At 34.8% G+C, this 142515-nt stretch overlaps 13 protein-coding genes and 3 long non-coding RNA genes across 40 annotated transcripts in view; 7 read left to right on the forward strand and 9 right to left on the reverse strand.

The window, feature by feature from the left end:
* The first annotated feature begins 2831 nt into the window (after positions 1-2831).
* Positions 2832-7701, forward strand: LOC122292993 (sodium-dependent phosphate transport protein 1, chloroplastic). Of its 2 annotated transcripts, XM_043101587.1 has the most exons (11): positions 2832-3311; positions 3462-3569; positions 4007-4162; positions 4394-4609; positions 4766-4975; positions 5708-5845; positions 6090-6191; positions 6578-6643; positions 6780-6864; positions 7011-7096; positions 7208-7701. In XM_043101587.1, the coding sequence occupies exons 1-10, from the start codon at positions 2880-2882 to the stop codon at positions 7091-7093; spliced, it is 1596 nt and encodes a 531-aa protein (XP_042957521.1). In that variant the 5' UTR covers positions 2832-2879; the 3' UTR covers positions 7094-7096; positions 7208-7701. The 2 variants fall into 2 exon arrangements, with proteins under 2 accessions (XP_042957521.1, XP_042957520.1); XM_043101586.1 differs by lacking the exon at positions 7011-7096.
* Positions 7702-24434: 16733 nt separating this feature from the next.
* LOC122290878 (cytochrome P450 86A1) lies at positions 24435-26386 on the reverse strand. The gene has a single exon (XM_043098561.1). The coding sequence runs from the start codon at positions 26274-26276 to the stop codon at positions 24723-24725; it is 1554 nt and encodes a 517-aa protein (XP_042954495.1). The 5' UTR covers positions 26277-26386; the 3' UTR covers positions 24435-24722.
* Positions 26387-28809: 2423 nt separating this feature from the next.
* On the forward strand, positions 28810-29545 carry LOC122292341. Its single transcript, XM_043100638.1, has one exon. It carries the CDS (start codon positions 29078-29080, stop codon positions 29354-29356), a length of 279 nt encoding a protein of 92 aa, XP_042956572.1. The 5' UTR covers positions 28810-29077; the 3' UTR covers positions 29357-29545.
* A 5409-nt stretch (positions 29546-34954) lies between these two features.
* Positions 34955-36922, reverse strand: LOC122292973 (josephin-like protein). Its single transcript, XM_043101562.1, has 2 exons — positions 36595-36922; positions 34955-36102 (listed from the first exon to the last, which is right to left on the reverse strand). Exons 1-2 carry the CDS (start codon positions 36676-36678, stop codon positions 35638-35640), a joined length of 549 nt encoding a protein of 182 aa, XP_042957496.1. The 5' UTR covers positions 36679-36922; the 3' UTR covers positions 34955-35637.
* A 1813-nt stretch (positions 36923-38735) lies between these two features.
* Positions 38736-43969, reverse strand: LOC122291521 (phosphomethylpyrimidine synthase, chloroplastic). Of its 6 annotated transcripts, XR_006236663.1 has the most exons (7): positions 43502-43679; positions 42795-43126; positions 42532-42659; positions 41404-42230; positions 40140-40822; positions 39375-39462; positions 38736-39231 (listed from the first exon to the last, which is right to left on the reverse strand). XR_006236663.1 is itself a non-coding variant. In XM_043099274.1 (6 exons), the coding sequence occupies exons 2-5, from the start codon at positions 43103-43105 to the stop codon at positions 40142-40144; spliced, it is 1947 nt and encodes a 648-aa protein (XP_042955208.1). In that variant the 5' UTR covers positions 43106-43126; positions 43815-43969; the 3' UTR covers positions 39277-39462; positions 40140-40141. The 6 variants fall into 6 exon arrangements, 5 of the variants coding, with proteins under 5 accessions (XP_042955208.1, XP_042955210.1, XP_042955209.1 ...); XM_043099274.1 differs by lacking the exons at positions 38736-39231; positions 43502-43679 and adding an exon at positions 43815-43969 and having other exon boundaries at positions 39277-39462; XM_043099276.1 differs by lacking the exons at positions 38736-39231; positions 43502-43679 and adding an exon at positions 43840-43945 and having other exon boundaries at positions 39277-39462.
* A 4531-nt stretch (positions 43970-48500) lies between these two features.
* Positions 48501-61549, reverse strand: LOC122291520 (ATP-dependent zinc metalloprotease FTSH 9, chloroplastic). Of its 5 annotated transcripts, none has more exons than XM_043099268.1 (14): positions 61320-61549; positions 55622-56503; positions 54763-54828; positions 54553-54687; positions 54241-54306; positions 53647-53832; positions 53467-53553; positions 53266-53379; positions 53025-53146; positions 52805-52913; positions 51640-51765; positions 50629-50952; positions 50428-50551; positions 48501-49102 (listed from the first exon to the last, which is right to left on the reverse strand). In XM_043099268.1, exons 1-14 carry the CDS (start codon positions 61422-61424, stop codon positions 49062-49064), a joined length of 2487 nt encoding a protein of 828 aa, XP_042955202.1. In that variant the 5' UTR covers positions 61425-61549; the 3' UTR covers positions 48501-49061. The 5 variants fall into 5 exon arrangements, with proteins under 5 accessions (XP_042955202.1, XP_042955200.1, XP_042955203.1 ...); XM_043099266.1 differs by having other exon boundaries at positions 48501-49186; positions 61320-61547; XM_043099269.1 differs by lacking the exon at positions 61320-61549 and adding an exon at positions 56594-57008 and having other exon boundaries at positions 48501-49186.
* Positions 57548-64471, forward strand: LOC122291519. Its single transcript, XM_043099265.1, has 5 exons — positions 57548-59175; positions 59280-60292; positions 62648-62854; positions 63195-63515; positions 63881-64471. The coding sequence occupies exons 1-5, from the start codon at positions 57999-58001 to the stop codon at positions 63926-63928; spliced, it is 2766 nt and encodes a 921-aa protein (XP_042955199.1). The 5' UTR covers positions 57548-57998; the 3' UTR covers positions 63929-64471.
* On the reverse strand, positions 63060-63992 carry LOC122291523. The gene is made up of 2 exons (XR_006236664.1): positions 63850-63992; positions 63060-63468 (listed from the first exon to the last, which is right to left on the reverse strand). It is a non-coding gene; the product is annotated as an uncharacterized LOC122291523 (long non-coding RNA).
* Positions 64472-65584: 1113 nt separating the features above from the next.
* On the forward strand, positions 65585-76783 carry LOC122291522 (beta-glucosidase BoGH3B-like). 6 transcript variants are annotated; one of them, XM_043099278.1, is made up of 10 exons: positions 65585-65721; positions 65800-66029; positions 70421-70631; positions 70976-71081; positions 71651-71796; positions 72223-72466; positions 72838-72942; positions 73024-73212; positions 73904-74105; positions 76004-76783. In XM_043099278.1, the coding sequence occupies exons 2-10, from the start codon at positions 65855-65857 to the stop codon at positions 76495-76497; spliced, it is 1872 nt and encodes a 623-aa protein (XP_042955212.1). In that variant the 5' UTR covers positions 65585-65721; positions 65800-65854; the 3' UTR covers positions 76498-76783. The 6 variants fall into 6 exon arrangements, with proteins under 6 accessions (XP_042955212.1, XP_042955215.1, XP_042955216.1 ...); XM_043099281.1 differs by having other exon boundaries at positions 73030-73212; XM_043099282.1 differs by having other exon boundaries at positions 70976-71066.
* A 3808-nt stretch (positions 76784-80591) lies between these two features.
* On the forward strand, positions 80592-87515 carry LOC122292740 (beta-glucosidase BoGH3B-like). Its single transcript, XM_043101227.1, has 9 exons — positions 80592-80934; positions 81134-81338; positions 82835-82925; positions 83287-83432; positions 83845-84088; positions 84426-84530; positions 84618-84800; positions 85728-85929; positions 86579-87515. Exons 1-9 carry the CDS (start codon positions 80607-80609, stop codon positions 87070-87072), a joined length of 1998 nt encoding a protein of 665 aa, XP_042957161.1. The 5' UTR covers positions 80592-80606; the 3' UTR covers positions 87073-87515.
* Positions 87516-90646: 3131 nt separating this feature from the next.
* Positions 90647-93177, reverse strand: LOC122292260 (transcription factor DIVARICATA). 4 transcript variants are annotated; one of them, XM_043100504.1, is made up of 3 exons: positions 92449-93177; positions 91767-92272; positions 90647-91526 (listed from the first exon to the last, which is right to left on the reverse strand). In XM_043100504.1, exons 2-3 carry the CDS (start codon positions 92189-92191, stop codon positions 90938-90940), a joined length of 1014 nt encoding a protein of 337 aa, XP_042956438.1. In that variant the 5' UTR covers positions 92192-92272; positions 92449-93177; the 3' UTR covers positions 90647-90937. The 4 variants fall into 4 exon arrangements, with proteins under 4 accessions (XP_042956438.1, XP_042956439.1, XP_042956437.1 ...); XM_043100505.1 differs by having other exon boundaries at positions 90647-91490; positions 91767-93176; XM_043100503.1 differs by having other exon boundaries at positions 91767-93176.
* An 11576-nt stretch (positions 93178-104753) lies between these two features.
* On the reverse strand, positions 104754-108719 carry LOC122290746 (laccase-4). The gene is made up of 6 exons (XM_043098363.1): positions 108416-108719; positions 107367-107518; positions 106865-107109; positions 106593-106721; positions 105372-106295; positions 104754-105248 (listed from the first exon to the last, which is right to left on the reverse strand). Exons 1-6 carry the CDS (start codon positions 108512-108514, stop codon positions 105118-105120), a joined length of 1680 nt encoding a protein of 559 aa, XP_042954297.1. The 5' UTR covers positions 108515-108719; the 3' UTR covers positions 104754-105117.
* Positions 108720-122555: 13836 nt separating this feature from the next.
* On the reverse strand, positions 122556-123706 carry LOC122292530. The gene has a single exon (XM_043100931.1). The coding sequence runs from the start codon at positions 123393-123395 to the stop codon at positions 122736-122738; it is 660 nt and encodes a 219-aa protein (XP_042956865.1). The 5' UTR covers positions 123396-123706; the 3' UTR covers positions 122556-122735.
* A 953-nt stretch (positions 123707-124659) lies between these two features.
* LOC122292710 lies at positions 124660-125639 on the forward strand. Its single transcript, XR_006236994.1, has 2 exons — positions 124660-124923; positions 125200-125639. It is a non-coding gene; the product is annotated as an uncharacterized LOC122292710 (long non-coding RNA).
* A 12740-nt stretch (positions 125640-138379) lies between these two features.
* Positions 138380-139476, reverse strand: LOC122292535. Its single transcript, XM_043100938.1, has one exon. It carries the CDS (start codon positions 139201-139203, stop codon positions 138544-138546), a length of 660 nt encoding a protein of 219 aa, XP_042956872.1. The 5' UTR covers positions 139204-139476; the 3' UTR covers positions 138380-138543.
* Positions 139477-140254: 778 nt separating this feature from the next.
* LOC122291445 overlaps positions 140255-142515 on the forward strand; it is an 11877-nt gene continuing 9616 nt past the window's right edge. For 2 of the 7 annotated variants that reach the window (XR_006236630.1, XR_006236629.1), the window contains exons 1-6: positions 140262-140651; positions 140737-140821; positions 140918-140995; positions 141075-141142; positions 141284-141412; positions 141799-141859. This is a non-coding gene — a long non-coding RNA (uncharacterized LOC122291445). Of the gene's footprint in view, positions 140652-140736; positions 140822-140917; positions 140996-141074; positions 141143-141283; positions 141936-142515 lie in introns of those variants that run through there. The other 5 variants (XR_006236627.1, XR_006236625.1, XR_006236628.1 and 2 more) reach the window with 4 other exon arrangements.

Genomic DNA, 142515 nt, shown 5'->3' on the forward strand with positions numbered 1-142515 from the left:
TTGAAGTTTCAGATTCTGAACTATCACTAAGTGTGACTTTCAATGCTTTTCCTTTACTTTTCTTGAAATTTGGACATTCAATTCTTATATGACCATAACCAGAACATTCATGACATTTTACTTTATCAGATTTTTCTTTATTCCATTTTTCAAAATAATTTTTCTTTGCAGAAAATTCTCTACCTCATTTTTCCTTTCCACTATACTTTTTATTAAACATGAATTTTCTGAATTTTCTTACTATAAGATCTATATCCTTATTGTTAAGATTTTCTTCATCAGAAAAATTATCTTGATTTTCTTCTATAGTTTTTAAGGCAATAGACTTACCTTTTCTTGCTTGAGGAAGCGAAGATTCATACGTTTGTAAAGAACCTACCAATTCTTCTACCTTTATTGCATCAAGATCTTTACTTTCTTCAATAGCGGTAACTTTGGGTCGAAATCTTTCAGGTAAAGACCTTAGAATCTTCCTCACGATCCTTGAATCCTCCACCTTCTCGCCGAGATTAAACCTGGAATTCACAATATCATTCAGTTTAGCATAAAAATCATTAAAATTTTCATCTTCCAACATTTTAATCTCTTCAAATTTTGAGGTTAGCATTTGCAATTTCGAATTTTTTACTATTCTTGTGCCTTCATGTGTAACCTCCAAAATATCCCAAGCTTCTTTAGCAATCTCACACATGGAGATTCTTTTAAATTCTTCGGAGGATACCGCCATGAAAATAGCGTTAAGTCCTTTGCTATTTAAATTGCAATTGCTAATTTCATCTTTTGTCCAAGCATCTATAGATGTCTCGGGTTTAGTCCATCCTTGTTCAACCAAATGCCATACACGTTCATCCAAAGACTTGAGAAAAGCCCTCATATGAACTTTCCAATAAGCATAGTTTTCCCCATCGAAGTATGGTGGAACGTATAATGACGTCGACATGATCTACAAGGGCACAGATCACACTCGAATGAGTGAACCACGCTCTGATGCCAATTGAAATTCCCAACGTACCCCTGTAAAACTACAAAATTGTCTACCAATTTTCTTGAACAAATAGGTTAGATCTCAATTGTCAAGATTATGAAACGAATTAAATACTTTAAAATAAATAATCAAACTTGTAAAACACAACGATTGGTTACGAAGGGAAACCCTTTAAAGAACTCTTTAAAGGTAAAACCCTACGGGGCAGCCAAACCCAGGAAAGTCAATCTTATTATTTGAAGAACAATTACAAGCAATAATCAATTACAAAACCTTTGCAATTCGACTCTCTTACTTGCCTAGACAAACGACCCGTTTGTCTTCTACCGCAGTAGCAGCCAGAACCTCTGGCGATCTTCAAATGTTGACCTCCCTTCTGGAACTCCAGAGGCTGAAATCCAATCGATGTTGCTTCGCACTCAAAGCATGATCACACTTAAGAAAATATGAAAAATCCCATGAAAATTCTCAAGTGAATTTTCTCTCATGAACACTCAGAATATTCTCTGTAAAATTCGTGGCTTGAAGTCCTTGAAAAGATGCAAAACCGAATCCCCTTTAAATAGAAGATCTGAAAAGAGTTCTAGTTGCAGTAGGACTCTGCTGACGGTTAGCAACAGACGCGAAAACGCGTCCCGACGGACTGCTAACATTTCGAGATAACTTCTTCTGATATAGACTGAATTCTGTTCCGATTTCTTCTGGATAAGTGTACTGCTAACAGAACTCGATTTTGACTTCAGGAACTTATCTAAACAACACCTAAGACTTCTAGATAGACTCAATATTGTTTAGATATAAATCAATACTTATTTTACATTCATCCAAATTTAATCAAATAATGATAAGATAAACCTTATCATTCATTCAAATTTAATCAAATAATGATAAGATAAATCTTATCATTTAGTCATCTAATCCTAGCCAATTTTTGCCTTTACACCACTGTTGTTGTATCTTTTAGTATTCAAGCACCAAATTCACTTCATCTCATACAATAAATAAATGTGAATTGTAAGCCCTAAGGATAATGGAACGAGTATTACTCAAGAAAGCCGCAATTAGGGCTTAAAGTAAGAGAGATATAGACATATAAAATGAGCTTATATTATTTATTGCGCATTTAATAATCCTTTAAAAAATTCACTTGGATAGTTATAAATACGGTAAGATCCATTTTATGCATCTATATCTCTTCCATTATGGTTTAAGATCAAAGTTATATTCTCGTCATCCAATGCTTGCTTGCCAGTTAATCTAGTAGGCTATGACAAAATGGTAATTGTCAAATAGTATGAATTGCATGATATTTTCATCTTATCAAAATATACAATATTCTTAAAAGTTAGTACCTTTATAATAATTTAAGAGAATGATTTAGTCATAAAGAGATCTTATAATAGTAAATTTACAGATTGATATAACTTGATGTGATACGTTAGATTATAAAGTTATTTTTATTAAAAAATAAATTTAATATATTATATAAAATCATATCAATTTATAATTTATTTTTATGAGATTTTTTTATCACTATGACCATACTCGTAACTTAATGTCAAGACATTCTGTAATAAGCTTGAGAGAGAGAGAGAGAGAGAGAGAGTTTCCTTACTTCTTGGGTGTACTAAAGCACCGAGAGGGCTCCCAAGGTACACAGATGTACGAGAATTGGCAAGCCAGCCCAAGTGTATATTCTTAAGCCAACGTAGCCCAGTCCATCCCTTCCCAACTCCTTTTTGTGGGCTTTGTTGGGGTTTTTTTCCCCTCCGTGCAACCACCACGTGTCAAAACTAGAACCAATACCAATAAATATCCCACCACTCAACTCTAAGAAAAATCTGTTTTATTTTTAATACATTTAAAAAATGATTTTGTACTCCCTCTCTCTGGAATGAACTGTTCACCCTACAACGCCATGAGCGCTAGAGCTCTTCTCTACTCCTTATCTGTCACGCCCAAGACCCCACCCGATGTTTCAGCCCGAAAGAAAAATCCATGTTCCGATGTCAAACCCAGGTACCCTTTTCCTTTTCGGATTCGGGTACGCGCATCCTCCCAAGAATGTTGCTCTGTATTTCGGGTCTCCGCACTTCGAAGTTCCGGGGGGAGAAGAGGCGGGAAAGTGTGGGCTGATGTTAAATCGAAGCCTTACGATATTTCAAGCTCAGCTTCCGATTCTGTGAAATTTGAGGAGACTCATGACGGCGTCGTGTTGGGGGATGAAGAGAAGGACAGTTCAGTTCCCTGGTTGGAACGGTTTCCCAAAAGATGGGTCATTGTCGTTTTATGTTTCTCAGCTTTCCTACTCTGCAATATGGATAGGGCAAGTTTCTTTGCTTAATAGTCGAATTATAATATCATGAGAAAGTGTGTGTAGTTAGCCACTATCAGTCTATCACTGTAGGATTGAAGTGGCCGTTAAAGAATATTGGAGTCTTTCGGTTGGCAACTTTGAAAATATTTTATTTGGCAGGTAAATATGAGCATTGCCATACTTCCAATGTCAGCAGAGTTCAATTGGAACCCAACCACAGTTGGTCTGATACAGTCTTCTTTTTTCTGGGGCTACCTCCTTACTCAGGTATGGTAACACAGCCTTCTCTCCATTGCTTTATCGTTTAAGCGACATCACTGAGTCCATTGTATATGAAACTGCGCTAAATTTTCATCCATTAGGAATTAAATAAATAAAAAGAGAGAACTGCGTTAGATTCTCACCCGTTTGTTTAATGTAGCTCGATGTTGAAGGCCTTATTCAAAATTTTGCGTAGAACTATCGAGGTATACTTTTGACCGAAAGTTGAAGACAATTCTTTTTAAAACAATGGTTAAATGAATAAATTCACCTCCGTTTAGGCTTGACACGTATTAATCATCAGGGCAGATGTTGCAGAGCTCGAGCTTGACACTCTCTTTTTTCCGTTTATATTTTCTTTGTTCGTGGAAGGATAAAAATTTTTAATTACTTGGTTAAGATTTCTCTAGAGTTCCTTCTAACTTTATAATTTTGAGTGAAAGGTTGCTGGTGGCATATGGGCAGACACAGTTGGTGGAAAGCTGGTCCTGGGATTTGGTGTAGTTTGGTGGTCGATTGCCACAGCTCTCACTCCTATTGCTGCTAAAGCTGGGTTGCCTTTCTTACTTGTTGTTCGGGCTTTCATGGGGATCGGTGAGGTTAGTGCTTTTCCAATTATCTTGTAAAATCTGTACATTTTTTAGGAAAGGAATGTTGTAACACATGCGTTTCCCATAATTATATGTCGTAAAACTTTCCTCGTCTTGAATATGTGCATGACTAATTTAATATTTCTCACAACATGTCGATAGAGATATGATTTACATATCCTTTTTTAGCAAGTAATCTTTTTCCTCAAGTATGTTTCTGTTAATTTGGCTCTCTTACAGGGTGTTGCTATGCCTGCCATGAATAACATTTTGTCAAAATGGGTTCCTGTAGCAGAGAGAAGTAGATCATTAGCATTAGTGTACAGTGGGATGTACCTTGGGTCAGTCACTGGCTTGGCATTTTCACCGTTTTTAATCCACCAGTTTGGATGGCCATCAGTCTTCTTCTCTTTTGGTTCTCTAGGGACAGTTTGGTTTGCTGTGTGGCTAAGTAAGGTAAGGTTTGCTGCATTTATGGAAGTTTTAAGCTCTATATTAAAAAAAAAAAAAAAATCCTCTCTGAGAACCGAAATTTCAGCTAAATTGTTCGCTCACCATAGCTATATTTGCTTATATATCCCCCTTTTCTTCCTCTGGGATTTGTTCCTGCAGGCACATAGTTCTCCTCTTGAGGATCCAGAACTGCTGCCTGAAGAGAAGAGGCTGATCATCTCCAACAGTGTTTCCAACGAACCTGTTAAAACAATACCTTGGGGACTGATTTTGTCAAAACCACCTGTATGGGCCCTAATAATGTGTCATTTCTGTCACAACTGGGGGACATTTATTCTTTTGACATGGATGCCAACTTACTATAATCAAGTAAGTCTTTCTGCTCATTGTGATTTCGAATCAGAGGCTGTAGAATGCAACAAGTTCAATTCGTGAATCACTCCAATAATTTCTTGCAATTAAAAAGCCATCAATATTTCTGGATGTGTACAAACTTCAATAAACACTCTGTCACCTTCATACTTGGATGAATCAATGAGATAAACATAAATATTGTGGCTTCAGGGTCCTGGTAAGTAGATAAGAGGTGAGGTGAGGACTCATAGACAGACATGATGTACATTAACAGGGCAGGGAAGGGGAGGGGGAAGGGGGCGTGTGGTTGGTTTTGGTCTGGTTGCCTTAGCCTTTGGTGGATGATGGAGGTCTTTTGATATTGGGCAAGTCATGTGTGCTGTCTGTTACTCCTGTGAATGATGGAAGAAAAGCTGGATCAGAGTTGCAGAAACAAAAACCTCATTTACTTGGGTTATTGCTTCTCATCGTTTAATGGGCAGTCCCAAGTTGGAAACTTGGCATGTTACTGATCCTTATAAGAGATATGTTTATTACATTGATTGCCTTAAGCATGCCTTTTATCGTCTGGATTATGATCTTCTTGAGTGTTATGTGATACAGAAAACTCTGACACCATGAACCCATGCATGCTTGCGTGGACTGTTGTAATGTCCAGCTTTACTAACTTTGAAGCTATTGGGAAGATAATTGCTGTATGAGTTCTTTGTATTGACGGAGAATATGTTACCTTTCATGACTCTCTAGGTCCTGAAGTTCAATCTTACGGACTCTGGGCTTATTTGCGTTTTGCCTTGGCTCACAATGGCATTTTCTGCAAATCTTGGAGGGTGGATTGCTGATACGCTAGTTAGCAAAGGTTTATCTGTGACAAAAGTTCGGAAGGTATAAATAATTTTCTTATAATTAAATATAAAATTTCCATATTTTGAGATTTGCATTAATATTTCAGAATGCATTTTTCTACGGGGATGACATTTTTTTGAGATTGACAATGAAAAAAGAAACTTGTTCACCTATTAATAATTTAAAACATTTGGCCAGTTTAAGTCATTTTCCCCATCTTTCTTTCTCTGTTTTTTTCACAGTTCTTTGCTATAATAAAAAATTTCCATATTCTTACCTGCAGATCATGCAAACAATTGGATTTCTTGGTCCTGCTTTCTTCTTAACTCAGTTGAGCCATGTTAATTCTCCTGCAATGGCTGTTCTGTGTATGGCATGTAGTCAGGTTTGCTTCTCATTATATGTTCAAACCGAAAATGAATATAATTTCCACTTGTTATTTATGAAGGCTGTAGGATTCTGAATTTCATTCAGTGTTATTCTGTTCCTTTTCAATGATACGCCTCATCTACAACCTGTTTGCAATTTCAGTTTTGTACTTTCATAACACTATTATTTCCTCTAATTTATTTCATTTATTGCTTGCTTTTTTTTTTTTTGTTTTTTGGTATTCTCTCTAGTTTGTTTGAAATTTGATAGAGCAACTTGACTTCCATGTGGAATTATGTTCTCCTTTTCTGTTTAGAAACAACTAGTTTGAATTATAACGGGATCATTGATTCACAACTACCTGGAATTGTCCTAACCAATGTCAGTTTCTTCCATCAATAGGGTACTGATGCATTCTCACAGTCTGGTCTATATTCAAACCATCAAGATATTGCCCCTCGATATTCTGTAAGTATTAGTCTTTTAGTCCTGATTTTGTTTGCATGTGCTTTTTATTTGTGGAATTTGAATGTGTTGTGCGATAGTGAAAAAATTAGGGAAAAAAGAAGTGGATGTAACTTTTGTCTTTCCATTATTTCCTCAGGGAGTATTGCTTGGTCTATCCAATACTGCTGGAGTACTGGCAGGTGTATTTGGTACAGCGGCAACAGGCTACATCTTGCAACATGGTTAGAACTTCTCTCGTGCGTGCTTCTAGTATCTACTAAGCCAATATTCGGAGTGTAATTAGGCAAACGATCAGAATAAAAGCATATTGGTTTTGGTACAAAAAGTTTTGATTTAGAGCTCTGATACAATATTGATTTTTAACTAGATGACGTAGAACTTTATATTGTCCCTAAAATTGCACCCATCCAATTTCCCAATGAGAAAAAGCTGTTTAGTGGTGTTCTTTAATTGGTAAGTCTAAATTCAATCCCTTAACCTGTCAATTGGCCTTGTGTTTTTTATTGGACACGATAAACTGATTCTTATGCTGTCTCCTCTTCTTTTCACATTGTAAATTCTCAGGTTCTTGGGACGATGTTTTCAAGGTTTCTGTTGGGCTCTACTTGGTTGGCACAGTTGTTTGGAACCTTTTTTCGACCGGGGAGAAAATCTTGGATTAACTCGGATACGTCCCTGATCCTTCATATGCGGCAGTTCAATCCTGAGATAATGTAGAAGAGTTCAACTGCAAGGAGTATCTGAAAGATGAAAAAGCAAGAAATCAAATTAAAGGAAAGTACAAATATCGTCTTTAACGATATTCTTTTGCCGTAGTGCAACACAATTTCCCAGATGGAGCATGAAGCTTGAATTCAGAAGAAGTAATGCCTCCACCACTTGGACACCATCTCAGCAGAGAAAGGATAGATATACACAATTAATTACCCGCCTGTAAATGTTGTATTTAAGCCAACACATCAATTTTGCGATTATGTTCATATTTGATTTCAAGAATACTGTTTCATCAATCTTTTCTTCTGGATTCCATGGCTATATACTTCTTTCATTCTGGTACACTTTTCTTTCTAACAGAAGTCATTTCTCCCATGAATTCGATTGTCCAAAAACAGAGAAAATTATATAAATATGATGGGATGTTGTCTTGATTAATGATGCTACATTTTGTTGCGCCTCTGGCCTGTTCGTAAATCACACAAGACGATATTTAAGTGATTCAGCAAATTGCCTATGTTCACTAGAGTCAAAATTCACTAAATTTGTATGATTACAAACACTCAATAATTTCTCTCTCACGTCCTCTCTTTTTATGATTTTTGCCCACACTTCTTACATATCAGAACTCTCCTATTTATAGGAGAAGTTCCCCTAAACAAGTTGCTAACTATCAGCCGTAATTGATGGCTAACCTCCAGCTGCAGCAGCTATAGTCGAAAATCAACGTATAGGACGGTCCTGCAGTAGCTATAGTTTCAACATATGGTGTTGTAGAACGGTGCATGTGATAGCAGCTGTTTAGTTACTGTATTCACACTTAGGTGGTTTGTCCAACAATCACCTCCTCTACCCAAGTGTGCCATACTAGATTACTTACAAATTGATTCATTCTTCAAATAAATGTACCTCATTCTTTAATGTGAGAGACTTCCACTATCGAATGCGTTCCAATGCAACCAAGGGTGCTTAGCAGTGTACAATATTGATCAAGTCCAAACAGTGTTGGAACTTGATACCTGTGACGACTTTCGTCAACATATCTGTTAGATTATCTTCAGTACCAATTTTCTGAAGTTTGATGTCATTTTCTTCTAATATTTTCACATATAAAGTGAAATCGAACATTTATATGTTTTGTTCGAGAGTGATACACTTGATTCTCGGCCAAATGAATTGCACTTTGACTGTCACAGTAAACGACAACCTCTTGCTACTTAAAGCTTAAGTCTGTTACCAGTCCTTGTAACCAAATGACTTCTTTCACAACTTCTATTACAGCCATGTATTCAGTCTCCGTGAATGATAATGCAATTGTAGACTGCAAATTTGATTGCCAACTAATTGGTCCTCCAGCCATAGTGAACACATATCCAGTTGTCGATTGGCGTCTGTCAATATCACCTACATAGTCTGAGTCAACATATCCAGTTACTGGACTATCTTCACTCTTCTCGAACTTCAAACCAATATCTACGGCCCCTAAAATATACCATAGAATCTATTTAGTCGCATGCCAATGAGCCTTTTTAGAATTACGCATATAGCGACTAACTAAGCTAACGGCCTGGGAGATATCAGGTCGTGTACACATCATGACATACATTAAGCTTCCAACAATACTTGCATATGAAACATTCCTCATGTTATCCCGCTCTTCATCATCTTTAAGAGACTGTAATGCACTAAGTTTGAAATATAGGGCCATAGGAGTACTCATCGGCTTCATCTTCGAGTCGATGTTGAAGCGTTACATTATTCTTTTCAGATACTGTTTCTGTGTAAGGTGAACTGTACCTTTCACCATATCTCTGCTGATCTCCATCCTCAATATTCTTCGTGCTTCTCCCAGATCTTTTATTTCAAACTCATGACTCAACTGAGTTTTCAAACGATTTATCTCTCTCTTGCTTTTACATGCAATTAACATATCATCTGCATATAAAAGCAAATAAATGAAAGATTCATTTGCAAGTTTTCTGAAATATATACAGTGATCGTATTGGCAACGAGTGTATTTCAGATACATCATAAAGCGGTCAAACCACTTATACCATTGCCGATGTGACTGCTTCAAGCCATAGAGTGACTTCTTCAAACTGCAGACCCAATTTTCTTTTCCAGTTTCTTTAAAACCTTATGGTTGAGACAGATAGATCTTTTCCTCCAGATTACCATGTAAAAAAGTTGTCTTTACATCAAGCTGTGCTAACTTAAGATCATTTTGTGCAACCAAAGCTAACAATATCTGAATGGATGAATGCTTCACAACAGGAGAGAATACTTCACTGTAGTCAATTCCCTTTGTCTAAGCGTAGTCCTTGGCTACCAATCTAGCTTTGTATCGAACTCCATTTTTAGTAGCTTGATCATCCTTCTGATTAAAAACCTACTTACATCCAATTGACTTCTTTTCTTGTGGAAGCGGCACAAGTTCCTAAGTCTGGTTATGATGAAGAGACTGCATCTATTCATTCATTGCCTTTGTCCATTCAACTCATTTACTGGACTGTATGGCTTCTCTATAAGTGGTTGGGATCTCACCCCCTTCAACTAGTAGTGCATATGTCACGTAGTCTGCAAAACGTGTCGGTATACATTTCTCTCGTCTCGGCCTATTGGTTGCTATTGATTCGGGTTGATGTGGAAGTACTGTAATCTTTATGCTTATGTGACTAAAGTATCTCAGATTCATGGAATGTAACATCTCTACTGATTATTACCTTTTTAGACTTTATGCATCAAAGTATATACCCTTTTACACCAGTACTACAGCCTAAGAATTTTACTTTCTTGGCTCTAAGATCAAGCTTACTTTCTTTAGTGTTGAACCCAAGGTTTTAAGTTTCATGTGATTATAAATCTACACATAGATTTTGATGATAACAAATGAATTCAAAGAATAAAAGAGTTTCAAGCTCAAGTTGTTCACACAATGGAATCAAGCACATCAAAGAACCAAGCATGAGCAAGAAGGAAACAAGTTCACATTAAAGTCATAGAGTAATGTTGTAAATCTCTTAAAATTCGAAATTAGGATTAATGCTCAAAATTAATATTGTATCATAAAGCATTAAAATACATTTTCCACATGTGCATGAATATTTTTGAAAATTAAATTTGAAAATTTTGAAAGATGATTGATTGTCATCTTTTGCATGTGCATGCCTTGATTAAAGGGTTGAACTTTGAAAATATTAAAAATAATTGATTGTCATCTTTCACATGTGCATGTTTTATTTGAATATTTTCAAAAGTGATTGATACTTTTTTTAGACTTATACAAAAGGTAGATGATTTTGTTTGAAAAATTTGAAAAGTAAAGTGTGCTCATTTTGTCATATACAAAAAGTAAAATATTAGGTTTGAATTTTTTTGAAAAGGAAAGTGTGCTCATTTTGTCATATGCCAAAAGTAAAAGATTAGGTTTGATTTTTTTGAAAAAGTGAATGATGTTGTCTTTGACAATTGAAAAAATAAGAACCTTTTATTTGAATTTTTTGAAAAAGTGAATGATGTTGTCTTTGACATGTGAATTTTTTTAAATTTGAATATGAAGTCTCATATGCCTATAAATAGATCATTTGAAAGCTTCACATTCACAACACCAAGAGCATACAACATTCATTCAAAGCTTTCATTCTCTCTTCTCTAAACATTGAGCCTTAATCCTTGTTCATTTTGAGAGATATAGTTTGCGTTGTATTGTTCTTATTTCACTCATTGAGGAGGGTTTTCTGATAACCTACCCACTATCAGCTGTTGTATCAGAAAAAGAGTGTGTATAACCCTTGTGCGTGTAGAAAGTATTCTATACGGGGAATAGTTGAATCACCACGTGTAAGGTGATTGCAAGTGTAGAGGATGTTCTACACGGATCCTTTGTAGCGGTGTTGTTCAAAGGTGTAATAGGTTTCTATCTCCACCTGAAGGAGATTGAATAGTGAATTTGGAAATCTTCAAGGGGTAGCTTAAGGCGAGGACGTAGGCAGTGAGGCCGAACCTCGTTAACATACTGAGTTTGCTTCTCTCTTACCCTTACTCTTTATATTTATTGTTATTTCATATTTTGTTTATATTTTATATTATATATTTGATTTATAATTGTTATTTTTTTAATACAACTCAATTCACCCCCCCTCTTGTATTAGTTATCTGGGCAACAATTGGTATCAGAGCTAAGAGCTCTATTATAAAATTAACTATCTTTTAAGTTAAGATCTTATGGCTAACATTGTAGTTTCATTTAATGAAGGTCAATCTAGCAGTCGACCTCCACTCTTTTGTGGAGATAATTACTCATTCTGGAAAGTTAGAATGAGAATATTTCTTCAACCTCAAGGTAGAGAAATCTGGAAATGTATTGTAAATGGACCTTATATTCCAACAAAAGTGGTTGATGGAGTAAAGGTCAAAAAGGAAGAAGAAGAGTTTGATCGTGAAGACGATAAACTTTATACTTTAAATTTAACTGCTATAAATTTATTATATAATGCTCTTAATGGAAATGAGTTTAATAGAATAATGAATTGCGCTACAGCAAAGGAAAGAACTTCGCAAGTCAAGGAATCAAAAATTTATATTTTTACTCATGAATATGAAATGTTTAAGATGAATGATGATGAATCTATTTCTAGTATGCACACTCGTTTTACTAACATCATAAACAGTTTGACAGCTCTTGGCAAAGTTTATTCTAATGTGGAGATAGTAAGAAAAATTCTCAACTCTTTATCAAAACGTTGGGAATCAAAAGTTACAGCGATTCTTGAAGCTAGAGACCTCAAGAAGCTCGAAGTCAATGAACTCATCGGGTCACTTATCACCCATGAGTACACATTGAAAAGAGGAGAAGAAGAAGGAAAGCCAAAGAAGAGCTTAGCACTTAAAGCTGTTCCTCATGAAAGTGAAAGTGATGAAGATGAGGAAAATGACGATAAAGATTAAGAAGTTGCGATGATAACAAGAAGAATTCAGAGGTTCTTGAAGAAAAATAAAACTCCTCCGAGGAAATCCTTCAAAAAGTTTTTCAAGAAAGATTCAGGTAAAAATGACACTTTAATTTGTTATAAATGCAATAAACCTGGTCATATCAAATCAGATTATCCTCTGCTAAAGAAAGATCGAAACAAGGGCAAGAAAGCAATGAAAACTACATGGGATGATGATTCAAGTAGCTCAGATAGTGAAGCAAGCAATGAAGAATCAGCAAATCTTTGTCTTATGGCTAAAGATGACATTGAGGTAACAAATCTTGATAATATTGAAAATCCTTTATATGAAAAATTGCAAAATGTTTTAGAAGAGGTTTATGAGGAATTTGAAAAATTGGGTATCAAATATACTGCTTTGAAAAAGAAAAATTTTTCATTAACAAATGAAATTGATATTTTAAGAAAAGAAAATATCATTTTGAAAGATGAAAATTTTGAATTGAATAAGAAGAAAACCGATTTAGAAAATATTGTTGAAAACTTTACGAATGGAAAAAGAAATTTTGAAAAACTTCTTGGTAGTCAAAGATGTGTTTTTGACAAGGCAGGCTTGGGATATATGTCAAAACAAAAATACAAACCTTATAAAAATTTCTTTGATAATCCTTTTATATCAAAGACCAATAATCAAAATTCTTTTCATAAAAATAATTTTGTCAAAAAAAGATATTATTATAATCATTCAAGTTCTTCATATATGTCACATGCTATTTGCAATTTCTGTAATAAAAATGGTCATAATTATCATACTTGTCCTATTAGAAGAAATCATACAATGACTGTTAGGGCCATATGGGTACCTAAAAATCTTATTTTTTCTAATACTAATAAATAAATGACCCAAAGAACTTGGGTATCAAGAAAAATCATTTTAATTGTTTTTGTAGGTATACATGAAGTCATTCACAAGCAAAAACAAGTGATTTTTAGATAGTGGATGTTCAAGACACATGACGGGAGACAAGACTAAGTTCTTTAATCTTAGATCTAAAGAAGAAGGACACATAACATTTGGAGACAACTCGAAAGGGAAGATTGTGGGAATAGGTAAAATTGGTAATGAATCTTCTCTCATAATTGAAGATGTTCTACTTGTTGAAGGTTTAAAACATAATCTTTTGAGCATAAGTCAATTATGTGATAAAGGATTTACAGTTACTTTCAAAATGGATAAATGCATTATTTTGAATGATCATGATTGTAATATTTGTTTTATTGCTTTTAGAAACAATAATGTTTATACAATCGATTTTGAAGAAATTACCTCACAAAATGCTATTTGCTTTTCAGCTCAAAATGAAACTAGTTGGCTATGGCATAGAAGATTAGGTCATGCCAATATGGAACTTATTTCCAAACTTTCAAAAAATGATATTGTGAGAGGTTTACCAAAAACAAATTTTCTTAAAGACAAAATGTGTGATGCATGTCAATTTGGTAAACAAACAAAAACTTCTTTTAAAACTAAGAAACATATTTCCACTACTAGACCATTGCAACTGATACACATGGATCTTTTTGGACCAAATAGAGTTGCAAGTCTAGGAGGAAAATATTATGCATTTGTTATTGTTGATGATTTCTCTAGATATACTTGGGTCATCTTTCTTGCTCATAAAAATGAGGCACATAATGTCTTTACCAAGTTATGCAAGAGAATTCAAAATGAAAAGGGCTATACTATTTCAAGTATCCGAAGTGATAGGGGAAAAGAGTTTGTTAATAAAAATATTGAAACATTTTGTGATGAAAACGATTTTGTGCATAATTTTTCTGCTCCTCAAACTCCTCAACAAAATGGGGTAGTAGAGAGGAAAAATATATCTCTTCAAGAGATGGTAAGAACAATGCTCAATGAGAACAACTTGCCTAGTTATTTTTGGGCCGAAGCGGTAAGTACTGCATGTTATGTTATAAATAGAGTTATGCTAAGGTCTAAGTTAGATAAAACCCCCTATGAGCTTTGTAATGAGAAAAAGCCCAACATTGGTTACTTTTATATATTTGGATGCAAATATTTTATTTTGAATGATAGGGATAATTTAGGCAAGTTTGATACAAAATCTGATGAAGGTATCTTTCTCGGGTATTCTACTAATAGTAAAGCTTATAGAGTATTCAATAAAAAGATTTTGACTGTAAAAGAATCTATGCATGTAGTATTTGATGAATCTAATTCTCCACTCTCTAAGAAATCTATTAATGAAGAAACAAGAGGTATAAATAACACGGAAAGTCTCAATCTCAACAAAGAGAAAACAATAGAGGAAGTTCAACATGGAGCCATCAGGAAAGATCATCAAAATTTAATACAAGATGCAACCAAACAGTGAAAATTTGTGAAAGATCATCCAGTGGAACAAATTTTGGGAGAACCTTCACAAGGTGTAAGTACTCGATCATCTCTTAGAAATATTTGCAATCATACTGCTTTTCTATTTCAAATTGAATCCAAAAATATTGATGACGCACTTCTTGATGAATCTTGGATTCTAGCTATGCAAGAAGAGTTGAATCAATTTGAAAGAAATGATGTTTGGACATTTGTTTCTAAACCCAAAAATCATACTATTATTGGAACAAAATGGGTTTTTAGAAACAAGAAAGATGAGTCCGGAGTCATTACTAGAAATAAGGCTCGACTTGTAGCTCAAAGTTTTAATCAAGAAGAAGGAATCGATTATGATGAGACATATGCACCTGTCGCAAGATTAGAAGCTATTCGAATGCTACTTGCATATGCTTGTTATAGAGATTTCAAACTTTTTCAAATGGATGTTAAAAGTGCTTTTTTAAATGGTTTTATAAATGAAGAGGTATATGTTGAGCAACCTCCAAGTTTTGAAAATCATATTTCCCCAAATCATGTTTTCAAACTCACAAAAGCACTATATGGACTTAAACAAGCTCCTAGAGCTTGGTACGAGAGACTCAGTGGTTTCTTGATTGAAAAAAGTTTTTCAAGAGGAAAAATCGACACAACTCTTTTCATTAAATATGAAAATGATGATATTCTTTTGATTCAGATTTATGTTGATGATATAATATTCGGTGCTACTAATGAAAATATGTGTCAAGTTTTTGCTAAGACTATGCAGGAAGAATTTGAGATGAGCATGATGGGAGAACTTACATTCTTTCTCGGATTGCAAATTAAGCAAGCAAAAAGTGGGACATTCATCAATCAATCAAAATATATTAAGGAATTACTGAAGAAGTTTGGGATGGAAAATGCTAAGGAAATTGGAACACCAATGAGCCCATCAACTAAACTTGATAACGATGAATCCGGTAAGCCAGTTGACTCGAAGATATATCGAGGTATGATTGGTAGCTTATTATATTTAACAGCCAGTAGACCAGATATTATGTTTAGTGTGTGCTTATGTGCATGCTTTCAATCATCTCCAAAAGAATCACATTTAATTGCAGTTAAGCGCATTCTTAGATATCTTAGTGGTACAATTAACCTAGGGTTATGGTACCCTAAGCACACATCTTTCGATCTAATCAGTTACACAGATGCAGATTATGCTGGCTGTAAAATAGATCGAAAAAGCACTAGTGGAGCATGTCATTTCTTAGGTCATGCACTAGTTTCCTGGTTTAGTAAAAAATAAAATTCTGTTGCTCTATCTACTGCTGAGGCAGAATATGTTGCTGCGGGTAGTTGTTGTGCTCAAGTTCTCTACATGAAGCAACAACTTGAAGATTTTAAACTCATGTATAATCACATTCCAATCAAATGTGATAATACAAGTGTTATAAATCTTTCAAAGAACCCAATACAACATTCTAGAACTAAGCATATTGAAATAAGGTATCATTTTCTTCGAGATCATGTGCAAAAAGGCGATATAATATTAGAGTTCACAAACACACACGATCAGTTAGCAGATATTTTTACAAAACCTTTACCAGAAGATAGATTATGTATGATTAGAAGAGAAATAGGTATTATGCATGCTATGAATATCTCTTAAAAGATAGACCAGAGTCAATAAAAATAGAGATAGATTTTTTAAATACTTTTACATAAACTTGAGATTCTTAGCCTCATGTTTGAGACGCTCATTCTCTTCATACAATATCATGTCATTTTTATCCATGGGAACCGGCAAGCGGAATGAAAAATCTAATAAAGATTTCAACTGTTTATTCTTCTGCCGAATGATTCATTCACTTGTGTGAGACTCTTGACCAATTCGTTGAAGTACAACAATTTGTTCTTTGAGCTTTTCAACTTCGTGATTTTTGGCTTGTAGCCACTGAGAAAAAGTAACAATAGAGGAAGAGTAGCGAGTCCCAAGACTCACCAAGTCATAAATAGCATCAGAATCTAACTTATTAGTCAGATTATTATTTTCTTGCTGCAACATGGCACCAATGGCAGCTGTAGAAAGAACAGGAGGTTGAGATGCAGAATGCCTCATGGATGGATGTAGAGAAATGTTAGAAGAATGAGTCATTGAGAAAAAAATAAAAGGCTTAAAACGAGAATGTTGAAGGAATACAGATGAGTTATAGGGATGAGATGAAAACTTGATGCGGATTGGATGAACTTCAGGATTGATTTTATAGAGATAGCATAAAGAAAAAGACAAACTATTGTCTCTTCAAATCTTATTTAGTCAAAAAAAAATACAAGATATGCTGGACACACATTGTCAAAAGTTTTCTTACTAAGCCAGCGAGATTAACAGTAGATTGTCCCTATTTTTCTAGTAAACGATGAACTTCTGCTGTTATCTGCCGATGTTGACCTTGTATCTGAACCCTTTCTCGTTTCAGCTCCTCCATTCGTGGTTGCAGATCATGAACAGACCAATCTGCAAAATTTTTCAACTCTTGGTTTTCTTGCTTTAGCCTTTTATTCTCCCTATCCTTATTAGCAAGCTTCTGTCGTAACTCAAATATTTGCATGTTAAGATGATCAATCTCACTCACCCTCGCCCTTAACCTCCGAGACATGATCGTAATAGAGGCAGCATATTGACTACTGAGCATTCTTGATTCTGTAATAATCTCAGAATCAGCCTTACTAGAAAAACGATTCTCTGCTCCTATCATGGTATTGACGGCCTCAAGAGAGAAGATTGATGATTGATGCGTCAAGGGTTCTTGATTCAAGTCTGGAACATTAGTGGAAGAGAATTGCTCAGCCATTCTATCATTGTGGAAAAACAGAACTCAAGTCAAGAAGCGATTATTTTTTTGGCATCCGATAGATGAAAATGATCATTTTTTTATAGCAACTCAGAGCATTCAATCATATTTGTCAACAACATCAGGCGATTGTTTAAATCTCCAGCCGCACTAAATTCATAGAGTTAGGCCTCGAGACTTTGTAGCATTTGTCGGGTCACGGACGGCTCCTTTTTTCAACTATCTACAGTGACTATTAAACGGATCGTTTTCTTCAGTCCATTTACTTGCTGCCAATCCTTTTTAATGATGCCAAAAGGAGGAGAAATTTTAGACTAGAATATTAACATTGTTTAAATTACTAAACTTGTTATATATACTTGGAATTATATTTATACTTTTGCTTGAAAAACTAACGCATATTTTCAGGGGGAGCTTAAGTATTAATACAGGTTTCAAGTTCTATCAAGTATTTGTCATCATCAAAAAGGGGAAGATTGTTGAACCCAAGGTTTCAAGTTTCATGTGATTATAAATCTACACATGGATTTTGATGATAACAAATGAATTCAAAGAATAAAGGAGTTTCAAGTTCAAGTTGTTCACACAATGGAATCAAGCACATTAAAGAACCAAGCATGAGCAAGAAGGAAACAAGTTCACATTAAAGTCATAGAGTAATGTTGTAAAACTCTTAAAATTTGAAATTAGGATTAATGCTCAAAATTAATATTTTATCATAAAGCATTAAAATACATTTTCCACATGTGCATGAATATTTTTGAAAATTAAATTTGAAAATTTTGAAAGATGATTGATTGTCATCTTTTGCATGTGCATGCCTTGATTAAAGGGTTGAACTTTGAAAATATTAAAGATGATTGATTGTCATCTTTCACATGTGCATGTTTTATTTGAATATTTTCAAAAGTGATTGATATTTTTTTTAGACTTATACAAAAGGTAGATGATTTTGTTTGAAAAATTTGAAAAGTAAAGTGTGCTCATTTTGTCATATACAAAAAGTAAAATATTAGGTTTGAATTTTTTGAAAAGAAAAGTGTGCTCATGTTGTCATATGCCAAAAGTAAAAGATTTGATTTGATTTTTTTGAAAAAGTGAATGATATTGTCTTTGACAATTGAAAAAGAAGAACCTTTTATTTGAATTTTTTGAAAAAGTGAATGATGTTGTCTTTGACATGTGAATCTTTTTAAATTTGAATATGAAGTCTCATATGCCTATAAATAGATCATTTGAGAGCTTCACATTCACAACACCAAGAGCATATAACATTCATTCAAAATTTTCATTCTCTCTTCTCTAAGCATTGAGTCTTAATCCTTGTTCATTTTGAGAGATATAGTTTGCGCTGTATTGTTCTTATTTCACTCATTGAGGAGAGTTTTCTGATAACCTACCCACTATCAGCTTTTGTATCAGAAAAATGGTGTGTATAACCATTGTGCGTGTAGAAAGTATTCTACACGGGGAATAGTTGAATCACCACGTGTAAGGTGATTGCAAGTGTAGAGGGTGTTCTACACGGATCCTTTGTAGCGGTGTTGTTCAAATGTGTAATAGGTTTCTATCTCCACCTGAAGGAGGTTGAATAGTGAATTTGAAAATTTTCAAGAGGTAGCTTGAGGCGAGGACGTAGGCAGTGGGACCGAACCTCGTTAACATACTGAATTTACTTCTCTTTTACCCTTACTCTTTATATTTATTGTTATTTCATATTTTGTTTATATTTTATATTATATATTTGATTTATAATTGTTATTTTTTTAATACAACTCAATTCACCCCCCCTCTTGTGTTAGTCATCTGGGCAACATTTAGCATGATAGTAAGCAGGACATCCGAAAACGTGTAAAAAGTCATAATCAATAGCATGTGTACCTTTCCACATTTCAATGGATGTTTTCCCATCATTCGCATCTGCGGATAGTCGGTTGATGAGGTGACAGGCATATATCACAGTTGCAGTCCAAAATTGTTTACTGAATCAAGCATCTAGTAACATACATCGCAATTTTTCTAGTAAAGTACAGTTCATCCGTTTTGGCACACCGTTTTGCTGTTGTGTATCTCGAACTGTGAAATGTCTGAAAATTCTCTCTCTCCAGCATACTTCCATAAAGGGGTCTGAAGTGTACTCACCTCCATTATCAGATTTGAGCCGCTTGATTTTTCTGCTGATCTGAGTCTCAATCATTTTCTTCTAATCAAGGAAAATTTTTAGCACTTCATCTTTATTCTTTATCGTATATATTCACACACGACGAGAATAATCATCTACAAAAATTACAAACCAATGCGTATCTCCCAAAGATGCATTTTGGGTAGGTCTCCAAACATCGGAGCGTACATAGTTAAGTATCGTCTGTGTATTGTGTATAACGGTTCTGAACTTGATCCACCTCTGCTTCCCCAATACACAGTGCTCACAGAAAAACAATTTACCATTCTTGGCACTTTTGAGTAAGTCTTGCTTCACTAGTGTTTGCAAAAATTTTTTTCCATCGTGTCCCATACGCATATGCCAAAAATTGGTAGTTTCGACATTAGTATTATCTAACTTATCACAGCATATGGAAGTTCTTCCATCAACAGTACTTCCTTGCAAGAAGTACAAGTTTTCTCGCCTCAAATCCTTCATAGCAATTTGAACTCTCATTACTACTTTGAGAGTTTCATCTTCAATGGTGATTCTGAATCCCTTTGAATCTAGAGATCCAAATGAGATGAAATTCTTCTGCAAGTCCGGAACGTACCGAACTTCTGTCAGAATCTTGACACTACCATCGTGTAATTTTAATCGAATGCTACCTATTCCTTAAGTCTTATAGGTACTGTCGTTGCCTATAAGTACTGCTCCACTATTGATCTTTGTAAAGTTTTAGTAAACCAATCTCGATTGAGACACATGTGATAGGTACATCCGGAATCCATAATCCATTCATCGAAATGACAGATAGATGATGAACTTGTCAAGACAAAATCTAAATAATTATCTATGTCAACAACATTGGCTGTGGTGGGTTGATTCTATTATTGTCCCTTCAGCTTAGGATAATCATTCTTCCAATATCTTTTGTTGCAATAAAAGGAACACTCGTCTCTGACGAGTTTTTTTTCGACTGATGAACCACGTGATGTGGTTCAGGTTTTCGAGTGAAAATCTTTCTTCTTTCCAGGATACCTTGACTGTGGTCTCCCCCTTGCTGTTAATGTTTCACTTAATGTATCTAACTGTACCTGCTTATATTTTCTGCGGTACTCATTGCTAATTAAAGAACTAGATACATTGTCAAAACTGATCTTTTCCTTCTCATACAATAGTGTAGTAATTAAATACTCATATGTATCAGACAGACAAGAAATTTAATAAAAGTAAAGCCTTATCTTCATCTTAAGTTTCAACATCCAAGTTTAATAAATTAGCAAGAATTTGATTGTAACTATTTAGATGTTCAGATATAGAAATACTTTCAAGAAATTAGAATCTGAAGAATTTTTTCTTCAAGTACAAACGGCTCTCAATGCTCTTCTTCATGAATTTATCTCCAATTTCTGCCAAAATTCTTTTGTATTTGTCTCTCTCATGAAAAAATACTTCTGTTCTTTGGTAAGGCATAACCGGATTGTACTATAAGCTTGAGTATTAAACTTCCTCCAATCCCTTTTAGTTATATCATCTAGTTTTTCTTCAACGCAATATCCAACTCTTGTTAAATCAAAACGTCCATAACTTCACACTGTTGCATGCCGAAATTGCTTGTTCCATCGAACTTCTCAACTTCAAACTGACATTTAAAACAGTGGACTGACACCCGGAACTACTGGCATTTCTAGAGTTCCTATCTCTTCCAGAACCTTCCATATGAATTAAAAAAATTTAGACAATAAATTTCAAAATTTTAACTGTACAAATGAGTCTGTATTTAGACAATACTATTTGATCGTTGAAAATGAACTCCAAATAGCTTAGATCAAGCCCAAAGAAGGATCTGCAGAAGAGCGTATGAGGTGCGTGGATTACACGTGCAGAATCTTTAGGCCGCATGGGGGCGTGTTGCTCACTTGTCTTCAACCTCCAGCTACGAGTGAGGCGCGTGCACTCGCTCTCCTACTTCTCGGGGCGCGTTCGGTGTGACGCCCCCAAATTCCGTTTGGGATCGAACGGACATTTGAAGCGTCGAGACATGTAACACAAGGTTACCTGCCCCTGTTCATGACATATAAGATGCAATGTTCCTAACATGCATCTAACAATATGCAATATTCGCAACGGATAAATTTTTTTCTTTAGCAATACTATACACCAAATTGAAAATATCACAAATACTTAAAACATACTTCATACATAAAAACCCATTGAACAACTAAGATCACAACACTAGTCCAAAATGGTTATGATCCAAAAAGTGCTAGAGATGCAACTCAATCGTACAAGTAGTAATTTACATTAATTACTATATTAACATTGATGTCGCACCGTCGCTTAGTCAACTGTGTCTAGTTGATCAGCTCCTGATTCTCTTTCAGGTCCTGTAACAAGATCTACCATTCGGGGGGAATGTTAGTTGGGACTACCAAAGTGAGATTTGATTACAAATCTCAGTAAGTTAACAAAACAAAAAAACTTCCACACAAGCTAATGATGCATGGATGATAGTAAAAGCATAAATGCATAATCAAATTCATAAGTAATTAAAGCATAACTTGGCGTACAATATAGCATAATTGACATAACTTAAATTGAAACATGAACTGAACTTGATTTGACATGAACTTGATCTGAAACTTGACTTAGCATGAACTTGCTCTGAAACTTGAATTAACATGAACATGATATGAAACTTAACTTATCATGAACTTGTTCTGAAACTTGACTTAACATGAAAAATACATATTCCACAGTTGTTGTGACCCCATGTATTCTACGTGTAAATACATATTCCACAGTTGTTGTGGCCCCATGTATTCTACGTGTAAATACATACTCCACAGTTGTTGTGGCCCCATGTATTCTACGGAAACTTATTCTTTAACTGCTTAAATACATACTCTACAGTTGTTGTGGCCTTATGTATTCTACGTGTCACAATTGCTGTGTCTCACGTAGTGTATGCATCACAATTGCTGTGACCCCATACATAAGTAATCAAGATGAAACGTGACTGGAATACGAAAAGACTGAAGCCCCGACGTAACATAATGTGACTTGAACATAACTTAAAATACATGACCAACTTGAGATAGAAATATTTCGTAACATGGCATAACATATAATAGACAACATATTTAACATGATATACTTGCAACAATGAATATTACATGACTTGACATACATGTAATAGATGACATACTTAGCATGATGTACTTGTAATGTACAGCAATACATGACAGAATATATTATGTAACAGATAAAAATTGATGACAGAATAAATTCTGTATAACAAACAATTACGTGATGACTTGGCATGACATGACATATATTATAACACACATACATACACTGTAGTTCCTTTACTTAGCACACATACACAGTAGACTGCTAGTAAGTTAAAAGCTAACTTACCTCGATCTCCGCATTTCTTATAAAACTTCAAGTGCGATCACGAGAAAAAAAGCTTCGAAATGGGCGTGCAAAAGAACTCCTAAAAGCTGTCCGAGAGAAAGTATTTGATATTCTTTTAAAGGAACGTGTAAATGAAGATAAGTTTGTAGGTGATGGCTGGAGCTACTTATGGACGAGATAAGGAAGATGATAAGGCTGGAGTTGAGAGTTGAGTGTAATTTTCTCCTACCCAAAATATCTATAAAAGATTATCTCATAATATTTTATCCAATAATATCTACAAAAAATCAATTTAAGATATTTTTTATCTAATAATATCTATAAAAATCAACTCAAAATATTTTTACCCAATAATATTCACGAAAATTACCTCAAGATATTTCTTTTTATCCAATAATATCTACAGTTTTGAACAGACGTTTTGTCCCAAAATATGAAAAAAAATGTTATTGCGCCATAAGACTTTAAATAACCCTCCGAGTCTAATGGCACAAAACATAATACATTTTGACACTTCTAACTATCTCCAATAATCAAAAACACACTTTTGATACCATAGTAAATAATAACACTAACTATGTAGTTAGACAAAAACCTATACGATTAATGGATTCGTGAAAACTTATGGGGTTTTCACGAGATTCCTAAAGTTAATAGAAATTTCACAATTGAATTTCTAACGGGTTGTTACATTCGGGCTCCTCCGACTTCCGTTTAATTCCGTTTGCGGCAACAGATTCTTCTTGACGTGAGGAATACCTTAAAGTAGTCAAAAGTTGATTTCGATCAACTTGATTTTTGGACAGCGCAAACCAAAGCTCTAATACCAATTGTTGCGCCTCTAGCCTATTCATAAATCACACAAGATGATATTTAAGTAGTTCAACAAATCGTTTACGTCCACTGGAGCTAAAATTCACTGAGTTTATATGAGATTACAAGCACTCAATAATTTCTCTCTCACGTCCTCTCTTTCTTTGATTTTTGTCCACACCTCTTACGTATTATAACTCTCTTATTTATAGGAGAAGTTCTCCTAAACAAATTGCTAACTATCAGCCGTAATTGATGGCTAACTTCTAGGTGCATCAGCTATAGTTACAAATCAACGTATAGGAAGGTGTTGCAGCAGCTATAGTTTCAACATACGGTGTTGTAAGACGGTGCATGTGATAGCAGCTGTTTAGTTACTACATTCACATTTAGGTGGTTTGTCCAACACATTTGTTATGATTTACTTTGATTGTTTGCTGTTAATAGTTGACGTGGGATTGCATCACAAACATGATGTCCTTTTTCATATTGTTTACATCCTGGAATAATGCATGCAATGTTTGTATTAAAAAAGAAGAAAACATGCAACTTTGTGTTATATTTTATTGACAAAACATTGATACGAAGAAAACCAATATCTACCGACATGGTATATGAACTTCAGAGACACATTAATCTTAGACGAACAACTACTGCACGAGCTGATTCGACTCTCACCCAACCCAACAGACAAAGATTAAAGAAAGTATGTGACATATGAAAGTTGAAACAACAAATTGAATGACTTTTACACCCTTCCCTTTGACACCCACATGACAACCAACCGAATAACCATATTGCCCCGGTCCATCCCTATTCTTCGAGATCAGGTCGCGACCTGTTGACCTTGAAGCTGACGTGGGCGCAAGTATACGCGGAGCCCGTTCTTCATGAACAGTGTGAGAGACATCTTCTGCTCTACGCGGTGACCGGGAACAGGCGACAACCGGTACCTCAGAAGCACAGCAGAAGCCACAGACTTCATTTGCAGATAAGCCAAGTCCTTCCCTAAACAGGTCCTCGGTCCGGCATTAAAGGCCACAAATTTGTAGCCATCTTTTGGCGGTTCGAACCGGTCTCCCTCCGCGGAGAGCCACCTTTCCGGTTTAAACTCCATGCAGTCCTCGCCCCAGATAGTCTTCATCCTCCCGACCGAGTATATTGAGTACGTAACGGTCGAACCGGCAGGTACGAAGGTTCCGTCCGGTAAAACATCATCCGAAACGACGTACTTGAAGTCCTCCGGCACGGATGGGTACAGTCTCAGCGTTTCGGCCAATGCGGCTTTCAGGTAAACTAGCCTATCAGCCTCGTCGAACACCAGCGGTTCTTCGATCCATTTCCGGTGGTCTTCGCCACGTGTTTCCTTGAGAACCGTCGATATCTCGTTGATGATATTGTCCTCAACTTCAGGGTGATGCATCACGAGCCAGAAGAACCAGCTCAGCGCCACCGATGACGTGTCGCGCCCGGCGAGGACGAAGTTCAGAGCGATGCGTTGGAGGACGGACATCGGGAAGGGGTTCCCGTCGACGTCACGCTTGTTCATGAAGCGAGAGAGCAAGTCATCGGACGGAGATTCCTTGCGAGCCGTGATGGCATCGTTCATGTAATTTTCGACAACTTGAAGGCTTTCTTTCAATCTTCGCTCCGTACCAATGCAGAAAACTTTCTCAAACCTCCATAGGAAACCGGGGTAGAGAAGCCGTTGGAGAGTGGCTTCGGTGGCCGTGTCGAAAGCTATGGAAAACGGGTTATTTGGTAGATCCGGAGAAAGCGTTTCTGGGTCTTTCCCGAATGTGAGCCCGCATATGTTATCGAAAGTCAAGCGGAGCAAAAGGTCCTGCAAATCCACTGAAGTGTTATCTTTAGCAGCTTTGTCCAAAATATACCAGAGGCGCGTCCTGATCGTCCGGTTCACCCACCGAGCCATGGCTTGCCTCAGCGTCCGGGTGGTGAACTCCAATGCCGCTGTTTTGCGTTGAATAAGCCATGTTTCGCCGTCGCTGTTGAAAATCCCTTGGCCTAGCAGGTCGTGGAAAGCGGCTTGCCAATCCGGTCCTTTCGGATAGTTGTCGAACCTGGTTCGTAGGACGTGCTCGATGTTCTTTGGGTGACAAGTAACAGTGAAAAACCCTTGCTTGCTAGCCAAGAATGGAAAAGGCATGGTGCAAGTTTGGTACGTGGCTGAACCGCCGGTTGCGCGAAGGTTACTAGCCATCCAGTCATGGATTCTACTCCGGTTTAGAAAGAGAGCCGGGAGGCTTCCCACGACGGGCCATACCTTTGGACCGGTGAGCTTTTGGGCTAGGAGATAGAACCAGAAGAGATACGCTGACGCAGCAGCTGCTATGCCAAAGAGAATAGATGAGGCCTCCATGCGAGCTAGGGAGGATTAATGAAAGATTGTATAGCTTAGCTAGATATGGACTGCAAGAGAAAGATCGAGAGATAGCGTTATATATAGATTACACATAATGTTGAAGATGTAGGAGGAGTTGTTGGGAAATTTGGACCTTGCATATGCATGGGTCGCTGTTTGGTTGATGACTTGATCATATATAGAAAAGTTATGCACAGTGAGAATATATATACACGAAAAGCATCCATACATGAATTTGTTGTTTTAGCTTTCTATACTTTCTAGTCACCTAAAAGTAGGTGAAGCTACACTCATTATCTTACAGATGTAGCTTTCCTAAATATCTAGATCGATGTTCTTTCCAATTATTAATTTAACTTACAAACCTAGATCATGCATTCATCATGCAAACTTTTGGGGTTTCAGTTTAACTCCATGGTTCCTGCAGCTTCCCGTAAGTACGAGCTCTGTATCTGATAATACTACGAGTAAGGTTACATACAATACAAACTCGTATATATTACTTTAGACAAAAAGTGAGATTTATTTTTAAAATAAAATAAAATTGATCTTTTCATATAAATTTCATATTTCGAACTTACATGTACAGTACTCTATTATATAAATAATTTTTTTGATAAAAAATTCTATTTGAAAACCTTTTCACACCCTGATCTATTTAGTATTTAATTGTATAGTGATCTTCTAAGTACAAATTAATAGAAGAAAATAAATTAAACAAAAATGATGTCCAATCACTTTTGTATACTTCTTGCGCACTTTATTAATGTGATTAACAGTATTATTATTTTTGATATAAAATAACTATTTTGACCAATCACATTAATAAAATATACAAAAAATACATAAAAGTGACTGTACATAAAAAAAATTCTAAATTAAATATTGAACCATAATTGTTAAGAGGAAAAAAAATCACGTACTTTTTGCAACCATTCTTTCATAATTAGTTTTCGTGAATTGGTAGACTAACTAAGAATATTATGCTATATTAATGTTATTTGCCTGCCCAACATACTGATCAGAGATTTAATTCTTAATTTAGCGTATGTCTATATATGAGATCCGTATTATAGTTTTACCTAACTATAGCAAGACTACCACCTTCCTTCCTCAGCTAGCTAGCTTTACATGCAAAGCCCTGCTCCTTAATTTCTCTTTTCTTGGATTTCTTGCTGACCCGTTTTTCTTCCTGTTTGAGAGAGAGAGAGAGAGAGAGAGAGAGAGAGAGAGAGGATCAAGGATATTAGTTAGAGATGGTGTACCCACAATGAGAAAATGGGTTTGTTGCAAAACCTGAAAACAAGAAAAAAAAGAGTCATTCTGTAAAGCAATTTGAAGAAATTAAAGACGATAAAAGATCTGATCTGTTGGCGGAATTTATAAGCACATTGACTCTCTTGTGAGTGAGTTGTTCTGAGAGGAAAGGAAACGTTGCAGTGAAGAAATGAAACACACATAACTTAGGGTAACCTAACCAACCCATTGATTTCTGTATCGTATAATATCCAACCCTCTGGTTGCATTTTTGCAAAAGAGATATAGAGGAAAAAAAAAAAAAAAAAACAGAGAAAATTATTATTTACATCATATATATTATAAGCCGAGTCAAACAACGCGTAGGCATCCATTTCATGTCGGCTATGCACATCGATTTGACACTCTTTTTTTATGGGTTCAGTTTTACTGGTACGTCTGCAACCACCACAACCATATAGTGTACGGAATTCAACTAATGCGCGCCTCATGGCAATGACCATGCATGTCAGTTCATCTTTCATTGTATATCCCATAATTTAATTTACTTCCTAATTAATTTTAAGATTTAAAATGGTAGAGATCATGATGTACATAAGAAATATATAAGTTTTATATAATATTTATTGAGCATTTAATTTAATTTAAATAATTAATTATTAATTATTAAGTAATTATAAATATTATAACATTCACTTCATATGTTTATCTATTTTCTATTTTTAAGTTCTTGACTTCGGACAAAAACTTAATTTAGAAAAATCAAATCCACCAGAATAATTAGAATGTCCAAAAAAATATATATTTTAAGCTATTTTAAGTGATTTTATAAATCAACTATTTAAATGAGAAAAATCACTTATAAGATATTATATATTAACCGATGTGACCGACCAAAAACAATAGAGTTCAAGACGAAGAATAACAAATTTCATGTAAAATTTCAAATAATAAGTACGCAGTGCAATGATTTCCACCAATTATCATTCTTGACTATTCACTGAACTGTACTGCAGTGTTCACTGCTGGAGGGCTTGGGCTCGGCCTTATTCTAACGAGGCATGGTAAACGTTGAACTAGAGTTGGACCCATTTTCATAAATCTCTGCCTGTTTTGATGCATTCGGCCCCAACTAATCCAGCCTAAGCTAGCCCATGAGTGGTCTGCCCAAGATGAGCAAAGGTTGTAGTGATGTCTACGTGTTGAATTGGCGGCCATATATGGCTGCTTACAGCTGAGGACGAGCCCTCTCATCTCTCACAGAATTTTCCTCTTCGTGAAATTAGTAACCCCAAGAAAAAAGGAAAAAACAGAGACAATCATTAGGATAAGACACTTGTGGAGAGCTCGTGCTACAAACACTTCCATTCATTTCTCTTTCGCATCCAACGCCTCATGTTCACTTGACCAGAGCCACAAATGGATGTAATTTACGTATAAAACATCCTCCCCACTTTGCCTCCCTTCCCGATCTGTCCAATTCAACTATTACAAGGTCTGCAGTAACCATATATCTCAGACAGAGAAAAAAGAGTGTAAACATGGCTTCTTTAACAATGGCTTTTGCTCCGGCAGTGGCAGGAAGAGTGTTTGCGGCAACGGCAGCGAAGGATGCCGGCGGCAGCAAGGAAGAGAAAGGGCCTTTCGACTGGATTCTTGGTGGGTTACAGAAGGAGGATCAGCTGCTTGAGACTGACCCAGTTCTAAAGAAGGTGGAGGAGAAGAATGGAGGCACTGGCGCAGGTGGGCGAAAGAACTCTGTGGCCGTCCCGCAGAAGAAGAAGGGTGGTTTTGGAGGTCTCTTTGCTAAGAACGAATAAGAATCTTTTGGGATATTTTCTGGCATTTCTATCATGTACGCCATGCATTTTTCATGTCAGTTTTTGCTTTCAGTCTTTGGTGATTATGGAATGCTTAAACTGTGTCTACTTCTTTGTATTCTGGATATCTAAAGATCGTCATTAATTCATTTTGCCACAGCAGCCTAGATGGTAATTAATCTGTGACAACTGATGGTGCTGTCTTTTTTCTTTTTTTTTTTCTTTATAAACTTATAATTATCACTCTAGTTCTACTATAATTATTTTTATATTCTACTAATATGATAGGTAAAAATAATTATTTTATATTAAAAAAATAATACAACTAATTATATGAATAGAGTGTAAAAAAAATAAGTAAAAGTGATTGACCGTAAAATTTTTGCTCCCCTATAATATTCAAAGTTTTCCTTTCCTGGGCAAGGTTCGGAACGTGGAGTCACACTTGTTGGAGATGTAGATTTTATCATTGATATTTATTTTAATATTTTTTTTCACGTGTGGGCCATCAAATTCTCTCTTAATAAATAAGTCGAACACGTAAAATATATAATTTAATGGAATAAACTGTAAAGTCAGGGTTTGAATTAAAACATAATTGTGATATTATGTATGATAATCATTTAACTCAAAAAATTAAGCTAAAGAAAAGATATAGATCTAATCATTGATATTTGTCTTCGCACGGAGAATGATAAGGTCGCCAAAGCACTACAATAGACCAGTATAACTGAGAAACTCCAATATGCCTCCTATCAGAACAGAAACACGGCACTATTTCTGTGAACAGGCAAGATCAAAATTATTGGGAAAAATATGATTAGCACCATATACTTCTTTCACAATATTTGTATAATTCACTGTTTTGTGTTAGAAAAATTACCTTGAGCATCAGACTTCAGAAAATTGCTTAATCGCAGGCCAGAAGTCCAAAAACCCAACACCGAAAATATGAGATGACTACCTTTTCTTTCCCCCCCACCCCCACCCAAAGAAATAATGGAGGGCAGCTAATTGCCTTCAATAGTTGCAATAAACAAGAGCAACTTTACAACAGAAATATTACCTATACGCGAGAGTAGACAGGATGGATCTACCCATCTTTAGAATTTCATCATTGAAATCGGGTGCTAAAAAGATGGGATCAAAAAACTGCAGCTCCCGGGAATCCTTCTTTAGACAAGTTCTTCTTGGACAAGGTTCTTGAGCAGAACTTCAATATATAGGTGAGAGGTAGGTTTAAGCATCGCGATCTAGTACTAAAATGAAAGAAAGTTGACATCTTCCTACATTTGTGGTTAGTCTTGCTCCTTTAGGCAGCCGCCCCCTACTTGTTCATTAGCAATAACTACCACAAGAAAGTCACCCCGATGATCTCTATGCGAGTTTATGCACTCCACGACTTTCTTATGTCACGTCATCTATGTTATTAACATGACATGAATTGATTTATAGAAGAAATTTATAACGAATTAAATTCTACTTTGTTAACAGTCTGGATATTGTATTCTGACGGCTTGTAAGTAGAAATCTAAATAAAAAATGCCTCAATATTTTATGGGTGTTCTTCCTTTCAGAACATTAAACATCGATTCCAAACACAACAAAAATAGAATATAGTAATTGGGAAAAAAAATATTGATATGAGCTAGAAGATCCATAACAGAACTTCTTGAACAGAATATTATTGATGTTTACAGCATCAAGAGTGCTTGGCTGTTACAGAATTTGACCTTGAAAAAGAGGAAGAGGAGTTGATGAACTCGATGCAGTCCTCAATGGCTTCTGTTCTCTGAGAATCAACCGGAGCTACAAATGGCTTTGATCTTCCTAACGAGGAATCATTTGGCGAGTGTCTCCTCCTGATAGACACTGAATGTAGGGTTCTTACTACCTGAGCAGCAAGCTGTTTGAGAAACCTCATAGGTAATTTAGACCCCTTTGGCAGTTTGAATCTGCAATGTGTGGTAGACCCACTGTTTTCTGATGAAACTCTCTTACTACAATCTTGTTTACAAGAAGAGTAAGGGGTTGTTCTTGTTCTGTCCATGACAGAGAGAAGAGAGAGAGAGAGTGGCAAGCTGTAATGAGAAAACTATAGAGAGCTGCAGGAGAAGGTGGTGTAGTAGATGGAAGAGTGTGGACCAATTATATAGGAAAGAGCCAAAATGATGCGCCCAAAAGGTCGATTGGGGCGGTGAGAAAAGAGACATACGCAGTAAAAAGAATATTGCTTACTTTCTCTACTTTCTGATGCACGCCCGGAATCTCTCTCTCTTGCACTAAAAGAAATTTCTAATCATTTTAATTCTCGTCATCTTCTCATTATCTCATAATATAGCATTAGATAATTAAAAATTATTTATTATATTTTACTTATAAATATATCTTTTAATGTCACATCATAAAATGATAAAATAATAAAAAAATAAATGATAAATATATTTTTTCTTAAATAAAACATAGTAAAGAGACCAGACCGAAACAAACAACTAAAAAGAAAGAAAGAAAATGATAGATATTTGTCAACATAAACTATATAAACGCAATCATTTTATAATTTTTATTTCTTACCCAGTTTTCACCGAAAAATCATTATTTTGTAAATTTATTTAAATTATGCTTGAGTTTAAAAAATAACAACATTTTATTGAAGATGTAAAAGTTACAAAATAATCATGTCGGACATCTCTTTTGGTCAGCTAAGTTTTACATACGTATATCCATTATCAATTTAGATTTTTTAGAGTTTCTATTTAAACTAACGCCTCGTTTGAACGTTGAGATAAGATAAAAAAATCTATAAATAATAATAAAATAATAGATAAGGTTAAAAAGTTATCAAAATATAATTTTTATTTTATGATTTAAAAAAATTTAATTACTTTTTATAATTTATCTGAAAGTTTAAAAAAATTATAATGATTAATTAATTATTAGATTAAAAAGTTAAAAATTTAAAATTAAAAGTATTTATATTTAAATGGTATTTAAGTGTTAAGACTGAATAGAGACCTTCTCTTCATCCGAACAGGGCTAAACACCATGCTCACGTGAGTAGGCGGCGGCGAGTAACTAGAACAAAGCTGCTACGTACAAACGCCGCTACGTAAGCGGCATGTAAACAGTGTGGACGTGGCAAAGCTTTTATCAGAAAAATAAAATAAAAATATAAAATGTAGACTTTCGAGAGTTCATATTTCAGACTCATTTTTTCGTCTTCCCCACAACGCGCTCCATCTTCATCTTCTTCATCCAACTATGTTCGATTTCCTTCCTTCACTATCCTCAAATCCTTTTCTTCCGTCCATTCTCTCTCCTTCCTCAATTGTCCCATCTCTCCCATTTGTTTTCCTTCAAAACTCAAATATCCCATTTCACAGCTCACAAAAAAAAAAAAAAAGTATGTGCCTTCTTCTGTAAAATAAGAATATTGATCTGCTGCACAAAATTGTTGCACCGAAAACAACCCCACGAAATCACATACCCATGAACCATTTCCCAACCCCACAAAAACAGAGCCAAAAAAAAAAATGATCTGTGAAATCGCTAGCTTTTGTGACTATGGGAGGTGACGCACAGGCGAGGGCGGAGGGGTTTCGTCGGAGGAATTCGAATGGGAAGAAAATGAAAACGCTGACCTTTGTTGTTTTAAAAAACACACGTGTTGATTAAAGAAAGAAGAAGAATAAGAAGAAGATAAAAAATTCTAAGGAAGGTTGAGAAGGACAAAAGGAGATGAAATCACAGATCTGGAACACGAAGGAGAATATGAAGTGGAAAACCAGAGCTTGCTCACATGGTAGAAGAAGACGAAGCTGCGAAGTTGATGCGAAGACGAAAGACTGTTTTGGAAGGGGCTTCGTACTACTCTGTGTACTACTCTGTGGGAAGACGAAGGGAGGAAGGGTAACATTGGGAGGGAGGACTTCATATTACTCTGTCGTTTTGATGCATTATGGAAACGCAGCGTTTTCATTTTTCCACGCTGGCAACCCCGACTTCTCGGCGCTTACATTCGGCGCTTGTATTTAGCATTTTTCTAACTAGAAAACATGCTCTTGGATAATTAGATCTAAAGGCCACACATTCATTATTTATAGGTGATCGTGTCATCCTGTGGTTCTCATGCAGGAAGGGACCCATGTTTAATTCTTTCTAAACTGAAACAAAAACATGGCCAACCTTAACCTTTTTTCTCTTCAACTTTAATGTTATCTTCAACAATCATCACCACCATCACCAGCACTACTACACGAGAATTCACTAGTATTTATCATCCATATATTAATACATTTCGTATAGTTATATAGTGACAACAACATCAAGATGTTTCCATCATATTAAGGAACAAAAGAAAGGCTCTTACTACTATTATATGGTCACGCGCAATGGAATCCCAAAAATAGGTCCTAGTTTGTACAAGTAGAAGATGTGGGTCTAACCAAGTTTTTAACTAAATTAAGAAAATAAAAAAAGGAATGTTTATGTGCCCAACAGGGGAAGAAAAGAAAAGAGAAAACAACAAAAAAAAAAAAAAAATGGGGCAAAAGTTGAACCCAGAAATAGATAAAGAGGTGCAGGGGATCTCTTTTAGAGAAAAGAAGAAGCAACCAAGCAGTATCAAATCATGCTTCTTGCTTTCCAAGTGCTTTTGATTCTTGGATAGGATTAGATATAAGGAGAAAGAAGTGGACGGGGGAAGTGGGCGGTTCTAGGGCCTAAATCTATTTGCTTTCTTAAACTCTAATCATTTTGCTTAAATTCTAATCATTAATAAGCTGTTCGGAAATCTGTTGGTAATAGTATAAACATCTATAACAAAACTTTACAGCTTTTTATAGCATAGAAAGAGTCCCAAAAAAAAGAACCGACGATGTTTTTTGAGCAACCTATCACAAACTGACATAAATGTCAAAGAAAGGAAATAGGGTAATAGATTTATAAGCAATTAACAACAAAACCAGGTCGCTTTAAAAGAAAAGAAAAACTAAGAAACCAGGTCTAGTCAGAGCACTTTGTGCTTAAACACTACTTCCAAACCATAAGCGTATATCCATTCTCCAGATATCATCTTTAAGGACTAGTTTAGTTGTTAGACTCAACTGAGATCGACTCAATTTAGGTTGTGTTTGGCCACAAGGAATTTTCATCTTAAACATAAAATTCTCATCTCATCATTACAACTTTTTCAAATCCCCATACAAAATATAATAAACAATTTAACTTTTTCTTAACTTTTTCAAATCTCAATACAATAATAATATTAAAATATAATATTTTAATATTTAATCTTAAAACTCAAACTTCTCATCTGAGAATTCTTAGTGGTCAAGCAGAACCTAGTCTAATTTTAAACTAACATCCAAATACCCGACTCTCAAATTATTAAACTCATCTTAACTCAAAATCTCTTTCCATGTGGAATCTACAACATTTTCAACTCAACACCTCTTTATATGTGGGACCCACAACTTTTTTTAATTTTCCATAAATATCTCTAAACTCATCTTAACATCTAAACTCATCTTAAATGGGCCCTATGTAACTCACTTCACCAACTCAATTCATTACTATTCATAAAGAACTCAGCTCAACTTAATATCCAAATGCAGCCTAAGCTAAACAGATTAAAAATTACTTTTAGATGCAATATCACTTGTTCTTCTATACAGCACAAACCAGTACAGGACAGGTTAGCAGACCACAGATCTATCCAGCAAAGCTTGAAAGAAGCGCAATCAAATTCCTTCCATCTTCAGCTTTCAGATGTCTCCACTTATTATATGTAATCAGAAGGACTGCCAAGTGTGAGATATCATTTTCCATTCATACTCGAGGCTGTTAGGATTTTAACCCAGAAAATAATATATTATTCACACCGTCACAGAGTCTTGCTCAATATTTCCTAGTTCTCTTGTTCCACCAAATGTTTATTTACCAGCAACTTCTGAATTTCAACCGTGTTCAGAAGTCCTTCAGGAACAAAGAATTAACTGAAAAAACTACGAATATCCTTCAATCACCACCTGCTAGACCATCCTGACAGCTCCCATAACAAAACTTGCTAGCAACAAACCCCTCAAAAACTGACTTCTCCCATATTATCAAGAAGTCCAGCCTTCGAAAGATAATAAGACTTGAGTATTGATTGAAACCAATGCAAAACAAATGAAACTAAATTTGTTTGTAAATTGCCTCTAAGTCTCGTTTCGTACATGTACATGTTATACACACATTCAGAAGTTCTATAAGAGAATTTCATACCAAGCAAACAAAGCTCACTGTTTCTCATTCATGACAAGCAAAACCTCCCCACCATTATCAATGATGTAATCTAGGAATCCTCTAACTTCTTCAGTATCTTTAAAAGTCTCAGGAGCAACAAGATCACTGTCCAAATTACACCAAACACCATTAATCTTTTTCAACGCAACCCAATGCCTACCTTTCCAAATCCCACCAAACTTTCTAACCGACACATTGAGTACAATACCCATCTGAGTTTCCTCGGATGCATCGAGATTAATCATAGACGCTCCATTACGTCGATCATGCCAGATTACACTCTTCCCTTTCCCTTCCAAGGCTGCAATTAGGACATTTATGTCATAGTTTCCCGTAATGGTATTATGATGAGGCTTAAAGAGCGCGGATATTGGCGTCCAGGTCACCTTGTTCGGCTCATCAAGAACAAGTTTCTCAGCAATTTCATTCAAGCTAGCTCGAGTAAACGCGTCCTTTTGCTGTTTCAAAACGTGATGATTTTATATGATTAACGAACCCAGTAGGAGATCAAATTAAACAAATATTTTATACACTTCATCTCGAAAAAAGGATCACATGCGAAGTTATGTTCGTCTGCTGAAAAGCAGAGGGAAAAAAAATCCCATTTAAACAACCCTTTTCCTGAACCAGAATGGTCGTTCTGGGATGTCAAAAAAAAAAAAAAAAAAAAGGGTCGTTCTGGGCATAATAGAGTGGAGAAGAGCGAGTTCCATTAACATGGGTTTCAAACAAGAGAAATTAGAAAATGAAGGTTTTTTTTTATCGGTAAACGAAATTTTATTGATCATAAGAATAGGCAAAAACCCAGAAATAAGGGGAAAAAATGAAGGTTTTTTTTTTTTTTGTTCTTAATAACTAGAAAAATGAAGGCTTAAGAAATTAGATGGCAAGAAATTTTCTCACCAACCGAACAAACCTTTGTAAGAAGTAATGGGTTTAGGAAAAGGTACCTGAAAGAGATTGTTGAGCGTGTGTAAAAGGCAGAACTGTAATCTTTGCCGCTCATGATATATTTGCGTATTCCCGGAAGCCATCTTCAATTTCTCCAATTCTTACAGACTGCGAGTCTTATGTGCTACAAAAGGAAGATAAATTCTAGGGTTTTCAGCTTTACTCTCTTAGAAACCCGAAACCCAACCTCAGGCCGTAATTCCTTTCAGAAATGGATGTTTTAACGATTTTATTTTTCTGCAACGTGGCCGCGGGAGATGCTACGTCTGGTGCTTTTTTGCACTTCCAATTCTTTATTGTTACAGGTTTCCAAAAGTTTGAACTTTGCATATTATGAATAATCATCGACTCGTATGAGTGTTGTTTTCATTTTTATCATTGGATTGGATTGATGCAATATTTTTCGATAATTCTTATATTATTTTTTAAAATAATAAATATTAATAATTTATAGATAATACATCAACCCAAAAGTTGAAATGCTTCGTATATTCACAATTTTATTTATATTTTTATTTATAAATTTTTTTTATTAATTTTTTAAAAAAATTTAAAATTTAAATTTCATAATTTTCAGTCTAATAACTTAAGTTTTTTATAAATAGTTTTTAATTATATTTAACATTTTCCTCCAAACACGAAAGCATGCCAAAATAATTCCACTGTTCTTGCATAACAGATAGGAATAGGATACAAATATTTAGAGAAAAAAAAAAGGATAAAAATAGAAAAAGAATATAGATGATCCAATTTATAAAATATAATTCTACATTATTTAATATTATTTATATAGTTTCTTAATAACATAAATTTTCTGTAAATATTTAATATTATATTATCTCTTTTCATTTAAATTTTCGCAAAGGAGGAGAACGTCAATTGGATTCAATTTACAGGACCTTTGCTTCGATGCATGTGAGAGAACTTTCTCACCGGGACGTTATCTTAAGCACATGAGAAAGTGAAAGCCAAATGACAACACGAGGTTTCAAGTTTTTGCTTGAAATGTACAAAGAAAACTTCTTGGGATCAAAGGTTGTACCGATTGAGAAGTTGATGCACCACACTAACACAGATTATCTCTCGGGTAATATTATACCTACAACTATTTTATAACTAGTTTTCAATTCCTTTTAAATCAACCAAATGTAATTACAACATAGTTTTTCTACAAAGAAGCTGGTGTGCAACACACCACTTATGATAAGACCTATTATAGTTTAAAAAAAAATTAAAAGACCAATCATTTTTTCACATAATTACCATAAAAAACTTCCACATCAACAATGTGCTAGGTGTGTTAAAAAAATGAAAAAGTCTTCTTGCAGGCCAAAAGCGGACCGAATCACGCACCAATGTTGACGTGGACTAAATGAAACAGTGCATTTTGTCGGATGAAAATCGATGCAGAAGCTGAGTTTAAAACAAAGATATAATTGTGCATAAGAGACAAGACCGTCGAGCGTTCTTTCTACTCCAGTCTGCATAGATTCACTACACCTATCGAACATGATTCTTCAAGCACTTCCAATACCTTGGCCTCCCATTCTGCTGCTTGTGCAAGGGCTAATTCAGGTCTACCAACTACATCCCACTAATTATTTTTCCAAAATAATGCGTTATTGTATAACAAGAAAAAAACAAGAAGAAAGCATAATCATCTCAACCACCACCAAATATGAGAACCTTTTTTTTTTCTTTCCTAGTTTTGACTATAATCTTAAACCCCAAAAGAAGAAAGACGAAGTTAAAGAAAGAAGATAAGAGAAGGCGAGAGAACGTGGCCATAAATTTCACTTGGAAGTAAATTTCAACCAAGATTAATAATAAACAAAGATAAAAAAGAGTAAACAATCAAATAAATGGAATTGGAGGAGTTGGCCGGTAGTTTGTGGTACGCAGGATAGGGGGCTGGACTCGCCTAGAGGGCAGAAGGCAATTTAAGAAAGACAAGGTGAAAATGGACAGCAAAGTGGAGACGAAGACGAAGACTTCAAGTCTCTCTTTTTAATTTTCATCTTTTGCTTTTTCTGTTTGATTTTTTTTCAAATTAAAAAAAGTAAACATCTCCGCATAATCTTCGTACGCGATTTGGTACGCTAACTGCTTGTATCTAGCAGTTCTGTAATAAAAAAAAAAATGTTCGCTAAATGGATTTTTTCATAGAGAGTAATTGTAAGTTTATAATTTTCCCTATCAAGAACTTATCTTTTTTTCTTTTTAATGTGAAGCAATAGGTATTTTAGTCGTCTCACATCATATTAATAAATAGATACTACCCATAGGGTGTGAAAAACTCCATAACATGCGTTAAAATCCGCTTTTTATGACCGTTTCCTCATACTCTTATGATGGAGCATAGAAGAAACATGGAAGCCAGTTTCAGCTACTTCCCAGCCCCACGACTTATATCAGCCTGGCAATGAGATTGAATCTGCCTCACATGGATCAGGAATCCCGAACCATGGATAGAAGCTCCCCACCTGTGCAAGCACAGAAAAAAAAAACAGGCAAAAAGAAAATGCACGCTCCCTACGCAGGCATTATCCTGTTCAGGTTCAAAGGGACTGTCTCAGCCTGACCTGCGTGACATCCTAGCCATGTTTTAGCTAGAGCTTAAGCAGATTCAGGCACCCCTGGTGCATCTCTTATGTCAATTCACCAGTAAAAGAAAATGAAGATGAAATAAAACATGGTGCTAAAGCATTTTTATTACTGAGGAAGCACATGAAACAGACAGAATAAAGATAGAAATGTCTTAAAGTATAACAAACTAAACTTCACAACTTTCCAAGAGTGTTCTTGATACGCCAATCATGCACCATGTCTCCAAGATTTCCAAACCGATTATCCTCGTACGTTTGATCCTGCAAAATACATGCTGTGAGGTTTTTTTCCATTCTAACATAAGAGGAAAAATAACCTAGAAATGCTTTGTCAGAAAATTTAGACAAAGCATCTGATATCATTCATCCTGATTATCTCATAGTTGCATTTAGAATGCAAAAAAGAAATGTTAATCCGATATGTCAAGTGTTGGAAGGCATACAAGCATCCATCATATGTGAATCACTTCAAATAAATCACATTTAAATTATGTTTACCGAACACAAATGGCCTGACTTTGCTGGTTCAAAACTAAACTGATACAGTGGCATATATTGCCCTCCTTGTTTCTGGCATCAGGAAAAATTAACATTATGCTCTAGATGCACCCTGCCATAAGGGAAGTGACTTGTCATACTCAGCAGCGCCTATCACATGAGAGGGGGCTTGATGTCCCCTTGAAGCAGATGGCATGCCAAGCATTCACAATTTTGCTGCCAGATAATAAATTTAAAAAACTTTGTCCATATGTATTTACTAGATTTCTTCCTTGTTTTTTGAAATCAGGAGGCTGCAACTTTTGGATCAATATTTTCAAATTCAACTCTGTAGATCCTAATTGGGAAAAAACAAAGCTCCAGGAAGGCATTTCATGAGAACTAAAGCGGGGGGTGGGGGTGGGGGAGGGGAAGAAAAGAGAAAATCTAAACATACTGACCTTCAACCCTCTGAGGAACTCAAGGAACTTGCTGGCAAGTATATTTCTCCACCTATTTCACCATGTTGTTCTCCACTGACAGTTTTCTTAGCAGCCAGAAACTCAGCACTCATAGCATCCATCCCACGCTGCACAGCTTCCTCAGCACTTCCATAGCCATGCTCCTCAGCATACTTCCTCACATCCTCTGTTATTTTCATAGAGCAGAATTTAGGTCCGCACATGGAACAAAAATGGGCTACCTTAGCACCTTCTGCTGGCAGGGTTTCGTCATGGAAGGACATAGCAGTCATGGGGTCCAATGACAAAGCAAATTGGTCCATCCACCGGAACTCAAATCTCGCCTTGCTTAATGCATCATCCCAGGCTTGAGCATGTGGGTGACCTTTGGCTAAATCAGCTGCATGAGCAGCTATCTTATATGCTATAACTCCAGCCTTCACATCATCCCGGTTTGGCAACCCAAGGTGTTCTTTTGGAGTTACATAACACAGAAGAGCAGTGCCCAGAGCCCCAATATTGGCAGCACCAATTGCAGAGGTGATGTGATCATATCCAGGGGCGATGTCAGTAGTTAAAGGGCCAAGAGTGTAGAAAGGTGCTTCGTTGCACCATTCCAGCTGTTTTTGCATGTTTTCAGGAATCTTGTGCATTGGAATATGTCCAGGACCTTCATTCATGACCTGAAAATGCATAAATTGTTGAGTAATAATATTGGATTGCTCAAACTAAAACTTGAAAGGAAAACAGAGCAGCAGTTGTTCATAATCAGTGCATTATTAAATTTTTTTTTATAGGTATGATCAGTGCAATATTAAATATGTTGGTACCCTAAAGTTAGTTTTCATTTTATATTTCACCGTGTAATCTGTTATGTTGAGAGAATAAATAACTTTATTCAACTAAAAATCTATAAACTAAATAAATTAATTCCCCATGGCCAACTGAACTGAGTAGGTCCAGTCACGGTGCTACACTATCCCCACCCTTTTTTTTCTGTGATAACTATCCCCACCCCAATTAATAGCTTAATTAAATGCACTAGTAGCTTATGTTCACCAAATCTTATGACAATCAGATATCCAAAATGTTGTAAAATACACACCCTATTTCTACTTAAGAACAGTACTTCAACAGTAGTAAGATCAGAAGATATATGTAAACCACTTGAGAGTAAAAACACAGCTTAAAGTTCAGTCAATTCCTCCAATTGTCACATTGATATGGCAATAGGCCTCTTTAACAGTGTTTCAAATGTTATTACCTGTACATCCTTTTCCCATGCTCTTCGGGTCAATTCTCCCTGAGTCAAGAGCTCTGCAAACTGAGCAGTGTCATTTGCATCATAAATGGACCCAGGTCTTAGCCCATCTCCGATTGACAGGGCCACATCATATTGATTACAGATGTCAAGTATGTCATCCCAGTGCTCATATGCAAAATTCTCCTTATGGTAAGCTAAGCACCACTTTGCATGAATGGATCCTCCGCGGGAAACAATACCTGTCATTCGCTTCGCTGTTAGTGGGATGTATCGTAGCAGAACCCCAGCATGAATAGTGAAGTAATCTACACCCTGCTCAGCTTGTTCAATCAGGGTGTCTCTGAAAGCTTCCCAAGTAAGGTTTTCGGCAATTCCGTTGACTTTTTCAAGTGCTTGATAGATAGGTACAGTCCCTACTGGTACAGCAGAGTTACGAAGGATCCACTCGCGTGTCTCATGGATGTGGCGACCTGTAGAGAGATCCATGACAGTGTCTGCACCCCACATAGTTGCCCACTGGACCTTATAAACCTCTTCTTCGATAGAGCTAGCAACAGCAGAATTTCCAATGTTGGCATTCACTTTGACCAAAAAGTTTCTTCCAACTATCATTGGCTCCAGCTCCAAGTGCTTCTTATTGGAAGGTATGATTGCTCGCCCACGAGCAACCTCTGACCGCACAAATTCTGGGTCAAGCTTCTCTCGAGTGGCGCAGAACAACATTTCCTCAGTTATAATTCCCTGCTTAGCATAGTACATTTGCGTGTATCTGGGAGCACCTAATTTCTCCCGCTTGTCAACCCAGTCTTTGCGCAGTTTTGGTAGTCCTGTTTAAAGAATGACGTCAATCCAAAACTGGCCAAGTAATATACGATAATGAATGCCCAAACAATAGAAAGACACTGAAGAAAAAACCAATTGAGCTTTTTACAGGTAACCCAGGAGTTTTATTCATAATCATAGACATAATCAAGTACACAGAACATATACATGACCAATACCTAAAATAAACTATCACTAAAATAAACCATCTTCAAAGCAATCAGCATCAAAATAAAAAGGTCAGATTCCAGGTAACTTTGGCTCAAACAAGGGTAGATATGTGAAACTTGAATGTAATTTGCATACCAGTGCGGGGGCTGTAATTTTGAGGACCGGTGGTGTCGTAAGTGTCAAAGTTTGGCTCATCCCCAGCTAGGTGGACGCATCGAAAGGGAACCTTGAGCACATGACCAGATTGTTCATGAATAACTTCCCTGTATAGCAGATAATGCATCAGTTCATTGCAAATAAATACATCGGATTCAATGCATTTTACGTGGGTGTCAAACCAAGCATATCAAAATGATATAATCAATCATATAACAGTGGAAGAAGAACAAGAGATGTACTTGTATTCTTTGGTGCTCTTTGGAAAACATTGTTCAAAGGATGGAAGAGGCAGAAAATCAGGAGAAGCAGGATCAACTGTATGCTTCCTTTGTTTGGTCTTATCTGAATTGGTTGTTGGGGGATCAAAGGTTAATGTGGCACTAGGGCTCGAGCTAACAGACAAAGCGAATGTTTCCTTCTTAGATGCGCTCGAGACCCGCCCAACCACATCAAACCCTGGCAAGAAGGCAGTACTTGGGTACTTTGCCGAAGCAGCATGGCTTCCATTCTGGCACACAGCTGACGTCAAACTAGCATGCAGTGATGCCATCTCTATTGGTCGACCTGAACACTGTTCAAGTAATAAAATGTTACAATTAGTTTACAAGCAACTATACACAACAAATCCGAGTAATATTATTTACTAAGAAATGCTAGATACAAGCCCCAAGTTTGCACGCAAGTCTCTCTATAAATACTTTTTTTGTCCCAATTTTTTTCAAGGGGTTTGCCCCGGGAGATCACACAAAGATTAATTCTTACTGTATATATTAACAAAACCGCAAATCCAGTAAATCGATGAAAAAAAAAATTAACTTTTAAGACTAAAATAAAACATAAAAGGCGCTGATAATTAGTAATTACTGACGTTTATGTGAACAGTGACATCGTATAGAATATACGGCATCTATATTCTCGAAATACCTAATAATTTTTTAAAAAGCACCTGCAGCAAAAACTGGAGCCTCAGGCACTGTTTGGCTGGAGAAGGAAAATAACAAAAAGATATACTCTCTAGAGCTGAATACAAGGTATCTTTTTTTGCATTCATATTTCCTCTTTTTCATGCCAACCAAACAGAACGAAAAGAACATTAACAACCTACATAAGCATTCATTAAAAAAAAACAACAACAACAATAAATCGAAGTGATTGTGCCTCCAAAACGAAAACATGCATGGAAATTTTGAGTTCTCAATAGAAACAAAAGATTTACGGGAGAAGAAGATCGGAAATTGAGAGAAACCTAATACAGACACCTGGGCTTATCTTCTTAGCACTCACTCTGACTGAGAAGTTCTGAGATCACAACTTCACACGCCTAAGATTACGTTGGCGCTTTTATAGGAAGTACGGGACACTTCCAAAAGATACCCAAAAAAGCGATTGCTGACGAGGCTCGCGTGACTTCCCCCCCGTCGGATTTTCATTCTAGCTTTTTATAACTAGAACTCAAAAATATTATTTACCATTTTTAATTACCATTTATTAATTATATTAAATTATTATTTAATCATTCGATTAATAAAATATAAAAATAAATTTTAATCATTTAATATCATATTAAAAATAATAAAAAAATAATAATTAAAAAAATAATGAATAACTCTCTATTTAAAAAATTAACTTTTTAAGTTATGATTAGATGTTGAGATAAGTTGAGTTGTAAATAATAATATTTTATAAATCTCATTAAGACGAATTTAACTTTTTTATGAAAAAATGAAAAAGTAGTGGATTTCATCAATAATTAATTTAAGATAAATTAAGTTTTGTTCAACAACCAAACACAACCTTAAACTATAAAATTTGTTTATGTTATTACAAATCTCAATTTATGTTATAAATTAGACTTTAGAGAAGCTTTTTAATTCTTATATTTATTTTGTCTTTTACCTTAACGGCTAAATTTATATAAATTAAAAATATTAACTGTAAATTTAATTTTTGATAGTTGAAATAGAAAATGAGAGCGGGTGATATTTTAGTGAATTTTCTTGTTCAATTTTAAAAAGAAAATAGCATTAATAGGATGAGGTCAGGTGGGTTAACCGTAAAAGCTGTATTCTTTCACTGCTTGATTTAGATTTTTAACACATTTGTCTCTTAAAGGGCTTTGCTACATACAGTCAGTAAATATAATCGGCATGCAGTCGGTTATATGGAATGAATAAAAAAAAATTTAAAATTTTTTTTTTATATTCAGGGAAACCTACATGAATAAAAAAAAGTTAAAAAAATAATTTTTTTTTCATGTAGGTCCCGTATTAATTCACTTTTTTACAGCCGACTGCACGCCGACTGCATCTGCCGACTGCAAAAAGTATTTCTCTCTCTTAAATGCATTTTTCTTTTCATTTATGGTAAAATTGGTAAGCACATTAAATATGACACCTTTTTCCGTCCATTTTTATGCAATTAAATTGAATCTCTAATAGGCCAAATGAGGAAAAATCAATTTCGTTAAATTGCTATATATGTTTTTCTAACAAATTTAAAACAATCCAATTTTATATATAGTCATTTTTTTATATTCTTTGTGTATTTTATTAATATAATTGGTCGTATTATTTTTTTAATTTAAAATATTTAATTTAGTCAATCATATTAGTAGAGTATATAATAAATATATAAAAATAATTATATATAACATAACTTTTTCTTGTATTTTCTTTTTTATTTTTAAAACTTAACTACCTATCCCGTAAATTAAAAATAAATAAATAAATAAATAAAAACAGGCTTTCTTACACCGCAGCTTTTTTCTCACCTAGACACAATAATTAGAGAAATTTTTGTATAATTATCTAATAAAATATTAATCTTTTAAAGTTGTACTGTCTCTGCTCTCAAAATCACTCTTAAATGACAAAAAAGAGTACCCTCTAAGAGTTTTGCTACATACAAATAAAGTTACGCACTAATCTGCGTACCAATACTGATTCATTCATACTTAAAACTTAAATTAACATTGTTTTCAATAAAATCTACTTTTTAACCAATCACATCAAATTGGTGCACAGATTAGTACACCATTGTGCTTGCAACTATATTTTTCCACCCTCTAAAATTTTTTCATGGTGTACTGCCTTGTCTCGGGGATGAGAAGTTTTCATTACCTCTTGATGTACTTGTGTAGTTAAAAGAACAGATCATTATAATTTTAACCATCCAAGGTAAAGTTATATAATCTTGATTCTTGACGATAGATATTAATGAAATACACATTAATTTAACACATTGAGAGTGTAATGAAAATGTTATCTTTATATTTGCTTTTCGTTTGTTTTTACAGATGATATAAGATGAGATGAGTTGAAATAAAAATTAAAAATTAAATAAAAAATTATCAGAATATATTTTTCTAATATTATTTTTATTTTAACATTTGAAAAAATTAAATTATTTATTTTATTTTATATAAAAATTTTAAAAAGTTGTAATGATTAAATAAGATGAAATAAAAAATTTTGTGAAAATAAACGAAATTACTGAACTCCACGAGAAGAAAACTCAAAAGTTTAAAAGAGTAATATGTAGATATTTCTATTAATTAATATCTAGGTAAGTCTCTCTTCAAGCTTATAAAGTTAATGTCAAGTGGTATTAAGGATTTCTTGAGTTTAAAGTAATTAAATAGAATTATTTTATTATCAAGTCTGTATATAAAGCGTGACATCACTTAAATGATAATAATTTGATTTGTGAGATTCAAATTTTAAAATTTATTTTTAAAATCAAATTATGTCACATAGACACGTAATATAGAAATTTTATAACAGCACTATTCAATTATATATATGAATTAGGCATCCTACAACTGTACAATACTTATTATTTGTAGACATTTAACTTTTAAGAACAAGATGTTCTCTATTTCTTTTTTTTCTTTTTCTTTTTTTTTTTAAAAAGGGAGGCAGAGGCAACCAGTGTAGCAACTCTCCCTAGTGTGACCATAGGAGCTCATTCTTACTACAGAATATACGGTTTGAGCCATAGCTACTGCTCTAAGGGCGACCTTGTCATCACAATACCCCCAAAGTATCCAGTTAGTCCAAAGTCCATCCTATGATTCATACCACAAGTGATTTCAACTTATGTTTTAACTCAAACTCTTAACCTTGAAGTCATGAAATACCAACTCATACTAACTAAACTACCACTTTGGTGATAGATGTTCTCTACTTCATTTGAAAATGTATAGTATTTATTTATTTATTTAAAATCATTGATATTTTGGTCATTAAAGCATTACACACATTGTTTTGCATTAAATGGGTCACATCCATTTCAAATAAAATAGAAAAAAAAATCTTCTTCTTAAACTATTAATGCTAACCAAGCATATATAGTGTTGGGTCAGCTTTAAATATTAATCACGCAAATATTAATCACGCATTTAAAGGGACCTCGACAAAATCACGAAAAATAAAATTATTTAAACGAATTATTTCAAATAATGTTGGGTCAACTTTCTTGAATTTGAACGAATTTTTTGCTCAAGAGAGTAAAGATGTGAATACGTTCTTACCTGTCGTTTCTTCTTAGGAAAGGAACAAGATCCGATATTCCCTCATTGCCAATCACATTCTCGCCAATTATAATGATGCTGCCAATTTAAGGAGTGGCTACCAAGCATTTTGCATGGATTAGAACTTTTTTAACATGGAACACCACATATTATGAAATAAATCTCTCAAATACCATCACAATAAAAATGTGGTCCCAAATAATAAAAGCATATTTCCAGGTTAGGAGATCTTGTCATCTTCTCGTAACAAAAGGACGAAAGGGATCCGGTTGCTTTCAAAAGCAACACTGATATTTTGGTCTGCTACCAAAAATATCAAAAACAAATAATCTAGATTCTCTTTGTTTATGAAGATAGCAAAGAAGTTACAAATTGAACAGAAATGATGGGTTAGGAATAAGTAAATTTATTTACAAGCGTGTTTATTGACACATCAAACATCCAACTGATTGGAAGTCTATCACATCAGCTTACAAAAATAAAAAAATCTGTACTTCAGTTTTTTTTTTTTATAAATATAATAAACCCCACAATCACAAAAAATCTATACAAAAGTAAACTCATAAACTGATATAACTTGATGTGATACGTAAGATTATAAAGTTACTTCTATTATAAAGTAAATCTAACGTATTTCATAAAATCATATCAGTTTATAGATATATTGTACAATCTTTTTGTATCTGTAGCAGTTCTCAAAAAATATATGTATGTTACATGCTAAACTTGTAAATAACATGACTAGTTGGAAATATAACAAGAGTCTCTAAGGGATCAAAACTTCTTAAAAGTTTCACTATAATACTATTAGAGAAGCTTCTTAAAAGTATGCCCTTTTTATTTTTGAGTTCTTCTACTCATAATCTATACAATACATACTTGTTAGGCTGTTAAGAGAAAAAACACAAGAGTAGATATATAGTGTAAAGATAATGAGTAAAATTTTTCTTTGTTTTTACATCCGGTATGAGAACCTAGAGCTAATAAAACTTATCACTTAGAAGAGGTGTGTCTTTCTATTCTCCTTTTTCTTGTTCCCCTCGTCTGTTATTTTCTTAATTAATGTTGTTATCTGCTATTTCAGTTCTAGCTGTCATGTACCTTATGATCCTTATCTGCTACAAAAAGTACACAATTTTTAGTTCAATTGTTGAGAGTCCAACAAGCTCTCACTTGGTGTTATTTTGGTGGTCAGCCTCAAGCTGTCAGCTTAATCTAATTACCAGTCCATGAACAACCAGAGCCTGACAAGTAACTTGCCCTACTAGCCGATATATGTTAGTTTACATGGCTTAATAAGAACAAGAAAACAAGAAGAGATAGAAAACTTGTTAGAGATTGATGAGCCTATTTTGGTTTGGTACTGCACCATTTCCAGTTAGATCAATAGTTAAAAAGTAATACAATTAATCGATTTAAAAATGGATCTCCTTCATATCCAATGACTTGTGGTCCTGAAGAATGCCCCTACAGGTGAAAGAAGCCCTTTATAATGACTAAACTCACAACGTTCATCTGGACTTTCTGAACTTACATGTGTGCAGCGATATGTATGGAACCATGGCATATACAACTGAATAGCAATTACAATTGAAGATACTGACATTCTTTACAATCAATCCCAGACGATGTATAGAGTTGAATAAAATTATAAAAGCCAATGTACAATGGATTCCAGTAACCCAAATGTGTCGTGTTAACGTGCGACAACAGAGAACCCTCTGACCAAGATAAATCTTCAGCCCTTTCTCACTAAATCTGGTTTTAAGCTCGTGATGTAAAGTGTGAGATATGGAACCTGATGTAGATGCCGATAAATAAAGCCAAAATTTACCTCACTGAAATATACAAAGTGGTAAGGGTGAGCCATGACCAATCTGGAGAATGAGTTCACTGATGCAATTACAGCATCACCGGCTAAAAGCTTGGTCACTAACTTCTTTCACAAAAACAGAAGAATAAGCGGTAGTCATTCTCAATAGCCAGTCTGCAGTGGAAGAAGAGACTCTTGCTTGCCTGCAATAAAAACTTTAAGTTCTATAGGCGCAACAACCAGTTTCAACCACTCTTGTAGCTCTATGCCTTCGACTTTCTCTTTCTCTGAACAAGAAACACTATCAGAACATCATGGCCAACTGTAGGCACACTTACTATGATATAACTAACACTGATTTAAAATCACAATCTGCATATTACCCCGTTGACTAATGAGACAGTCCCAAGACTAAAAAGAAGTGGCCAATAAGTTCAGGGTAACCTGAACAACAATCTTATTTTCACCGGTCCCCAGACTCAAAAGAAGTGGCCACGCACTTAGTATATCATGAACACAGGTCTTAATCTTATTTTCACCAATCAAATTACTGCAAATACATGGTAGAGAGCTTTCAACAAGTTTCCAAGACTCCTTACTGTGATTTCTTAGACTTTGAGCTAATCTAAGGCGTTGTTTAGGTAATTAGTTTCAATTCGGGATAAATCAGGTATCATATATGGTTCCTTTTCATAAAAAAATATATGGTTCCTAAATTCCTTGATTTTGGTGATAGGTTCTTGACAAGTTTTTATTAGACTTTAGCATGATAGCGTCTATGAAAAGTTCCACAGTAACAAACAAAATTGAAGTTTAATCTATTTATTTTTATTTGTGAGTTTTAACTTAATTAATAGAGAACCCCTAGGGGTTGGGGCAAGTGGTAAAAGCCTTGGGCTTGGGGGTATGCTCCCCTAAGGTCTAAGATTCAAATCCCCTTAGGTGCAAACAATCTCTAGGGACCATCGGACTGAGAGATTTTCTTATTGGATTACCCGAGGTATACTTGCAGAAAACTCCTTGCCGAGGGCCTGTGCACCCTCGGGATTAGTCGGGACATTCTTCCTAGACACCCGGTGCCAATTAAAAAAAAAAAAAAAAACTTAATTAATAGAGATTTGAGTGTTTTTCTCTTGATCAAGGACCCTATGATTCCTTCCTCTGTACCTCTTGAACTCTCCTCATGAATCTACTTTTCCCCATCTCTCTTCAATTATCTGCTATGTTATGTTCTTTGATAAATCTATAAACTAGTTCAGTTTATTTACTTTCTAAGCCGGCTTTCATAATCAGGAAAACCTTCTCACCACGTTTTCTCTGCGAGACAGACCCAGAATTTAAAATTCTTAACGCCATGTGAATGCTAGCAACTTGTGTGGTAGTGCAGAAAATATTACCAAGGAAGCAGTAAACAGTACAGACAATTGAGATACATGCTTATATGCATACATATACACATACACACAGACCCCTATATATATAAATATCCACACATGCACACGCACGCATAGGAGTGGGTGAGTATCACCTTCCAGATAGGCACCAAGGCCCTCTAAAACGGTAGGATTAGCACGCACAACTGAAAGTGCTATGTCCAAAGCAGATTGCAACAATGCTTTCACCTCTCTTTGAACAAGATCGACAAGTTGCCCCTGTTAATGGTCATTCTATATCAGTATTTACAGTAAATACTAATTATAAAAAAGTAACAAAGTCAAAATCACAGGACCTGATCCCTTCCCCAAGAAACAGCTCCCCCAGACTCATCAATTCCACCACCAGAAAGTGTGGCTATAGAAACAGGGCCTATGGTCTCATTAAGGCCATATTCAGCTACTGCCTTGTATGCCATATCAGTTGCTCGCCGTATATCATCAAGGGCACCAGTTGACACACGACCTGAATAAACCACTTCTTCAGCTGCACGTCCTCCAAGAAGAGTAACCAAACGGCCTCGTAACTCATCAATGAACAACAAATATCTATCTTCATTTGTTGGAGGCGTATAAGTAAAGCCTAGTGCTCCTCCTGACCTTGGCAATATGCTTAACTTCTGATAAAGAAAGAACATTTAGCAATGACCATATGCTAGATTCTGCAGATTCACAATTTCTTCCCAAACATTTCTAGAAATTTTTCTTCATTTTCTACCTTATAAGTAACTTTTGTCTAGTACATAACAAAAAGGCTAAAAGACATTTATTTATAAACAAAAAGTAAAAGGTCCTTTATTAGTTTCACTAATAGAATGTGTAGTGGTCCTAATATCTCCTACTATTTCAAGTTTGCCAAACTTAACACTCCATCTCAAAACAAAAAATATATAATTTTCAAATGATTGATCTTGTGAAACAATTCCCCATTCAAATGAGATTTCCTTACACCAAACTATGTTCCAGCCCAAAGATTACAGAAGCAAACATGCACAACAAAGAGAAGCATTCTAGAAAAAGATGATCCATCAACACGTTCTATTTTTCAGACCCTATCATATATTTTTAATGCAAACGTATAAAGTATGGAATGAGGATAATTAATTATTGGGATAGTTTTAACAACAGGTATTTCTACTAGGTAGCGAGCTATCATTTGTAGGGTTCCAGCAACTCTAGCACTGCCCTTCTGTTTGCGATACCATATTTCAAGGAGCCAGTGTTCAGTATTTTCCAATTCCATAACAAGAGGAAACAGGAAGAAGTATGAACTAAAAACATTCCAGTAAACAATTCCAATGATTTACCTCAACACGTGGTTGTCCAGGAAGAAGACTTGCAACAGCAGTGCTTACCACTGCATGACCAGCTTCATGTCGTGCAACTACTGCTTTCTCCATTCCTTGCAACTTAGCTGTCTTCTTCTCTATGCCCTAAAACAAGTAATTACATTTGTTTTCTCCATTAGTTAATCTAGGTATAAGTTTACTTACATACCGAGAATTTTACAATGCACTGAACATTTTCTGTCAAGAAGGGGAAGGGGCAAAGCCTCTACTACCAGGACAATGAAATCAAGAGTGCAATACAAAATGCACTCAACTAAAATATCTAAATAAGGACATTCTCAAGGGAAGGAAGGAGAAAGCACAAGTATATGTAGGGGTGTAAGGAGTTCGGTCTGGACCAGAAAACTGACCAGACCAAACCACTCTGTTCGAACCAAACTCCAGACCAGTTGGTCTCGGTCCCATAAATTGTGGACCGAAAATATTTGGTCTGGTCCCAGGATCTATAAATTTTGGACTAGATGGGACCGAACTCCTATATATATTTTTAAAATATTTTTAATAATTTAATATATTATTTTTATATAGTAATGATATGAGTTAATGATGTAATTTCCATCTAATTTATTATCATTGACCATATAAAATATATTTTTTAATGAGTTACATAATCCACATTAATAATTTACTTAATTTTAATTTCGTAATTTAAACAATTTTTTTTATTAATTTATTTGAAAAAAAATAAAAAAATAATTGGACTGGACCGACTGGATCGATAGCTACGGTCCGGTCTGGTCCCTATGAATGTTTGGTCCGGTCCAGGCAAAATGATGGACCAAAAATTTCGATCCATCACCCCCCTGAACGGAACGGGACCGGACCAATTTACACCCTTCTTGTATATGTGATTATATAAGAGGAAAAGGAATCGTTAGAAGGTATAAACCCAAGAAAACAGATCAAGAAAAGCACTAATGTAAGGACCCAATTTGGAACTAGGAGGAGAGAGAATCACCAATTCAGGTGTGTCATCAAGTCATAAGTCAGCAAACTACAATCTACATAACTATTTTGCTTAAGAAGAAAAAAATGATTGTGATTGAAACATAAGCATACCAAAGAAAGAACTCTCTATCTATCTTTCTAGCAGACAGACAGAGACAAAGACCTAAATACTTACAGCTATTGATCTTTCCACTGCATGAATGAAATCAATTTTCTCCACAACAAGTTTCTTTTGTCTTCCAGCCAACAAAGCAGCTTCATTTACTAAGTTAGCAAGATCAGCCCTGAACAAAAGTTTAAACAAAGAATCAAAGATTCAATCCAATGGATTCCACGAAAAGGATTTTGTAAAGAAGCAGCAGCTTCTAGATGGATTGGAGAAAGGAGGCAAGTACCCAGTGAAACCAGTAGTCATAGAGGCAATGTCACCAAGGTCAACATTCGCAAGAGGAAGCTCTTTATTGGAAACATGTACTTTTAAAATGGCTTCTCTTCCACACCTGTCAGGCGGTTCGACCTATAAACAAAGATGAAGTAACCATGCGAGTATTATTGATGAATAACCGCTAAGGAGCACATGTTTTGTCAGAATTCAACATTTGGATTTTGGACAGATAAGAGAACAAGAATACAAACCATAACCACTCGGTCAAATCTCCCTGGTCGACGAAGTGCAGGGTCTAATATATCTGATCGATTAGTTGCCCCAAGAACGATCACAGCTGAGTTACTATCAAACCCATCCATCTCCTGAAATATAATTAAACACACTGATTGACATCAGTGACTAAGATAAAATGTTCAAGAAACTGGATAACCATGTCTCGGTAAGCTTACAGTGAGCAGCTGATTCAAGGTCTGTTCTCGCTCATCATTGCTAACGAGTCGATATTTTCCATCACGGCTTTTTGCTACGGCATCAATCTACACAAAATAAAATGTAACCTAAAATGTATTGACACCTTCGAAGATTGAACATAAATTATCCAACAAAATAAGAGATTCCTAGAATCTTGCCTCGTCAATAAAGATTATTGATGGTGCCTCCTTCTTTGCCCGTGCAAATAGATCTCTCACACGGGAGGCACCCATGCCAACATACAACTCTACAAACTCACTGGCAGAACAACTAATAAACGGCACTTCAGCTTCTCCAGCCACAGCCTTTGCCAGAAGAGTCTTACCTGTCCCAGGAAGACCAACCTGTAAGATAAAAAGTGCCACATTTACTAATTAGACGTCAAACTTATATCACAGGTAACAATGGTGGCTCTGCTAGATATCTTGCACCATATCAATAAATAATGTACCAACATGGAATGGCATGCATACACTCGATGGAAAGCATTCAAGAGTTCAGCAAAGGAAAAACTCAAGTCTAAAGAGATTTACACCGTCTGGTGCAAATCATGAAAAATGTCAACCAGAAAGTTTTGTAGATTGGACAGCGGGAAACAATAACTAACTTCTGGTACAGGACATCTTTACAAAGAGAATTAGAATGGTTGGCCTCACCCAAGCAGTAATCAAAACTTTCTATTGACATCATAACTTTATATTTGTAGGTTCATAATGAGGCCCACATTCATTCTTAGTCTCTGGAAAACTTACCAAGAGAACACCTCTAGGAGGACGAGCACCAAGTCGTATATACCTATCAGGATTCCGAAGAAATTCCTGGCAAACAAAGATCACAATAAAAAATTACTTTCTTTATTAAAAAGTCCAAAAGATACAAGAAATTACTGGCAAACAAGAAATTTATCCAACTATAAATAGAAAAAGATACAAGAAAGTCATGAATATACCCCCTTAAATGCCCAGGAAGATATTGAAAAAATTACTGAATGAGAAGGAAGCATCTAGGACTCCATATATATTTTGAAATTTTTTTAATGATAATCTGAGTAGTCTCTAGCATACCACGATCTCTTCTAGCTCCTCCTTAGCCTCATCAACACCAGCAACATCAGCAAATGTGATTATTTCACCTTGCTCAGATGCTTTTGCACCACTAGATCCCCCAGATTTGCGATTCCTAATCTGGCCAGCTGTATGCTGCATACATGCAAATATTCACCACATTAGTTTTAACTATCAGAGGTATGAGAAAAAGGAGCATGTGGTTCATACCTGGGAAAAGCTTCCAGGAAACCGGTGGAGAAGCCCAGCAAGTACAGCAACGTAAAACAAAGCTATCTACAAAAGAAAATTCAAAGCCAAGATATCGAACTTAGAGCTCACAAGAAACAAACTACAATAAAAAATGCAGTTACAGAAGCGAGGTTTTATATTGTATTTTTTACTTAGGTTCTTTTTTTCTCAAGTATTTTTTTTTTTACTTCAGTTCTGAATTCAGCCTTGTAGAATTTAATCTCCTAACAAAATAGTAAAGTATTATCTTTAGTTTCTTTATGCAGGCACACATATTATGTATTTGCAAAACTTAAATTCAATGATTCATTGTAAAGTAACTTCTTGAAGTATGGCATATTTGTGATTCTGAATAAACTACAATAACAGTTGAGCTACAAAATAAACATTGGGAAGGTTGCCCCATTTTTTCTTAAGTTTGCAATTTTTCTTGAAAAATAAAGTATTTTCCAAGCATTAGAAAGACTAGTATTATGTGAATCATAATAGACAACCGCTGGTTGACGTACCAACAATATAGATACCGTATCAGTCGTGAACATTATGCTAGCAAACTTGTGATTGCAGAAAAGAACTCGTCATTCTTCGCTACCAGCAAAGAGATTTAGCTGATACTTAGGTAATTGTCTACATGCCAGTGGAGGAAAAGTGGCGAACTTTTAGGCTATTCTTGCATGTTATGTTTGTTAACACAGGTTCTGATGTGGGATGAAACCTAATATACGATTCTACACTTAGGGATGATCTCCAATGCATTCAACAGCGTAGGTAAACAAAAAATGCGATATAGAACGAAACGCCACAACAGGAAAAGTAGAAGGAAAAAAAAAACACTTACCAATGCAGAGTTCAAGAATCCACCCGACCGCCTATCAGGCGACCCAAACTCCACAGCATTCTCGAGCATCTTCTCGTATGGAGCTTTTATATCGCTAGGCCGAGTGGTTGTGTAAACGATCCTCTTCGTTGGCGCCACACTCCTGAGCAAAGACTCGGACTCGAGCAACTTACTACTCGCTCCCCCAACTTCAGTTTCCTGACTCCCCGGCTCAGACTTCAACTTAAACATGATATGAACCCCATCAACCTCAACCTTCTGCACCTGGTCGTTATTTATCTTACTCAGAAACTCACTATACGGCACGCTTATGAAAGTGGTCGGAGACCTCAGCTCCGAACCCGGTAGCGGAATCCCGGGTCGGAGCAGCCGCATAACGAAAATTACAATCCCCAATTGCAGAAGCACAACTCCAATCTCCTGAGCCTGAACTATGGGCTGCCACTGCCATTTTTTCCCATTTGGCCACCACCAGTTCCCTTTCCCTTGCTTTTCTTTCCGCCGATTCGGCGTCGAAGAACCCGAATTTGGGGGATTCTGGCTCCCCTCGCCCTCACTCGCTCCGCTCGAACCAGTAGTCGAATCGCCGTCCTGACTACTTGCTCGAATCCGATTATTTCTGAACCCGCAGTCTCTCGTAAAACCTCCCCAAAGACTGAACCTCTCCAAATTATCTGAAACACAAGCATCTTGTCCGTACAGGTTGGTCGACGGGAAAGGTAAAGAGCTTGGGATATAACGGTTTGCGTTCTGGTGAAAAACCCTAGATTGACCGCGAAAGAAGCGCAATCCATAACAGTGATGAAGCTTCCGATACGAATTCAAATGGATATTTTGGTGAAGTATAGGACATAGAGAATCCACCGATGACATTCCGAAACCCTAAAAACCAAAATTAATATGAAAATTAAAATATAAATAATATATATCTAAACAAATTCTATCTTTATATATCCTTGTGTGTATATGCACCATGCAGGCCTGTGCTCGAGAGGAAGAGATATTTTACACTACCAATGGGGCTAGGCCAAGGTCTGAGACCTGACACACACAGGGAGACAGACGGATTGAACCTGAATTGCGGCCCGTACGATTACGTTGAATCTTCAGATCTTGACCGTCGTCTGTTAGGGGAATTGTCTATGACGCTGACCACATGGGTTTAATGCTCTAAGGTCGAGTTTATCCGACACGTCTGGAAAACAGCTTAGCTTAGCTGCGGACCGCAGGTGATTCCGTGGTAGATGCGCAAATCAGGAAGCGCCCTTCGGCGCAAACTGAGGACCACATGCTGATGCTTCCGAAGTTTTAGGCCACGGACTCAGCTGATGCTAGGTGGGCTCAAGATATTTTTGATCTATTGGGCTTCCTTCGTGAATTTGCTGGGCTTGAGTTGTGACTTTGAGGAATGCAAATGAATAGATAATTAAATAAAAAATAATATTACATATAATCAGTTTTATATATATTTTATTGATATGATTAATTATATATATTTTTTTAATATACAACTAATTATATCAGTAAAATATATAAAAGAGTACGTAAAAATAATTATATATAAAATTTTTATTAAGTAAATGAAAAAAATACTTTTCCATCTCAAGGCTCATTATGAAATAATATAAAATAATTCTATATATAATCTTAAAATATGGAAATTCTGCGTATTCTTTTTATAAAAAAAAATTAGGTTTACTTTTTTTAATGTATGTTCTAAATTTATCGTTTTTAAAATATCTATAAATATATATATATATATATATATATATATAAGTTTTGTACGTTAAAACTGCAAATATCCTCATTTCTCAACAATAAATATGTGTGGTGGTAAACGTCGATTACTGAAAACCACAAGATAATGTGATGTGAGACCGTATGAAAACTACACGTTTTTTTGTACATAATGTAACAACCACCGGGTCCTTGCCATACCTGTTTTCTATTTTGTCCCTGTTATCCCACCAACATAGGAAGATAAATAGAATGTCAAACTACTGAATTCTAGGATCTCCAACAGCCATTAGCCAAACATTAATTTTCTAAAAATGACAGACCAATCCCAGAGCTATGGGGAACAAGGCTAAGCTTTTTACTGCCAAACATTTTCGTGGAAAGCTAACCTCTCTTCTCCATCTGTTTCTGTTCATTTGTTTCCCACACTTCTTTTAGTTTTCTATGAAAAAACTAATCCCCAACTCTAAATTGGTTTTCAAAAACTACTTTATTTTTATTTTTAATTGTGCAGACAGACTTTTAGGGTGCTCTTCCAAATGTGGGTATTTTTGTTCATCAGTTTCTAGAGGTGGGTCGTGAACTATATATATTTAAATTGGTTGGAATCTATCCTTTTACATTGTCGTAAGAAGTAGATATGGGTATTGATGTAAAGGGTGTTGAAGCTTGGATTTGTAGAATCCTTGAGTTTTCCATCAATATCAGCTATAGATTTATACAGAATCATCCATTTGTATTTTCGGTTTCTGTGTCCTTCTTCCTTGTATACATATTTCTTCCTTTCATCCTCAACTTCTTGGCCTACACTTCCCCATTTATATTTTGTATTGCTATTCTTCTTAGAATCTTCTGGAGTTCGGAGCAGTCCTACATCCGTTGTGTCAAAGGAGATGGAAGAAGGAAAAATGGGATGTTACACAAGAATTCTGGGTCTGTTGAATATGATATTGCTTTCAACAGAAATGATTGCTCTTACTTACGAAGGGGAACAAGTAGGCGAAGAAAGAACAGAGAAATGGATGAACAAACTGGTAAGAACGAAGAAGAAAGTTACTCTTCTAAACATGGAGCTTCTACTGATGACTCGGCAGCTGAAGATATTCGAATTCTTGATAAACATCTCCCATTCTTATCTTCCGAAGATTTAGAGTCCCAAATCAAGTCAAGTGATGGCACACCACAAGCTTGTCAATTTGATGTTGGTGGTACTAGGATAGAGGCTTCCAACATGGAAGAAGCAGACGATGATGATGAAGAGGAGACACAGGATAATAGGAATAGTGCTGTGAAATGGACAGAGGATGATCAGAAAAATCTTATGGATTTGGGTTTTTCAGAGATAGAAAGGAACAGGAGGCTGGAAAGTCTAATTGCAAAAAGAAGAGCGAGAAAGTTATTTAGCATGCAGGTTGAAAGGGGATGGGGTGGCATGCGCGGTGTTCCTTCTAGTCAAATTTCTCCAATTTTTCTTGCAAGAAACAACACTATTGATCTAAGCGTTCTAGATGAAACTGAAGGCTTAGAATTTCCTGATACAGCTCCTTCTATTTTGTTTCCAAAACAGAACCCATTCGACCTTCCCTATGACCCACTTGAGGAAAAGCCTAATCTCCGTGGAGATAGTTTTCATCAAGAATTCATGGCAGCTCATAAGGAAACGCTATTCTGCAGGCATGAAAGCTTCAGTTTAGGACCCTCTTTCCCATTGGAATCCAAGCAAGAACGTCGTGGCAAAAACTTTAACCCTTTTTATGTTGCAGAGAAGAAAGGGGTGTTGGAGGGATCGGGATACTACAAATTCTATAGGCAGACAAGTAATGCCATTTTGAGATCTTCGTTACTTAAAATGCTTTCTTTCTTCTTCCTTGATTAGGAAGCTTCTGTGACTTCTGCCTCTAAATCTATTCTTTCCTTGCAGGAACTGGAGACCATGATCAGCGAATGGAACAATTATTATTACATAAAGAAGATATTCATGGCAACCCTGATCTTGTTGAAACTGGAGCAGAAGCTCCCAATCAGATAATAAACTCAGTGGAAATCACGCATGAAGAGGATAAAAATACCAAAAATGACCCGAATGACATCAAAGGAGAGGAGGAAATGGAAAGATCTCACGGCATGGAGTCGTTAAGCAGCAGTGATGAGTCAAACTCATTATCTTCATCTGAAGAAAATGAACAGAACTTCAATGCTTATGTAGCTGGGGTTTTAGAAGATGTGGAATCAAATCCTGCTCAAAAATCTACAAGTTGTCTACTGGTTGAGCCTGAAAATGACCCATTTGATTGTAGCCTATCAGCAAATGAAATGAACAGAAGGGGTGACCAGCGTTTTTTTGCTGGTCAGTGCTCTTATCATACTTCAAACTGCTCCATAGCTTCCGATTTGCAAGTGGAGGTCTCAGAAGTTGGTTCACCTCCACTAACAGTAGATGGCTCCAATTCAGCCACAGATGGAGAATCATTGACATATGATGAGGAAAGTGAAAAGGAAAACACTTTTGGCAGTGAAGAAATGTGGGGAGCCTCGTCTCGGCGATCTGGAATAGAGGAAAATGAAGAAGTATCAAGAGGAACACATGAAGTCAGCCAGGGGGATATTGTAGGATTAGAATTGTCCCGAGCCAACGAGACTTCCGAGGATGTTGTTGCGTCACCTATAAATCCACTAAAGGTAGATGATCAAGAATCAACTGATGTGAGTTCATTGTCATCCTCAACAATAGACATATCTGGAGACAGTCAAGCTTGGTCAATAAACATTGACCCCAAAATCCATGATGATGTCAAACAAGTAGTTGAAAGAGTTTTGGAACCCAAATCCCAGTTTTCTGATTATTCAGATCCGTCTTCATTTGGAAATCTGAAACAAACAATGCCATTGGAGTTGGTGCCTCATTCATACGAAGTTTATTCTGAAAAACCAGAGGTCAGTGATTTTTATGATATTATAGATGTTCTTATATATTTGTAACAGCACACAAATTCAAATCTGAAGATGTTCAAATGGAATCATTTGAAAATCAAAGCTTATGTTATGGTTAATTAACAAATAACTTTCAATAAATTTGTTTTGTGAGTATTATTACCTCTTTTTAGGACCTACACTAATAAAATATTCAATTTAAGAAGTAAAAACAAGAATAGTTAGCTTTTATACTCACCCTTTGGTCTCATGAAGATTGATCAGGACTTATCATACCCTCACAAGACGAATGTTGTCTATGATGTTAATCACACAATAGACCCCGCAATATCCAACATGGAAGAATTGAAGATGAATGAAGACACAGATGATGGATGGCAGCTACTGAACAAGCAAGAGATTGAAAAGCCTACTGAGTATCAAGCCATATCTGACTCTGAGAAACCAACTGAGGAGAACTCAAAGCCTAATGATGATGTTGGAGGAAATCAAGTAAAGCTAACTGAAAATGAGAGCATCATGGGCATGCCAAAGCCAATTGAGGCCAAAGAATACTTTAAATTGCCTCAAGAGAGTGGAGGTGAACGAAGTATTGTAGAAAGTGGAGCTTGTAGGGTAAACCAAAATTCCGATGATCCTATTGCATCAACTGCACAACAAGATCTGGTGATTGAAGAGGTCACTATCAACTCAAGGCCATCATTGTCTCCAAAGTCCATATCAATTCAAACTTCTAGAGTATACCAGACTTATGATGATCATAATGCATCAGCTGAGCAGCAAGAGCTGGCGATTCAAGACGTCCTGATCAACTCTTCATCCTCATCTCCAAAGTCCATGTCCATAGAAACTATCCCAATCGATCAATCCTCATCATCAAATGCAAATCAAATGATACACCTAGATATTTTACAATCTCATTTGGAGGACACAGCAAAAACTAGTACACTGGATGAACAACCACCTCTGAATTTAGCTCCAGAAAACTTGGAATCAATTCAAGAGAGTGGAGATGAACAAAGTGTCTTACCAAGAGGAGCTTTTGGGGTGAACCAGAATGATGATGATCCCAAGGCACCAACTGAGCAGCAAGAGTTAGCAACTGAAGATGTTCTGATAAACTCTTCATCCTCATCTCCAAAGTCCTTGTTCACAGCAAACATCTCAATCGATCAAGCCTCATCATCAAATGCAAATCAAAGGATATACCTAGATATTTTACAATATCATTTGGAGGACACAGCAAAAACTAGTACACTGGATGAACAACCACATCTGAGTTTAGGTCCAGAAAACTTGGAATCAGTTCAAGAGAATGGAGATGAACAACGTGCCTTACCTAGAGGAGCTTTTAGGGTGGACCAGAATTATGATGATCCCAATGCATCAACAGAGCAGCAAGAGTCCTCAATCGAAGACGTCCATATAAACTCTTCATCCTTATCTCCAAAGTCTGTATTGACAGGAAAGACCCCCATGGGTCAAGCCTCATCAAACTCAAATCCAAAGATACATGGAGATATTTTACAATCTCAGTTGGAGAACACTGAAAGAGCCAGGACACTGGATGAACAACCACCTTTGAATTTAGCTCCAGAAAACTTGAAATCAATTCAAGAGAATGGAGATGTCATAGCAAGTGGAGCTTCTGTGATATACCATAATTCTGATGACCCAAATGCATCAGTTGCACGGAAAGAGTGGGTGATTGAAGAGGTCATTAGCAACTCAAGTTCCTCATCATCTCCAAATTCCATATTAGCAGAAAATATCCAAATTGGTCACGCCTCATCATATCCAAATCAAAACATACCCATGGATATCTTACAATCTCTTTTGGAGGACATTACAAATACTAATTCATCGGATAAACAACAAACTTCGAATTTAACTCCAACTGGACCTCAAAATGCAAAATATGCTGTGGAGGATTCAAGTACTTACCCATCTAATAATCGTGGTTCTGAAAATTTGCTGGTTAGTGATTCTATTACAATAATGAATACTTTTGTGCATACATTAGATCAAGAAAGAACATCATAGTTGAGCCTATGAAGCCTAGTCTTATTTGTAACTACGAAATGGGAAGAGTATATTTATATTGAATGTTGCTTCAATTATTTTTTTAATATTATATGTGTGTATTTGTTTTACTTCTTAGGATTAGTATTAATTTGCTCGCTCTCTGTTTCTCACACACACAAACACACACACACCAACCAAAAAATGCATATCAATGTTGCCGTATAGCGTGTCCATTTTTGTTGCTTTCATAACTAGAAATATCAGGATATACAAAGATGCTACAATGTGAAAAATGAAATAGTCTTACCAATATATTTAGTTCATACTAAACAGGAACCATGCAATCCTCCAGAGAAGTCAACTGAAGAAACAAGCACTGTTGACAACTTGAATGAACCCAAGCCTGATGACAAGGATGGAAACGAAAATTCACAATCTTATCAAGCCATCAAAGATGGATCAGAAACATGGATAAGTAACACAGCTAGCACTGGCCTATCAAAACCAATAGAAGACAACAATAACATACTTGGGACAATGGTACGAAAAGGACACTTTCATCTTTCCTGAATTATTTTTACAAGTTTCGATAGTTAGTTCCCTAAAGTCCCCCCCCCCCCCCCCCCCCCCCCCCCTCTCTCTCTCTTTTTGGATATGCATCATCTAGTTTTATTCAATTACCATTGGATTTTATCTCTACTTATATTGCTTTAATGAACGATATAATATTTCACATGATTTTGCATCCAACTCCAACAAATAATTATTGGGTATATCTTTAAACATGTAGAAAGAAAGAGGAAAAGTAATTAATCCAAGGAGTAGTAGAAAAGAAACAGATGATTTGTCTAAGATGGGTTTCATTTATAACATCGAACAGGAACCAGGGAAGTTTATTGCAGAAGCCAGCACTATTTACAAAGTCAATGACCCAATAGTCAGTGAGAAGGGAGACAACGAGAAACAGAATGCGACACCAATAAAATCATGGGAGGAGATCGACGATTCAAGAACCGAAGAAGAAACAGAAGATTCAAGAAAACTACATGAACATGACACCATAATTCACCTGCCAAAGTCTGGTGATACTACATGTAATTGGGAAGAATCTCAAAAGTTGACAGAATGTGAAGCGGTAGATCCATCGAAACTTGCTGGTGAAAAGGAAAATCCGGACGTCCATGCAATTATTGTAGAAGAGGTTAGTATTTTGCATTTTATATCATCTGACTTTAAACAAGAAAGAGATAAAAGGAAAAAAATTAGGAGAAGATGCGAAAAAAATAAAGAAAAAACATATATCCCAACTGAACTATCCCTACACCAAACAATAGACTAAAGAGGAAAAACTAATGAACTCAATATGGCAAAGCTAATTCAATAGATGTTATGGCATTAGAATGATCTTTAAGAATTAAGTTTCATAATAACAATTGTTTTCAATGATCATCGATTACCGCAAAATCATGCATTTTCATTACTTTGCAATACTGCAAAATGAAAATGAAAAAAGTCAAAGAAGGCACCATACTTACATTCGACACCTTTGTCTTTGACATTAAACAGGACCCGTCTAATCCTGATCTTCCAATTAAGTCTATCTCAGAAAGTTGATTGACCATATATAAATGTCACTGATCGGCCAAACAAAGTTGAGGGCCATGATAGATCAGACGCAGTGGAGGAGTTCAAAGGTGAATCTGAAGACTTGGTTAGAGAGGATACATACATATTTGGGAAGATGAATTGGCCAGCTTAAGACCACTGAGTCGTTGACAAAATGAAACAACATCCAAAGAGGTGGTTACCAACCCAGAGGCAAATGATGGCCATGCAGAGAGAGGCCACCAAAAGTGTTGAAGCCAACTTTCATATATATATATATATATATATATAGAGAGAGAGAGAGAGAGAGAGAGAGAGAGAGAGAGAGAGAGAGAGAGAGAGAGAGAGAGAGAGGAAGGTAGGGTAAGAGATCATGCTGGTTTTATGAACCAGTTTATAGAAGTGAAGCTGAAATGCCTCACATTTTTTTGTTGAGCTGCATTATCCTCATGCCAATTTGAAAGAGGCTGGCTTTGAGCTGAGCTGTAGATAAACTAATCTAGTTCATGTGTTGGAAGGTAAGTTGCTAATTTAGTACATATCTTAACTACAGCTTACTCTCTGTGCTAATGCCCTTTTAAAATGAAACAACGTCTCTGGTTCTTTGTATAACTATTTCATTAGCCACTGTAGGGTCAGTTGCACTGTTTTGGTTATTAACAAATGCAAGGACCTAGATCAATGAGTTGTTTAATGGAGTGTGAGAGATTCTAATGGAGTGGTGATGTATAATGATTTTTTATTAATTAGACGAACTTCAACATAAAACATGACATTAACAAATTTGCTTGAAATGATAAAATATAAAATAACAATATTATTTATCTGAAGTCAGTCAAACTTGGAAAACAATTTTTTTACAAAGTGCGTCAAAGGTTTTATATTTAAATCATATCTGGTATTTATTTATTTATCAATCAATCGTTTCGGCTTCTCTCTGTCGGCAAGGGATAGCTTTGTCCACAAGTCTTTATTTTTTTCTAGTCAAAACTCATTCTAATTTATCTCATTTAATTATTATACTTTTTTATAAATTTTAATTAAAAACATACAATAAATAATTTAATTTTTTTAATTTTAAAAAAATATTATAAAAATATTTTATATAATTTTAAACTTTCTTTCTCGTTTCTGAATTTATTATTCAAACCCCACTTTTCTAAGGAAAATTGCGAATAACAATCTATCAAGGACCTTGGCGGGCGTGTGGTCCCTATCCACTCAGCTGCGACCGTTGACTCTTGAATTATTTAGTCAACAATGACAAAATAATTTAGATTCTTTACTGATTTTTACAATTCTTCTCAACTAATTATAAAATAGAATAAACAATTTGACTAATTTGTTTTCATAATTTTTTTAATTTATTTTATATAATTATTATAATTTTTTTATATTTCATTTAAAATAAAATAAATAATTAAATTTTACTATATACAGTGACTTAGGATTATTTTATATATATTTTACTGATATAATTAATCAAAATAATTATTTTATATTAAAAAATAATATAACCAATTACATTACTATAATAGATAAAGAATAGATAATAAAAGTCAATGCACGTGAATTTCTTGTTTGGAATATTATGAGCCGTCAGTTTAGAATGTATAGCTAGCAGAGCAGGCAGCACGAAAGTGCGACGTGGGTCCCATTCCAACGTGGAACATTCGTTAATTCCCGCGCATTAAAATCCGATTGAGAAAGGGGCAGCAGTAGTTGGTCAAGGACAAGACAACTTGGATAGCATCTGCTGGATGAAGCGTCGGTGTCGATTCAGTTTGCTTAATTCTTTCTAGGTTTCTTCTTCTTCATTTTTTTTTTTTTTTGTTTTTTTGTTTGCATTGCTGTTTCTAATTAAGTTGGTAGAAGGCTAGGTGGAGGGTGTCGTTGAGTTGAGAGGAGATACGGGGGGGATTGACCGACCGGAAAATGAGCAAAGCCGCGGAGGTCGAGGAGTGCGTTGATTACAGAGATTCCAAAGCAAACGTGGAGGCTCGTATCAAAGACCTGCTCCCTCGGATGACGTTGAAAGAGAAGGTCGGCCAGATGACCCAGATTGAACGCCGCGTCGCTACCCACGAGGCCATCAAACACCTCTCCATCGGTACGCTTCTCTATCTCTATTCCCGTGAAAGACGTTACTAACGTTTCTACGTACGATAAAAAAGCTAATACGCCGCTCAAGAGTTACCACAGTGAATTTTTTTTTTATTTAATAATTAAAGAAGTGATTTATAATTTATGTATTTTTTATATTTTTTAAAATTAATAAAAAAATATTATTTTTACACTGACAGTCACTTGCAGGCGACACTCTTGTACGAAATACACGTCTTTTCTATTTTATTTCTTTTAATTCGGATTCATAGGGCTGAACGCAACTCGGCCAAAGTCGGTATTTGCTGATTCTTAACTCTGATTTAGAAATTTATTTGTTTACAAATATATGGAATAAAAATTGAATAAAATATTATTAATATATTTATTATTATTATTATTTTAAAATTTAAAATAATAAATTATTTATTATATTTTATATGAGACTTTAAAAAAATTATAATAATTAAATAAGATGAGATAAAATAATTTATAAAAACAAACAAAACCTTAATTTAAGTTTAAATCGGAACTCAACTCTGACTCCAACTCATATGGAATTAATTCTAATAGAGTATGAGTGGAGTCTGATTTTTTTTTTTTTTTTCATATTTAGCTCAATTTTAAACAAGACTTTACATATTAATAGATATTTTTTTATGAACTTTCAAGTTTCAAGGTTATTAAAATATTCATTACAAAAAAAAATAAGAAACAAGTTTTAGATATACATAAAAAAAAAATATATAACTAAAAATATTTAACCTAAAATAAAGAGTAAATTTTAAAGAAATTTAAATATATATTAGGTCCTTTAGGTTATTCTTAATATGCTATCATTCATATTAGAGTCTTGTACTCCCAAATCAACTAAAAACAACAAAAGGATTGCTCAAACATCTAGCTAAGGCACAAGCTAGCACCTAAGGCCTCGAATAACAACTAACAAGTAAGAGCAAGGATGAGCTATCATGGTCTAATGGCAATGCCCATCATCATCTGCTTAATAAATTGCAAATAAGAAACACAACTAGCTACTCAACAACAAGCCAAATATTGTTCCCAACTACAACCAACAAAAATAAAATAATAGAAAAATAAATTAAAAATATGATAGTGATAATATATATAATGTGTAGTGTGTACATATAATTGATTGATAGTCTATTAATCTTATTTTTTAATAATCATCACATACTAGTATAGTATTTAATTTAATTATATAAATTCTAGACTTTTATATAGGACTGTTCATCCGAAATAAAAAACTTAGCGGTTAACACCGCTAAGTTTTTCAGCATCATACTTTACTATACCTTGTGAGCTACATACTCTTCCCTTCGCATCTCATTTACCACTAGAGGATTTATTTTTTCTAGCTCCTTTAATCCAAATAGGAAAATTTTCACATACATTATAAAGGTGATGATACATAGAAGAAGTGTTATTCTTGTAATGACAACTATACTGCTTACCACAATGATTGTACTTAGCTTTTGGGTTATTGGGATAAATAGGTAGCACTTTCGTAAAGTGGTCCAAAACCATCGATTAGTTACTAGATGTTTTCTTGAATTTTTTGGATAAAGGTGGGATGAAATGGATAGGCTGTTGTGTATATTTGGATTAAGGGGTTGGAAGATTCCTATGCTCCTCCATATCAACTAAAAGAGAAAATGAGTTACTATCAACCTATTGAGTTATACCAATATTATAACTCACAGAATCTTCTTTCATCTGTTATTGGGTAATAAATACAATATAATAAAAAGTCAAATACAGCAAACAAATAATTGAACATATATATAAACAAAACTAATCATTCAAATCAAATGAAAAGAATAATAACAACTACAAAAATTATCATATGTTAACAGAGACGTGAAGCTCGTATGCAAAGAGTTAAAAAATAAGCAAAGGGAATACACTAGATATCAAGCTGAGATATTCAGCACAATGCTTTCAAGAATGGGATCGCTAGCTAAAACTATTGACATCTTGTCTAGTATTAGAAGCAAACCTTCGCTGGTGATGGAGTCAGATTGGAGTAATTTCTTTCGTTCATTTGGCACTGACTAGTTTCATGTGGTGGCTCATTGTATGTTTAAGTACTAGCCTTGTATTGTTTTATTCATGTTATGAAAGATGTTCTCAACTTGAAGATCAGATTGAGGAAATGCCAGCTTTGTCTCGATTTCCAGCCGAACGGACTAAAAATTATAGTTAGATATTAACTATTTGGGTCAAGGTTGACTGGGTTTATTAAAATTTAAGAGTACTGTTATGTATAAGACCATGGTGTTCATATTTCATAATTCGTATAATCATTTTCCAAACTTAAGCCTTACCAAAAAAGCACACGCAACAGCTTTGACCCACCAACACCACCGCCGTTTTAATTACTCCGCTGCTCAAACCAATTTCACCCAACCTAACTATAATTTAATACAAGGAGACCTATAAAAAAAAAAAAAACAAAAACAAAAACAAAACAAAAGCTCTACCCAAACAAAAACCTAATGATTTCAGGGCAATTCTGATGTTAATGTAATGAGTAATTGTTCATAATCTATGTTGTTTTTAAAAATTAATAGATTGGGTGGAGGCTTAATTGAGATAAGATTCTAGTTGGTACTAGCTATTTAAGACATTATTAGAGTTACTGTTCTTGGATATGCTAATCAATGAACCTCAATAAATATATATATATATATATATATATATATATATATATATATATATATATATAGTTGACCCATATTTAGGAACATAATAACCAACTTGAAGAGGTGTATAGATTTACAGAAATCAATCAATGAACCAAAAATTGTTGACCCATATTTAGGAACATTATTTTTGTTAAAAATTTTTCATAAACAGTTGGTAGTATGTCTAAGTTTACTATATTGTGAAACATTTTAACATAAGAATTAGTTAATTCATGGAGAAATTATGGTTAAAAGTAATGCACGTAGATCAAATAGATCTTCAACTCTTACAAGTTTTACAAAATCTTCAATTCTGAAGTTATCCAACAGATCAAATAGAGAATAGAAAATAGAGAACACGCAACCCACTTCAATATAAAACCAAAAGACCAAAAAACAGTGAATAGACAACCCACTTCAATATAAAACTAAAAGACTTTAGCTACCTCATCTCGCATAAGATTACAACAAGTAAGCATCATTCAGTGAAGACTCAAGTAGCCTCTTGAGAGAGAAGAATTAAAGATAGGGCTTCGAAGAGGCTAAGATTGAGAGATGGACAATGCTTAGGGTTTCAGAGTGACTGAGAGAGAGCTTTTGGCGTAGAGAAGAGAGCGGTAGAGAGAGAGTGAGAAAAAAAATTAAAATTGAGAGTTAGTCGATGAGTAGAGAAAATGAGATGGTTTTCGCATTAAAAAAAAAAAACCCGGGTACCTAGTTTTAAACCTGCCCAGTTTTCATAATACGGTTTTCGGCCTGATTTTAATCCAGGCTGAAAACTACATCCAAGAACCCGGTTATTCGGGTTCCTGAGCCAGGTAAAAACCAGCTCAGATGAACAGTCCTACTTTTATACGAGTATATATGATTAATATATAAATAATACATATTTTTATTAGAGTCGAAGTCGGTTAGGTAACAAATCCGACTTTGACTTTAAAAGCAAAAATACAAACTTCAACTTCGACAGTGATGAGTTGGTATTAGAGTCTAAAATTTTTGTATGGCTCTAATTGTCCTGTTGAATTAATGTTTCCAAGAATTAACAGCGTAATATACATCAAACTTATAAATAACATAACATTTTCGTTAATTAGGATCGGACCAAATTTACAAGCAATTAACTCATCTAAAATTTGTCATAGGTGTTATTCCGTTCAATAGTAAGTTAAAAAAGAAGAAGAAAGGAACAGCACGTCGGATGAATGGAATGACAACCATTGTTATAGGTATTACACATTAAACTTATATATAATATATGCTTGCTTAGGAAAAGAAGAAAAAAAAAACAAACAAAGCACAAGCTGAACAAAATTTCTGAATTTCATGTGAAAGTCTTAAATAGACAAGTCGCGTATAAGTTATTTGTAAAAAAGTGAATCTCACTAATAAATTATAACTTCTTTAAAAAAATTTATACGTAGTATTTTTACGTATTTTTTACTTACTCTATTAATGTAATTAGCTGTATCTCCATTTTTTAATATAAAATAACTATTTTTGTTAATCACATTAGTAGAGTCTGTAATGAGTACGTAAAAATGATTATTAGTAAAATTTAATTTTTTTACACTTTTTTAAAATTAGATTTTTTTTTTTTTTTATAAAAATTTATATAAAACTTATCTATTATGAGATTTGTATAAATCATTCCTACAAATTTCGTTACATTTGGTGTGATCTTTTGTAGGGAGCATACTTAGTGCTTGTGGCAGTGGACCCTTTGGGAAAGTGAAAACAGAGTCGTCCCATTGGGCCGATATGGTTGACGGGTTTCAGAAGTCGGCCCTCGAGTCACGGTTAGGGATACCGCTCATATATGGGATTGATGCGGTTCATGGTAACAATAATATACATCGTGCCACCATATTTCCTCACAATATTGGCCTTGGAGCTACCGGGTTAGTGTTGGACTCTGTCGTTGCCTTCCTGATTTTCTGTTTCAGTTTATGAAAAAATTGCTGGAAACAAAAGTTGGGAAATGGTATATTTTTTGTCTAAATTTACAAGCAAGCAGGTGAAGGGAAAGAACAATCTATTAATATCCTTTGTTGGGAATCGCCAGCTTAGTTTATGCTTTAGCAGTCAGAACATGGGTTGTAAAAAAAAAGGATTTCATTTATGGGGAAGTTAAATGACAGAGAAATATAACAGCTAACCTTTATTCGTTTGTTGACATTTCTTAAAAGATTTTTAGCCGCCAGTTGTAGCTTCAGAACCGCATATACTTTAAAACTTGTGACAGGGATGCAGAATTAGCTCGAAAGATTGGGGAAGCAACTGCTCTTGAAGTTAGAGCAAGCGGCATTCATTATACTTTTGCTCCTTGTGTGGCTGTAAGTGTTGAAAAAGTAATGTAACGTTTGGCTGGGGCATTATTTTTTTGTAAGTAGTTCCACTTGTTGAATTTAACTGGTAAATGATGTTTACAGTGCGATACCCATCAAGAGTAATGCTTCCTCCAGCAACCCAACTACGTTTAAACACATTATTGCTTGAAATTTGGAAATTGGTATTTAATTTTAAGAAGATTGCAGTTGTTTGTGCTTGGGAATGTCTGTGGATGATATTGACTGAGTTTTATCTATGAATGTTGTTGCCATTTCGACAATTTGGTTAATTCTTGTATTGTAAAGAACTTAACAAACTTGTCTGAATGTTTAGAACCTCTGTATGTAAGTTGTAAGCAAGATCTTTGCTGGTAAACCATCTCCTAATTTATAAGAAAATCCTATACGCTGAAAACCTACTGTTGGCCATGGAGTTGTGTCTTCTTGTCATCTGCTCTGCTTTTTTCCCCTTTCATGGCACTACTTCTGTTAAATTTCTTGGCCAGCACGTCCTTTTTGATACCCCATGACCCTTAGGTCTTGTGTACAAGATATGATCAAGATAACTCAATTTACATGTGTTCCGACAGGTTTGCAGAGATCCCAGATGGGGAAGATGCTATGAAAGTTACAGTGAAGACACTGAAATTGTTAGAAAAATGACTTCCATTGTCACAGGCTTGCAGGGCCAGCCACCTCTTGAACACCCAAAAGGCTATCCTTTTGTGGCTGGGAGGTAGAGAAAAGTTATTGATATTGTTCTATATGCATTTCTTTAATTGCCAAACTTTTGGTATATTTACTCATTATCAAGCTCATTTCTACATTTGTTATCATTTGAAACGTTTGGTTCTGGTGAGGAACAAAAATATGACAACTGAAGAACAGTCCGATTTTGCTGCCCCCTTTCCTCCCTAGTTGTAATTTTGTTGTATCTAAAATTATATTTTCATGTCTTCATATAAGTTGATTCTTAAATATTTGAACTACTAACTTAACTCTTCATAGTTTCAAGCTTTGTACTCCCCTTGTCTCCTTTTTTCTGCACTTGATGCAGACAACCCATAATATAGCATGCCTACACATAATGTAGACATACCTAGGTTCTCAATTCCTCTGTAGCAGATGATGGACTCTTCTCATATACCACTTTTGATTCCAGAAACAATGTTATTGCTTGCGCAAAGCATTTTGTAGGAGATGGGGGTACTGCAGGGGGAATAAATGAGGGTAATACCATATTATCATATGAGGAATTAGAGAGGATACATATGGCACCATATCTGGACTGTATTTCTCAGGGAGTTTCCACTATTATGGCATCCTATTCTAGCTGGAATGGGCGCAAACTGCATGCTGACCATTTTCTCCTGACAGAAATTTTAAAAGATAAGCTAGGTTTCAAGGTAAAAATCCTGGTATTGATTCTGAGACTAACTGATTTTTATTTTTTGGTCAATTTACAGTACCATAATTGGGCATTTGGAAAATCACCAGAAAAGTAGTTTGGGATTATATTCTAGCTTGTCAGTCTCCAAATTTTCTTCTTGTTGATCAATCAGTTGATAAGCTAATCTCTAGATCTGGATCTCATCTTCTTTCTTTCTTTCTTTCTTTTCTTTTTTTTTTTCCTGAATTGAAAGTATGTGGGTCTCTGAGGGCTGGGGAAGCAATGAGGGAAATTGCAATTATAGCATCGAAGTCCTTTACTGTTTTGAGTTCTGAGATTAAAGTTGTGGTATGTCTAGATAAATTTTGGGGCAATATTCTGCTGCAGGGTTTTGTAATTTCTGACTGGCGTGGACTTGACCGACTTAGTGAACCTCGTGGCTCAAACTATCGTTACTGCATTTCCTCTGCCATTAATGCAGGAATAGACATGGTATAGGTTGAAATCCAATTCCAAAGCCTAAACTAAAGTTGCATCCATTATTTATATCTTTCTTTTCATAACAAAGAAAAGACACAGGTGATGGTGCCTTTCAGATATGAACCACTCGTGGAGGATTTGACATTTCTGGTTGAATCAGGGGAGATACCAATGGCCAGGATTGATGATGCTGTTGAACGTATACTTAGAGTGAAGTTTGTTGCCGGTCTTTTTGAATTTCCTTTCGCTAGTAGATCTTTGCTCGATACAGTTGGTTGCAAGGTAACTTTTGAAAAATTTAGACCATGTGGTGTTGACATTTTTGGCAAGTTTAAGTGCATCTCTCTAAAAAATAAAAAAAAATTTCCCTCTTTTCATCAAGATGAATTAGCATCTCTCCCTTGAATGTGGAGAAATGATATTTACAGTCCTAGGGTTTGCAAGCCCTGTGCATTCCCTTGAATGTGACCCTTCTTCTGCCATTCAATCTGTGATAGATATAGAGAGGGAGACACATTTTTTGAATCAGAAAGTAGATTCTCTCTCTGTTTTTTTCCCAATAAATGATGGGAAATTGGAAAATTTATAGGCCTCTCTTCAAACCTACAGTATAATGTTTATGAGTGGCACATTTCAACCAATTAAACTATGAGCTCTTCTCGTATTCTAATCCCAGGGAGGATGGTGTGATGGCCTGAACTAGTTGCTAAAAAGTCCCACTTTCTCGTTATTTTGGCTGCCTCAAAAATTAACTTCAGTGTGACCTGAAACCCCTTAATCTTGCAACAATAATGAGGACAAATATTTTCAGAAACTTTTGTATTGCCATTGTTTTCATTGCAATAATGTAGATCATATCATAATGCATTGTGGCGATAATTGAATTCTTGTAATTAGCATCTAACTATGGTGACCTCAACGAAATTAGTACTACAAAACTGAGAAACAGCTTTTGCTTTGAAATATTCTACAGTTGCACAGAGATTTAGCACGTGAAGCAGTCCGCAAGTCTTTGGTTCTTTTGAAAAATGGAAAGGATCCCAAGAACCCTTTTCTTCCATTAGATAGGAATGCTAAAAGAATCCTTGTTGCTGGAACACATGCTGATGATCTCGGGTATCAGTGTGGCGGGTGGACAGCTGATTGGAAAGGAAGCAGCCACAGCATTACAATTGGTATGTAGTTTCAGTGTTATACATTATAAATATCAAGCAATATTTTTTGGAGCTCGTACTATTGCATCTTTAAAGACCATTTTTGTAGACCAGTGCATGAACATAGGAAGATTGAGGTATTTTGCTTTGCCTGGGTTCTTTTGATTTTGTGTTTGGGACACTGCACATGCTGCTTGACCCTAAATATTTTTGCGGAAGTGTACAGTGGATTTGCTATTGGTCATCAACTGTTCAGACCATAATATTAGAGTATGTATCAAGGCGAGATTTAATTTTTGTGGGTTCTTGTTGGGTTCCTTGCTTGTGTTTCATACGTGCATTAGCTTGTGAGATAGGATGTGCTATCATGAAAAAGCCTCCCAGGGACAAAAGCTGAGTGCATTGGTAATATCAGTTTGTGAATAACATGCTTGAATCTGGTGATGATGATTTAAGAGGTGATTTTGTATCTCACATTACAAAGACTGTACACCTGCGATGGTTGACTAATGTAGAATTTTCTATTTTGGGAATTAGAAAAATTTTGTGGTGTTTTACTTCCTTTGGAAGATAACCACCTCAAAATAATGATAAAATTACTTCAAGAACATCTTGGTTCACTCTCTAATGGTGCTTGAAAAGAAGGCGATGATTCGGTCATGCCCCTTCATTGCATCCATATTGTCCTAAGCAGAGAATATGTCTGCTTTCTCCAGGAAAGGCATGGAACACTTCATTGTCTTCTTGAGTATTGATGATCCTTCTAAGCCGTTAGGAATAGTAGGGCTTGAGGAGGTAGAGACTTGCTAAAAATGGTTATTATAACTGTCACCAATGAGCCTTTTGATCAGATGCAGTGTCTCGTTTAACTTAGTTGTTGTGAAGTGTGTGGAAAACTAGGCTCTCTGTTTCTAGTTAATTTGACCTACTGCATTTGGTTTTTGGAAGATGATCGAATCAATTTTTTTTTGGTTAAGTCATAAGAAAATTTTATCGACAAGTAAATAGGCGTAGTCCAAATATACAGGAAGTATACAAAAGAAAACACTATAAGCAATCAAAGGCTTATTCAGGTTCATTCTGTTTCTTTAGTGATATATGATCAAAAATCTATCTTGAGTTTACTTATCAAAAAAAAAAAAATCTATCTTGAGTAGTCAAAAGAATCATGCCATATGTTACTCTATAAGCATCTCTTACAACAAAACCATCCCCCCCCCCCCCCCCCCCCCCCCCCCCCCTCTGCGCGCCCCCGGCCTGCGGCTGCAAAAGAAACAAATAATAATAATAATAAAGCAAAGAAATAACCTCTTTTGGATAACTTTATTTTGCACCTCAAACTACCAAAACCAACATCCATCTGACAGGCTAATTGGAAGGAACCCAAAAGCCATCACAAATGTAAAAAATACCTGATTACCCTTAAATTATAATTAACATAATAAACAAAGAGAATAATAAATAAAAGTCATAAGTTAAATAAACAAATGGTTTGTGTCAACACAAGGGGTGGCCCTTGTTGACCACCCCGTGGGGTGGTCCCTTTATTTTTTATTTTTTGTACTCCTAATAAATTTCAGCAAAGACATTTTGGACAATTTGCTAGAAAGTTTTAGGGTTTTTTCATACATAACGTGTGAATTGGATGGAGGATGCAAGAAAGAAATTGGTAGTTTGGGATAAAAAATTGTTGGGTAGTTTGGAGTGCAATTCAAAAAATGGGTGGTAGTCTAGGGGTGCAAAGTAAATTTTCCTTTTTCTTCTATGGCAAAACAAAAATCGATGTTTTATTGGATATTTGTTGTAAGAAAACATCTATGGAGGAAAATGTCAAATGCATGCTTTGCTCTTTTATTTCCTTTTAATATAATGCATTGGATGCACACTGCCATTGTACTTATGGTGTCATTGCGCTTTAGGCACAACGATCCTGGGTGCTATTAAAGAAGCAATAGGGGAAGAAACAGAAATAGTTTATGAGAAATATCCATCAGTAGAGACCTTAGCACGTCGAGATTTCGCTTTTGCAATTGTAGCTGTTGGCGAAGAACCCTATGTAGAGACACTTGGTTATAATTCAGAGCTTATAATCCCCTTGAAAGGAGCTGACATAATAAGTGCAGTCGCTGACAGCATCCCCACATTGGTGATTCTGGTATCTGGAAGACCCCTAGTCTTAGAGCCATGGCTTTTGGATAAGATACATGCTCTGATTGCTGCTTGGTTGCCTGGAAGTGAAGGCGGAGGAATTGCTGATGTTGTCTTTGGGGATCATGAATTCGAGGGTCGACTCCCAGTGACATGGTTTAAACAGGTTGAGCAACTACCTTTGCATGCTGGTGTCGATTCACATGACCCTTTATTCCCACTAGGCTTTGGGTTGACATGCACTAAGAAGAAGTCTCCGAACTGATTTAGTTATGTAATCAAGGTCGGTTCAAAAAATAAGAGTTTCTCATAAACACTTGAGGAGAAACAGTGTTTATGGAAACAGTGTTTATGAGAAACAGCTGGCTCATAGATTTTCCACTGGTATGAAAGTTGTCTGTACTCCATGTATTTCTTATTCTACCACAGGCCAATTTCTACTGGCTTCTAATTATAATTATTGTCATATATAGAGTGCATGGGGGAACAGATCCATCCGTTTTGTGGAAGTTATATTATGGTTTGCTGAATAAGCTTAAGTTGTTTGGCCTTGTTCATCTGTTTATATGTATGATGTCCCTATGTGGCTGGATGCTTAATGGCAGGCTTATAATTGGCTCCATTCCATTATGGTCTCGTATTCCCCACTAAATGTCTAAACTCAGTAGATGATATTAACAAGGTTTTAGTGAGAAATGATAGTTGCAGTCGGGAGTATGCAAGCGCCGTGTAATTATTTTGAAAAATATGAAAAAATATGAGATCCACGTGAAAAGAAATTAATTTTTTAATAGTGGATCCTACTCTTTTAATTTTTAAAGTGACTGCACGGCACTTGCGCACTCATGATTATATGTAGCATTACTCATCTATGAACTTAAGTGTAGGTATGGATTAAATTACATGGTTACAAAATAGCTATATCGTATCTAGAAAAGAAAAACAACGTGGCATAAACCCGCACAAGAGTTTATTCATAGATCTCCACACTGCCTACCGAGATCCTTTCACCATACTGATTCATCAGTTTCTTCTCCTCGCAAAAAAACTTGCAACTTCACCCAAATATATCTATTTCAAGAGCGATTCACCAAAAGCATTTTATGAGTAAAGAGTATTGTTCAATAAATATTTACTCGTATCATTGTGATCATGTTCTATATACCAATAATTTTTCAAACTATGGGGTTCAGGATGATGCACAGCAATTATCCGCAGTCATATTGGTTGCAGATAAATTTGGAAGAATAAGTTGCTAATTGAAGTTGCAATGCAAAATGCAAATGTTCATATCAAAGGTAAGGAAAATAAGCACATAAAAATATGAGAAATGATAGTTGTAATCATGATTATGTATGCGCCCCGCAATCACTTTGAAAAAAGTAAACAAATATGAGACCCAATTGAAAAAAAATTAATTTTTTAATAGTAGATTCTACTCTTTTTCAAAATAATTGCATGATGCTTGTGTATTCCACGACTATATGAATATTACTTTAAACAAATAGTTAATCAAGTCGTCCATTCATTTTTTTATTTCTCATTGAAAATCAAGGCTCAGATGATTTTCTTACTCTGATTTTTTTCCTTGCAGTCTATGGTGGGGGCAATACTTGCAGTGCATTTGAATGTACAAACCTTACTTGCAGTGCATTTGAATGTACAAACCTTACTTGCGCCAAATAATTATACCATCTTTGAGATTGAATTGCTTATTAATGCCTTGTTTGGGTATGAAATATTTCTTGAATTTTTTGGGAAAAAAAATCATTATCAATCCAAACATCTAAACATAAAAACAACCTCAAAATACTATTTACCTAATCAATTATATCATCTTGTGTGAAAAAAATAAAAGACAACCATTTTCACACAAAAAAAAAAAAAAAATGGCTTCAAACAAATTTTTTTTGCCCAAAAATCTTTTCATTCAAAACACAAGAAATTTTTTAGATCCATTGACATTGTAACATTGTCATTTTTACATAAGCCCAAAAAACCATTTCTATACACCACACTTTTATCCTATAGTTTCACTTTCATCCTACTATATAAGATGCGACATATTTATTACTATTGGATAATATTTAATCGGTGATAAATGTGCAATATCTTATATAGTGGTATTAACGTCGTATTTTTTATGTCCTTGGGCCAAGTTCCAGAGACTCGGGTCTTTGATAGTGGGCCTGTAAAACTTCAAAGAGGTTGAAGTTAGGGGAGGAGGGCCTAGGGGTCGAGGAACCTCTAATGTTAAAGTAAGGATTCTGAGAAGATGACCAATAAAACACTGAAGTAAAGAGCAATGGTAGTCAAAGAGCTTTTCTCATACCTGGAGGTTGGTATTTATACTGGTTTCTAAGGAGGGAAACAGATCCTCTCTGCTCTTGTGGATCCCTTATCTCCATCATGACTCTTGGTCCAGTCTCATTAATATGGTGTCCTTTAACGGGGCCGCTATTAATGCAGCGTTTGGCTCAGGCTAGATTGTCATAAATGTGGCATGTTTCGATAGAGGTACCATTAATGCGGCGTGGTTTCCTGTAGGGGTGCTACCCGCCCCCTACGGGGCGGGGCCACCCCTTCTCCGCCCCCCGCCCTCGCATGAACGGGGATGGGATTTTTTCTCCGGACTCCGCCCCCGTCCATGCGGGGGCGGGGTACCCCGTCCGCTGACGGGGGTGCGGGGGTGGACCTCTAGCCGTCCGCCCTCCGCCAATTTTTTCTATCTTCCAGAGAGTGTCGTCTTTCTCAAAGTTGATCCAAACCCTAAAAGGAAAAGGAGAGGAGAAATGACGACGAGGGGTAGCAGATCAGAGAAGGTGAAGAGGATTTTCCAGCAATTCGATGCGAATCGAGACGGAGGTCTCAACAGGGACGAAATGGAGGCTCTCGTCGTGGCGGTGAACCCTAGGGTTAAGTTCAGCGAAGAGCAAATCAACGCCATTCTCGACGAGGTTTTTAGGACATACGGCGAGTTCATCGACGGCGAGAAGGGCTTGACCTACGAGGGGCTTTTGTGGACTTATGACGACGGTGCTGGCGACGTGGACCGTGACTTCGACGCGCTGGAGCTCGAGCTCAATTTGGAGAAGAATATTAAGGATACTTCTGGAGCGTCCTCGTCTTCCATAGCGGATGAGCGCGCAATCGAGTCCCAAAAGAAGCAGAGGACCTCGGCGTGGGCGGTCTCGCCCAACCACGGCATATCTATGCAGGGGGATGGAGGGGAACGGAGGGGGCCTTATATATGCAGGGGCGGGGCGGGGGATTTACAGAGCGGGGTTGAGCCCCCTCCGTCCCCCGCCTCCGCAGTTCCCCTTCTTACGGGGCGGGGTGCCCCGCCCCCGGCCTGTGCGGGGCGGATCCCCCACCCCACCCAGGCGGGGGCGGGGCGAACGGTGCGGTGCAGCGGGTGGCGGGCACCCGCTGCCCACCCCTAGTTTCTTGTTTGATGTGGCCATCCTGATGTCTCTCTTGGTCCGCCAATGAAGTAGTCTTAGAGATTGAAGGGCTCCTATTTGCTTCACACTCATCCATGTTGATAGGTACTTCAAGGGCTGGGCAGTGCTCAAAGCGACGGGCAACCCCACCTCAAACCTGGCCCGTGGGTTGGTCTTATAGGCCCTCCCTCATTCTGCTTGGCCTAGGGCACTGCTCTTGGCCCATGGGGTCACCTCATTCCATCAAGGATATGTAGGGAAAATGCCCTTAAAATGGAATGAGAATAAGAAGATAATGTAATGTATATAATTTTTCTGAATCTCCACCCATTCCGACCAATAGGCATTGAAATGGTCCCCATCATAAAATTACTTTACTCACATTTACGCGAGTGGCCGACTCCCTAGGTTCCTCCTACCCTCTACACCTTCCTCTTGCATCGATTTTGAGTCATATTTGATTTAAGCCCCAATATTATTGGGGGTAGTGGTACTAAATCGATGACATGAATGACGGATATAAATCTCCATCTTTCTTATAATCGTGGACATAAATATCCAAACCCATGACTTCTCATTTGAGAGTAAGGATTTTATTATTAAGGCAAGGGAAATGTTTGTTAAAAAAAGAGAAAAAAATCATAAAAGTAAAACTACAAATTAATATAACTTATTATTGTATATTAGATTGTAAAATTTTTTTAAAATGAAATAAATGTAATAAATTATATTTAACCACGTTAATTTATGGGCTTTGTTTTTAAGCAATTATATTTCCAAATCGATCCTAACTAACAAGAACAAAACTCTCCCCGTTGGGAAAGATGAGAGGGGGTTGAGGTCATATTTTCTGATAAAATCCAGCATAATCAATCGTAAAGTCCTTACCCTCAAGAAAGTTAGATATGACTTGTAGTAGTTACCGAGACCTATGGTTTTGGGAAGAGCAAGAATGACCGGTAAGCAGTGGGTCCCAACCACCATTAACTACCTGACTTTCTCACTAAGTATAAGGACACGGACATCTCCGACGCCACGATTCGTGCGTCCTCTCAAGTATCAGTTCACTGGTGAGGCTGAATTATCAGAAATGAGCAAAGTAGAGGGCATGGATTGCGTTTACAGAGACCCCAGAGCACCAGTAGAGGCTCGTATCAAAGACGTACTTTCTCGAATGACATTGCAAGAGAAGGTCGGTCAGATGACCCAGATTGAGCGCGGTGTCGCCACCCCCGACGCGATCAAAGACCTCTCCATCGGTACTTCCCTCTCCCCCCCTCTCTCTCTCTCTGGTACACTGAATAGCCATTTGGCAGACTCCATTGAAAATGAACTTCTCATGAAGCAACTAAAATATAGAAGTTCGCGTTCGGTTTTAGCTACGTAGATTACCTATTTATGAATGCGCGTGCGTTTGAGTTATAAAATTTTCCTGCAATTGGCGGACGCTCTTTGTAGGGAGTATACTGAGTGCTGCTGCGTCTGGACCCTTTGCGAAAGCAGTGTCGTCTGATTGGGCTGATATGGTTGATGGGTTTCAGAAGTCTGCGCTGGAGTCACGACTCGGGATACCTCTAATATACGGTATTGATGCTGTTCATGGGAACAATAGTGTCTATGGTGCCACTATATTTCCTCACAATGTTGGCCTCGGAGCTACCAGGTTGGTCATGTTAGACTGAGTCCCTGCCTTCCTGGGTTGGTTTCTTACATAATTATTCACTTTTCGACGAAGTTAAAACATGTATAAGGAAAGAAAAAGCTGACAATCTAAAAGGCTAGCTTTATAGAAATTAAATGGCACTTAAATCACCATCGCATCAGTATCAATATTCCCGGACTCTATGTTCAGTTGATGTGAAACTACAGGAAAAAAGAAGACGGAATGAAGCAAACAGACGAAGGGCAGGATCAGCAATCAACCAATGTCCTTTGTTTCTTCATTTTTTAGTAGTTGATTTGACCATTAATTTACATTTTGTTTTTGAAAAGGAAAATCATAGGCCACCGCTGGCCACCTCTGGCCCTATTTTATTCTTTTTTTTTTTTATTTTTTTAATAATTAAGAAATTTTTTTTTAATATTATTATAATTTTTTTATATTTTTTTAAAATATTTAAAAGTATTAAAAAATGATTTAAAAAAAATTTATTTTTACCTAACGATAGCAGTGGGAGCCACCAACAGTGCCTGTAGCACAGTCTTTTTAAAAAATGCTAGGTAGACCGATGGCCTACCGAAGCACTAATAGGTCCTTATTTCCCTTTTTTTTATTTATTTATTTTATTTATTTATTTATTATTTTTTTCCCTTAACTGTTAAGATTTTTCATAATATTTAAGGAAAAAAGAAAATATTTTAAGAGTGATCGATCAATTATTTCGATAAATGATCTATCGGTCTCCATAGAACTGCCCTTTTTTTTAATACTTCTCTCGATTGTGATACTCATTTGTGATTAATACTCTTTTATAAATAGATTGACACGTGTAATAATGGAGTAGAGTGTACTGTCATGTTCGAATTCAAAGTCTCTACTTTAATACCTTATGATATCATTACTTATTACAAAAATTTAAACTACTATAAAGAGATATATTTAATATTTATATTTTGGCTTTAAGTAACGGGTTGAAACATGATTTCTTTTCTAGTTACGCTGAATGACAAAGAACCATAACAGCAATCCCTTTAGCATTTTGTCATGTTCTTCTTCGGGGTTGTAAGACTATTAAATCAACCAAACATAATGCTTTAATCTGGACCGGACCAATAGTCGTATTGGTCAGCCTCTGACTAAATTTTTTTAAGCCAAACCGAGACCGACCGAGTATATATATATTTTTAAATATTATATATAATATATTATTTTATATAATAATTATATAAGTTAATTATGTAATTTTTATCTAAACAATTACTATTAAGTTATTAATTATATATACAATAAAATTATCTAATATTCCTTAACTATATATAATACATTAAAGATCACTTAATTTTAATTTTACTAATTTAATTAAGTTTTTGTGAAAAAAATAAAAAAAACTAAAAAAATAATGTTCATCGGACCGGTCGACAAAAATGATGGACCGAAATGGAAGGTTTACTTTTTAGTGGTGTAGCTTCAAACCACTTGTATTTTTGAACTTGCGACAGGGATGCTGATTTGGCTCGAAGGATTGGGGAAGCAACGGCCCTTGAAGTCAGGGCAAGCGGCATTCACTATACTTTTGCTCCTTGTGTGGCTGTAAGTATTATAGATTTAACTCTTTTTCTGCGGATTTATTTGTCATAAAATGGTTGCGCTGGTTGAATTAATTGATACCAATGCGAATAAAGCTTCCTCCAGTAACCCAACAATGGTGTAAACACGTGCTTGAAATTTGGCAAAAGGAAGAAATTGCCGTTGTTTATGCTGAGGAATGTTTGTAGATAATATTGACTAAGCTTTATCTTCTGATGTGGTTGCTATTTCGAGAATGTAGTTAATTCTTGCATTATAAATAAATCAACAGAGTTCTTGAATTCCGAGAAGAACGCTATATAAATCACAATCAGGGATGATGTGCTAGACCTCTCGATAATATTTTTACATGGGGTTCTGACAGGTATGCAGAGATCCCCGATGGGGGAGAAGCTACGAGAGTTACAGTGAAGACACTGAAATTGTTAGAAAGATGACTTCCATTGTCACAGGTTTGCAGGGCCAGCCACCCTGCGAACACCCAAAAGGCTACCCTTTTGTGGCTGGGAGGTAGAGAAAATGCCACTAAAATACTATTCTATATACATTTCTTTAATGACTAAGCAGTCGGTATCTTTAAATTTACTTATTTAGCAAGTTGATTATTTCAATTTCTTCCTCACTTTGAGCATGCATCACACAAAAACTTGTTTGAGATTCACTTGGAATCTGGGAAGACTTTTTCCTTCTTCTTATTCCTCTCCTTGTATACTCCACTGTCTATCCAAAATTATGTTGTCCTGCTTTCATATCTTCTGATCTTAGATAGTTATAAAACTAACATACCTCTTGACAATCTCAGGCTTTTTTAGTTACCTTGTTTTGTGTTTTCCATTCATAATGTAGATATACCTTGATTGTGAATTCCTCCATTAACAGCCATTCATTCGACTCTCTCTCATAAGTCCACTTTTGATTCCAGAAACAATGTTATTGCTTGCGCAAAACATTTTGTCGGAGATGGGGGTACGGACAGGGGAATAAATGAGGGAGATACCATATCATCATATGAGGACCTAGAGAGGATCCATATGGCACCTTATCTGGACTGCATTTCTCAGGGAGTTTCCACTGTTATGGCATCCTTTTCTAGCTGGAATGGGCACAAACTTCATGCCCATCGTTTTCTCCTTACAGAAATATTAAAAGATAAGCTAGGTTTTAAGGTGAAAATACTCATATTCTCAAGCAAATCTATTTTCTCTCTCGTCAATTCACAGTATTATAATTGGGCGTATGGGTATTCTGCCGGCGAAATAGTTTTTGCAAATTTTGGCTGATTATTTGCAGTCTCTTTAGTCTCTAATTTTTCATCTTGATTAGTTGATGAAAACTCTCATTCTGATTTTCTTTTCTTTTTTCCCTCTTTTTCGTTTTCTTAATTGAAAAACAGGTGGGATAGCTATTAGAGAAATTATATTTACAGTAATCAAACTGCATTTTTGGCTAAAATTACAGTTTTTGCCGTATCTGGATAAATTTTTGGGCAAAATTCTCTTGCAGGGTTTTGTAATTTCTGACTGGGAAGGACTTGACAGACTAAGTAAACCTCATGGCTCAAAGTACCGTTACTGCATTTCCACTGCTGTTAATGCAGGAATAGATATGGTAGGGAGTGAAATACAATTCCATAGCCTAAACTGAGGTTGCTTGCTTTGTTTTTGCCTTCCTTTGCCTGAATGAAAAATTATGCAGGTAATGGTGCCTTTGAGATACAAACTATTCATGGAGGATTTGATATTTCTGGTTGAATCAGGGGAGATACCGATTACCAGGATTGATGATGCAGTTGAACGAATTCTTAGAGTGAAGTTTGCTGCCGGTCTTTTTGAATTTCCTTTCACAGATAGATCTTTGCTTGATAAAGTTGGTTGCAAGGTAATGTTTGCAGAATTTTAAATATTTAATCAAAAGCATTCTCTATTTCCATCAAGCTAAATTAGATCATTATTCTGCCCTTCTCTCTATTACAAGCATACATGAAGAGAGGAAAACAAGTTCTCATCAGGAAGTGGATTATTATTATTTTTCCCATAAATGATTGAAAACCAAAATTTATTAGGTCCTTTCTCTCAAATTCTAATTCATCCATATTGTCCCTAGGGAAAATAGTGGGAATGGCGTGAACCTGTGGCTAAAATTTGATAATTATAAACAGACAGCTAGTGATTTAACTTTACTATCACCTGAAACTCCTTAATTTCACAAAAATAATTAGAAAAGCAATGACATACCATTACGTTAGAAGAATGGATCATTGGCAATTACATAATGAAAGAGTGGATAATCTTTATTGAAGAGAGAGGCAAAGGGAGAGGTGAAGGAAGGAGGATTTGTAAAGGCTGTGAATCTCATTAAAGTTCTCAGAAAAGAGTGGATCCTGATAAAGAAATAGAAACAGTTGCTACAATTTTATTGTCATGATTTACAATTTATCTTATTATAAGGCATGCTAGAGATAATTCAATGCTTTTTGTAAGGGGTAGGAAGCGGAAAAAGAAAAAGAATGCTTTAGTTAGCAAATGGATTGAAAATGGTTTCCTCTCTTGCTTCAGGAAAGCCATATCTCTGTATACTTATGATATTTGTACAATAAGAGATAAAATCAGAACAGTCACAGTTGGCTATCATCAGATACAATAACAGTTTCATCTTTATCATTTTGGTTTGGAAAAATTTGTTTATTTCTCTTGGCCCTAACTTTATCTTTCTGTGCATTTTCATCTGCTTCAATAACATCCAACCATGACATGCAACCTAAGTTTTATTTCTCCAAAGCTGAGGTAAAGTTTTAGCTACCTGCAGTTGCATCGAGATCTAGCACGTGAAGCAGTCCGCAAGTCCTTGGTCCTTTTGAAAAATGGAAAGGATCCTAACAGACCTTTTCTTCCTTTAGACAAAAATGCTAAAACAATTCTTGTTGCTGGAACACATGCTGATGATCTTGGATATCAGTGTGGGGGGTGGACAGAAACTTGGTATGGAGGCAGTGGAAGGATTACAATCGGTATGCAACTCTAATGAATGCCAAGCAATATGCTGACTTTCGCTATCGAAGTGATGTTATTTAGCTTTTAAGAATGATTATTTCTTAAGGCTGATTTTTCATTCATTGTGCTACTTGCTAATATATTAATTTTAATTTTTTGTTCTTTCTATTCACATTTGTAAGACTGGTTTTTGTTCATCTGCGTTCATGTTTATCACTGAAGCCAATTATCATCTGCCTTAATCCCAGCCCTACTAGTTCAGAGTTAATTTGACTAAACTGTAATCCATTTAAGGAAGACATCAAAATATGCAAGAGGCTTACTCAGTTCGGTCTGTTTCCATAGTGATATATGATCACACATCTTTTTTTGGTGGTCAAGTGTATCATGCAGTATGTTTTTCCATAAGCATGCTGCACGCCTAGGGTCACATCTATCCCACCACCCCACTCTTAAAAAAAATAAACATAGAAAGAAAAAACAGTATTTTTGCTATGTCGTCAGGTTCTCCTTATTTTTGTTGCAACTTTGATCTTTTAACGTTTCAATAAGGCATCTATGGACCACAATTTCATCCCATCAGAACATTTTTTTCCCTTTTTTGTAGATGATGCCTTATATGCAAATTGGCACTGAACTTCAATTTACATTGTCCTTGCATTTTAGGCACAACCATCTTGGATGCCATCAAAGAAGCAGTAGGAGATGAATCGGAGGTAATTTATGAGCAATATCCATCAGCAGCCACTTTAGCACGTCGGGACATATCTTTTGCCATTGTAGCTGTTGGTGAAGAAGCCTATGTAGAGACCCCTGGTGATAATTCAGAGCTCGAAATCCCCTTGTTTGGAGACGACATAGTGAGTGCAGTCGCTGACAACATCCCCACATTGATGATTTTAGTATCTGGAAGACCCTTAGTTTTGGAGCCAGGGCTTTTGGAAAGGATAGATGCTCTAAGTGTTGCTTGGCTGCCTGGAAGTGAAGCCGGAGGAATTGCTGATGTTGTCTTTGGGGATCATGACTTCATAGGCCGACTACCACTAACATGGTTTAAACAAGTTGAACAACTGCCTTTGCATGTCGGAGTCAATTCATATGATCCTTTATTCCCCCTGGGCTTTGGTTTGACGTACAATAAGGAAAAATCTCCAAACTGATTAGTTTCTCAAAACAACTTAGGCAGAGACAGCTGATCTATGAACAGATTTTCCACTGGTATGAAAGTTGTCTGTACTCCATCTCCATGTTTTTGTTGTATCCTGCCACAGTCCCATTTCAACCGGTTTCTCGTTGTTGTCCTGCAAACAGTGCATGTGGCCCATGCATGCCGCGTTCATTGAAGATGAATTATGGTCTGTCGAATAAGAGTAAGCGGTTTGGTCATGTTCAGCAGTCTGTATGTAAGGGATGCGTGGCTGAGGATGGATATCATGTTAGGCTTTCATGATCTATTAAAGTCTCGCATTCACCTCTAAATTTCAAGAAATGACTAATGTCGGTAACAATACGAAACGACAGAACTTTTATTTATTTTTTAAAACTATAATGTTCTCACATCATTAAGAAATAATGAATAGTATTACTTTGTCCTCTAGCCAAATAAATATTTTTTCTTATATAAAATTTGGTCATTTTCAATAAGCAAAAGTGCTTCCGGACATGATGCATGAGGCCTAAAGGCATCGATGGCATGGCAAGAGAGTGAAGTGATCATCTACATCCCATCCAAAATAAAGTTGGGAGACCATATAGACTTGCTAGACTTGATAATAGGCTTTCTTCTTGACTTAGACATGTTAGGCCTATTTCGTGGATGAGTCTAATTTCAATCATATGACTATCTTCAAAGCATCACCATGTAACTTAGAACAATAATGATAGATACATAGACACTTGGAAGAAAGAGATGTGGCTCCATTTGCGACCGTGTATTGTTCGTGTATAACCTATCATTATCCTAACACGAATCCTCACAGAGATCAGATGATCTCTGTGTACTAATAAAACAGTCTAAAGAATCGTATGCATTCTTTAATTACTATTCCTCCATAAAATTTATGAAGCTTCACTCCAATACATGCATATATTTCAGATATTTTGATTAACTGATAGCAGTTAACGAATCAGAATATATTTGAATGATTTTTCAGAAACTAGATGGCCGAAAGTGTGTAGTGATGATGCTATTGTAAATGGTTTCAACTTGTTAAGATGTTGATCAAAATTTACGAATAAAGTGGCCAACGTGCTTTTTCAATGCAAGTTGCAGAAATGCTTCTCCTTTTTGAAAAGATGGCGGTTAGCTTTGTCATCTACTGTAGAAAAAAAAGAAAACACTCGTTGGAATAAACCATATTGCTCATTTTGTCCTGAATTCTTTGCTTAATGGATGGGAATGAATATACCATAGTCTATATGCAAGTCACAGGGGTGGTTACTTGGCATTTCATGACAGCAATGCCACATGCAAAGTGCTGCATGCAGAATAAAGAACTAATTACATGAATTTGAATTAAGAACAGAAGAAAAATGGAATGAGATAATATTTAGATATAGTCGTAAGGTGTGTAAACTCTATGCGTTTCTTTTGAAAAGAAGTGAGATTTATCATTAAAAAAATTTAATCACTTTTTTCAAAGAGAATGCTCAGGACAGCTTGTACATTCTAACACTGCAAATATCATTTTTCATAAGAATATTGATACAAGCTGAGCAAATGCCACATTAGCAAAGCACCACATCGTTCCAGATTATGGCTCCTGTAACAAATATCAATTAATTATGATGGATTATTAGATTCAAGAAGTTGATAACTTCAACTTTGATTAGAAAATGAATTAAAATTTCATTTTAAATGTCATTTAAGCATATATAATTTGTGGGGTAGATGATTAATTTGGGTAATCAAAATCAAAACTCCTGTTTTGAAAACTATAGTTGATAATAGATAGATGTGCACTCTATGCAAAACCTAACTTGGTCCATAAAAAAATTATTGTGAATAAAGTATCACTGGACTTTTGGGAGCTGATCTGGAAAAGATGGGATTTGCACTCTACACAAAACCTAACTTGGTTCATCAATCATTATGCTACCATGTGTCTATATTAGATGAATAACCCTAAGTTCAATGCTGCAATCCAGTAGTAGCAGGACTGTGTGTGTGTGCGCGCGCGTGTGCGTGCAACTTCACTTAATAAATATTGGGCCATAATATTACTCACTTTGTCTTGTTATATGATCATCATGAGCTCAACATAGCACTTCATTAGCAGGAAGATTTCTTGGTCTTAGGAAAAACAACAAAGAAGAAAAGAAAAGAAAAGAGATGTGAGGTCAAAGAAATTTCCCCCACCAAAAGAGAGAATCTCGAAGCCCGTATAGATCTAATAAAGTGTAATCTACACTGATTAAGAAAAGGTAAACAACTCTTTTCTTCATAATGAAAAGCTATGTGGCTTGTCTCCATGAAAGAGATCACACGACTTGTCCCTAGATGTAGAGAACAGTGAAACCATTAAAATTTTTGGCTTCATTGGTTGTTGGTTCCGTACATTCCCAGAATCACAAAATCACCCTGCTTTTTCCAGAATATAAATGAATGGTATTTCTATCTTATAGCAACATGTTATGTAATTAAAAGTATTTATATTACTTAATAATTAGTTCTTAGAACATAGAGTCTAGCACTGTTGCTACTGTTTTGCAACCAGTAATGAGTATTCCTTGAACTGGGAGAGAAAAAAAAAAAGACTTTTACTGGGGTAATCCAACATGAATCTTTTACTTTATACCATATAACTATTGTACTTTAATCATTAATTAATGGTTCTAGGAGGGATCTTCTTTCTCTCCAAGAGGATCTCTTGAAAAAGATCCCTATATGAAAGACAGATTACCAAAGTAAAGAAAAGTAAGGGGGTTTGAAGCATATGATGCTTCGGTTAGTGCATGTGGAGTCAGCATCGACTATGCTTAGGAGGTCAAGCACAGTCCACTAGGCCATTTTAGGGGCAAGAAAGAATTAACAGTCTTGTAAAGAAAAGTTGGCAATCAAATACTACGGAAAACCAAACCGAGTGCCAAGTGACTCGGTTAGCTAGCCTTGCTCCAGTTATACATACGAAGTGTACAAAGCCACCTAAGATGCCGACAATGTTTCATCAAATTCATTAGATCAGCTTCTGCTCATGTAGCTGCAGATTTTGAGATTCAATATACATCCCCTGTTACTAAATTAGGTGGATCAATTTTAATACTGCCCGTGAAGGATTTACAGGCAGTGTGAACATTAGATCATCTAATTCGGTCGAACAATTTCAATTATTTGATCCAACTCAGATATGTTTTTAGGCATAACTGGTCATGTTAGACAGATAAGTTGCATAACAAAATGGGTATTGAATTCGATAAGCAACTATGGAGTCTGAGGTAACAAAATGGTCACTATTGCCTTTATCTCTTTCCTCTTGCAAGCTTGGGACTTCCATTTGTTTGCTTATTGCCCCATAATCACTTTCTACATTCTGGTTTTTATCTTTGAGGGACAAACTCTTAAGGTATCAAATGGACGGTCAGCTGTGAAATCCACCTGTTTGCTTCAAAAACGTTTACCATATCTTTGCATGATAATGGTCTCTATCAAAGTCATGCACCATGCTTGCTCATCATTAAATGCCTTCTGCATAAACTGGCCACTCCATCCTTGACAACACTACAAGAAATTTGATCTTGCCATAAAAAACTGAAAACTTCTATTGAACCACTGAGACTTGCACAAAGAAACCCAAGTACTTTGAGACTCTCCTTCCACTCAATTTCAGAGCTTAGAATTTGAAGTTTCAAGAGAAACCGAGAAAACACAATCCTCATCTACTTCTTCAAATTCATATACTATGGACTAACCCCAGTTCTTTGAATAACATATTCACATAGAACGAGCTAGAAGCACAAACAAAAAGCTATACTAGAGAACAGAACAAAGATACGGCTTGAGAATACAAAACAACCGGTATCTCGTGATCATCCATGGGGGTAGTGCTGTGCAGAATGCATTTGGAAGACCATATTTGGAGCTCCCATGTAAGATTCATGGGAAACACCTCTTGGCAGATTGTGACCCTGCATTTTTTGGCCATAAGAGCTAACAATCCCATATGGAGAGGTCATGAACACATTCCCATGTGTTGTGTTGAAAGCCATGGTTGCTCCCCCATTGGACTGATTCCATTGAAAAGGTGTTCGGGGCGTGGCTGCTGCGGAATTTCTCTGCTGCTGTTGTTGCTGGTGGTGGGGGTGAAGCACCGTCGAGTGCTCAGGGGAAGAGGGTCTTTTACTGTCCGGTGAAGGCATTTTCATGTCAACGATACTGACGGTAGTTATGTCATGGATGCTAGCTCTCCGCTTGTCTTTCCCTCCCGAAAGCTGCCTGATGAAGTACTTCTGAGCATGGCTGGCCACTTGTGTCGGTGTCCTAGTAATAACGAAATTGCGCGAGATATTTCTCCAGTCTCCTTTGCCATACTTCTTCAGCCCCATCAGAAACAATCTACGGAAGATGAGACCAAAGATTAACCTGAATACATAGCAAACTACCTGAAAGAGAATAAAACTACAACCAACGAAATCAGAAAAACCAAATTGGTATAAACGAAAATATATCGACTTCAATATGTGTGCGCGCGCGCGCGCGCGCGCGTGGAATCCGTATAAGGATTGCGTTTTGGTACATACCCATGTCGTTAAATCTGCAAAAATCCTAGTTCAAGTACTAAAGTTTTGTGCCGTACACATTAAGCTTTACCATCACGTAAAATTTAAGCAGAACAAGAATTTGACAGGAAAAACTCACTTATGCTCCTCCTCTGTCCATGGAACCCCTTTCTTTCTCTCCTGCTCGGCAGACCGAGCCGACGAAGACCTCTTTCCGCCGATGCCGTAAGATTGCCTAAACCCATCATAGACATTACTGTTCACCCCATCTAATGTGAATGGGGAGGCGGCATATCCTGGAATCGTCACCAGCCCTGCCTCTATGTTGTTAATATCAGCCACCAATTCCTCGTACTGCCTCATCACATCCGAAACTGTCTTTCCAGGGATCATCGCCGCCACTTTGGGCCATCTGTCCGGGGATTCCTTATCGTACACCGCTAGCGCGTTTTCGAACATCTTGTTCTCGGCAGGAGTCCATTTCGTACTCTTGCTTTCCTCAAGAAGCCAATTCGCGTTCGATATATAGGTAGCAGGGGAGAGAATTTCCATTTCCCACTTCATCACTTCTAACTACCATGCAAATTACAGTATCTTACCAGCAAAATATGAACGAGTTCACAGTTCTGCGATTGCTCCTGTATTCTTTTGTGATTGTGAATTGAAGAGTCAGCTCAAGATTTTGAATTGTTGAAAAAGAAGAAAGACAGAGCAAGAGGGGGGAGAAGTAGAACCCAGATAGGAAAATGAAGAGGGGTGGAGGTTTTAAAGCAATAATATCAGTGTTAAATCAAGAAGCATTTTGAAAGGAATCAGAATACCTTTTTGTGCGTAGGCATACCCCTGAGGAATCTAGAAAAGACCCACCTTTTCAAAAATCAAAGAGAATCCCACAAAACAAATTAAAAAGGAAAATAACTTAGGTGCTCCATTCTGGAACCCTAGAACCACTGCTGAGATCTGAACCCAGTGGAATTCAGGAACAAAAACAGAGAAACAGAACTACGGAGTGAAGACCGAGAAAACTTCCATGAAATTGAAGCTGGAATGATCAGAAGTCCAAGAGAGTAGGGCTTCTAGGTAAGACTTTCCCAAAAGACAACCAAAAAAAAAAAAGAGCTTTATAATTTAGAGCTAACTAACATTTGTATCTCTGGCTGCAACCACTTCATATCTCAATTGGGAAAGAAAGAAGCTGGCTCCTCACGAAAGGAACTAAGAAGGAACCATGAAACAAAGCAAGGTAGGAAAAATAACCAAATTCGGAAAACAAGGGAAACTCTGAACTCTTGCGGCTTTGAAGCAGTTTAAAAAAGCTGGTAAAGATCCGTTCTTTCTCCCTTTCCCTTGTGGCATCAGCAACAAAGAAAAGGAAAAGACAAAAAAGTTAAGTGACACTACGAAGGGAAAGAGAGAAAACTGAGGGAAGCTGAAAAAGCAGGTTGGTAAGCTTCAAGGAATGAATCTAGTTTTGCTTAAGAACTTTAGCAACTGAGGGAGAAAAGCTAAGACTGTAGGTGGTGGGCTTTGATTGGTGGAGATGGTGTCTGGGTATAGTGCAACTTATGGAAAGTTCCCTCTTATAATAATACAGACACTCTCTCAGTTCTGTATTTTCTTTTTACCTTTTTCCTTCGGCATTTCTATTTTGTTTTAAAAATAACCAAATATGGAAAGAAGGCCAATTTTTTTTCCTATCTATTAGTATTAAGATAAATAATAATTATAATTATAAATATATAAATACTATATAATTATTTTAAAAAATAAATAAATATAAGACTTATATAAAAAATAATAAATTTTTAATAATAGACTCTACTCTTTTTTAAAATGACTACACGTCATTTATTCATTTTATAACTATATATAATATTACTTTAATATTAATTTAAGAGAAATTTTATTCCCAAATAGATCTCTAAATTTATAAATTAACATAATTTTAATATGATTAAAAAAATATAATTTTATATAATATGTGAGATTGAAACTAAAATATATCTAATATATTATATGAAATAATGTTAATTTGTGAATTTATTTTAATAAAATTTTTTAAAAGTGATAGTATTTCTCTTAATTTAATCCTAAAATAATAAATGCATAATATTACCGATAAAAGCATAAAATTTATAAATATAGTAATAAAATCAACATATATTTATCATATTAATATTTATGAGCACTGTTACACAGCAGTTTCATATCAATACATCAATATAAAATAATAGAAGATAAAATAATAAATTTATTTTTTTAATAATATAAAAAAATATGAGACTATTATGTAGATTTATTCAATATTTATTAAGTGAATTAATAATGCAAGAAATAACATTTTTCTTTTAAAATTAAATTTCGAGGTGCGTAATAAACAGGTCCGGGAAGGTCATGATGAAGCCCGCCCACCTGTACTGCACTAGTCAATGGAGAGGGGGAAGGGGGGCAACAACAACAAATGCACCCCATCATTGCTCTGGACCGTCTGATGAGACTACTTTATGAAATATTGACCACATTTCATCAAATACTTTTTCCTTTGGTGGGGCCCACAAACGGTAGCCGCCAAAATTACGGTCTGGCTCAGTGGGAAATTTTACATTCTGGCTTGCCGTGGGATTGAAGGGAGAGGCCGTGGGATTGGAGGGAGAGGGAGGCCTCTCATTGGGCAGTCTCTCCCAACATAATTGTATTGGTTATGATCTCAAGGAAGCTGGGTCCTATCTCACAAGGCCACTGACTATCACCACGTGGCTCTTATTTATTGGCTTTTACAATCTGTACCATGCAGTCCAAGGGAGAAGCAGCCAACCACGGGTTACCCACCAATTAGCTGGATCCATGTCAGAAGGAAAACAAACATAATTATTGGCTACCAACTCACGCATAAGTGAAAAGAAAATTTATAATTATATTTCAATATGTATATTATTTTAATATAATTGATAAAAAATAAATTTTATTAAAAATAATATTAATTTAAATTTTAAATATAAAAAAATTATTATTAATACGTAATTTTATTTGTACGTAGTTTTAAAATGAAAGTTATTTTGTAGTGGAAAATTTGAAATGATTTTCTCAATTTATTGTTTTTCATATAAATTGTTGAAAAAATATTATTATATATATTTTTATTTTTTTAATTTTTACAGAGAATTATTACAACCATAACAAGATTTTATAAAATTAAATTTATAAATTAATGTGATTTCATATGACAGGTTAAAGTCTAGTTTGGATTCAAAAATTAGTTGAGATGCTTGTATATTAAAATTAAATAAAATATTAATTTTTAATATTAATATTGTCTTAAAATTTAAAAATATTGAATTCTTTATTTTAGTTTGTATAAAAATTTAAAAAATTTATAATAATGTGATAAAATCTATTTTTTAATTTAACAAATCAAGTCTTTTTTATAAATTTATTTTTATAAAATTTGTTAGTTTATCAAATATTTATATTTTTCCTATATTAATCCATTCTTAACCTAATGGCTATCCAACCATCGGCTTTCACATCTCCACTCGCCAAGCCCTCTTATTTATTTTATTTTTGTTTCACAAGGTCAGTGGAATTGAGGAGGAGGACAATGATGCCCTTCTCCACAAAGCTTTTTTCGTAGCACGTGTAGTGCAATCTCGAATAAGTTATACACGAGCTGGGTAGGACCCACCTCTGCTTTTCTCTGAGCCCCACATAAACAGTACATCTGTCACTCTCCGACGAAGAGAAGGAATCCACGCGCCGACCATGTGGGTCGTCCACCACCGTCCCTCAACCAATAAAACCAAGCGGTCCCCTTCAGATGTGACCAACTGCTCCATTGCTCCTGTCCCTGTCTCAACCTTTCCTTTCTTTTCTTTAACCCCCCACCCTTTGGAAAGTGGAAACTCTACACGTCCTTGGGGTTTTCCCGGTCCCCACAACAACACTACTTTTTAAATTAACTTTTGCCTCTTTTACCATCCTGTCCCTGGCACTTTCCCCCACGGAATTACCTTAGATTAGCGGCGTTTTGGGTACTGACTGTTTTGCCCACCAAGTTTGAGTTGTCTTCACATGTATCATCGAGGAGCCCATACCTCGTGCTTAAGTCGGCCTAAGTTCTGGGCCCATTATTAACACAGTGAGATCAACTTAATTGAAAGATGGAGAGCAGCTTAGTTTAAAAGGATTTGTTTTAAGGAAAAATATAATTGTGAGTATAATTGTGTATTAATCTGTATATTAATATAATATAATTAGTTAAAAAATATATTTTATTAAAAATAATATTAATTTAAAATTTAAGTATGAATAAATCAATATTGGTATATAGATTAGTGCACGACTATACTTATATGTAACAAAACTCTTGCTTTAAACTATCAGAATTTTGTTTGTTGTGTGAAGATTGAATTCTCGGATGGTGCTACCTACACTAAGGGTGATACTGATGCCTCCTAGTTTTGATCGTTATTACATTTTTATTTTTTTAATATTAAAAAAAACAAGAAATACTAACGATCAAAATCAAGAACAAAACTCGTGGTCCCCGATCCATTTTGTATGCCCTTGTTGTTTGAAAAATAGAAACTATACCTAGGTTCCGTTTGGATGTTAAATTGAGTTAAAATTAATTGAGTTTTTTTATAACTAATAGTAATTTAAGATGGTAAGATGAGTTTTATAGAGTCTATTTAAAATGAGTTAGATGTGTTTGAATATTAAGATGAGTTTAAATATATTTATGAGAAGTTAAAAAAGGTTGTGGGTTTCACATATAAAAATGTGTTGAATTGAAAAAAGATTTTTAGTTCCACATGTAAAGAAATTTTAAGTTGAAATGAGTTTAGTAATTTGAGAGTTAAGTGTTTAGATGTTATATTCAACTTAAATTTAGACTGAATTCAGTTCAATTTAAGTTCCAAACGGAGTCTCCTCAATGATCCATACCTAATCGATGGGTTGTCTTTAGTATTGGCTTTTATTCTCGCCTACATGCAACACCAAGGTGAATGAATCCATGCATTGTTCTACTTCCAATTTTGGACCGACATTATGAATGTAATTACTAGCTTATTCTCACTTTTTTTCTCTCTTAATCTCTCTTTAGTTTTATGGGAAAATTATTAAGAGGGTGGGAGTAGTTTTTCTAGGAAAAAAAAAAATCACCTTATGAACCTCATGAGAATTTTAAGTGAGGACTGCATTACATATGAAGCAGGGATTACTGTCCGTATTAATTTTTTTTAATAATTTTAAATGTTTAATAAAATTCTAATGAAAATAATTCTAAAACTTGAAAATCAGAAAAAAAGGGGGGGGGGGGGGTTAAAAAAATAAGACAAAAAATTACAAGATATATATAACTTCTTAAGAATTATAGACAAACATCCTGATCTATTCTATATGCTTGTTTGTGTCTCAACAATGATCTCTATAGAATATATGCTTTTGTGCCGAATGTAACATGTTTTTATTGTTTTTTTTTTCAAGCAATATATTCATTTATTCATAAACTAGTACAATAAATTAGCGGATTAATTATACAATAAAAGGAGGGTCTTTCCTAGTCGAAAAATCTAGAACACTTGGAGGAATGAATCCAATTTAGGCATATGTTTCCAAAAACTTGATTAGAAGCCGCTCATTGTGCTAGTTGATGCGTGCATCAATTTTGAGATCGATAAATTTTTTTTACAGTCCACTGGTCAAAGTCTTGTAGCAAAAATGAATGTCTCTAGTGGTTGTCTACATGGTCCAATCTATTGCAACTTTATGATTGTTGATGGCCAAAATTGCTTATGTTGAGTCTCCTTTAATGATAATTCTTTTGAGACCTCTTTTTGCCCCTTCTGTTACTGTCATTAGTGCTGTCGAAACTTCTCCTACATTGAAATTTGTATTATGGATGGCATCTGCTTGTGCAAAGAGAGGAGTGTCCTTTTCATTTCTACATATAGCTGCTATAATGCTTTCATTTTGTCTGACAGCTACATTGAAAGAGATTGAGAAGACTCCTGTAGGTAGTGGGTGCCAAGGAGGTTCTTGCTGAGTTTCTATCTTGGTCCAAGCTGCTAGGTGCTCTTTGAATTTTTGTGTGACTGTTATGACAAACTAAAGAATGGGAGGGCATTGAGCACTATGGGTGATTTGGTTTCTAGTAAACCAAATGTTATCCATTACAAGAACCGCAAAAATTTGGAAAGGGTAAGAATCTTCTTGTGGCATCCCTAGTTTTCTTGAGGGATTAAGGATAATTGAGATCTAGTTGTAGATGAGAAGTTATGGAAAAATTTCAATGTTTATTGGCCATTTAAACTGCCTCCATAGAATTCGAGAGAAATGGCAGTTGAAGAACAGGTGGGACATGTTCTCTTCTTTAGTATTGCACAAGGGACAAAGATATTAGTTTTCCTCTATTGAGATGAATCTTTTGAGTCTTGATTTGGTTGGAAGGATTTGATGCGTTACTTTCCAAAGAAAGTGTTTCAGTTGATCTTGTATTTTAATTTTCCACAATTTTTTTCAGTCTTCTTCAGGGAATTGTGATTGATTAATGTTTTGGGAGCAGACTAGAGCAATGTAGGTTGATTTGACCGAGAAATTTCCTGAGGAGTGATGGATCTATTTAAGTTTGTCTTCGATGGAGGAATAATTTACAGTGGAAAGAGGAATTTTTTGAATGACATTTACTGATTCTTGGATGAATAGGGCCTGAAGAAGTAGAATGTTCCATCTTCTTGGCTTTTCCAAAGTTAATTCTGTAACTTTCATTTCAGGATCAATGTTAGTGATGTTTGGATTGGGGAGAGGTGTTAGAGTTGGCATATTGAGGATCCAAGGGTCAATCCACACTCTCATTGTTGTTCCATTATTAATCTGGATGCACCTGCTTTTCTTAACAAAGTCTCTTAGTTTTAGAAAACCTTTCCAAAGCCAAGAGTCAGAGCTTCTGACCTCATCAAATGTAGAGGTTTTCAAGTATTTGTTGATCAGAAATTTTTTCCAATGGGTACTCGTGTTATTCAAAAGAGACCAGGAAAATTTTGAGATTACGGCTTTGTTAAAATTGGAGAAATTATTGATACCCAAACCTCCAAAAGACCTAGGTATGCATATTGAGTTCTAAGCTTTAGGAGTGAATTTGTGTGTGTTTTGATTATGACCCCACCAAAAATTACGACAGGAGTTATCCATCTGTTTGGTTATTGAGGTAGGCATCCAAAGGGTAGATATTGTGTAAGAAGGGATGGCGTTGGCTACTGATCTTATTAGGGCTGTTCTTCTAGCTTGAGAGAGTATTTTTGTTTTCCATCCTTGGATTCTGCTTTGGGTTTTTTCATTTATTTCTTGAAAGATTTGCTTTTTTTCCTTCGCCAAGATATAAAGGAAGCCCAAGGTATCTCAGTTTGGGAGGAGACGATTTGTAGTTCAAGATCCCTTTTATTTCAGGAAGAGTATGATTTTGAGTATTACTGCTAAAGTGGATCGAAGATTTCCCATGGTTGATTCTTTGGCCAAACCAAACAGTATATGTGTCAAGACATTGAGCAAATGTATTTGCATTTTGAGTGGTTGCTTCGCCAAAAATGAAAAGGTTATCTGCAAAAAGGAGGTGAGATATAGAGAGAGGCCCCTTCTGGAGTAACTGATACCTTCAATGTTACTGGCTATTTATTCTCTAATGATTAGTCTTGTTAGCACTTCACTACCAAGAATAAAAAGGAATGGGGATAATGAATCTCTCTGCCTACTTCCTTGTGAGGGATGAATATAACCAGTAGCAGTTCCATTTATGATAATGGAATAAGAGACTATGGAAATGCATTCTTTTATCTAGTTTATCCAAATTTGGTTGAAACCAGGAGCTTTAAAAATTGACGAGAAAGTTCCATTCCATGTAATCGAAAGCTTTTTTCATATCAATCTTTATGAGCATTAATCCTTGTCTACCTCTCTTTCTTTTTAAGATGTGAAAAATTTCTTGGGCCATGATTGTATTTTCCTAATTGAATCTTCCCGGAACAAAAGCCGTTTAGAATGGGGATATAATTTTTGGTATAATGGTTTTGAGTCTGTTGGAAAGAATTTTTATAATAATTTTATAATAGACATTAGAAAGGCTTATTGGTCTGAAGTGTTGAGGAGCATTAGGGCTATCTATTTTTGGGACAAGGGTAATGTTTTGTATGATTCCATTATTTGAGAAGTTTACCTTGAGTGAAGAAGTTATTGATAGCAGAAAGAATATCTCATTTTATGACTTCCCAATAGAATTTTTAAAAGAGGCCAGTGAAGTCATCTGGGCCTGGAGCTTTGGTAGGAGTTTGACCAATTGCACTCAGAATCTCTTCCTCATCAGGTATTTGACAGAGATAATGATTTTCTGAATTTGAGATTTTTTGAGGAAAAATGTTTTCAAGATTTTCAATAAATTCAGGATTGGAAATTTTGAAAATGTTTTTAAAGTGATATTAAAAAATTTGTTTAATGTTGATTTGGTCAGAGGTCCATTGTCGAGGCCTCGTCTTGAGGCATTCAATTTTATCTCTTCTTCTTTGTATGGAGGTTGAAGTGTGAAAAAACTTTATGTTGAGATAAGTTGTGGTAAACCAAGTGACCCTAAATTTTTGTTGCCGAAGGGATTCTTCTCTTCTCAAGAGCTCATTCAAGTTTTCCTTTAAGTTTTCTTCTCCGATGATATTAGTATGGTTTAGGGGTTGGCTTTAGATCATTGCAAGTGTGGTGTTGAATTTTTTTTTTTTATTTTTTAATCTCAGTTTGGATGTGGCAGAAACAGGTTTTATTCTAGTGCTTAAGAGCCAATTTTGTTGCTTTCAATTTCCTTGCTAGGACATAGCTAGGGTACCACTGCCATTCAAATTCCAAGTTCTTTTAATAACCTCGACACTTGAAGGGTCTCTTATCCATAATTTCTCAAATTTAAAAGACTTTGGACGGTTTTAGGTGCTAGTTGTGTCAATGATCATGGGAGAATGGTCTGAGGCAAATCCTGAGAGAATATTGAGAGAGGCATTTGAGAAAAGATTGTTCCATTGAAAATTCATGATACCTCGATCAAGCATTTTCTGAATGTTATGGAAACCATGTCTATTATTTGACTAAGTGAATTTTGGATCAGAAAATCCTAAATCTATTATTCCATTGAACCATGTTTTTATTGTTGACCGGACATGCCCCAATTCACTATTTTAAGTAGTTGTACAAATTACTATAGTATATACTATCTTAATTATAATTTTAACATAGCATGAAGGATTACAACATTGTATCATACGTCAGACCTAATTTATTAATAAAGAATTTTAAAAATCTTAATAATATGAAGGAAGGTAATCCTTCAAACAATATCAATTTATGAAATTTTCTTTCTAGTAAATATTTTGAGGAATTTAAAATACATTTGGAGGAATTCATCACATGTAACAAGTAAGATGCATGTTCTGTCGGCATGGACCACATATGCCACCAATCCATCGCCTTTAATTTGCAATCTCGAATTTCGCACCCGCTCTGTTTTCAATGGAGACCACGTTCCGTTGTAAAAGCTTAGCTCCCGAATTGTCTTGATTGCCCTTCATTGGTGTCAACGTTCCACAATAACTCCATACTGCGGGCGTCACTATCGGAGTATAATCATAAATGTGATGGGAAAAAAAAAGCAAATGACAAAAATGTCTGTTTTCATATATTTGATAACATCCAAAAATTATGATAAAATATTATATATAGTTTTGAGACATATAATTTTTAAAAAAAATATAATTTATTATTAATTTTTTTATAAATTTTATATTTATTTATTTATTTAAAAATATGTAATAATTGTACACTCTATAATTTTAAATATCATATCTTATAAATAAAATATAAACGAGGAAGACAATAAGCATGCATTTGGACATGAACAAATCTAAATAAAAAAAAAAAAACGAAGAATACATTCAGAGAGAGAGAGAGTTTGTAGTAAGACCCCACATTGAGAAATACTTTTTGCAGTTGGCAGATGCAGTCGGCGTGCAGTCGGCTACAAAAAAAAATTAATACGGGACTACATGAAAAAAAAAATTATTTTTATAACTTTTTATAATTCATGTAGGCCCCCCTGAATATAAAAAAAAATTTTATAATTTTTTTTATTTATTCTTTACAGCTGACTGCACGCCGACTACATCTGGCGACTGTATGTAACAAAGCCCCTCGACATTAGAATGAATATTGGGTGATCACGAATTAGGCAGGCACGAGGAACAAATTCCTTTGCAGTGAGAGCCAAGGAATAAGTTGCATGGATGATTTTGGTTATTATTTTGGTTATTATTTTGAAAATAATAAAATAAAAATAATTTTGGTTATTATTTTGAAACATTTTTCCCTACGTAAAGTTGCATGGATAAGTGGTCCACCTTCCTCTTTCATATAAAATGTGCCTAATAACTGGATGTGTGCCACTTTAACGAAAGGATACAGAAATAATAACAACAAAACATAATTCTTTTTAATTGTCAGACAAACAAACAAAAAAGAAGTATATAAATTCGTTTTCTATTTGCTAGTTGCCATTCATATTAGTCATTTGATGTTCTATTATGAAAAAGGTATTAAAATTGAAAGTACTAATAAATTTTACATTATTCATATTGAGTAATATTACATACAATCACTTTTACATATTTTTTATACATTTTATCGATATGGTAGAACTCAATATTTATTTTATATTAAAAAAATAACGTCGCCAATTACATTAAAAAAGTGTATAAAAAATATATAAAAATAACTACATATAATTTTATTTTCTTATATTTAATCTAAGAATCTTAGGTAATCACCATAATTTGTTGATTTTTTATTTTTATTTTTAAGTGATTATGTCGTTTGCCCTTTTTTTTTTTTTTTTGAAAATATGTCGTTTGCCCTTTGATACAACAGGGGGGCAGGAAGACTTTGATGCATTAATCAAAAGTCTGAATAGGTTGGAGACCATAATGGCATGGCTAGTTTTGTTTCTATAAATAGAAAGATTCGGTTTTAAACGTCGGTGGTCCTTTACCTTCCCAAAAAGCCGCACAATGTTGTTACTGAGGTCCTGAGGATCCATTTTGAGACCACTCTGAGCACTCTCCCAGGGAGTCGGCAGCCTCACATGCATGTACGAGCAGCTCGTGTGCAATTAGAACGACGCGTCCACATAAGAAGGCAGAAGCGGATCAAGGCTACGAGAGCGCGACAACGGCGTGCTGCGTCGTATTTCACATTCTATTTAAACTCTAGACCAAATTTCTCAAAATTTATTAAAAAAAAAAATAGTATTATTTGATTATCTTAATTTGATTTAATCGCTTAGTGACCATCTTAATGTGTGATGCTACGTAGATTATTAAAAAAAAAAAAAAGACATAAAAAAGATAGAGATAACTTAGAATTTTAATTTTTATCTATTTATATTTTCAAATCCTCTTTTATTTTGAATATATATTTTTTAATTTTTTTAATAAAATACGCGACACTGCATGATTGTGTCTACATCAAGAAAATCATCTAAACAGTAAGTTTGAGATAGTCCAGTAGCAATACTCATAAATAAAAACTTTCTCAATAAATGAATTTTATAAAAATAAATTAATAAATTGATATAATAACTTATTTAAATATAAAATATTGTATTACATTAAGATAGACTATGTCAATTTACAAAATTTATTTTTATAAAATAGTTTTATGGATCTTACATTTTTCTAACCAAGTTTTATCCTAAACAAATTTTCGAAATCAGGATCTAACTTCTTAATGCGGTCTAATGCTAGCTGTGCTTCAAGGCGTAGCTGAGAAAATTTTGAGGGAATCGTATTCGAAACGAGCAAGCTAACATGCACGTGTCCTTTCATGCTATAGAATTTTGTTTAAAGTGCATGTAACGAATGAAGGGTTAATTAATCAGTACTAATCCATAGTGTATTTATTATTATTATTATTATTTTGCTATATAGAGTGATGCAAAAAAGATTAAGATCATAATTTAATATTAAAAGAATCGTTAATTTATGCATTAACTTATACAAATAAATATGATTGTGAAGGGATTGAATAGAATTAAAACATCATTGATAAAAATAAACATTATTAATTTTAGAAAATGATATTTTATTCCTTTTAAAACTTTAGGTACTGTTTGGATAGTAAGATGAGATGTAATGATTTTAGATGAAAATTAAAAATTGAATAAAATATTTTTTGAATATTATTTTTGAATATTATTATTGTTTTGAAATTTAAAAAAGTTGAAATATTTATTATATTTTGTGTAAAAATTTAATAAAATTATAATGATGAGATGAAATGCGATGAAATATTTTCATTATCCAAATGGTATCTTGGGCTTTCAAATTTTAGTAAAATTCTTTCCATATATATATAAGGATAAATTTTAGAGTAAAAAAAAGAAAATTGGGATGATTTATTTATTTTGAAGGCGACGTCTGTGAAGGGAGGGAGGAGGCCTTTTGCAAAGTTTTGGGGGCCCATGCGCAGACGACGATTATACCTCTTTCGGGTGCTCTCTGTTACATCCAATCTGTCCCCCTTATGAAACTTATAACAATTTAGAGGAAAAGGGAGAATTAATTATTTATATTTAATTATGAGTAACGTTATATATAATTATGAATTATATATAATTTTAAAATAAAATAAAATTTTTTATTGAAAAATTAAATTTATCTTGTAAATTTTATATTTATTAATTTTTTTAAAGGAGTGGCGACGTACGACTTAAGTATAGATACCATTTCTTTGACTTACATATATTACCCGTTGCTTAAGCTTTTCTGTTTCTCTTTGCTTACAAGGAAATCAAGGCCTAGGCCTAGTTGCCGCCTTGCTATCACCCCAGGAGTGGAATCCAGATCCAGCAAAATTAATGCATGCATCCATACTGCGTATCCCTCTCTCATCAATTCTTATTTAATTGGGGAAATTTTTCATTTCGGTCTTTCCAACCGTCACTGTCAAAAAATTAAATTATTTATTATATTTTATATAAAATTTTAAAAAAATTAAAATAATTATGAAAATGAAATGATATCTCAAACCAAATGAGGAGCATCGATCAGGAATTTGATTAATTTTTACTCCATATTTCACTCTATTTATGTAAATATTTTACAAGTCGGCTTCATGGGGAATTTGACTCAGAATGAGACAATTTAAAGTGTTACATATAATCTGTAATTTGTAAAATTAGAAAAATATTCCTTTGGACAACTTTAAATACAAGCACTCAAACTGTCAAAAATATATAGGTCGGGACAAACAAAATGATAGATCGAAACTAAAAGAATTCCGATCTGATTTATTTTTGATTTGTTTTCTCTGAACTCGTCTCCATTCAATGAGGCATTTCCTTTCTCTTTTTCTTATGCAATAGCTCTTGAGCTGCTCAAATTTAGCGAGCGACCTCAGCGCGCAATTGCTAGCTAGCACTTGGGAAGGTCACTTGGAGGAGGTAGAAGAGATTCATCAGGGCCTTTTCCGTTGTCCACAACAAATGCCATCTTCAGCCCCCATGTCGTGTGCACTTCCAAATGGCAATGCATAAACCAAACCCCTAATAAAACCATTTAAATTAGCAGTAAATTCGACAAAGTGTATTATATAATGCGCAAATATTAAGGAACTTGCAAATTAGAAGCAGAGATCTGCAAAATATATGAGGAGTTTAATTCATTACCTGGGTTATCTGCCCTGAATCTAATAGCGGTCCATCCACCAGAAGGTACTCCAATGGTGTTCCTCTCCACAGGGTCAACAAGATTGAATTTTTTCGGATCTTTCTTCGGATTAAAGTTACCCAGTCCCCTTCCAACCTCGAAGAAATTGAAACCATGCAGATGGAGAGGATGGTTTTCAGGGGTTATCATCCCAGTGTCTTGCAAAACTAGCTGTACCGTTGAGTTGTAAACAAGTCTATAAAGCTTTGTCCCTGTCTTGGTCTGGAAATTCGTCGGTTGCGTGCCGGTATAGTTATACTTTATTGGTGGGTTTCCAGGGAAATCATCAGTGAAAACACCCCTAATGTTGAAGAAGTGAGCTTGGAGAAGGGAGATGGTGGGCATCACAAACGAAACGTTGTTGATATCCGCCACCACGCGGCTGCCATTCACACAAGTAGAGCAGGGGTTTACACCGAGTCCGACGGTGAATAGCAGGGAACGATCGATTTTCAAGGGGACTCTAGCGGGATACTTTCTCGAGTTCAGGCTTCGGAGGGATTTGGTGAAGTTCGCAGCTATTTGTGTGGCGTTTCGGGGAGGTAGGGCAGTGAGAATGGTGGCGGAAGAGGCTACAGTTCCCGAGTAGTGTAATATGGCAGTGGCAGTGATGTTGTCTACTGCAATGGGTGCGTCCATGAAAGGCGAGGCTGCAACCATGTACTTGCCGCTTCGAAGATCAGCGGTCAGGAGGGCGTTTGTGGTCTGGCCTGGTGCAATGAGAATGGTGTCGGTTTTGAAAGGTTTTGTGTACACGGCGTCAACCTCAACAACAGTGAGTTTGTGGCCAGCAATCTTGAAGAAAAGTTCTTCATTCAGTGCAGCATTGACGATTCGTAGCATGTATGTCTTCCCGGGATTTACTGGCAATCTAAAGCTGCCTGCTGCAAATGGTATAAAACAAGGTGAGAATCCCAATAAAAGTAATTAATATTGTTATCCACTTGTACATTCAAAAGGTCATAGTTTCATGGTCTAATTATTCATGAGTTTTGTTATATATAAATATACTTATATATTAATATGTGTATTAATATTGATTTATTTATATTTAAAATTTAAATTAACACTATTTTCAATAAAATTTACTTTTTGATCAATTACATCATATTAATACACATATTAATATATAATTATACTCGTAACTATATTTTTCCATTATCTATAGCTAGGTGTTTTACCCTGAGAAGGGCAGCTTGAGAGAGGTCCCGGATGACCATTGATGGTGTGAGCATCGGAGACATTTGGGGCCAAGCCAGATTTTAAAGCTTCATTAATGACAGCTTCAACATCTGATTTCCACCATTCACCTACAGCAAGTTGCAAACCAAACTGAAAGTTAAGGATTGAACTTTCGGCCTAGAATGCATTCATTAGATCAGGCTGGGAGTCTAGGGGCTTTAATTATAAGGGGGGTCATCTTCCCAATTAAGAAAGTTTTGAAATGTTTTACCTAATACAACAACGACTTCCTTGTGCGGTGTGGGAAAAGGGTAAGGAACCCCACGCTTGGGCAAGATGACCAAAGCGCCATGGACAGTGGCCCTGAGCCAAAGAATGTGAGCATGCCACCACAGCGTACCCCTTTGGCCAGTGATGGTAAAGTTGTATACGTATTGTTGCCCTGGTTGAATTGGGCATTGTGTTATGTACGCTGGTCCATCTGCCCAACCATTCCGAAGTTGCCTTATCCCATGCCTACCATCAATCAAATGGGAATCAAGGAAGTTAAAAATAATATAATAGAACAACTGAACAAGTATCTTTTTTTTCTATACTACCATTCTATTTTTATTACATTATATAAAATGTGATATATTTATTATTATTAGATATTTTTTTATAATGAATGATTTTTTATTATTTAAAGGTGATTAATATATTAGATTTAACGAAATAAGATAAAAATGAAACTAGAGTGCATAGCACTACTTTAAAGTTTAAAAAGTACTAACCAGTGGATGCTAACGTTGTATTTGACGTGGTTGACCACCTTGACCAGTACGGTATCGTCCTCCCTAGCATAAATGGTGGGACCGGGAGACCTTCCATTCACTGTCACAATGGGCTTACTTGAGCACATTCTCGTGGCTTTCTTCATAACCACCTATTACAATATTAGCCCACCACATTAATCTAGATCGATACTCATGACTAATGCTCGTACAGGTTATTTGAAAAAAAAAAAAAAAAGAAGAGATTTTTTATATATATAAAAAATATATATATTTTTAATAAATTACATTTCTTTAAAAAAAAAATTGCACGAGACTTGCAAAATTTAAATCTATACCGATCATTTACCATATATATAATATAAATAATGTGACTGTTCATATGGCATAGTGCCCGACATCGACCAAATTAAGTTAGGTGCATGGCTTCCTCGACACCACCCCTACGTTGCTGTTTGGCCAAGATTCCCGCTTAAATGGTACGTTATCATGTTTTATACATACCATAGTACCCTTAAATTAAATTCATGTGTTTTAACAATTTTAGTCCAAATATAAACTAAAAGCTCAAAAGCCATTAACAAAAATTTTCTCCAATTTTCAGGCACTCGGCGATGGTTAATCTAGTTAGTTAAAAAGTTGAGGGAAAACCAATATTTATATATATATCAAAAATTCTATATACAATTACTTTTACCTACTCTTTGTATATAAGGTTTGTACTTGTGCAATCAAATTAAAACGAGAGATGATCAATTCATGCATGCATGTGAACGTTGTTCTTGATTTTGATGTGGTAATATTTAATTGCAAAAGGGCAAACACGAAACATATAAACCAACAGCTAGCCTGCTGTGTCTTTGAACACATCATGCTATATATAAAGTGAATGCGTGGCTGGAGGTGATCACAAGCAGCGAGGCGACCTTAACCAAGTAAAACTTCATAAATTACATGCATGCAGTTTCATATATGTGTAAAATACGTGATGATGATGAAGTGCATGATATATATATATATATATATGCATCCAAAACAGAAACTCGTACGTTGAATTTGTAGTGTCGGACCATGCCTTCCACTGACGCCGGAAACAGACAAGCCACCACCGCTACCATCACTATAACAGCTCGGATCCATAGCGCCATTTTTATGACCAATCTGTATCTCTCTTTTCTCTTCTCTGTTGCAGTTCTGAGATGCGTGGATCATGACAAGGGCGGGAATTGGCTTATAAAGAGATCACCGGCGCCGTGCATTAATCTCTCTGCTGCCAAGTCGTTTTTGCTTAGTAGGTGGATATATGGAGGAGAATACTTGCGAGGAAAGCCATATATACATATAAACAGAAAAGCTATAGCCACCCAGACAAATAGAATTATTTCTGTTATTTCCTTTTTTCATTTTTATCACACAAAGTAGCAGTAGTTATATATCCATCAACAAAGACAGTTAAGTTTTTTAGGCTAATTAATTAGTTAATAGTACTAGAGCTTTTGTTGATGCTGATTTTCAAATGGACTAGGTGATCCGCCCCTGGGTTTGGTCCAACCATATCGGTTATAGCTCGTACACCAGATCCCAGCTAACATTGTAAATAAATAAAAATGGTGGATAATCGATCTTAGCTTCCACCCGATTTAAGTCAATGAGATGACATACACAACAGATAGAGTTTCAGTTTTACTTTTTCAGTTTTCTTCGATTTATATATTCTAATTTAAGGTTGAACTGAAACACTAATTAAAAATTAAACTCATGTTTAAGTTTCAGAAAAGTAAGGAGAGAGTTTACGATCGAGGTTTAATAATATTCATGTTGGGCTCGTCGATCGGATGGATATGCAGCTATTTTGGTAATTTGATGACATGGGTTCGGTACTAGGTGAAAACTACCGAGTGGAAGCAAGTGGAAATGGTAGTTTGGTAGATGAGAGATAAATGGATGGATGGGTTGTCAGCCACAACAATATGTATATTTTGTAGTTGAGACATGGTTTTCACGGATTTTCGAGATTGGAAAACTCTGTTTTCTGAAAGCTAAAGGATAACTGCTTATGATCATCATCCATCTCGTCCTAATTCATTCGAGAAGTACACGTTGAAATTCTTCGATCACATGTTTGACGATTATATATTCTCTCTCTCTCTCTAACCTACAATATAAAGCTAAACATGGCACGCAATACAAATACTAAATATAGAAGGGATCAAACCTGCTTTTAGTGATATGTTACAAAATGAGATTAGATTTTGGGGTGTACAGACTTTATCGATTTAAACAAGTTTGATCAATGGGATTAGGAGCTGTTAGAGATGGATTTTATAACATGATTTGGTTTTTTATAATGACTGGATTATTTATCTTATGAAAAATGATATAGCTAACCAGAATCCCATCCACCTACAAAAGTTGCCGAAATGTGTATTTTTTTTTTAGCATCTATATTTGTTTATTTTTGTTTTTCTATTTTTTTTAAATATACAAGAAAAAAATGCTGTTAAACCCCCCCCCCCCCAAAAAAAATCTTTAACGATACAAAAGCTCCATCTTTTGTCTGTGGACGTAGCAGTGCCCTTACCTAGCTTATTTTATAGAGTTTTACTGTATATAAGCAAAATCGTGTACTAATCTGCATATCAATATTGATTTCTTTATATTCAAAATTTACATTAACACTGTTTTCAATAAAATCTATTTTTTAATCAATCACATTAGATTAATATACATATTAATACATAATTATGTTTGTAACTAGATTTTTTTTATTTTATATAGAGACCAATGCTTTTATGTATTTAATCACAAATAAAAAATAGAAAACATCTAGCCTTCAAAATCTGTTACTCGTTCTCTTGTTTCTTTCATCTTCATTTCAATTTATATTATATTTAAAAAAAGGAGCATCTGTCCAAAATCAGTTGGTCATCTGCTCAAGTACGTGGCAAAGTTGTGACATTTCATATGTATGTGATTGAAAATGATTATGTTATCACTATTTTATGATTATTTTATTACTCTGACATGAAATGAATCTTAGTTTGTAATATTAAAATTTATTTTTATTAGTGTGGTATGAGTTCATTAATTATATGAAAATGAATTATAAAATAATTGTATGTATATCATTACTGTGATAATGATTTATCAACAATTATTGAATCAAGATCTGTTCTTTTTTTCTTTCTTTCGAAAACCCTCGAAGTAAAATATTATTATTTCACTCTTATCCAATTATAATAAGTTGACATCGTCATCAACCTTTGATTTTGTTTTTCTAAAATAAAAAAGAAAAAAAAAAGAAAAATGAGATAATCCAAAGTGATGACTAGTGTCACTTCAGTTTGTAGTGTGAGGTGAGAGCAAGGTAGCAGTGTGGTATATCCCTTTTAGACACGGTTTATAATCATCTAAATCCCTTAACTTTGTTCTACTCTTAGCTCAAATTTCTAGTTAATTTCTTTGGGTTTTAAGTATTTTTTTCATTGTTTTGTTTCTATTCGTGTTATTTTAACTTTATTCTTAATTATTAATTTTCAAACTTTTTAAATGATTTTTTTAATTTTATCAACTAGCAATCAGCCTAATTCTTTTGAAGAATTAGGTCCCGTTTGAATGTTGAATTGAATTAAGAAGAGTTGAATTCTTTATAAATAGTAATGAATTGAGATAGTAGAGTGAATTTTATGGGATCCACCTAAGATGAGTTTAGATATATTTATGAAAAGTTAAAAAAAGTTATGGATCATGTGTGTGAAGAGGTGTTGAATTGAAAAAGGTAGTGGGTCCCACGTATAAAGAGATTTTTAGTTGGAATGAGTTTAGTGATTTGAGAGTTATGTATTTAGATGTTAGAGTCAATTTAAAATTAGTCTCAACAGTTCAGCCCAAGTTCCAAACAGTACCTAAAGGAGTATGATATGGCTCATATTAACTCCAGACTTAACCAATGAATCCAAATTAAGCTCCAACAAACCAAACACTTATGGTTTTTTTTCTTTGTTTGACATCTTCAGACTTCAAGTATTATTAACATTAGGTTTTTTGTTTGAAATATACTTATAAAGAGTAATGTTATATACAGTTCTAATTATGTAAGTTTCGCGCACTCTCTTTTAAAAAAATAGGGTCTATTATTAAAAATTAATTTTTCCATTTAGGTCCCAAATTTATCTAATTTTTATAAAGAGAATATGTGGGACTTGTTTATACTAAAATTTAAAATATCATTTTTTTCGAATGTGAGAAATAGTATCCACCAGTTAGTAAGAGTGTTAGCAACCTATCTATCCCGACAACCTGAAAGAATCTGAAACAGAAAGATATTAATTGAGAGGATTTGTAGAATTGCACCTGTAAACAACACCTACATGTCCTAATAGCTCCCATCTACAACTATATATACTATGTGTAAGAGGGGTTTTTCCCCTCAAGTCAGAAGCCCAGTACACAGGTCCAAATACGTAGGGGACCTAGGCCAGCCGAGCCATCCTTTGGCCTATCAGAGGATGCCGACCTTCGAGCAGAAGTCGGCGAGCGACTCCAAACGCACAAGAAATCCACCATGACGTAAGGGAAAAGGGAGCACACTATGCTAGTTGCCAACTTCACCACGAGAATGATCCTCATCGATAACTATAGATTGGCGAACATCCTCTTCCTGGAAGTATTCACCAGGATGAGGATAGACGCCGCCTGACTCCAACCAGCTCCAATACCACTCAAGGACTTCTCCAGGGAGACATTTCAACCAGTTGGAACGATCACATTGTCCACCTTGGCGAGCACCGCTCACTGCATGGCCTCTATCATGGTCAAATTCTTGTGGTGAAAGCCCCATCATCTTACAACGTCATAATTGGCTGGCCAACCCTCAATAGCATGAGGACAATCACATCCACCTACCACCTGAAAATAAAGTTCCCAACCTCTCAAGAGATAGGGGAAAATAGGTCCTAAGGCGAGAGTATTACGTGCAGGAATAGAAGCCCAGGGCTAGCAAGGTACACACAACACTCCCCAGTCATTTAAGAAGATAGAGCCTCGTGATGAGGGCAGTAGAAGAAATTAAATATGTGCCTCACATGAAGTAGCAACTAGTCTTCATCAACAACTCTCCCTATTAGGTTGGGGGAGGAGTGGAGGGGCGCATATCATGAAGAACAAGGGGGCAAACCATCGCGATCCCATGAGTTGTAAATTTGTAAATTTACATTTCTATCTTGTATAAATTTTATTAATGAAAGCATGAATTTTTTAGAAATAGAACGTGTAAAATCGATATCTCTATCAACGTATAACACCACCAACGTAAATCTCTACCAACAAAATCTCCGACAACAACCTACCTCTCTGCAGGACACCAAGGGGACAGATTGTGCCTAAGTGCTGCTCTGTCCTTCTTGCGGAGGAGTGCGAGCAAGCCGACAACTTACCTTTCTCGTGAGCGTCAACAGGTAGGAGTGAGTCCAATCCAAAACTGTCCAATACTTACCTCCCTATAGGGCTCCAAAGGGCAAGATGAGCCTTAAGGCCATCTTTTCCCTCTCGCAGGGGAGAGGGGGTCAGGTCATTTGGCCACCTGACAACTTACCTTGTGATGCCAATAGATAAGAGCGGTTAAAGTAACAAACTACCAGAACAGACTACCACCCCGCTAAATAGGCGGGACCAATCGCGGCAACGGCTTGAACAACTTATCCTATCTCCGTCATGGCAAGGTGCAGACTAGCTTCTCCGCCGTCCGACATTTACCTTCTCTACAAGATACCAAAGGGATGGATATAATACCTAAGGCTATTTGATCCCTCCCGTGGTGAAGTATGAGCCAATCGCCAGCTATTTATGGATACTCCATTTGGACATCTTTCAGGAGATAAATGTCACACGACTGCAAGGTATTGAATGGTGTTTTGTCATGTCGTCTACGTACTCGTCATGATATGATCAGGCCATTTAGCTAGGCGCTAGCTCGTGAGAGACGTATGCGTTTACCTTGCGCGCGGCCTTTAGCGGGACATCTTTATCTACTTCATGATGCAATACATAGTAAATTTTGGTCCCGTGAAAACTCATCATCGATTGATCTCGGTCATCAATCGGTTGGTATACTTCCTATGAAATTTGAGACAGAATCTATGTGGAATATCCTATTTAAACTGAGTAATTTTCCAGCAACATGATATTTTCAACCTAACATGATAACACCACTGGAAGTCTGGAGGTATCTTAATTTACGGCTGGAAAACTTTTTTTTTTTTGACGTGGAACCATTTTATAACCTTCGATTCGCTTTTGTACGTTGAAAAATTGTAGGTGCGTCGATCAATCAATGTGTTTAGAAGAGAAAAAAATATTGATCATAAAGGTGAAGTAATTACTTCAATCATTCACGACGAGTCACGTTCCATGTATAACAACAATATCACTGATTGCGTCAATATAATGTTGCAAACTTGCAGCTGAATGCCTCTTAAGATTGTTGTATTTTTAGTTGTGGCGCTGTCCTTTTAGTGGAGAGAATCCACATCTCATGATGCTGAGTCGAAAGATTTACGTTGATAGTACTGGACAACTTAGATCAGCATCATCATGCAGCATGGGAAAAAGATGAAAATTGTCCGGATTTTGACAAATTGTGCATGTATTTTGAGAATAACTTTGGTTACCTGCATTAGAATTACACATATAAAACCTATTTCAGAAAGTTCTTTTCGGTGCGCACATCATAGTCATTAAGTGACGCCTGTTGATCTCCTTTTCAATATCAAAATTAACTGTTTCTCCTACAAATCATCAATTTAAATTATTATTTTTTTTATGAAATTATTTTGCTGTTATTTTTAGATATAATTTTTATAATTGTTCAAGCTAGATTTTGGGCACCATTCTTATTTTATTACGTATTATCTTTATGCAATATTTGAAATTTTGCCCTTTCATGTAAAATTCTCAAAATCTCAAATTTCCTTAACTATTCTAGACTGTTTATATGTATCAATATCAAATTTCTCAGAGTTTTCTCGCTCTCTATTTTACATATTTTCTTAATTTAAATCTCTAAATACTGATGATTAATTAACCGTAAGAATAATTATTATTTTGTCCCCAAAATCCCACTCTACTCATCATGCTAACTAATTTACCCAATATTGCATCTTGAATATGTGATGTCTTCCTATTTTTTGGATTATGTCAAATGTTCATTAACGAAAAGATCGCACGTACAAAATCAAGGAGACATATTTCCCATATTGAGTTGTATAAAGAAGACATAAAAAATTGTAATTAGCATACTATCAAGCAACTCAAATACACGAAAGACACCTCACTCGGACTTGAATAGAATAGGTTCGGAAGTATAAATGAATGATCAACATTCTCATGCATGTATATATAACAGTACTGCTTAAACAATATAAACCGTGTATAATAATTTGCCTCATATATATATATATATATATATTTTATAGTAATGAGAAACCAACAACCCAATTACTATTTTTTATACAACTATTTAGTACAATAATATTTTAAAAAAATATTTAAAATTATAACAACATGATTTTATTAAAAAATTTATGAATTAATTAGAGTAATGCAAGATGCAAGCTTCAAATAAATAAATTTTACACAAGGTTTTTTTTTTTTTAAAGTGAAATCCAAAAAAAAATTCGCATTTCTTTACCGTGCAATCCAATTTTTTTTTTTTAATGAAAAGATGACATTTGTGCATTTGTTAAAAGATGGTGCTAGTGAGCTGTCAGTACAAATACGAAGATTGGTTTTTTTATCATTTTTTATAAATATTTCTTTACATGTTTAATTATTAAAAAAAATAAAAAATATTTATAATTTTATTAATAATTATTTCTTTAATTATTAAGTAAAAAAATTAAAATGTATTAAGGTTGAGTGGTCAGTTTAAGAGGTACTCCTCCCAGTATTTTTTTTCTTCAAAATAGCTTGACGTTATGTCTTGTTACATCCACGTGTCATCCTGCAATGACTTTATTGCATGAATAAGTGGAACAAGTGGACAACTCACCAAGTGTGTGGGACCTAATCCATTACATTCCGTGCTGGGAATTAAGTGGTCAAACGACCCTTGAATCCCATCGTACTTCATAGATATAGTCCTTGAATCAATAGCTCCAATGAGATTTGTGAAATAATTTGCTATTTAACAAATACGATATTCAATTGGCTACGTTTATCCAATTAATGGCGTGAAGGAGAAAAATCGCCCAACGGTCTGAAAAGAAAAAAAGAGTCATATGTGCCTACGGAGGTAATTCAGGCCTCGACGAAAGAGTCTGAAATTCATGGTGGAAATTTGGGTATTGGTATAGCGTCCATACATTCATTTATAGTAATAAATAAAAAAAAAATATAAGAAATATAAATGAAGATACATGACTTACATCTATATATTATTTGAAGAGTAAATTTATTATGTTAAAAGTATTTTATAATCTCTCATGATCTTTCGTATCACTGATTTACAATAGTCACTGAGAATTAATAACTCCTTGTGTCTAGAGAAAAAAAATATCCTCATGAGATAGAAAATAATGTCACATTATCCTTTGCGTATCTGACTTTCCTTTTCTCTCAATTCTTACCTTGTCTTTTCCATCTTGCTTCCTAATGAAGCTTTGTGATTGAAAGAGTTTGGTACATATTGGACCTAGTACATTTACCCCCAACAACTGGGATTTTTATATAAATTATATATATATATATCTATTTTCACCTAAACTTAATGTTATACATGGATGCATGTTGTGAAAAATTCTAACACGTGCCTAAACAGTTGGATCCAGTCGAAAATATTAAAAAATAATAGTAATGATGATGAAGATTATCTTCAAAATAGTTGTAAAAATAAATTGGAAATTAAATATGAAATTTATTTTTTAAATGGTGCAAACAAAAGGAATTGGAACTGGCCCATTAAACTCCCAGTTTGGATCTTCAACCACTTTAATTTATTTCATCTAATTATTACAATTTTTTTAAATTTCAATACAAAACATAATCAATAATTCAATTTTTTCAAATTCTAAAATAACAATAATATTAAAAATAATATCTTAATAATATTTTATTTAATTTTTAACTTTTATCACAATTTAACTCAACATCTAAATATAACCTAAGCCTAATATAATAATCCATAGGCCCAAAAACTACTCAACTAGTTTATTTATTGGGATGCCTTTCGAATGATAATTCAATAAGCCCAGTCCTTTGGGATCATCAGAAGTTGCTTGGGTTGGAATTTGGATACTTGGATAATAACTCATTTTGAAGATCAATTAGAATTAAGGGGAGGCTAATCTCTTTGGTTACGTAAATTATCTCAATTCATTATATCTTATTTGATTATTATAATTTTTTTTAAATTCATACATAAAATATAATAGAAAATTAAATTTTTTCAAATTTTAAAATAAAAATTATATTAAAAATTATATTTTATTTAATTTTTATCTCATCTAATTTCATATATATTACCAAACGAGGCCTATCTAAGGATTAGAAAAAGAAATCAATTTATGAATAAGATATAGATATCAATTAAAAACATTTTCAAGCACAAAAAAAAAAAAAACTACATTTCTCTCTAAAGAAAAAAATCAAAAAAACCCTAAAGAGGGAGGTGGGAGCCTCGGTCGCTCCCCCCTCCCTCCCTCCTTTTATTGTTTTTATGGCCGTTTGAGTTTTAAATAAGGCTTGGGGAAGCTGTCTTATGGTAGCTTAAGGGCATTTTCTTTGGACGTATCTCTCTCGCAGTAGCCTTTAGCAACCACCTCTTCTTCGAAAATTAGGTTTTGGGTTTATGCGAACGTGTGGTTGGCCTTTGTAGTGGATTAAGAAGTGTTGGATTGAGCGTTGGTTTCTCTAGTTTTCCATCAAAGATGAGAAGGATGAAGAAACTCGAATATTGGCAAGGAAAACAGCAAGGCTATTTCAGCTTGTTGGTCTCTCTGGTTTTCTTTCCCGGAGCCAAACGTCAGAGGAGATGGACAGAGGTGCTTTGTTTGCTACAAGGAAACAGAGAAGATGCTCTGTTATGGACAGAAGGAGCCGCCTGCGCAATGAAGCAAGATGAACACATGCTGGACTGGAATGGATGGGCTTCTTGCGCAGCGGTGGTTCGTGATGCCTGCGGAGGCTGACGCTCGTGTGGTGGGGAACTCACGAAGGTAGACGCAAGAAGGGAGAGGGGTTGTAACAGCCCGCTAGAAATTCAATTGTGAAATTTCTATTAACTTTAAGAACCTCGTGAAAACCCCATAAGTTTTCACGAATCCATTAATCATATAAGTTTTTGTCTAACTACATAGTTAGTATTATTATTTACTATGGTATCAGAAGTGTATTTTTGATTATTGGAAATAGTTAGAAGTGTCAAAATGTATTATGGTTTATGCCATTAGACTCGGATGGTTATTTAAAGTCTTATGGCGCAATAACATTTTTTCATATTTTCGGTCAAAACGTCTGTTCAAAACTGTAGATATTATTGGATAAAAAGAAATATCTTGAGGTAATTTTCATGAATATTATTGGCTAAAAATATTTTGAGTTGATTTTTATAGATATTATTAGATAAAAATATCTTAAGTTGATTTTTGTAGATACTATTGGATAGAATATTATGAGATAATCTTTTATAGATATTTTGAGTAGGAGAAAACTACACTCAACTCTCAACTCCAGCCTTATCTCTTTCATATCTCATCCATAATTATCTCCAGCCACCTCTCCCCACGAAATTATCTTCAATTACACCTTCCAATAAAAGATTATCAAACACTCTCTCGGACAGCTTTTAGGACGTCTTTTGCACACCCATTTCGAAGCTGTTGTAAGTGTTTTATCATAAAATCTTCTTCATATAAGTTGTTCCTTTTTGAGTCTAGTTTACATGGATATCTTATTTGTCCCATTTTAAGATCATTTAGTCAGTCAAATATTATGTAAACTATAAAAAGGTCATTCTGGGAGATAAACTGGAGAATATGTTATAGTTTGGAGTTTTTGACCACGCTAATGGATAGATATTGGTCCGAAATTTTTATGGAGTATTGTTAACATGTATATATGACTATTGGTTGAGGATTTTTGCATGATTAAAGGTTTTGATGAAAGATTTTCTTAGATTTAGAAACTTAGAAACTAGAAGAGGAAAAACAGTTTCTGTTTTGAGAAAGTTTAACTCTTTGGTGGTCTAAACCTATTCTAATGACTTTAATAATTTTATTGGAGGATCCTAAGTATCTTATATACATGTTATATTATTATTTTGAAGATATTTGATCTTAGTTTCAAAGATATGAAATTTTATGCAAAGAGATATTCAAATAATCCAAAGTGTGGATATTCTTGGCTAAATTTATGTTTTGGTTAATTTCTAACCATGTGATCTTGAATTAGAAACTTATATATGTTTTAGGACATCTTTTTAAACCATGTGATGGTTTGGTTTGAAGATCATATATTTATAAGTCATAGATCAAGAGATTTATCAAAACTAGTTGAGGAAAAAGTTTCTGTTTTTGGACTAAGTGTAAAACCAAAAACTCCAAATGTTATTTTCTGATTTTGGTAACTTTAGTTTGATGATTTAAAGCATTGTTGATGTTAGGATGATATTATGAATATGTTAGAAGTAAGATTTGATTTTTGAAATTCTTGGAAATGTTTTGATTTAAGGTCAAAACTTGTGATTCAAGTGCTTGGATCTTTTTACAAAAAAGTTTGGTGTTAATTATTAGCTTTTTCTAAATGAATGTTTTAAGTATGATTTTAAACTTAGGATTGGAAGATGTTTGTTGCAAAATTTTGGTTTAAGCATGAGTTTTGAAATTGGAAGGAACTGCAACAAAAATCAAGGGAAATGGCATATGGATGTTTCGGCCATAATGTGTTCTTCATAGTTGTGTTTTGTTTTAAATTTTTCTGAATTGATATTTAAGTTTAGGACAAAATTTACATGAGGAATGTAAATTTTGGAAACTTTTGGAGTTAGTATGCAAAATCCTTAAGTTATGAGTAAAACAGTTATTTTTCCACATGTTGAGAGTAAAATGAAAATTTTACTCTTTAAGTTAGTATTTTCCATATTTCAAATTATTAGTGATTTAGTTCTAATTTTTAGAATCACTAATTACAGTTCCTCGTGATCGCACTTAAAGTTTTATAAGAAACGCGGAGATCGAGGTAAGTTAACTTTTAACTTACTAGCAGTCTACTGTGTATGTGTGCTAAGTAAAGGAACTACAGTGTATGTATGTGTGTTATCATATATTTCATGCCATGCCAAGTTATCACGTAATTGTCTATTATACAGAATTTATTCTGTCATCAATTTTTATCTGTTACATAATATATTCTGTCATGTATTACTGTACTTTACAAGTACGTCATGCTAAGTATGCCATCTATTACATGTATGTCAAGTCATGTAATATTCACTGTTGCAAGTATGTCATGTTAAATATGTTGTCTATTATATGTTATGCCATGTTACGAAATGTTTCTATCTCAAGTTGGTCATGTATTTCAAGTTATGTTCAAGTCACGTTATATTACGTCAGGGTTTCAGTCATTTCGTATTCCAGTCACGTTTCATCTTGATTACTTATGTATGGGGTCACAGCAATTGTGGCGCATACACTACGTGAGACACAGCAATTGTGACACGTAGAATACATGGGGCCACAACAACTGTGAAGTATGTATTTAAGCAGTTAAAGAATAAGTTTCCGTAGAATACATGGGGCCACAACAACTGTGGAGAATGTATTTACACGTAGAATACATGAGGCCACAACAACTGTGGAGTATGTATTTAAGCAGTTAAAGAATAAGTTTCCGTAGAATACATGGGGCCACAACAACTGTGGAGTATGTATTTACACGTAGAATACATGGGGCCACAACAACTGTGGAGTATGTATTTTTCATGTTAAGTCAAGTTTGTGTAGAATACATAGGGCCACAACAACTGTGGAGTATGTATTTTTCATGTTAAGTCAAGTTTCAGATCAAGTTTATGTCAAGTCAAGTTCAGTTCATGTTTCAATTTAAGTTATGTCAATTATGCTATATTGTACGCCAAGTTATGCTTTAATTACTTATGAATTTGATTATGCATTTATGCTTTTACTGTCATGCATGCATCATTAGCTTGTGTGAAAGTTTTTTTGTTAATTTACTGAGATTTGTAATCAAATCTCACTTTGGTAGTCCTAACTACCATTCCCCCCGAATGGTAGATCTTGTTACAGGACCTGAAGGAGAATCAGGAGCTGATCAACTAGACACAGTTGACTAAGCGACGGTGCGACGTCAATGTTAATATGGTAGTTAACGTAAATTACTACTTGTACAATGGGGTTGCATCTTTAGTATTTTTTGAATCATAACCATTTTGGACTAGTGTTGTGATCTACTCAATGGGTCTTTATGTATAAAGTATGTTTTAAGCATTTGAGATATTTTAAATTTGGTGCATAGTATTGCTAAAGAAAAAAATTATCCGCTGCGAATATTGCATAATGTTAGATGCATGTTAGAAATATTGCATCTTATATGTCATGAACGGGGGCAGGTAACCTTGTGTTGCATGTCTCGACGCTTCAAATGTCCGTCCAATCCCAAACGGAATTTGGGGGCGTCACAGGGGTGGCGGCGACTAAAGAATATGAAGAAACCCTAAGGGCTCCCATGTGCTAACAGGATGTCCTTTTGTTTAGACTGGGCCCACGTGCTATAGCCCTCTTGCCAATGTTTTTGTGATTGCTTTTTCTAAGTATTTTGTGTTCTGTTTTGATTTAATAATAAAAAAGAAATAGGCTATTGGACTAAATGTCCATAACATTTGAGTCCCACTCCTCCTTAGAAGGTATGTGAGTGATTGTCCTCCTCCTCTTTGAGAGGATGGAATGTGGTTGTACTTCTCTTCCTTAAGAGGATGGAGTCTGTTTTTACCTCTCTTCTTTAGAAGAGAGGTCGTTTAGCTCTTTTTTAACAGAGCACTTTATTTATTGACTGTTGTCAAGAGAGAGTTTATAGAAATTAAGACAATTTCCGTCACAAAGAAATTTGTAGTCGGAGGAGCCCCTGACAGATGTGTAATTTTGGCTGGTAATCTAGATTTTTCCTTGTATTGATTAGTCACAACTGTAACTTCGGTTTTATTGAATGAAATGAAGTCTATTTTTATAAATAAAAAAATAAAAAAAAAAAGAACAGCCCCACCAAGTAATCTGTATAATATTTTTGGACCCACCTTCAAATTATAAAGTTTAATTAAAAAAAGTAGTAGATAACCTTCTTCAAAGGATATAGTGTGTACCCGTATCTGACTTTGTCAACCTAGAATTGCTTTCATTACCATTGTGCGTGTCATGTAATGCAAGCATTGGTCACTTTTGCACAATTGGGTCTAAATCTTTTGACCACAACTTTTTTTGAGCAATCACTCTTCTAAAGTTTTATAAATTATAAGGAAAATGATATATAGTATTTTTTTATTATGTTTTTTAGCATTTTTATTTGTTTAGTTTTTAATATTGTGTTTTTTTTAAATAAACAAAAATTATATTTAAAAAATAAATAAAATACACAATTTGATACCCATTTCAGTAATAAATGTCTGTCGGTAGGAATAACACTCCCCAAATTATAATTTATCTGGTTGGGGCGATACTAGGTGGTGTTGATTCTCTTCTTATTTTACATAGTAACATTGGATATAATTACAAAGATATGTGACCTTTGATTTGAACAATCTCTTTGATAAAAAGTGATCATAGCGGGGTGAGATTTTCATACATCACGGTCTCACATTTTTCAAATATACTATATAAAACTTGTACATCTTAAAATTGTATAAATCATTTTTTTTTAATAAATAACTAAATCGCCTGCAACTGCAAGATCACTTAGTAATTAAAATATTCGTCACTTGAAAATAATGACAATATATAATTGACATGAAAAGAGTTCACATGTGTTTGAGTATATATATATACAAAAATCTTGTGTGCAATCACTTTTACATATTTTTTACATACTGCACTAATTTGATTAACTATATCATTTTTTAATATAAAATAACTATTTTGACTAATCACATTAATAAAATACATAAAGAATATATAAAAAATTATATATAACAAAACTCGTATGGATATAGAGTAAATCGTGAAATGCGTATAAGTGTAGTATTCCCTCGCAATCGAAATAATAAGAACAAATATACAAACAAAAGCCCAGGGAAGGAAAAAATAATAATAATAATAATAAGAAAAAAACATAGCTAGGAAACTGCTACATAAAACAGCTTCATGTTCACTTGCACTTCAAATCCACGGCGTTTTCTGCATTAAGCTTGATAGAGATGGTGCAGTTCATTTGGGCAGACTTCTTCTTCTTCATCACAAACATCAATTCCACTTTCCCACAAAGCTTGGCTTGGCTGTTCAGCGTCAAGGTCCCAGCACCCAACTCATTTCCAAGGCTCGTAGTGCTGTTCAGGGCATTTGAATTGACACTAACAGTTATACTAACTTTTTTGGTCGAAAGCATCCCAGCCTTACCCTTAGGAATGAAGATTTCCCCAACGGCCACGCCCTGGTACAAGAAGGTGGCATTAGAGCTGTCGTATTTGTAGGGACCGAAGTTTGTGTTCTTAACCCTAACTTGGGTTGTGAAGCTTATGTCGAAGGAAGGTGACGATGCTTGAGTTCCAGTGATAGTGGTCACGTTCTTTAACTCGATTGTGCCCAACCTGACTTTAGGGGTCTTAACTTTCATCACAGTGAGAGAAAAGACCACGATGACTATGGTCTGAAATACAGCAAAAGCAGCTATATATATCGCCAACTTGATCCTTTTCTTTCTTCGGAGCTCGTTGGATTGCAAAGTGTTTGATTCTTCATCGCTTCTTGGCATCTTACTTGCTGGTGCCAACGGGTACACCTGCTCCTGGTTCGTAATTTGCTCGCCCATTTTCTTCCCTTTAATACGAACGGTGTATATCTAGCTAGGAAAGTAGTGTTCCCTTTTCGGCGCTCTAGTTCCTTTTGCTGAAAGGAATTTTAGGATGTAAAGCAGTTGGTTGGTGTGGAGAAATGGCAGGGGCGAGTTGTTCTATATATAGCGTTTGGATAAGTAGATCTGTGACAGGGATCAGTACGGAAGCGTATGAACGAGGGGTTCTGACTCTGAGCTTCCAGGAAAAAAAGGTGCAAGAAATTAAAATATGAAGATTAATTGCACGCAACGCGGTTGATCAGGGTGGAATTTCTGACTTCTAGACGGTCTATGTATTTGTTTCTTCTCGAAGAAGAAGATTTTATATACAGAAATAAGATAATGCTAGCTCCTGTGTGAGTTGGAGAAAGACCTGTAGTGGTCAAGGTTTCTTTGGATAAACACCACTACACCATCATGAGTACCCATATATGAAACATCCTCTACGGCACCTTCGAGGGCCCAAGTTGCACAAGATCCCCCGATTTCACGATCTGGAGATGTTTGGGAATTGGCCGATGAGACGATAATTTTGGGAATAGTAATAAATTGTTTATTAAAAAATCTTGTGGTCATCGAGCTTTTTGTTTATTAATAAATCAATACAATAGCTAAATAATTTTTTAAATGTTGCAAATTATTGTTAATGTGGAGGAAACGTTTTCTAAATTGTTAATATTATAATATTTGATTTGTAACAGTAGTTTAAAATTAAATCTGTGAAAAGTAATCGGCCTCGATACGGCCAACTTGTAAATCAAAAAGTTTTAAAGGACTTTCATCTAAGATAAATGAATGAAAAAATGATATTTGTAATTTTATAATGTGTAAATTTTGTATATTTCTTTAAAAATATTGAATAAATTTAAGATTTATTTTAAAAAAATTATTTTTTGAATAATATATTTCACTTTTTTTAAATAAAGTGCATGAAACTTGTATACTATAATACCATAGAAAATATTTTAATCATAAAAGAATTATATAAAAATAAATATATAAAATGATGTAGTTTGATGTAATACGTTAGATTGTAAAATTATTTTTATAATAGAATAGATCTAACAGATTCTATAAAATTATATCAATTTATAAATTTACTTTATATAATCTTTTTGTATTTGTAACAGTTCTCTATAATCATATCTAACCTTATTTATGGGTGTTGTACGGACGGATAAAATGCATGTTAGACTTTGCGCAGCAGCAAAAATAAAGCCATATTACTGGCCCTCATTACTTGGTAGCCCGTGCTCATGTGGGCTAGAACCGATAGAGAGTCAGAGACCCTTTATAAATCTTGTTTCTCAAAAGATTTCCGTTCCCTCTCCTCGTCGAACTGTCGGATCCCCCAACTTTCAGTATTCAGCTTCAACTGACAAGTTTCGATGATTCGCAAACTGTATAAAGAAGCGAAGACAGGTAAAACCAAGATACTATTTCAGTTCACATACGGGTGAATGCCTTTTCCGCTCGCCTCCCAACGGTTTGATAGAATGCCGAGGTCAGACATTGTTTTCTTGGCTCGTCATTTTCGTTTGCTTTCTTTCTCTTGGTTTTTAATTCTTTTTTTTTTTTTTTCTTGTATCGAAACGTCTCCCCTGCTTCTTTCTCTTTTTTCTTTTTTTTTTTTTTTGTTCTTTTTTATTTTATTTTATTTGACGTTGAACCATTTTATAACCTTCGCTTTTGTACGTTGAAGAATTGTACTTCAGTACTTCAATATATACTCCAATATAGTCAATACAAATTTCGAAGTTACAATTTTTTTCTCGTAAAGCCAGGAACCACGTGGAGCATGGAGGCTATGGAAGTACGTGTATGTGCAAATCTTGTACGTGCGTCGATCAATCTATGGCTTTAGAAGTGAAAATCTTGATCATAAAGGTGAAGTAATTGCTTCAATCATTCACGACGAGTCACGTAATTCCATGTATAACAACATCACTGATCACGTTAATGTAGCAAACTTGCAGCTGAATGCCTCTTAACATTGTTGTATTTTTAGTTGTGGCGCTGTCTTTTGACTGGAGAGAATCCAGATCTCATGACGCTGAGTTGAAAGATTTCCGTTGATAGTACTGGACAACTTAGATCAGGATCATCAGTATAGGAAAAAGATGAAAATTGTTCGGATTGTAATAAATTGTGCATGTATTTTGATCATAACTTTGGTTACATGTATTATAATCATGCATATAAAACCCATTTTGGAAAGTTCTTTTCGGCGTGCACAACATGGTCACTAAGTGACACCTGGTGATCTTCGTTTCAATCTCAAAATTAATTATTTCTCCTACAAGTCATCAATTTAATTTTTTTTTTATGAAATTATTTCGTTATCACTTTTAGAGATGATTCTTATAATTGTTCAAGCCAAATTTTGGGCACGATTCTTATTTTATTACATATTATCTTTATGCAATACTTGAGATTTTGCTCTTTTATGTAAAATTCTCAAAATCTCAAATTTCATTAGCTATTCTAGCCCGTTTATATGTATCAATCTTTTATGGATAAATCATTTCTCAAAGTTTTCTCGCTCTCTATTTTACATATTTTCTCAATCTAAATCTCTAAATACTGATGATTAATTAATTATAAAAATAATTATTATTTTATCCGCCCGGCATCACTTTTCCACCCAAATTCCCACTCTACTCATGCATGTCATGCTAACTTATTTACCCGATATTGCATCTTGAATATGTGATGTCTTCCTATTTTTTGGATTATGTCAAATGTTCATTAACGAAAAGATCGCACGTACAAAATCAAGGAGACATATTTCCCATATTGAGTTGTATAAAGAAGACAAAAAAATTGTAATTAGCATACTATCAAGCAACTCAAATACACGAAAGACACCTCACTCGGACTTGAATAGAATAGGTTCGGACGTATAAATGAATGATCAACATTCTCATGCATGTATATATAACAGTACTGCTTAAACAATGTAAACCGTGTATAATAATTTGCCTCATATATATATATTCTAGTAATGAGAAACCAACAACCCAATTAATATTTTTTATACAACTATTTAGTACAATAATATTTTTAAAAATTCTTTAAAATTATAATAATAGGATTTTATTAAAAAATTATGAATTAATTAGAATAATGCAAGATACAAGCTTTAAAGTTTTTTTTTTTTTTAAGTGAACTCCAAAAAAATAAAAATCGCATTTCTTTACCATGCGATCCAGTTTTTTTTAACGAGGACATGAGATTTGTGCATTTGTTATAGGATGGTGCTAGCATTACAACAAATTAGGGCTTTTGTCATGAGTTCTTTTTCCACGGCATAATATCGTGGAAAAAAGTGGCATTTTGCCACTAAAATTGTTGGAGAAAATAAACATAGGCATTTTCTCATGAGATTATCATGGTCGATAATATTTAATGGCAAAAGATTGTTTCCTACCACCTCTGTAATTTTTGTGATCAACTTATTTCCGGAATAATAAACATAGGCAACATATTGACTTTTAGTGGAAAAATAATTATTGTGACGAGTTAGATTGTCTTTTTACCATGAAAAAAAGTCATTGTAAAAAATTATTATCTATTTTTAGTGATGAAAATATTAGCCGCAATTAAAATTTAAATACTTAATGAATTTTACTCGGCGCCAAAACTCACGAAAACAAACACCAACCCCCCCCCCCCACGGCGCCCAGAACTCTAATCCCTCTCTCATTTCATCTTTAACCCCTCCCCCCCCCCCCCCCCCCACCTATGCCGTCCCCTCCCGTGACCACCCTAGCTAGCCCGCGTTGCCGCCGTCGCCGAACCCCTTCTCTCTCTCCCCCTCCCTTCTCTCCGTCCACCATTGTGCCCTAACCCTTAATATACTCCCTCTCTATTTCTCTGTTTTCTCCCCCTCCTTGCTGTCGCTTGCCGTAGCAAGCCTAGCCATCGACGTCAATTTCCTCTCAGTCGTGCAAGAAGCTCTCTCACATCCACCCAAGTTTCTCCCCCTTCAAGCCCCGATACCCCATGATCTCTCCCTTATCTCTCTATTTCTCTCATCTCTATAAGAGCCCCTTGTAGTTTTTCTGATTAATTAAGAGCTTGGTTTTCAGATTTTAATTTTTTGTATAGATGGTTGGATATCTCAATAATTCCCTCTCGACTTCTTCACCTCATTGTCGCAACCCGCATTCAAGCCACCGTCATATATATGCTTTCATATGAGATTCTTTTTGTGATTTAGGGTATGTATTTCGAGATCTCTCCTTGGTTGTACGTATTTGAATTTCTTCTTGGTTGCATTGCACTAAGATATGTTCTTACTAACTCAAAACCCTAGTTTTTGTAGGCATTTGTGAGTTTCACTAATCTTTGTTATTTGCAATAGACAGTGGATCTCTGTTATTTGCCATTGATGTCTGAAAATATTTGTGCCATTGATGTATGAAAATTGATGCTAGTGTCTGAAAATATTCCGTATATATAAATATCAAAGTGTTTGTGCTATTGATAATAACTTGCACTTGCTATTACAGAGATCAAAGAATGTCCCTGCATGATGTCATCTGGGCTCCTGCAGCCTCATAGGAAAATTTCATTGTACTAAGTTTATTAAGTTTATTTTTGGAGTGAATAGTAACCTCAGTAAACGTACTAAGCGCAGTGTTTTCAAAATCACAATGTGTAATGTCCAAATTAGGTTAGCGAAATTTTATTTGGACACTTGGCAAGATCTTAACCACACATAATTAATAGTATTAGATACTTGGCACAAAAAGAAACCATTAGATAAAATTGTGAAGGAAATCAAGGTGTGAGATCATGACACCTAAGCAAAATCTTTTTCATCTGATCAACCAAATTGAGGCTCACTAAGGCCCACGAATTTGGCCACCTTGGCAAGGCTTCTTGGAGAAGTTTCCTCCCCCACTTGGCAGATCATTCATTGCCACAAGCTGCACTCAATAGTATGGAGGAACCCACCCCATCAAGCACCATGCCCCATAGTTTTTGTCCTTGCCCCCCACTATCCTTCACTTCATGTCACACGTATACCTCTACTCAATGATCATTAAGGTCCAAATAATCCCCTTACAGAAGTCTTGAGTCGTGCAAGATACTTTTACTTCACTTTAATAATTTCTTCATCCCGTTCTTAGAGAGAAACGCAAAAGAGCTCTCGGATAGATTTATGGGTCTTTTTACGTGGAAATTTTTAACCATTTGTAAGTATTTTCACACGATGACTCCTTCATAAAAGTTGTTCCTCTTTGAGTCTAGTTTCTATAGATATATTTTTTGTATCATTCCATGGTCATTTGGTCAGTTAAAAGTATTTTTAACCATGGAAAGGTCATTCTAGGCGTGAATCTAGAGAGTATGTTATGTTTTGAAGTTTTTCACCAATCTAATGGACATATCTTGGTCCGAAAATTTTATGGAGTGTTCTTAGCATGTGTTTAAGAGTTTTCATTGAGGTTTTGTTATATGACTAAAGCTTTTGATGATAGATTTTCTTAGATCTAGAAACTTGAAAACTGGAAGTGGCAAAACAGTTTTTATTTGGAGAAAGTTTGAATATTTCGAGGTTTGATCTTACTCTAAAGGCTTTGATATTTTTATATGATGATCCTAAGTCTCTTATTTTCATGTTATAATGTTATTTTGGAGATATTTAGTATTAGTTTCAAATATATGATTTTTCTATGCAACAGGATTTCGGTTAGGCCTAAGATTTGATATTTTTGGATTAGATCCATGTTTATTTTTTTCTAGCTATGTGATTTTAAGTTTGATGGTTGGATCCTATTTAAGACACATCATTAAACCATGTGATGCTTTATTTCGAAGATCTCACCTTCTTAAGCCATTGATCAAGAGATTTATCAAAACTAGTTGAGAAAAATGTTTCTGTTTTTAGACTAAGTGTAAAACCAAAAACTTCAAATGTTATTTTGTGATTTTGGTGACTTTAGCTTGATGATTTAAAGCATGGTTGATGTTAGGATGATATTATGAATATGTTAGAAGTAAGATTTGATTTTTGAAATTCTTGGAGATATTTTGATTTAAGGTCAAAACTTGTGATTCAAGTGCTTGGATTTTTTTACAAAAAAGTTTGATGTTGATTATTAGGTTTTTCTAAATGGATGTTTTAAGTATGGTTTTGAATTTAGGATTGGAAGATATTTGTTGCAAAACTTTGGTTTAAGCATGAGTTTTGAAATTGGAATGAATCGCAACAAAAATCAAGAGAAATAGCCTATGGATGTTTCAGCCATAGTGTATCTTTCATAGTTGTGTTTTGTTTTAAATTTTTCTGATTTGATATTTAAGTTTAGGACAAAATTTACATGAGGAATGTAAATTTTGGAAACTTTTGGAATTAGTATGCAAAATTCGTAAGTTATGGGTAAAACAGTCATTTTCCCACATGTAGAGAGTAAAATGAAAATTTTACTCTTTAAGTTAGTATTTTCCATATTTCAAATTATTAGTGATTTAGTTCTAACTTTTAGAATCACTAATTACAGTTCCTCATGATCGCACTTGAAGTTTTATAAGAAACGGGGAGATCGAGGTAAGTTAACTTTTAACTTACAAGCAGTCTACTGTGTATGTGTGCTAAGTAAAGGAACTACAGTGTATGCATGTGTGTTATCATATATGTCATGTCATACCAAGTTATCGCTTAATTGTCTATTATACAGAATTTATTCTGTCATAAAATTTTTATCTATTACATAATATATTCTGTCATGTATTACTGTACCTTACAAGTACGCCATGCTAAGTATGTCATCTATTACATATATGTCAAGTCATGTAATATTCACTGTTGCAAGTATGTCATGTTAAATATGTTGTCTATTATATGTTATATCATGTTACGAAATGTTTCTATCTCAAGTTGGTCATGTATTTCAAGTTATGTTCAAGTCACGTTATGTTACGTCAGGGTTTCAGTCATTTCGTATTCCAGTCACGTTTCATCTTGATTACTTATGTATGGGGTCACAACAATTGTGGCGCATACACTACGTGAGACACAACAATTGTGACACGTAGAATACATGGGGCCACAACAACTGTGGAGTATGTATTGAAGCAATTAAAGAATAAGTTTCCGTAAAATACATGGGGCCACAACAACTGTGAAATATGTATTTTTCATGTTAAGTCAAGTTTGTGGAGAATACATGGGGCCACAACAACTGTGAAGTATGTATTTTTCATGTTAGTTCAAGTTTCAGAGCAAGTTTATGCTAAGTCAAGTTTCAGATCAAGTTCATGTCAAGTCAAGTTCAGTTCATGTTTCAATTTAAGTTATGTCAATTATGTTATGTTGTACGTCAAGTTATGTTTTAATTACTTATGAATTTGATTATGCATTTATGCTTTTACTGTCATCCATGCATTATTAGCTTGTGTGGAAGTTTTTTATTAACTTACTGAGATTTGTAGTCAAATCTCACTTTGGTAGTCTCAACTACCATTCCCCCCGAATGGTAGATCTTGTTACAGGACCTGAAGGAGAATCAGGAGCTGATCAACTAGACACAGTTGACTAAGCGACGGTGTGACATAAATGTTAATATAGTAATTAACGTAAATTACTACTTGTACGATTAAGTTGCATCTCTATTACTTTTTGGATCATAACCATTTTGGACTAATGTTGTGATCTTAGTTGTTCAATGGATTTTTATGTATGAAGTATGTTTTAAGCATTTGAGATATTTTCAATTTGGTGCATAGTATTGCTAAAGAAAAAATTTATCCGCTGCGAATATTGCATATTGTTAGATGCATGTTAGGAATATTGCATCTTATATGTCATGAACGGGGGCAGATAACCTTGTGTTGCATGTCTCGACGCTTCCAATGTCCGTCCGATCCCAAACGGAATTTGAGGGCATTACAATATCTATATTTAAAAAAATCATGTTTTTTAAATGAAGAAATAAAGAAGCCATTGCAATTGCCGAAAATACTAGGCCCGGTAGTTTAAAAAAGTTAGACAATTTTCTCTCTATATTGTCAACTTGCATCAATGAAAAACTCTGTTATTTTACTGATAAAAAGGGCTATTTTTAGAAAATATGAGATAAAGAGGATGGCATGAGCATGGTCATGCAGTGGTAAAGCAGTTTCAAACATTGTTCTGTGACTAAACAATTTTACCCTATATTAGTAATAACTGAGCACATTTTGCTGATTAGCAAGGTTTGGGTAGTTGCTTTTGAAATTACATGGATTTGAAGTAACTGTTAGCAATATGGGATTGTCATTTAACAAGTTTTGGTTCCATTTATTGGACCAATTAATATAAATAAGTCCTGATGATTGCTTATATTATGATTATTATTGTTGTTATTATTATGATTATTATTATTATTATTATTTAGAAGAGGAAATTGGTTGTTTCTACTATGAAGCTGACATACTGGGGTATACCAAACACCTTTATATTAATTGGTACTTAGGTATAATGAATTTGGTGCCAATGATAGACTCACTGCAAAGGAGTTGGCTATGAAATTTGCTATTCTCCAAAAAATCCTATCCTCGAAATTGGGGGTCTGGTGCCTAATGTTGATGTAAGAGTCTTTTGGTGTACTCACTCTCTCTAGATAAATTGTTTTTAGTTATTGTGTTTGGTTTCTTTTTTATGAACTTCTAAACAGGTTTGACATATAGTTGCAATCAATATTGCTATGAAAGTGATTGGGGGCATTATGTTTGTATTTTACGGTTCCTATGCAGCTTTTGTCATGGTTAGAATTTCCTTTAATTTTGCGTTTGTATTCTATACACTTAAATAAATAACCACCGACTTTTGCATTGCAATTATTGCTGATTTTGTTATATGTTCTATATTTTTGGGGACCTATTTAGTATAATCTTGTTTAATGGAATGTAGTGAAATTATTTATAAAGATAAATATCCATGTGTACTTTTTTTATTGTGGAACAAGTTGGTATAATCAATAATCATGTGAGTTTTGCTATAGGTACCCGTCGTTGGGTACCTTTAACGAAATCGACTGACAAGGTGCTGGTATTATTTAAAAAAAAAAAAAAAAGCGAAAAGAGAGAAAAATTGAAATTAGCTTTTGAGAAAAGAAAGTGTAGAGACAAAGAGGGAGAAAGATCTAATGGAGTACGGGTTTATTCTTGCTCCTACTAAAAGAAAATTAAAGAGTCAAAGACCCATATCTTATTTTATGTTTTCTTGCAAGCATATTACAGGCACTCTAAACACATAAACCCTCCCTTTGAAATCTGATCTGAAAACCTGAGAATTATTCTAACATACAGGGTGTAAACCAAAAGGATGGGAGAGCACTAGAGCCTAGAGGTAGAGATGTATTGCGCGGAATCGCAGAAAGAGAGGATCATTGCAGGGAAAAAAAAAGAAGTGGAGATTTTTTTTGGTAGTTATGGTGTTTGGACACTCATAAAAGTTTGAAAGAGGCTGAAAAGTGTGGGAATTTTGAGAAAGTTAACAAAGGAAAACAAAAAAAATTGTTAAATATATTTTCTGATTAGAATAATTTTACAGAACTAGAGAAGTGACTGGTAGATAGAAACAAATACGGGATAATGGGCCAAGGTAGAGGACCTGAGTGAGAGTACAGTTCCTCTCGACTTTCTCCATGAATTTGCCAAGGTAAAGAAACAGTGTAGAAGGATTCACAAGAAGACGAAGAAGAAGAAGAAAAAGAACATGTGCTTGTGTGCGTACGGGAGAAGTATTGTGGGGGCAAGAAATTTCTTTTACCGGAAGAATATACGAATCAATAAATAAACAAAACACCCCGTTTTAATATTCCACGTGGGTGGACGTGTAAGCTAGGGGTATCCAATCCGTGTGCAAATAGATTTTTCCGAATCATGTACCTTCCTATAAAGGATGCACGCCAAAGAAAGGAAATAACAGAAGAATTCTTCCACTACCGTCATCAGCCTCATAGGAAAGTTGTAGGATCATTATTCTGCTTTTGAACATTGGGATAAGATTGAGGTACTAATTCAATCTTGAAGAACTGCTCTATCCGTGTCTTTATAAATTTCAAATTGTGAGAAGTCATCCCACATGATATCTTGGAATGCATTATTTTTCTGGCTGAAAATGATTTTTGAGCTTTCTGAATTTCCACACTCACCAAATTCATTTTAAAAACTCTGCATATGTCACTTATATGTTTGGGAACATGTCTAGAGTTATCACCATACCCCTAAAAAATAATGTCGCTACTCAATACTCATAAAAAAAAAAACAAATGACTGCGAGTGCCTCATCAATTTGATTATTCACAGGATTGCCCAGATTTAATCTTAGCGAACTAACTGCCAAAATATCTTTGCATTACAAGAATGTGCTTTTGTTTTTCATTTATTTGCACATAATGCAGGTTCCAAAGGACAAAGAAGAGCTTGCAGCTCTCCAAGCAGGGCTGAGGAAGCGTTTCCCTGTTGATGTGTACAATAAATCTTGATGAGAACTGGACCCAAACGACATCCTTTCTAATAACAAGCTGGACAAGCTGTTCCTATTACCAATTACCATTTGAGAAGCATCATTTCTTGGTTAGTTATTCATCTATAAACTTGTTTTTATTAATTAATTTCCAATGCCTCTATTTTTTCTTTCTGTTTGTCTAGCCACTGCTGCAAGGATTTTTAGCACCCATGTATTGATTGTATATTAATAAGTGAAAGTCAATAAATTCAGCCAAGTATTTGTTGCTACTGAAATGTATTATGTGAGATTTTATTTTGGTATGTATATTACTATAATGGATGCATATATTCCTTCATTTCAAGATGCATAGTAACATACATGATTATTTTGTTGTATTTTAAAATCTATATTACTGTGATTGATGTGTATATTAACTTATTTTGAGATGCATATGAATACTATCTGTAAATAGTTTTATTTTGTTATGTATATAGTTCATATATATTATCAGGTTATTTCCTCTCAACTAGACAAACGTCCTTGGACATTGCTTCATTACTAGCATAAAAATTTTGCCTAAACTAGGCACATGTCCAAAGGACATTTATGCTACTAGTATTTTATAATATATCAATCCTCAAGTCTTTCTCCAGGTGGCTTGCGGAGAAATATGAAGATTAGTTTTTTTATCATTTTTTTATAAATATTTTTTTTACATGTTTAATTATTAAGAAAAAAATTAAAAAATATATATAATGTCGCTAATAATTACTTTTTTAATTATTAAGTAAAAAAATTTAAAAAAATTAAAATACATGAAGGTTTAGATTGAGTGGTAAGTTTAGGGGAGGTTTGGGGTAAAGATGAGAATTTTGAGTTTGAGATGAGAGTTTAAAATATTATTTTTAATATTATTATTGTTTTGAGATTTGAAAAAGTTATATTGAAATTTGAAAAAGTTAAATTGTTTATTATATTTTATTTAAAAATTTAAAAAAAATATAATGATGAAATGAGAACAAGTGGACAACTCGCCAGTTTGCCTCATATATATATTACTAGGTGGGAGTAACGTGCAAAACACGTTTGTCTAATTTTATGAAATGATTATTTGTAAAAAATAATATATATATTTTATAAAAATTATTGATGTCACTTAATAATTTAAGGCATATTGGAGAAAATAAAAAAATTAGTTCAAAGTATCATATAATCCAATAAATGTTTATAACATCTATAATTTTAGCAAAGATGTATACGAAAAATTTAATAAAAGTCTAACACAAACGGTAATTCAAAATATGTGTCGTTTGATGTTTGTATTATAATTCATCAATTTATGTCATTCTGTAGACAATCAATAGAGACAACATTGAAATTCTTATTTTACTGTTGGTTGAGTCGATCAGGGACAACATAAAGTTAAAACATAATCTTTTTATAAAATTTGTGGTATAATATTTTCTATATATAGCATATATATAAATCATAAAATATATTTTGAAATTGTTGGCCGAATTTACTCTTTCTTGATTAGCTCAAGGATCACGGCCTTTGTCACGTGCCTATCATAGCAAGCCCACGTATGGAATATGGCTTAGCGGAAGCTACGTCCTACTACCATGGGAAAAAAAAACACTTTGATTAAACACACTTGTATTATATATTATATGAGATTTTTAAATTTGGAATACTCAATAATCTGAGTTAATGAAACGTATAATACACGTATATTATACTTAGAGATTCACGTCTTATGCACCTAATACACGTGTATATGTTAAGGAGAAAGAGAAAAATATAAAAACTAATCTTTAATTACTTATTATTATATAAACTATTAAGTATTATAATTATTGAGATTAATAAATCATATAACAATATTGAATGCTATCTCTCTCAACATTTATGTCTTCATTTTATGTGCCAAACCGTTAAAACAAACGGTGTTAATTTTAACGGAAAAACAAGAAAAACCGTTAAAACAAGATTTTCCGTTTCATACACACTTTTTATATATAGAAGATATAAACCGTGTATAATAATTTGCCTCATATTTGGCCCACTAAGGTAATTCGGGTCTCAACGAAATGGTCTGAAATCCATGGTGTAATTTTGGGCATTGGCACAGTGACTATGCATACATCCATAATAATAAATAGTTAAATAAAATACAAAAAATCTAAATAAAAAATAAGATATACAGATTTACATAGTTTGATACAAAACCTACATCTACAGGTTATTTGAAGAGCTAATTCATTATGTAATAGTTAAAAAAATACAAAAAATCTAAATGAAAAATAAGATATACAAATTTATATAGTTTGACACAAAACCTACATCTACGGGTTATTTGAAGAGCTAATTCATTATGTTGGAAGTATTTTACAGTCTCTTATGATCTTTCATATCTTATTGATCTACAATGGTCAATGGGGGTTGATAACTACCTTTGTCTAGAGTAAATAATATCCTCACGAGGTTAAAAATAATATCATCTTATCTTTTACGTGTCTGACTTTCCTTCCTCTCTTAGCTCTTGGCTTGTCCTTTACCTCTTGCTTCCTAATGAAGCTTTATGATAGTACATTTTGGGCCTAGTACATTTATCCCCAACAACTGGGATTTTTATATAAATTATATATATATATATATTTATATATATATTTTCACCTAAACTTAATGTTATACATGGATGCATGTTGTGAAAAATTCTAACACGTGCCTATACCTTCTGTTAATAAACTTCGCGAATAAAAATGTCACTAATCAGTTACAACATGTACATCCAATCGAAAATATCAAAAAATAATAATAATGATGATCACGATTATCATCAAAATAGTTGTAAAAATAAATTAGAAATTAAATATGAAATTTATTTTTTAAAACGAAATTTATTTTTTAAATGGTGCAAACAAAAGGACTTGGAATAGGCCCATTAAACTCCCAGTTTGGATATTCAACCACTTCAACTTATTTCATTTAATTATTACAAAATTTTTAAATTTTAATACAAAATATAATAAACAATTCAATTTTTTCAAATTCTAAAATAATAATAATATTAAAAAATAATATTCTAACAATATTTTATTTAACTTTTAACTTTTATCTCAACTCAACTCAACTCAATTCAACTCAACATCTAAATATAGCCTCAGGCCTAAATAATAATCCATAGGCCCAATAACTACTCAACTAGTTTATTTACTGGGATGCCTTTCGAATGAGAATTCAATAAGCCCATCCTTTGGTATCATCAGAAGTTGCTTGGGTTGGAATTTGGATACTTGGATAATAACTAATTTTGAAGATCAATTAGAATCAAGGGAGGCTAATCTCTTTGGTTACATAAATTATCTCAATTCATTATATCTTATTTAATTATTATAATTTTTTTAAACTCATACATAAAATATAATAAAAAATTAAACATTTTCAAGTTTTAAAATAAAATTAATATTAAAAAATTATATTTTAATAATATTTTATTCAATTTTCATTTCATCTAATCTCATATGTGTTACCAAAAGGCCTATCTAAGGATCAGAAAAGGAAATCAATTTATGAATAAGATATAGTTTAACAGTACCACCAATTAATTTGTATAATATTTTTGGACCCACCTTCAAATTATAAAGTTTAATTTAAAAAAGTAGCCGATAAGGATATAGTCTGTACCCGCCTCTGACTTTGTCAACCTAGAATTGCTTTCAGCACCATTGCATACGTGCGTGTCATGTAATGCAAGCATCGGGGTCTAAATCCTTTGACCACAACTTTATTTGAGCAATCACTCTTCTAAAGCTTTATAAATTATAAGGAAAATGATAGATAGAATTTTTATTTTTATTTTTTATGTTTTTTTTAGCATTTGTATTTGTTTAGTTTTTAATATTTTGTTTTTTAATTTTTTTAATTTAAATAAACAAAAATTATATTTTAAAAAAATAAAATACACCATTTGGTACCCTTTTCAACAGCGAATGTCTGTTAGGGAAAATAGCACTCCCCAAATTATAATTGAATAGGTTGGGGCAGTACTAGGCGGGGTTGATTTTCTTGTTATTTTACATGGTAACATTGGATATAATTACAAAGAAATGTGAGCTTTAATTTAAACAATCTCTTTGATAAAAAGTGATCATGGCAGGGTGAGATTTTTCATACGTCACAACCTCTCTTTTTTCAAATATACTATATAAAACTTATACATCTTAAAACTCTATAAATCAATTTTTTTTTTTAAATAGCTAAATCGCCTGCATCTACAAGATCGCTTAGTAATTGAAATATCCGTCACTAGAAAATAATGTTAATATATAATTGACATGAAAAGAATTTGCATGTGTGTGTATATACATATAAAAATTATATATGCAATTAATTTTACGTATTCTTTACATATTTTATTAATATGATTGGTTGTATATTTTTTTAATATAAAATAACTATTTTAATTAATTACATAAATAAAATACTTAAAGAATATACAAAAAATTATATATAACAGAACTCATATGCATATAGAGTAAATACTGAACTGCGTACAAGTGTGGTATTCGATCCCTCGCAACCGAAATAATAAGAACAATATACAAACAAAAGCCAAGGAAAAAAGAAAGAAAGAAGAAGACTAGTAGGAAACTGCTCTGTAAAACAGCTTCATGTTCACTTGCAATTCAAATCCACGGCCTTGTCTGCATTAAGCTTGATGGAGATGGTGCAGTTCATTTGGGCAGACTTCTTCTTCTTCATCACAAACATCAATTCTACTTTCCCACTAAGCTTGGCTTGGCTGTTCAGCGTCAAGGTCCCGACACCCAACTCATTTCCAAGGCTCGTAGTGCTGGTCAGGGCATTTGAATTGACACTAACAGTAACACTAACTTTTTTGGTCGAAAGCATCCCAGCCTTACCCTTAGGAATGAAGATTTGCCCAACGGTCACGCCCTGGTACAAGAAGGTGGCATTAGAGCTGTCGTATTTGTAGGGACCGAAGTTTGTGTTCTTAACCCTAACTTGGGTTGTGAAGCTTATGTCGAAGGAAGGTGACGATGCTTGAGTTCCATCTGTAGTGGTCACGTTCTTCAACTCGATTGTGCCCAACCTGACTTTAGGGGTCTTAACTTTCATCACAGTGAGAGAAAAGACCACGATGACTATGGTCTGAAACACAGCAAAAGCAGCTATATATATCGCCAACTTGATCCTTTTCTTTCTTCGGAGCTCGTTGGATTGCAAAGTGTTTGATTCTTCATCGCTTCTTGGCATCTTACTTGCTGGTGCCAACGGGTACACCTGCTGCTGGTTCGTAATTTGCTCGCCCATTTTCTTCCCTTTAAATTCGAACGGTGTATATCTAGCTAGGAAAGTACTACTGTTCCCTTTTCTGCGCTCTAGTTCCTTTTGCTGAAAGGAATTTTAGGATGTAAAGCAGTCGGTTGGTGTGGAGAAATGGCAGGGGCGAATTGTTCTATATATAGCGTTTGGGTAACTAGATCTGTAAGAGAGTACTGAAGCGTGAACGGGGGGGTGCTTGCCCTGAGCTTCCAGGAAAAAAAGGTGCAAGAAATTATATGTGAAGATTAATTGCAAGCAACGCGGCTGATCAGGGTGGAATTTCTGACTTCTAGATGGTCTATGTATTTGTGTCTTCTCGAAGAAGAAAATTTTATGTACAGAAATAATGCTAGCTCCTGTGTGGGTTGGAGAAAGACCTGTAGTGGTCAAGGTTTCTTAGGATTTACACCAGTACACACCATCATGAGTACCCATATATGAAAGACCCTCTACGGCACCTTCGAGGGCCCAAGTTGCACAAGATCCCGATTTCACGATTTGGAGACGTTTGTAAATTGGATGAGACCATAATTTTGTCAACCAATCGTATTAATAAAATACGTAAATCAATACAATATGTAAATAATTTTTTAAATGTTGCAAGTTAATGTTAATGTGGAGGACACGTTTTCTAAATTGTTAATATTATAATATTTGATTTGTAACAGTAATCTATTCAATTATATAAAAGTTAATTTTTAATTGCTTACTTGGCATCCATACCGTATTACTCGGTATTAAAATAAAATGCGTAAAAAAATAAAGGTAGTGATAGGCTTACTATCATATTATTACCTATTCAATAATCAAGTGTGTTACAAATTTTTTTATTTTTATTTTATTTTCTTTTAAGTATTTTTTTAACATTCTTAATCATTAAGAAAAAATTAAAAAAATATATAACTTTACTAATATTTACTTTCTTAATTATTAAGTAAAATAAAAAATTAAAAAAAATCAAATATAAAAAGAATAATAAATGAGTTATAGTGGAATAGTAAGAATATTATTTTCCAAAGACAATGCAAAGAGACTCTCTGAACAAATGTCATTTTGATCTGAACAAGTGCCATTTTTATTTGAAGCCAGTGCCATTTCGCGGGATTAAACAAAAGGAGAAAAAAACCGACACACAGATATGCTCTGAACAAGTGCCATTTCGCTCTGAGCAAGTGCCATTTTTGTTTGAAACTAGTGCCATTTCGCTCTGAAAACACAGAGACGCTACCACTCCTTATAAATTGAATTTTCTATCATCTTCCCCTTTTCCATTCTCTCTCTCTCTCTCTCTCTCTCTCTTCCAGACAGTTTCTAACTCTCATTTTCATTCTCAGCAGACTCTCTCCCTCTCTCACGCCCTTTGTTTCCCTTGTGATCTCTGGGTGTTGCGAATTTGGAAAGCTTGATTGCGGTTTTGTCTTCCAATCCACACGCTGGTAAGTAGTTTTCCCTATTTATCTCTTTCTCTCTCTTGCAATTTCATACCTTATTTCATGTAGTTTTCCCCTCGCGCTGTTCTAGATCTCGGTGATTTTGGGTGCTTTGTTAGTAAGTTGAGGGAACAGGTGGCCGTTGAAGCCATCATCGGAGACATCATCATACGAAGGTAAAGGTTCCTTCTCATCTCGATTCCACCTTTGTCATTATTCTTCGATCTCTTTGATCTTCATCTAACATTCAAGTTTAATTTTCCCTCCAATAGATTTAAATTTCTCTCTATTTTTCACTGCTGTGATTTTCTTTTGGAGAATTGGGTAGTGTCATCTTCAAGTTCACGTTGGTAGGTTCACCCCTCTCCTTAAATTTTCAGATTCCTCTCCCCTCCATGAGCAGGTTCTGACATTTTTGATGGGTTACAGGGAATTAATTCCACATTTGAGCAACATTGTGTCATCGTCTGTTTTCGAGACTCATGGCATGAAACTAGGTATAAAGAGATTTAGTTTTTCTTCCCCACTTTGAAGTGTATTGCTGTGACTTTATTATTGTGAGAAACGTTTTGCTTATGTGAAGTTGTGGTGCTAACGGGTGGTAGATCTTTTTCGTGTCTGTGTTGGATTTGAAATAGCGATTGTTACATTTGCGATTCGGAGTTATATAGATGTCCGAAGGCTTTGGGTGGTTGCTTTGAGATAGGGGCTGCTGTGATGGGTTTGAGATTTCCTGGTCCTCAGAAGATCATTGTTAGCAGGAAGTGGTATGTAATGTGGCCATATTCATCATCTATTTTGAACTTCCATTATTAAACTGCTCTTATAGGTCCACTAGATTTTATTTTTCCTCTCGAAGAATTGGGTTTGAATACTGAGGTTAAAAATAATGCGTTTTATAGGATTGCTTTTTATTTTAGGTAACTCCTTTTTATTGCAATAGTTTTGTTCTTAGGTGCTGTTAATTTGTTATATCTTTATGTCATGTCTTCTTTAAGTCTGACTTTTGCTAATGTAATGTTTTTGTTCATATAGATTGCCATATTTTATTAGATGGCTTAATGAACACCCACTCTCTCCAACATAGGGTATACTGAGTTAGACCTTATTCTTTATATGTTGCAATGTTATGGGGTTTCACCAAATTCAACAGGACCGATTACGTGAGGTTCAAAAAGGAGAATTTGATTGTACCAGATGACGTCAATGCAAAGGTTTGTCTTTGATAGTTTTTGTCGAATATGTAATGCCAGAGTTATGTTAAAAATAAAGTGGTTTTGTTGATCCCCCCCTTCTCTCTCTCTCTCTCTCTCTCTCTCTCTCTCTCTCTCTCTCAAATTATGCTAATTTTTAATATTGTAAGAAAAACTTTACATACTACACTCTCATCTCACTATGATGAGGTGATATTGTTCATCAACCATTTAATATTTCTGGTAAAAAAATTAAATGATGATCCAAGAGTGAATCAAACCTTAAAATTACAGTATTCAAATATTGAGAAAGCTATTGTCAAGAGTAAATTTTGTAAATGTCTGTTAAATCTTGTTCTCTGCTGCAATTGATGGAATGTCGTGCTACTAGGAGGGGAGAAAACTAATACATGATGGTCTATTCTGGGGTATAATGTTCCACTTCTACTTTATTTTTCTCGAAGATGGCAAAATAATGGGGTATGGGGCATGCATGACTTGGTGACCGATGCTCCATTTTATATATATTTGGTATACATTTTTTTACTAATTGTGATAATGATTATGTATAATGAACTATTTAGAATTATAGAATTAAGTATAAATAATGGTTCACGCATTGCACGGATTATAGACTGGTTTAAAATTAAATTTGTGAAAAGTAATCGGCCTCGATA

The sequence above is a fragment of the Carya illinoinensis genome, chromosome 13, assembly GCF_018687715.1.
Source record: "Carya illinoinensis cultivar Pawnee chromosome 13, C.illinoinensisPawnee_v1, whole genome shotgun sequence".
In the NCBI taxonomy this organism is placed as follows: domain Eukaryota; kingdom Viridiplantae; phylum Streptophyta; class Magnoliopsida; order Fagales; family Juglandaceae; genus Carya; species Carya illinoinensis.

Coding starts and splice junctions, on each gene's coding strand:
- LOC122292993 (XM_043101586.1), top strand. CDS start 2,880: ATGAACTGTTCACCCTACAACGCCATGAGCGCTAGAGCTCTTCTCTAC. Junction 3,312..3,461: donor TACTCTGCAATATGGATAGG/GCAAGTTTCTTT, acceptor TTTATTTGGCAG/GTAAATATGAGCATTGCCAT. Junction 6,644..6,779: donor ATATTGCCCCTCGATATTCT/GTAAGTATTAGT, acceptor TTATTTCCTCAG/GGAGTATTGCTTGGTCTATC.
- LOC122290878 (XM_043098561.1), bottom strand. CDS start 26,276: ATGGAGGCCTCATCTATTCTCTTTGGCATAGCAGCTGCTGCGTCAGCG.
- LOC122292341 (XM_043100638.1), top strand. CDS start 29,078: ATGGCTTCTTTAACAATGGCTTTTGCTCCGGCAGTGGCAGGAAGAGTG.
- LOC122292973 (XM_043101562.1), bottom strand. CDS start 36,678: ATGGCTTCCGGGAATACGCAAATATATCATGAGCGGCAAAGATTACAG. Junction 36,103..36,594: donor CGCTCAACAATCTCTTTCAG/GTACCTTTTCCT, acceptor GTTTTGAAACAG/CAAAAGGACGCGTTTACTCG.
- LOC122291521 (XM_043099272.1), bottom strand. CDS start 43,606: ATGAATGCAAAAAAAGATACCTTGTATTCAGCTCTAGAGAGTATATCT. Junction 42,231..42,531: donor AAATTACAGCCCCCGCACTG/GTATGCAAATTA, acceptor TTCTTTAAACAG/GACTACCAAAACTGCGCAAA. Junction 40,823..41,403: donor CATGGGAAAAGGATGTACAG/GTAATAACATTT, acceptor ATGCATTTTCAG/GTCATGAATGAAGGTCCTGG.
- LOC122291519 (XM_043099265.1), top strand. CDS start 57,999: ATGGGTATTGATGTAAAGGGTGTTGAAGCTTGGATTTGTAGAATCCTT. Junction 62,855..63,194: donor ATAACATACTTGGGACAATG/GTACGAAAAGGA, acceptor AACATCGAACAG/GAACCAGGGAAGTTTATTGC. Junction 63,516..63,880: donor ATGCAATTATTGTAGAAGAG/GTTAGTATTTTG, acceptor GACATTAAACAG/GACCCGTCTAATCCTGATCT.
- LOC122291520 (XM_043099266.1), bottom strand. CDS start 61,424: ATGAGGATGAAGAGTTTATCAGAACATCTTCAGTTGCTAACTCTTGCT. Junction 54,307..54,552: donor AGGAGCTAGAAGAGATCGTG/GTATGCTAGAGA, acceptor TTTGTTTGCCAG/GAATTTCTTCGGAATCCTGA. Junction 53,380..53,466: donor CCTTGAATCAGCTGCTCACT/GTAAGCTTACCG, acceptor ATTATATTTCAG/GAGATGGATGGGTTTGATAG.
- LOC122291522 (XM_043099278.1), top strand. CDS start 65,855: ATGAGCAAAGCCGCGGAGGTCGAGGAGTGCGTTGATTACAGAGATTCC. Junction 66,030..70,420: donor CATCAAACACCTCTCCATCG/GTACGCTTCTCT, acceptor GATCTTTTGTAG/GGAGCATACTTAGTGCTTGT. Junction 71,082..71,650: donor TGGCTGTAAGTGTTGAAAAA/GTAATGTAACGT, acceptor GTGTTCCGACAG/GTTTGCAGAGATCCCAGATG.
- LOC122292740 (XM_043101227.1), top strand. CDS start 80,607: ATGGTTTTGGGAAGAGCAAGAATGACCGGTAAGCAGTGGGTCCCAACC. Junction 82,926..83,286: donor CTTTTGCTCCTTGTGTGGCT/GTAAGTATTATA, acceptor GGGTTCTGACAG/GTATGCAGAGATCCCCGATG. Junction 84,801..85,727: donor TTGATAAAGTTGGTTGCAAG/GTAATGTTTGCA, acceptor AGCTACCTGCAG/TTGCATCGAGATCTAGCACG.
- LOC122292260 (XM_043100504.1), bottom strand. CDS start 92,191: ATGAAGTGGGAAATGGAAATTCTCTCCCCTGCTACCTATATATCGAAC. Junction 91,527..91,766: donor TGGACAGAGGAGGAGCATAA/GTGAGTTTTTCC, acceptor CGTTGGTTGTAG/TTTTATTCTCTTTCAGGTAG.
- LOC122290746 (XM_043098363.1), bottom strand. CDS start 108,514: ATGGCGCTATGGATCCGAGCTGTTATAGTGATGGTAGCGGTGGTGGCT. Junction 106,722..106,864: donor GGAAGTCGTTGTTGTATTAG/GTAAAACATTTC, acceptor AACTTGCTGTAG/GTGAATGGTGGAAATCAGAT. Junction 106,296..106,592: donor CTCAAGCTGCCCTTCTCAGG/GTAAAACACCTA, acceptor TACCATTTGCAG/CAGGCAGCTTTAGATTGCCA.
- LOC122292530 (XM_043100931.1), bottom strand. CDS start 123,395: ATGGGCGAGCAAATTACGAACCAGGAGCAGGTGTACCCGTTGGCACCA.
- LOC122292535 (XM_043100938.1), bottom strand. CDS start 139,203: ATGGGCGAGCAAATTACGAACCAGCAGCAGGTGTACCCGTTGGCACCA.